The following is a 144179-nucleotide window of genomic DNA, read 5'->3' as shown; positions in this document are numbered from 1 at the left end:
CCTGATCCATCCCACCCTCTCTCCTCCTCCTCTTCTCCAACCCACCTTCCTCCTTTCCAGATGAGGTAGATGTAGAGGAGCAGCTTGTAATGGTCAGGCCAATTAGTGAAATCATTATCATCTCCTACTAAACCACATGATATCCTATACCTGACCATGGCCAATTACAACCAGGCTCGTTATGCAGATTATGCAAATTAAGTCAGAAGCGGAAAGAGGTGGTGAAAGATCACACGAGTGTGCGCACACATACACATGCTGCAAAACTGCACACTGACACACGCTGTGTAAGTCTATACTCCTGAGTGTGTTTGTGAGAGTATGTGTGTATATATATATGTGTGTGTTTGTGTGTGTGTTCAGTGATAACAGTAGCCTCCTGCATGCTGTGGCCAGGTGGCAGGCACTCAACAGGCTGAATATTGAAGCAACACGGTGTATCATTTTTATGTGTATCATTGTGTTTTGTATAATTTTTCTGTGTATAATTTTGTTTTGTACCATTTTTCTGTGTATCATTTTGTTTTGTATCATTTTTATGTGTATCATTTTGTTTTATATCATTTTTATGTGTATCATTTTGTTTTATATCATTTTTATGTGTATCATTGTGTTTTGTATAATTTTTCTGTGTATAATTTTGTTTTGTACCATTTTTATGTGTATCATTTTGTTTTATATCATTTTTATGTGTATCATTTTGTTTTGTATTATTTTACGCACCTCAGTTGGATTGCACTCCCCCATGAAGAACACACACACAGACACACGCACAACATTAACACTGTTCGTAACTGAAAGGGAGGTAGACCCCTGCACGCACGCACGCGCGCGCACACACACACACACACACACACAGTCAATTCCACCTTGAAATGCTTCATGAACATGCAGATGGTGCAAATAGGACCTGAGGGATCACTGTGTCTGTGTGTGTGTGTGTGTGTGTGTGTGTGTGTGTGTGCATGGGGTCTATCTCCCTGTCAGATATTAACAGTGTTAATGTTAGCCAGTGTATTTTCATTTGGCTAATCCTGCTCCCATCTGCTCCCCGTCACACAATGAGCTGCTGAATTAAAAAGTTACTGCCCCTGTGTGTGTGGTGTGTGTGTGTGGTGTGTGAGCACACCAACGAGGAGCTGCCATTATCATCTCAGGCCAAAGATCACACACTCTGTGCCACATGCCCTCCCCATTTCACTGAGTCAGTGCGTGTGTGCGTGCGTGCATGTATGTATGTGTGCGTGTGTGCGTGCGTGCGAATGTGTGGGTGTGTTTGTGTGCGTGCGCGAGCGTGTTCGCGCTCATTTTTGTGTGTGTGTGTGTGTGTGTGTGTGTGTGTGTGTGTGTGTGTGTGTGTGTGTGTGTGTGTGTGTGTGTGTGTGTGTGTAAAACTCTCTGAGCCTGTGTTATACCATGGTTATATAAATGCAACATACAGTATACAATACAATGTCCTATTCTCTATATGACAGAGGTTCTTGTCATTTCTAGACAATGCATCGCTGTTGACTAACTCCACCTATCAAAACTCCTGTTATCAGTGTGTGTGTGTGTGTGTGTGTGTGTGTGTTTGTGTGTAGATCCTCTTTAATTAATTGGTAACAGTGGATCCTCTTTAATTAATTGCTTCAAAGCATTTTGTTTGTTACAACTTCAAGTAAACACAGAGTAGTGGACAGAATAGAGAGTGAGCGTGTGTGCTTGCATTTGTGTGTGCACATGCGTTTGTGTGTGTGTGTGCGAGTGAGTTTGTGCGTCTGTGCATTTGTGTGTGTGTGTTTCAAAATGTATTTGTCACATGCTTCGTAAACAACAGGTGTAGACTAACAGTGAAATCCTTACTTACGGACCTGTCCCAACAATGCAGAGAGAGAAATGAAAAAACAATAGAAAAGCCCCCCCCCCCCCCCCACAAGGAATAAATACCCAATGAGTAACCATAACTTGGCTATATACACGGGGTAACAGTACCAAGTCGATCTGGAGGGGTACGAGGTAAATGAGGTAGGGGTAAAGTGACTAGGCAGCAGGATAGATAAACAGCAGCAGTGTATGTGATGAGTCAAGAGGTAGGGCAAAGGAGGATCAAATGCAGATAGTCTGGTAGCTGTTTGGTTAAGCTTTTACTGCAGTGGGCTAAATCATGGTCACAAAGATAGATCGTGAGTAGTCTTGAACAAGTCTACTTTGAAGCAAAAGTACACATATCACACACATGGCTATGGGCTTAAAAGAAGAAGACGCCTGTACCATGTCAGATAAAGAGTTGAAAAATATTACAATTTGAGTTTGCATCCCAATTATGCACTTTATATACATCACAGAAGACTGAAATATAACAAAACTGTTTGACATAGAAACATCATTTTTGTAGTTAAAAATATAAAAATAATTTATGATATTATGAAAAATATTAATAGCGTTCCACCATTGAGACCAAAGAGGGTGCTTTTGGTCATTGACTGCAGGAAAGGGATAACTATTTAGCAGTCGTATGGCTTGGGGGTAAAAGCTGTTCAGGGTCCAGACTTCGTGCACTGGTACAACTTTCCGTGCAGTAGCAGAGAGAACCGTCTATGGCTTAGGTGGCTGGAGTCTGTCAATTTGTAGGACCGTCCTCTGACACCACCTGGTATAGAGGTCCTGGGTGGCAGGGATCTTTGCCCCAGTGTTGTGCATGACCGTACGCACTACCCTCTGTAGCGCCTTGCGGTCGGATGCCAAGTAGTTTACATACCAAGTGGTGATGCAGCCAGTAAAGATGCTCCTAATGGTGCAGCTGTAGAACTGTGTGTGTTTTTGCATGTGTGTGTGCTAAGTGAAATGACAGTTAATTAACAGCTCGTTAGAGACAGCAGCTCCTTTGATCAATTAGAGCTGTTTGGATGCTTGTTTTTCGGCCCCAAGACGTTACCCAAACACACTTGTTTAGTCATCCCTCTTCTGTGCATCCTTTCCATCTTTGAAGGATAGACAGTGTGAGAATTCTTTACGTTATGTTCATCTTGGTGAGAGGTGTCTTGTTCACACATGATTGGGGCGCTGTGTGTGTGTGTGTTTTCTGTACCCTGTGTAATAAAGCTGTTGTCATGGTCTCCTATATATATATATAGGAGTGTGGACTCCCGGGCGCAAACCTAAACCTATATGGGAGGGTCTGGGTGGGCATCTAACCTCGGTGGCGGCTCTGGTTCTGGACCCCGCCCTCCTTCTTTACCCTGAGTCCGCTCTTGTAGCACTGACCGGTGAATCATCGTCTGAGGTTCTGGACTGCGGATCCTCGCCGTAGGCCCCGGGCTGGGGACACTCGCTGCGTGGACCATCGCCGGATGTTCTGGACTGGGGACCGTCGCTGGAGACCCCGGGCCTTGGCCCGTCGCTGGAGACCCCGGGCCGTGGCCCGTCGCTGGAGACCCCGGGCCGTGGCCCGTCGCTGGAGACCCCGGGCCCTGGCCCGTCGCTGGAGACCCCGGGCTGTGGACTGTCGCTGGAGACCCCGGGCTGTGGACTGTCGCTGGAGACCCCGGGCTGTGGACTGTCGTTGGAGACGCCGGGCTGTGGCCTGTCGCCGGACGCTCTGGACTGCCGAGGCGCACTATAGGCCTGGTGCGTGGTGCCGGCATTGGTGGTACCGGGCTGGGGACACGCACCTCAGGGCGAGTGCGGAGAGAAGGAACAGGGCGTACTGGACACTGGAGGCGCACAGGAAGAAGAGTGCAAGGAGTAGGAACAGAACACACCGGGTTGTGAAGGTACACTGGAGTACACTGGAGACCTGGTGTGTATAGCCGGCATCAATTGTTCTAGAACTTTAACACGTTTCAGGATGAGTACGAGGAACTGACACAGGTGGCATCGGTCAGCTAACACACTCCTCAGGGCGAATGCTGTGCATACTACGCCAAACCAACAGCTCTCTCTTCACTCTCCTCCAATTTCATCAACAACTCCTCAAATGTCTCATAATCTCCCCTTCGTTCACTCTCCTCCAATCTGTCTAATAACTCCGACAATCTCAGACTCACCCCTAAACTTCGCCGACTGCTCCATGTCCACCCCCAAAAAAAATTATTGGGGTTTCTGTGGCCTACCTCCCCGACATCGTTGATGTCCTCTCTTACTTCGCCGTTTCTCCTGCGCAGTTTCCACCTGCCTCCATGGTAGGCAATCCTCTCCTGCCAAAATCTCCTCCCACGTCCAGGATCCTTTACCGTCCAGTATTTCGTCTGAGGCCCATTTTTCCACAAAGCGCCGTTCCTCCCTTTCACGCTGCTTGGTCCTGGTTTGGTGGGTTATTCTGTCACGTTCGTCGTAACGAGGAGACCAAGGCGCAGCGTGATTGGAATACATTCTCCTTTTATTAAAACGAAGAACACTTAAACAAACTAACAAAACAACACCACGACCGCAACGCTATAAACAACTAGTGCTGACATGCAACTACACATAGACAATAACCCACAAAACCAAAATGGAAAATGGCAACCTAAATAGGATCCCCAATCCCCGATAAACAGATGTCTCTGGTTGGGAACCAATTCAGGCCACCATAGACCTACATATTCCTAGACTTACCAAAACCCCATAGATATACAAAAAACCCGAGACAACTAGGGTGAGCAGTCAGTGACTGTCACTGTCACTGTCAGTGAGCAGCAATTGCTTTGTGACATATTGTGTCACTGGCGACATTAACAGCATGATAACCCATTGTGTGTGTGTGTGTATGTGTGTGTGTGTGTGTGTGTGTGTGTGTGTGTGTGTGTGTGTGTGTGTGTGTGTATGTGTGTGTGTGTGTGTGTGTGTGTGTGTGTGTGTGTGTGTGTGAAAAAGGTTTATGGGGGGGGGGGGGGGGGGGGGGGGGGTTATGGGTGTAGTAGGCTTGGTGTCCTTGTAGCTCTCACACATCATGGGAATCCATGCAGGGGTCAAGTCATACACAGCCACCCAGCTCCTAGAAATGCCACAACAGCTAATAAATATGGCTGACTAACATACACGTCAACCATTCTGCTTTTTGACCTTATTGACTCATGATAAATTATCTGGTGTGTGTGTGTGTGTGAGAGAGAGAGTCTGCACAGTCAAACCACCACTGGGGTACAGTCTGTAAAGGTCACATAGAGCTCTATCCTATCGGGGCCACTTCTCTCTTCTCCCTCTCTCTCTCTCCTCCTTTTTACCTCTCCCTATCTCCCCGTCCATCACTCCCCCTCTCTGCTGTTGCCAAATAATCATTGTAGAGCCTTAGTAGATGTGGCTGACGCACTGTCTCCACAGCAACCACACTTAGACCAGGAGGGGGGCTGGGAGCCCATTCACTCTGTAGACAAGGAGAGAAACACACACACACACGCACGCACGCACGCACAGAGACACACTTACACGATGACAAAGCATCACATAATCACTTTGGTTCAATCATTTATGAAAGCAGATGTATAATTCAATAACCAAATCAAATCAAATCAAATCAAATTTTATTTGTCACATACACATGGTTAGCAGATGTTAATGCGAGTGTAGCGAAATGCTTGTGCTTCTAGTTCCGACAATGCAGTAATAACAAGTAATCTAACTAACAATTCCAAAACTACTGTCTTGTACACAGTGTAAGGGGATAAAGAATATGTACATAAGGATATATGAATGAGTGATGGTACAGAGCAGCATAGGCAAGATACAGTAGATGGTATCGAGTACAGTATGTACAAATGAGATGAGTATGTAAACAAAGTGGCATAGTTTAAAGTGGCTAGTGATACATGTATTACATAAGGATACAGTCGATGATATAGAGTACAGTATATACGTATGCATATGAGATGAATAATGTAGGGTAAGTAACATTATATAAGGTAGCATTGTTTAAAGTGGCTAGTGATATATTTACATCATTTCCCATCAATTCCCATTATTAAAGTGGCTGGAGTTGAGTCAGTGTCAGTGTGTTGGCAGCAGCCACTCAGTGTTAGTGGTGGCTGTTTAACAGTCTGATGGCCTTGAGATAGAAGCTGTTTTTCAGTCTCTCGGTCCCAGCTTTGATGCACCTGTACTGACCTCGCCTTCTGGATGATAGCGGGGTGAACAGGCAGTGGCCCGGGTGGTTGATGTCCTTGATGATCTTTATGGCCTTCCTGTGACATCGGGTGGTGTAGGTGTCCTGGAGGGCAGGTAGTTTGCCCCCGGTGATGCGTTGTGCAGACCTCACTACCCTCTGGAGAGCCTTACGGTTGAGGGCGGTGCAGTTGCCATACCAGGCGGTGATACAGCCCGCCAGGATGCTCTCGATTGTGCATCTGTAGAAGTTAGTGAGTGCTTTTGCATGAAATATTCAGGAAGTAAAGAGCATTGTTTAATCAAACTCTGCCCTTCCTCCCTCCCTCTCTCTCTGTCACTCTTTCTTTCTTTCTCCCCCCTAACTCTCTCTTTCACTCACCCCCCTTCCTCCCTAGGCTCTAATACCATATTGGTAGTGTACACCAGTCTCCCTGTGTGTGTGTACAATTGCACCTCTACTCCCCATAACCTCCCCATCAGACCATGCAATTAATTGGCTGGAGAATAAAATAGGCTTCACCTGCTGAGCCAATGACAGACAGCACAACCTGCAGGAAGCACAGGTATCACCTTACTGTATCTCCACACAGCACTCCAGTTACACAGTTAAACACAGCTCAACACAGTCAAACAGTTAAATTACAGCTGAACTCAGCAAACCACACAGCACTCTGGTTTGTTGCTACACACCTATAGTTAGCACAGTCCACCCCCCTACCCCTCACTCGTGTGTGTGTGTGTGTGTGTGTGTGTGTGTGTGTGTGTGTGTGTGTGTGTGTGTGTGTGTGTGTGTGTGTGTGAGTAGAGATCCTCCAGGAAAGGTGGGGAGGAGGCGCAGGACATACTGCTCACCCCAGACCAGGCCCTAATCCCAGAGACTCGAGAGGAGAAAGAGACAGCGCAAGAGAGGCCGACGTGTGGACACCCTGGCTAAACTATGTTGGCTAGTAGATAAACCTACATTCTATTGGCAAACATACAATCACTGGAGAAGAACTGGATGAGCTCCATTTGAGACTATCCTATCAACGGGACCTGAAGAACAGTAATATCCTATGTTTATCAGTCGGGGCTGAACGAGGACAGGGATAATTTACATCTAGATGGTTTGTCTCTGTATCAGCAGGACACAACGGCAGCTTCGGGTAAGCTTAAGGGTGTTAACAGCTGATGCATGATCTTTAATATTAAGGAAGTCTTGAGGTTCTGCTCACCTCAGCTTGCCAATTATCATGAATTGCAAAGGGAAACCCAGCCACGAGCTGCCCACTGACGCGAACCTACAAGATGAGCTAAATGCCTTATATGCTCTCTTTAAGGCAAGCAACACTTGAACCATGCATGAGAGCGCAGCTGTTCTGGATGACTGTGTGGTCATGCTCACGGTAGCTGATGTGAGTAAGACCTTTAAACAGGTTAACATTCACAAGGCTGCAGGGGGAGATGGATTACCAGGATGCATACACAGAGCATGTGCTGACCAGCTGGCAAGTGTCTTCACTGACATTTTCAACCTCTCCATGACCCAGTCTGTAAAACCTACATGTTTCAAGCAGACCACCATAGTCCCTGTGCCCAAGAACACCAAGGTAACCTGTCTAAATTACTATCGCCCCAAAGCCCTCACATCTGTAGCTGTGGAATGATCATGACTCACAACACCATCATCCATCATCCTAGAAAAAGCCTAAGGCTCATTGCTTAAAACAGATTTTTTGATGCTGGTTGTATTAATTTGGGATCTATCGCATCCCGCAACTGTCCCAGACTATGTTTGGAATATTTATTTCTCGCACAGAATAGGTAAAATGTTGTACTATGGGGGATAGTTAGGTTAGTGCTTTTGCTGTTCATTAGGCCTACTCATCTTGTTGGCTGACAAAAAGTAAATGTGAACATTTCTTCCAATATCTTCCTCGGAATTAAATAAGGATGCATGCAGTTGTGGCCTGTGAGAAAGACCCGATCATGTGACGGTGAGCCATGTGAGTGAGAGGTGCTTCGGTACACAGCCGGGTGAAGGGAATACTCATTTTCAGCCCAAGGGCACAATGGCCACTGGCCACAAAAGACATGGATTTTTTGGGGGGGCCTTACGGTCACACAAAGGGGATGCAGCTGGGATATTCAAGGAATTATCGAGTGCTTGTCAAATTTGGTGAATGAGAGACTGATGAAGTGTGTACAGCCTGCGCAAAAAAACAAAGCAGAGCTCATGCCCTTAATGCAACTTTTTTTCAAATCATCATTAGAGTCACGTCATGTAGCCTTAGAATGAATAAAAAAAACGAAATTTATAGCCCAACATTTGTATCACAACTAAAGTAACATAAATAACTCTAAATTAAGCACATAGTATAAGGACACAAGGCGAGATGCAAATGCAGACACAGGAAGAAGATGGTTGAGCTCCGATATTTATTAATCCAAGGGGTAGGCAAAAGGTAGGTCATAAATCGAGTCAGAGTCCAAAACAGTGCCAGATGAAGGGCAGTCTCGAGGTCAGGCCAGGTAGGGGTTCAATAACCAGATCCGAGTCCAAACAGCACAAGGGGATAGACAGAACAAGCAGAGTGGTCAGGCAGGTGGGTTCGGAGTCAGGACAGGCAAGGGTTGAAACCAGGAGGACTAGAACCAAAAGAGGAGCAAGGAAAACCGCTGGTTGACTTGGCAAACAAGACGAACTGGCTCAGAGAGACAGGAAACAGGGATATATACACCGGGGATAATAAGCGACACCTGGAGGGGGTGGAGACAATCACAAGGACAGGTGAAACAGATCAGGGTGTGACACCTAGGTCAGCTATCATAAGGTACTCTACCTCAGGCGAGCAATACCTCGAGACTTCTTTAACATTAGAAAACAACAGTTTTCAGCTGTGCTAACAATATTGCAAAAGGGTTTTCTAATGATCAATTAGACTTTTAAAATGATAAACTTGAATTAGCTGGGGCGGCAGGGTAGCCTAGTGGTTAGAGCGTTAGACTATGTAACTGGAAGGTTGCAAGTTCAAACCCCCAGGCTGTCAAAGTACAAATCTGTCACTCTGCCCCTGAACAGGCAGTTACCCCACTGTTCCTAGGCCATCTTTGAAAATAAGAATTTGTTCTTAACTGACTTGCCTAGTTAAATAAAGGTAAAAACAACATGCCATTGAAACAAAGGAGTGCTTAGAATTACAGGGGTTTGAACTTGCAACCTTCTGGTTACTAGTCCAACACTCTAACCACTAGGCTACCCTGCACACCATAAGCAAAGAAGAAAATGCTCACCCAGAAGCAGTGGTTCCTAGTGGCTTGGGACTTTAATGCAGGCAAACTAAAATCAGTTTACCAAAATTATTACCAGCATGTCACATGTGCACCCAGAGAAAAACAAATCCTTTACTCCACACACAGCACACACACAGCTCTCCCCCGCCCTCCATTTGGCAAACATGATCATAATTCTATCCTCCTGAATCCTGCTTACAAGCAAAAACTAAAGCAGGAAATATCAGTAACTTGCTCAATACAGAAGTGGTCAGATGACGCAGATGCTACACTACAGATGCTACACTACAGATGCTACACTGTTCCGGGATTCATCCAAAGGCATTGAGGAGTACACCACCTCAGTTATTGACTTCATCAATAAGTGCAATGACGACGTCATCCCCACAGTGACCGTACGTACCTATCTCAACCAGAAGCCGTGGATTACAGGCAACATCCGCATCGAGCTAAAGGTTAGAGCTGCCACTTTCAAGGAGCGGGAGACTAATCCAGATGCTTATAAGAATTCCCGCTATGCCCTCAGACGTACCATTGCCCAGTGACGCGAGCCTGCCAGACGAGCAAAATGCCTTTTATGCTCGCTTTGAGGCAAGCAATACTGAAGCATGCACGAGAGCACCAGCTGTTCTGGATGACTGTGTGATAACGCTCTTGGTATCTGATGTGATCAAAACCTTTAAACCGGTCAACATTCACAAAGTCGCCAGGCAAAACGTATTACCAGGACATGTACCCAAAGCATGCGCGGACAAACTGTAAAGTGTCCTCACTGACATTTTCAACCTCTCCCTGACTGAGTCTGTAATACCTACATGTTTCAAGCAGACCACCATAGTCCCTGTGCCCAAGGAAGCGAAGGTAACCCGCCTAAATGATTACCGCCCCTTGGCACTCAAGTCGGTAGCCATGAAGTGCTTTGAAAGGCTGGTCAAGGCTCACATCAACTGCATCCTCCCGGAGACCCACTCCAATTCGCATACCTCCCCAACAGGTCCACAGATGACGCAATCTCAATCGCACTCCACACTGCCCTTTCTCAACTGGACAAAAGGAACACCTATGTGAGAATTCTGTTCATTGACTACAGCTCAGCGTTCAATACCATAGTGCCCACGAAGCTCATCACTAAGCTAAGAACTCTGGGACTAAACACCTCCCTCTGCAACTGGATCCTGGACTTCCTGAAGGGCCGCCCCCATGTTGTAAGAGTAGGCAACAACACGTCTGCCATGCTGATCCTTAACACTGGGGCCCCTCAGGGGTGTGTACTCCTGTATTCCCTGTTCACCCATAACTGCGTGGCCAAACACGACTCCAACACCATCATTAAGTTTGCTGACGACACAACAGTGGTAGGCCTGATCACCGACAACGATGAGACGGCCTATAGGGAGGAGGTCAGAGAACTGGCAGTGTGGTTCCAGGACAACAACCTCTCCCTCAATGTGAGCAAGACAAAGGAGCTGATTGTGGATTACAGGAAAACGCGGGACAAACAGGCCCCCATTAACATCGACGTGTCTGTAGTGGAGCGGGTCGAGAGTTTCAAGTTTCTTGGTGTCCACATCACCACCGAACTATCATGGTCCAAACATACCAAGACAGTCATGAAGAGGGCACGACAAAACCTTTTCCCCCTCAGGAGACCTCAAAAGGTTCTACAGCTGCACCATTGAGAGCATCCTACCGGTTGCATCACCACCTGGTATGGCTCCTCAACAGCTTCTACCCCGAAGTCATAAGACTTCTGAAAAATTAATAAAATCGCCACCGGACAATTTACATTGACCCCCCCCCTCCCTTTTGTATATTGCTGCTATGCATAGTCACTTCACCCCCACCTACATGTACAAATTACCTCAACTAACCTGTACCCCCGCACACTGACTCGGTACTGGTGCCCCCTGTATATAGCCTCGTTATAGTTATTCTTATTGTCTTACTTTTTATTATTACTTTTTATATTAGTCTACTTGGTAAATATTTTCTTAAGTAAGCATTTCACTGTGAAATCTACACCTGTATTCGGCGCATGTGTCAAATAAAGTTTGATTTGATTTGATTTGTCCTGATTAAAGAAACAATTTGAACAGGCCTTCTTTAGACTAGTTGAGTATCTTGAGCATCAGCATTTGTGGGTTCGATTACAGGCTCAAAATGTCCAGAAACAAAGAACTTTCTTCGGAAACTCATTAGTCTATTCTTGTTCTGAGAAATGAAGGCTATTCCATGCGAGAAATTGCCAAGAAACTGAAGATCTCATACAACGCTGTGTACTACTCCCTTCACAGAACAGCGCAAACGGGCTCTAACCAAAATAGAAAGATGAGTGGGAGGCCCCGGTGCACAACTTAGCAAGAGGACAAGTACATAAGAGTGTCTAGTTTGAGAAACAGACGCCTCACAAGTCCTCAACTGGCAGCTTCATTAAATAGCACCCGCAAAACACCAGTCTCAACGTCAACAGTGAATATGCTACTCCGGGATGCTGGCCTTCTTGGCAGAGTTGCAAAGAAAAAGCCACATCTCAGACTGGCCAATAAAAAGAAAAGATTAAGATGGGAAAAAGAACACAGACACTGAACAGAGGAACTCGGCCTAGAAGTACAGCATCCCGGAGTCAACTCTTCACTGTTGACGCATGAAGCCCACCTTCGGCCTGCATACCTCTAAGTACCATGAATCACAAAGTAGACCGTTTGTAAGAATTCCTTGCGGGCAGCTTCTCATCTAAACCATTACACACTTCAATAATACCACATGATACCTGGGGTGATATGAATTGTGTACTATCGTCCAATCTGGATCTTAGCTCTCCTACAGTATCATCTCCATCAAAGACAGTACTAATATTTTTGGAAAAAAGGAACATTGGCTATCTAGGTGGGTAACAATTCAATTGATCATTTAGAGCTCAATTCATGGTTTTATAACAATTCATGGTTTCACAATTATACACTTCGTAATCAACTTAATGCTACCTTATTCAACACCTTCTTTGAGAACTTAGATATTCCCATATTTGAACCTGAGATAGCTGCTGAACTAGAAGAACAGTCCTCTGTAGAATAGATTGTGTTGGCAATTAAATCTATGCCGTGTGGTAAATTCCTTGAGCCCAAAGGATTTCCGAGCGAATTCTTTAAAGAATTCTCAGATCAACCTTCTCCTCTTGAGTGTGGTTCATATATGCCAATTTCTTTATTCAATTGTGATGTAAAGATATTTCTAAGATGCTTGCCTGTCGTTTTGAGTCAGTCCTTCCCTCCATTATCTCTACAGATCAAGCTGGTTTCAAAGACCTCTGTAAAGCCAATTTCCCTCCCTTGATACTCCGCCTGAAACACTATCTTGAACACTGGGATTAACTTTCTCTTTCTTTTGGCGGAATAAATAACACTGTTAAAATGTATGTATTACCTACGTTTTTATACTTATTTCAATGTATTCCTATCTTTCTGACAATTTTTTTTTTATCTCCATAGATAAACTGATATCTGCTTTTATCTGGAACAACAAAAACCCTTGGATACGTTAAAACGTATTGCAGAGATCTCGCCCCCTGTGTGGTCTAGCACTCAATATTATTACTGGGCAGCTAATATAGGAATCATTCTATATTGGATGACAGAATTCCTTGATGTTACAGGACCGAAATGGTTGACCTTAGAGAGTTCATCCCGTGGCCCCACCTCCTTAGCTGCCATACTCTGCTCAAAACTCATCTTAGCTGAGCCTGTTTCCAAATACACTAAAACCCCTATTGTGAAACATTCTCAAAAATATCTAGAAACAGTTCCGGTGATCGTTTGCACTCAGTGAATTTTCAATTTCTGCCTCGTTATTATTATTATTACCGAACCATACCTTGTCTCCATCATTATTAGACAGGGCGTTTCATATCTGGTCTGGAAAAGGGATCTCCTCACTGAACGACTTGCACATGTATATGGATTTTTCATCTTTTGAGCAGTTCAATATCCCTAGATCCCATGTCTTTAGGTACCTGCAACTGCATGGTTTTGTATCTTCATGCTCTAGTCACTTCCCATCATGCCCACCTTCCAGACTATGTTTTAAAGTGAATCCTTATATCAAAGGGGGCATAGGCTTGGTCTATACGTTATTAAACTTGCACAATTTGGAATCCCTGGACTCTCTTAAGAACCGATGGGAAGATGATTTAGGTGAACAACTTTCAGATGAAATTTGAGTATGCTTCAGAGAATACATTCTTCATCCATATGTCTAAGACATGCTGTAATTCAATTTAAAATAGTTCATCGACTGAATTAGTCAAAGGCAAAATTATCCAAGATTAGACCAGAAATACGTAGATCTCACTTGTGACCTATGGAAGCAGGCTCCTGCTACTTTACTGTACATGTTTTGGACATTCCTGAAATTGACAGATTTCTGGATGTCCATTTTTCAGACATTATCTAAGATACTGGAGAGACCTGTAAAAGCTTCTGCCTTTATTGCATTATTGGGAGTGGCACCACAGGAGGCCCCTCTAAACAGTTATATGGGCAACATGCTGGCATATACTACTCTTCTAGCTAGACTTCTCATACTATTTAAATGGAAAAATCGGTTTCCTCCTACTTTTAGCAATTGGATAAAGGAAGTTATGCAACATCTAATATTAGAGAAAATGCGCTACTCCGTTAGGGCATCTGCAATTACATTTTATAATATCTGGCAACCTTCCCTATCCTTTGTAGAAGACGTAGACCCAGCTAATTTCATTTATTGATCGTATCCCAATGTAATCAAGGTTTGAAATGATAATTTTTTGAGCAAATACTATATCTGTTTGTGGTCAATATGCAGTGTACAAATTATGTTCCTGCCCCCTGACCTTCTGCTCAAGGAAAAATCGGCCCACGGCTGAGTGTAATTGGAGACCCTTGAGGTAAGGGTTATGGTTTGGGATAGGGTTAAAACAAAACATGTATAAACGAGTGCCTATCACTGGGATTGAACACGCGATTCTCGGAGCCGCAGCTCACAGCTTATGCCCATCCACCATCCCTGTCCACAACGCCCTAGCAAACCGCCTGATAATAGGGCTCCCCGTTGCCCCTAGTGGACAGTTTTTAAATAATCTCCAGACGTCCTGGGTACCTGCACATACGTCGAATCTCGCCTTGGATCCTGAGAGACCTGGCTGCTAGCAGAGGGTATTTTCTCAAAACATCTAGAGAATCTCTTGTAGTGAGAATTTTCTTAGACTTTCTATCCATCTCTCCCTCTCTATCTGTCTATCCCACTCTCTCCTCCTCTTCTCGCTCTCTTTCTCTCCTTCTCTCTTTCCCCCCTTCTCTACCATCTGTACATCTGTCTGTCCAAACGTGTGAGCAGAGCCACAGTCAAACTGAACATGAAATTAGCCTACTGTGTGTGTGAGTGTGTGTGTGTGTGTGTGCGTATGTGTGTCTTTGGCCCTGCTCTGTTTGTCCAGATGGTGTATCACTGCGGAGCCAATGGCCATATCACTCTCTGTCTTTTTATAATTATCTCTCTTTATTTCTCTGCCTCTCCCTGTCTCACCTTGTCAGGCATTTTGTCTCACCCTGTCCTGACCACCATTCACTGTGCAGACTGGAAACACAAGAGTCACTGCTATATAATGTGTCACATCAACAACGCTCCCCAAGTGGCTTTTGAACTTAACTCCGCACCCTGACCACTGACCCCTAACCTTTGACCTGAGCCTGTGACCTCTGAACTGGGCTCTATTACTGCTCTCCCTCTGTCCCTGGAGAGACATTAATCACTTCACTTTCGGAGAGTGAGAGGAAGAAAGAGAGAAAGGGAGGAGAGAAATTGATGACAATGTCAGACCTCCTCTCCTAAACAGGGTAAAATAACACTGCAGAAACAAAGTGATATAGAAACTCCTACACCACCAAATACTAGTTTGCTCATGGCCACATTTATCCACAGTTTTGCTTTTCTAGCTCTATTTCCTAGAACTCAATCAACGTCTATTTGTGTACAGCCAAGCATATTCAGACAGACAGTTTGACAGACAGTCAGTCTAACCTGGGTTGGCCCTGATCTATTATTGACAGTGAACATAATGTGCCAGTCAGTCATTCTTCTAAGTTCATTCTCTGACTTCAGTTATTACCTAAGGGGGGTCTCATCCAACACGCTACTCTCAATTAATCAGCCTGCAAAACAGATGTCAGGGACAATGAAAGATATAGAAAGATCTGGAAGCCTTGGGGAGGGGTGGCTAGGGGAGAAGGGATGAGGAGGAGGAAGGAAATATGGGGGAGGGTGGTTGGTGGGAGAAGGCTTGTGGGATGGAGTGATGGGGGAAGGAAGGAAAGAGAGGGGGAGGGGGAGTGAAAAAGAGACAGTTGGTTTGATGTAACTGTCAGGGTCTGTTGTGTGTACTGTATACTGTATAGGTGTAGAGTGCCTGATGAGGGTGGGGCCTGTATATGGAGGGAGTCTTGTACACCAACCTGGTCTCAGAGCATTTTATATTATTCTGTACGTAAACCAAGACTCTACATTTAGTATGATATGTTACATTTCGTATGGTGTGTATTATGTTGTGGATGTCCACCACCCATGTGATATGTTATGAATTACAATTAGTATGATATATTACGAATTTGCTAAATGTTTGATATGTTACGAATTTGCTAATGTTAGCTAGGCTTAGGGTTAAGGGGTTAGGGTTAAGTTTAGGGGTTAGGTTAAAGGGTTAAGATTAGGGTTAGGGGAAGGGTTAGATAAAAGGGTTAAGGTTAAGAGAAGGGTTAGCTAACATGCTAAGTAGTTGCAAAGTAGCTCAAAAGAAGTAAGTAGATGAAAAGTTGCTAATTAGCTAAAATGCTAAAGTTGTTCATAATGAGATTCCAACTCACAACCTAACATATCACACTAAATGGAGTGTCTCAGATTTATGTACAGAATAATACAAAAAGCTCTGAGATCAGATTGTGTACACATGCACGCATAGACATACACACACAGATGCAAATACACACCCCCCGGCCCATTTCCGCTGGGGGTGCTAGCCTGACTTAGGAGCTAGCAGCTAATCATTAATGAAGAAGGGAAGAATGGAGGAGAGAAATAAACCACCCAGTTATTATAGTTTTTATTAATCGCGTACAGATATTTTTTGGAACAATGCTGTCGATTTTCAAAACAGAGTCCACAAGACACAGAACTCAGTGGCCTTTTGCAAAACATAAATACATTCATTGATACTATATTATACCGTCAAAATTGCAAATAATGGGCCTCCCGGGTGACAATTCGCTGATGACATTTGTATTTTAAGTTTTGCAAAAGGTGGTTTAAGATATATGCAAGTCATGTACAAAGGCAAAGAAATGATCAGAAGTTCTGTGAATGTATTTGAGCATTTGATCATTACTGTTCTGCTATAGATACGTTTCAACACGGATCAAAACATGGCTTGTATGAGAAAAATCCACTACACCATGCTCCATAAACATGGTCTGAGCCCTACAGCATACCATAATGAAATGGCTTATCTCTTCAGCTGCTCCACACCTGCTACAGCTGTGTGTTAGTGTGTGTGTGTGTGTGTGTGTGTGTGTGTGTGTGTGTGTGTGTGTGTGTGTGTGTGTGTGTGTGTGTGTCAGGAAAACAAACACTGAACATTTTTCCTTTGCTACACCGAAGAGAGAGGATTGAAAACCTGCCAAGACGAACTGTGATAGTGTCAAACAGATAAATACCATTTTTGACAGCTTTCTGCTGAGAGAATCATGTCTTATTCAGTACAGCAGACGTACACATTTCATAGGTTAAGAATAAGCAGCGGTGGAAAAAGTTCCCAATTGTCATACTTGAGTAAAAGTATAGATACCTTAATAATAGAAAGTTACTCAAGTAAAAGTGAGTCAGCCAGTAAAATACTACTTGAGTAAAAGTCTAAAAGTACTAAATATACTTAAGTATCAAAAATAAATGCAATTGCTCAAATATACTTAAGTATCAAAAGTAAAATAATAAATAATTTAAAATTCCTTAAATGAAGCAAAGCAGACATAACCATTTTCTTGTTTAAAAATTGTATGGATAGCCAGGGGCACAATCCAACACTCAGACATTATTTTTATTTATTTTTTTATTTTACCTTTATTTAACCAGGCAAGTCAGTTAAGAACAAATTCTTATTTTCAATGACGGCCTGGGAACAGTGGGTTAACTGCCTGTATAAATGTGTGCTGAGTAAGTCTGCCAGGCCAGCGGCAGTAGAGATGACCACTTGTTCTCTTACTAAGTTATTGAATTTGAATTTAATTTTTGGAACATTTTAGTCATTTAGCAGACACTCTTATCCAGAGCGACTACAGGAGCAATTAAGTGTTTTGCTCAAGGGCACATTAGCAGATTTTTCACGTAGTCAGCTTGGGGATTCTAACCAGCAACCTTTCAGTTACTGGCCCAAAGCTCTTAACCGCTAGGTTACCTGCCGCCCTAATGAAGTCTAACAACAAACTAAGTCTTGCTACGGTTCCAATGTGTAGTCTCAGTGCAGATTGTGGGCTGCTTTCTAAAGTACATAACATGCTGTCCATATTCAGTGAGGGTACAAAACATTAGGAACATAAGAACACCTTGCCAATATTGAGTTGATTGTTGACTTCAGGAAGCAGAGGTGGGAACATGCCCCAATCCACATCAACAGGACTGCAGTAGAGAGAGTCAGCGGTTTTAAGTTCCTCGGTGGACACAGAGGACTTGACATGGACCAATAACACCACCACTCTTGTCAAGAGGATGCAATAGCGTCTCTACATCCTATGGCGGATGAAGAAATTCAGCATGTCCCCCCCGGGTCCCCCGGGTCCGTCCAAATACTGCCGCTACGCCATCGAAGCGTCCTGGTTGCATTACGGCCTGGTTGTGGAATTGCTCTGAAGACACACCCCAGCCCCGAGCCGTTCACTCTCTCACCATCAGGTAGACAGTATCTGAGTATGAAGTCTGATACCAACAGGCTCAGAGATAATTTCTATCTACAAGCCATCAAACTGCTGAACACTTGAACTGGACTGACCACCTTCTCTGATTCTCCGCTACACATTCACTCACTCACACAAATATTGTAAATATTGTAAATTGTGTATCTATAAATTGTGCCTTCCTTAAAATGTTTATTCTCTTCTACCGAGCCATTTACTTTGTTCGTATTCTTAGCCTTTTTTATTTCTAATTGTTGTTGCATTGTTGAGAAGGAACCTGCAAGTAAGCATTTCATGTGTGTCCCGTACATACGACTCATAAAACTTGAAATGTTTCAGTATCAATAAACCGTTTTTCTCTGGTTGTGATGGACCACATGTGCTTTCTGCTAGCCAGACACGGTCTTATATCTCAGTTCACACAGAACCAGGCAGAAAGCCAAGTTTCAAGTTCAGTGGAAGCCACTCCTACTGCTCAGAACAAACAGGGAAACTAAACGTATTTCTGAGACTCTGCTGCTTAGTCTGTTAGTCTGCGTATCACCATGGCAGAAGCAATTTTAGAAGATAAGGATTTGATTACCTGTTCAATCTGTCTGGACGTACTGAAGGATCCAGTTACTGTATGGGCTGTATTAAGGACTGCTGGGATCAGGATGATCTGAAAGGTGTCTACAGCTGTCCCCTGTGCAGACAGACCTTCACCCCAAGACTTGTTCTGAGGAAAAATCCTCTACTGAATTAGTGGAGAAACTGAAGACAGGACTCCAACCTGCTCCTCCTAATCTCTGATAAGATGGACCTTTAGGTCGAGACCAGTGACTGAGAATAGTGTAATACGAAGAGTAGAGAGACTCACACGTAAATGTTTTGTTTACGCAACCTGTTGCTAACTTTTTGCTACCTCATGTTCCATCTGGTTAATATTACATTTACATTATTATTGTTAGGTTTACATATAAAACAGAGAATGATAGGTTCAATTTGAAAAGAGGTCATCCAATCAGTGTAAAGCCCAACCCATTTGAGCTGAGAATGGAGTGTTTTCTGTCTGTTCAGTAATATCACCAATTGTACAAAAAAAGCCAGATTTCTCACATAAAGAAGAAACTCCAATGGCAAGGTAATGGGAGGAGATGGAGCAAGATGAAACAGTGACAACATTCAGATACTACCTTGTCAGATGCACAGCAGCCTGTCTGATAGCAATTGAATCATCCTATGGGTATGATACATTTCTTTGCAGAAGCAGTTGGAGGAGAATCAGCAGAAATCTGAGCTGAAAACCCAGGATAGAGAGAAGGAAATGCAGAAGCTGAGACAGGCTGTGGTCTCTCTGAAGGTGAATGTTAGGTCCATATATAGTGAAATTACAGTCAGGCTGTCTGGGGTCCTGGCGAGAGCTGAGTGAATAGGGTGGTTGAAATCGACCCCATCCTCTCTGGGTCGTAAAAATGCTCTGCACAGGCGTAATTGGAAGACAGTGAGAGGACCTTTACTGAGCTGATTCGCTCCATTGATGGAAGGCGCTCCGAGGTGAAGAAGCTGATCAGAACCCAGAAGAAGGCTGATGTGAGACAGGCTAAAATGTGACTGAAGCAACTGGAGCCGGAGGTGGCTGAGCTAAGGAAGAGAGATGCTGAGCTGGAGCAGCTTTCACACACAGATCATATCCATTTCCTTCAGGTGACTTCTCTATCCTAGATGTCCCTCACAAATTACTTTCCAGTGACTATCTCTAGACTTCTTTCTCAGTGAAATGTACTTCAAAAAACAACCTTTGTCTTTGTCAATATTGTAGAGTTTCCAGTCCCTCTGTGTCCCTCCTATATCTGAGGCTATACCCACTATCATTAAGTTCCCGAGTGGTTCAGCGGTCTAAGGCACTGCATCCCAGTGCAAAAGGCATCACTACAGTCCCTGGTTCAAATCCAGGCTGCATCACGACTGGCTGTGATTGCGAGTCCCATAGGGCTGTGCACATTTGGCCCAGTGTCGTCCAGGTTGACCTGGGTAGGCCGTCATTGTAAATAAAAATGTGTTCTTCACTGACTTGCCTAGTTAAATAAAGGTTCAGTTAAAAAAATGTATTGTCTCATTTTAGCATGCAAGGAAATTGGACTCTGAACTGAAAGAGTGACTGCAAGCCATCTGCAAGGAAGAAATGGACAGGATATCTGGGAAAGCGCTAAAGTCTTATTTTTGTAAATTCGTTTTTGCTAGATATTAAATAATTTGTGCTATTTGATGGCTAAATTACCATCACCCAGTGATGTTGCCCTCCTAAAAGTTGTTGTAGCCAACTGATGATGGCTAAAGTTCCAACTGTTCGCCCTTCTGAGCAAAAGACCAGAGAGAATGTGAGTAAAGTGCAAACACGCATGCACACACATACTTCATGTTCACTGACTGTAAAAAAATTAAAAATAAAAGCTAGCTGGAACCGTTCTGAGTGGTCAGCTTCTGAACCACCCGCTAAATGCTGAATGCTAAGGATCCACAGAGGGTTCAATAGGAACCAGGCAGTTGTATGAATTTTTTGTCACGACCAACCAACGCATTCCATACGATCAGTGACAAATCTGTATTATAAACATGCATATGAAAAAGTAAATAATAGCAGAGAAATATAAACCCAGATAAATCCAGGCTACACATGCTAATGGCAAAATGTATAACGTTACAACTGTGGATATATAAAGGCTATAGGCCTATAGAGGCCAGTAAAGGCAAATGTGTAGGTCTGCCTGCTGATAATATCTGGAAGAAAACATAATGGATGGACCACATTCAGAAGCTAACCCAATGCAGAAACCCATTAAATAATAGAGCTGCGAGCAGCAATGAACAGGTTTCACACAAAGACAAAAAGGACTCAAGATCAGTTGGTTAACAAAGAAAGCACTCTATTGTCTTTGACAATTTAGGGCCTTCCTCTGACACCGCCTGGTATAGAGGTCCTGGATGGCAGGGAGCTTGGCCCCAGTGATGTACTGGGCAGTACACACTACCCTCTGTAGTGCCTTGCGGTCGGAGCCCAACCAGTTGTCATACCAGGCAGTGATGCAACCAGTCAGGATGCTCTTGATGGTGCAGCTGTAAAAGGCTTCTTAACAGCTTATACTCCCAAGCCATTAGACTCCTGAACAGCTAATCAAATGGCCACCCAGACTATTTGCATTGCACCACCTATTTTACGCTGCTGCTATCCTCTGTTTATTATCTATGCGTAGTCACTTTAACTCTACCTACATGTAGATATTACCTATATTACCTCGATTTACCGGTGCTCATGCATATTGACTCTGGACAGGTTATTTGTTGTTATTTTACTGCTGCTCTTTTATCTATTCTTTACTTAACACTTATTTTTTCTTAAAACTGCATAGTTGAGGGCCTCCGGGACCGGGAGGTCCTAGCTTCGTCCGGGTTAGGGAGGGTTTGGCCGGTAGGGATATCCTTGTCTCATCTCGCACTAGCGACTCCTGTGGCGGGCCGGGCACAGTGCGCGCTAACCAGGTCGCCAGGTGCACAGTGTTTCCTCCGACACATTGGTGCGGCTCGCTTGTAAGGTTAAAAAAAAATCCATGATGGTGGAAAATCTAGCCTGACAGACCTTATGGATGGATCCTTGATGCACATTTGTTCAGCATTAGGAAAGACACCTACAGTACATACATAGTTTCAAGTCTCTATGTCAAATTAGGCAGCAGATATGAGTGTTTATGTGGGACTGCTTATAAAAAGAATACAGAATGCAAACCATGGCTGTGAACCCCTAATTATACTAAGTCAAACAAAACATCTTAGATAAAAAAATTGCGCAAAAATTGGTTGAATCAATGTTGTTTACATGTCCTTTCAACAAAATAAACCAATGTGGAAAATGTATTAGATCTGCAAAAAGTCATCAACATAAGGGAGTTTAGTATTTTTTTCACCTAACTTTTAACCTAAATCCAATGACATGGTGAAATGTTTTGTTGAGTTTATATTTGGTCAACTATTATCTCTACTTGCACATCATCATCTGCACATCTATCATTAATTTGCTAAATTATAATTACTTGCTACTATGGCCTATTTATTGCCTTACCTCCTCACGCCATTTGCACACACTGTATATAGACTTTCTTTTTTTCTATTGTGTTATTGACTGTGCGCTTGTTTATTCCATGTGTAGTTTTGTAGTTTTGATTTACATTTGGTTGAGTTGTCAACTAATGCGAATTCAAGAGATTAGTGATGCTAGTCGGGCAGGCGGGTTAGTTTTACTACCGTTTAAGAGCAGTTGGAGGCCACGGAAGGAGTGTTGTATGGCATTGAAGCTCGTTTGGAGGTTTGTTAACACCGTGTCCAAAGAAGGGCCAGATGTATACAGAATGGTGTCGTCTGCATAGAGGTGGATCAGGGAATCACCCGCAGCAAGAGCGACATTGTTGATATATACAGAGGAAAGAGTCGGCCCGAGAATTGAACCCTGTGGCACCCCCATAGAGACTGCCAGAGGTCCGGACAACTGGCCCTCCGATTTGACACATTGAACTCTGTCTGATTAGTAGTTGGTGAACCAGGCGAGGCAGTCATTTGAGAAACCAAGGCTGTTGAGTCTGCCGATAAGAATATGGTGATTGACAGAGTCGAAAGCCTTGGCCAGGTGAAGACGGCTGCACAGTACTGTCTTTTATCGATGGCGGTTATGATATCGTTTAGGACCTTGAGCGTGGCTGAGGTGCACCCGTGACCAGCCGTAAAACCGGATTGCACAGCGGAGAAGGTATGGTGGGATTCGAAATGGTCAGTGACAGTTTGGGTCTAGAGTGTCACTCCCTTTGAAGAGGGGGTGAGGGGGCTTTCCAATCTTTGGGGATCTCGGACGATACGAAAGAGGGGTTGAGCAGACTGGTAATATGGGTTGCAACAATGGTGGCGGATAATTTTAGAAAGAAAGGGTCCAGATTGTCTAGCCCAGCTGATTTGTACGGGTCCAGGTTTTGCAGCTCTTTCAGAACCTCCGCTATCTGGATTTGGGTGAATGAGAAGCTGGGGAGGCTTGGGCAAGTAGCTGCGGGGGGTGCGGAGCTGTTGGCCGGGGATGGGGTAGCCAGGAAGAAAGCATGGCCAGCCATAGAAAAATGCTTATTGAAATTCTCGATTATCATAGATTTATCACTGGTGACAGTGTTACCTAGCCTCAGTGCAGTGGGCAGCTGGGAGAAGGTGCTCTTGTTCTCCATGAACTTTACAGTGTCCCAGAACTCTTTTGAGTTAGAGCTACAGGATGCAGCTTTTTTTTCTTTCTTGACTGACTGCGTGTATTGGTTCCTGACTTCCCTGAACAGTTGCATATCGTGGGGATAATTCTATTGTATTGCAGTCCGCCACAGGATGTTTTTGTGCTGGTCGAGGGCAGTCAGGTCTGGAGTGAAGCAAGGGCTACATCTGTTCTTAGTTTTACATTTTTTTGTAGGATATTTAGTAGGATATTATGTATGAAGTATCCTACTACGAGTCTAACAAAAATGAGACAGTGATTTGTTGTTAGATTTCGGCATCTCTATTCTCAGTCCAGTGACAGACCACTTGCACCCTCTTCTGGGCAGACCTGGTACCTATCATCACGGACAGAACCAGGAAGCCACAGGAAAAGAAGGAAACGTATATGATGGTCTTTGTTACTTCTACTACACACACTGTCGGTTAGTGTAGTGATTTTTTAAAAATTCCTTATTAAAACTGGAAACTTGTTAGAAACAGGTTTTAATCGGTGGTGCACTAAATAACTATACGTTTTAGGTAGGTCTTTTTAAAATATCGGGTTCAGTTCAGCTGTTGGGTGGGTATAATTTGTTGAACGTTTCAACAGGAATCTGTTCCAAAAACTTCGTAAATAGCAAGGTTGCCTACAAATAACGCATACAAAGTTGCGGCAGTATTGCGGCAGAATATGATACCTATTAGGTAGTATACTAATTCATTACGTTTTTCACTCGCCATGTTTATTCCGAAAAAATGTCTGTCCTCACTCTGGTAGCCTATTGACAAACATTAAGAATACGTTACGTGATGAGTTTATGCCTGCCTAAATGGCAGCTATTTCGCTAACGTTAGGTTAATTGATAATGTTACTTTGTAGGCATTTGTTGGCAACCGTGTACTTTACGAAGTTTTTGGAACAGATTCCTGTTTTAACGTTCCACAAATGATACCCACCCGTATTCAGGGCTGATGGGATCAGGATGACCCGATGGCTGTCTACAGCTATCCCATGTGTAAGGAAAGCTTAATTCCCAGGCCTGTTCTGAAGAAAAACACTCTTCTGGCTGAATTGGTGGAAAACTAAAGAAAACAGGACCCTGAGCTGCTCCTCCAGCTCGCTGTTAAACTGGACCTGGAAATGTAGAGTGTGATGTCTGCACTTGGAGAACTCAAAGCAGTCAAGTCCTGTCTGGTGTGTCTGGCCTCTTACTGTGAGACTCATCTCAAACTCACAATAAATCCCCTGCCTTTAAGAAGCACAAACTGGTCAAAGCATTGACACAACTACAGGAGAAAATATAATCTCATCATGACAAACTGCTAGAGATTTACTGCTGTATTTGTGTACGATGGATGAACATTAAGGCCATGATGCTGGTTCAGCTGCACCAGAAAGGATAGAGAAACTGGATAGGAACCCCACTGTAAGAGGCTATTTACAAAAATGTGTCTATCTTCTAGCTGTATACATAATCTAAACAGATAGCATGCCACCCCACACTATTTAATTTCAGCCTAAACTATATTTATACATGGTCTCTCATTAAGTTCACATAGGGCTGTTTGATGTATTAGACACTACATTTGTTTCAATGTGGTATGATGTATTTCTCTGCACAAACACATTGGGAAGAATCATCAGAAATTCAACCAGATAATCCAGGAAAGAGAGGAGGAGATACAGGAGCTGAGACAGGCTGTGGAATATCTAAAGGTGAGTGTTATACCATAAGTACAGTACCAGTCAAAAGGTTGGACACACCTACTGTCATCAAGGCAATGGGTGGCTACTTTGAATAATTTAAATATAAAATATATTTTGATTTGTTTAACACTTTTTTTGGTTACTACATGATTCCATATGTGTTATTTCATAGTTTTGATGTCTTCACTATTATTCTACAATGTAGAAAAAAGTACAAATAAGGAAAAACCCTTGAATGAGTAGGTGTTTCCAAACTTTTGACTGGTACTGTATATATTACAGGCTGTCTAGGATCCTGGTGAGAGCTGAGTGAATGGGCTGTTCAAATGGACCCCCCTGCTCTCTGTGTGTCCTAACAGGACTCTGCACAGGCAGCAGTGGAGGATCTTTACTGAGCTGATCCACTCTATTAAAACAAGGCACTCTGAGGTGAAGGAGCTGAACAGAGCCCAGGAGAAGGCTGAAGTGAGTTGGGCTGAAGGACTCCTGGAGCAACTGGAGCAGGAGGTGGCTGAGCTGAGGAGGAAAGATGCTGATATAAAGCAGCTCTCTCACACAGAGGTACACATCCATTTCCTCCAGGTGACAACCTAGGTTACATCACTGGTTCTTTACAGGCCTGAGCAGTCTCACATGATCCCTGAATACCAAATCATCCCATACATAGGCACGTGTGTAGATCAGAGAGGATTGGATAGGTAAGGCAATATGGTGTTTGCTCCATCTTGTCCTCTGAAAGACCATGTGGAATTGTTGTCATTTTATGGGACACCTGTCTAATTTACCCTGATCTCAAAAAGTTTTAGATTGTAAATGCCTTTGCTTCTCAGTCTTTTTCTTTCATTTATTTATCTCTCAGTAGTTTCCAGTCTCTCTGTGTCCTTCCTGGATCTGAAGCCTTACCCAGCATCTCTATCAACTCACACAAATCGTATGATTGTGTGAAGAAATGTGTCTCTGACCTGAAAAAGCCACTATAAAACTTGATGAAAAAGAACATGGTGAAGATATCTGGAGCAGGTAATGATGAACACATATTGACAGAAATATATCTGGGAAATTGAATATTTTGACAAGAATATACACCATGTTACCAAGTGATAATTGTGGACAATGACCATTAATATGACTATTTTTCTTCATTAGTGAAAACGGTTTACATTGTTCCACTTACTGATCCCAATACCAGAGAGTTCTTGAAATGTAAGCAATTTTTTTCTAATTCTACTACGAAATATACATACAGTACAGTGTATATACCCCATAAGTATGCATACTCATGACCATTTACTAGCAGTCACAGAAACACAAACCCACACACCTAACGGCATTTCATAAAACATTTTTATATGTTTTTCTCAGACTCCTGCTAGCTCACTTTGGATCCAGACCCAGCCAATGAGTACCTCTGGCTGTCTGAGGGGAACAGAAAGGGGATATGTAGAAGAGTCTCAGTCCTATCCTTACCATCCAGACAGATTTATCGACATTGACTGGTGTTGTGTAGAAAGGGTCTGTCTGGAGCCTGCTACTGGGAAGTAGAGTGGAGCAGGGAGAGAGTTGAAGTAGCTGTCTCATACAAAAGCCTCAGCAGGGATGGAGAGGAATATGAGAGTTATTTTCGATGGAATTATCAGTTCTGGGGTTTGAACTGCAACCCACCCATTCACACTTTCTGGCACAATCAAAACAAGACGGATATCCCTGTTCCCTGCACCTCCAGTGTAGGAGTGTACATGGACCACAGGGCAGGAACTCTGTCCTTTTAGTGTCTCTGACACAATGACCCTCTTCCACAGAGTTCTGACCACACTCACACAGCGTTTGGGTTTTATTATGATGACTCATCTGTGAGGATACTGACACCTATTCAATGATAAGCATATACAGTTTAGTTATTCACACACAAAACAACTAGTGAAAGACATACAGTGCAGGTGACGTTGGAAACCAGAGGATTTATATGAAAACCACAAAATGATATGTAACAAAACAGATTGTTCAATCAACAAATATGTATAAGCAAATTAAGTATAAACAAAGTGTAAACAAATGAGTCATATGTGCACTTCAATGGTGGAGGGAATGATGGTGAAGTCTGAGAGGGTAGTAGTCAATTATACATACTTGATTATTAAGTTGCTTGGCTGTTTCACTATAACTGAAATCTGTGTTTTCGGGACTTTAGAAAATATTTGTAATGAAACTAATACTGTATATTGATTATGTGCCTTCGTGAAGATAACTGCTTGATTGTATTGTATCATGTTTGTGTTAAATGATGTAGAATAAACTTGAAATGGAGGTACTTTGGTTCATATTCAGTGTCATATTTTTAATTTCTATGTAGAATTGTTGTTAGTTTATCAATATCACAATACAAGATCCTCAATAATCCAAAGACAAAGTCTGCACATTAACACTGTGCTTGTTTAACTGATGACCAACATATCCATATTTAATGACCTACCATGCAAATAAATAGCTAAGTATTAGAGAAACATTGTAAAATGTGAAGAAAAAAATTAAGTCCAATTAAAGTGAGCCAATGATTTGTGAGCTTGTATTGTAGTTCCATTCAAAAACCTGTAACCTGAGGAGAGGCACATGTAGACCACATGCCTCACCTCCAGCAGTAGTGGCTGTGGTGGATATGCACTTGTTTTGGTCACTAGTAACATTTCCATCATTGGGCAAGTGTGTTTTGCATAACCCGGTGCCCCCAGGTGGGTGGAGATTTCGGTTAAGGACCAATGGATTGGTCTAAAATGTACAAACGCCGCCTACCCGGGGCACCGTGCAATGCAAAACGAATTCGCCCAATGTTCTATACATGATAACACCCACATACAGGAAAAATTCTGAACATTTGTTTTCAAGATGTGAATATCACAGCACTGAGAATGCACAGTGACAGCCCATGTATGCCCTCTACTGGGCCGTCCTGGTATTTGATTTGAGTTCACGCCATAGAATAATAAACTCAGCAAAAAAAAAACGTCCTCTCACTGTCAACTGTGTTAATTTTCAGCAAACTTAACTTGTAAATATTTGTATGAACATAAGATTCAACAACTGAGACATAAACTGAACAAGTTCCACAGACATGTGACTAACAGAAATGGAATAATGTGTCCCTGAACAAAGGGGGGGTCAAAATCAGAAGTAACAGTCAGTATCTGGTGCCACCAGCTGCAGTAAGTACTGCAGTGCATCTCCTCCTCATGGACTGCACCAGATTTGCCCGTTCCTTGCTGCGAGATGTTACCCCACTCTTCCACCAAGGCACCTGCAAATTCCGGGACATTTCAGGGGGGAATGGCCCTAGCCCTCACCCTCCAACCCAAGCTCTTCGCTGGCCAAATCACGCACAGAACGAGCAGTATAGCTGGTGGGATTGTCATGCTGGAGGGTCATGTCAGGATGAGCCTACAGGAAGGGTACCACATGAGGGAGGAGGATGCCTTCCCTGTAAAGCACAACATTGAGATTGCCTGCAATGACAACAAGCTCAGTCCAATGATTCGGTGACAAACCGCCACAAATCATGACAGAACCTCAACCTCCAAATCGATCCCGCTCAAGAGTACAGGCCTCGGTGTAACGCTCATTACTTCGACGATAAATGCGAATCCGACCATCACCCCTAGTGAGACAAAACCGTGACTCGTCACTGAAGGGCACTTTTTGCCAGTCCTGTCTGGTCCAGCGACGGTGGGTTTGTGCCCATAGGCTGCGTTGTTGCTGGTTATGTCTGGTGAGAACAGGCCTACAAGCCCTCAGTCCAGCCTCTCTCAGCCTATTGCGGACAGTCTGAGCACTGATGGAGGGATTGTGCATTCCTGGTGAAACTCGGGCAGTTGTTGTTGCCATCCTGTACCTGTCCCGCAGGTGTGATGTTCGGATGTACTGATTCTGTGCAGGTGTTGTTACACGTGGTCTGCCACTGTGAGGACGATCAGCTGTCCGTCCTGTCTCCCTGTAGCGCTATCTTAGGCGTCTCACAGTACGGACATTGCAATTTATTGCCCTGGCCACATCTGCAGTCGTCATGCCTCCTTGCAGCATGCCTAAGGCACGTTCACGCAGATGAGTAGGGACCCTGGGCAACTTTCTTTTGGTTTCTTTCTTTCTTTTGTTTTTCAGAGTCAGTAGAAAGGCCGTAACTGTGACCTTATATGCCTACCGTCTGTAAGCTGTTAGTGTCTTAATTACTGTTCCACAGGTGCATGTTCATTAATTGTTTATGGTTCATTGAACAAGCATGGGAAACAGTGTTTAAAGCCTTTACAATGAAGATCTGTGAAGTTATTTTGATTTTTACAAATTATCTTTGAAAGACAGGGTCCTGAAAAAGTGATGTTTTTTTTGTTGTTGCTGAGGTAGGTATACTAGTGGGGTATTCCAGGAAGCAGGATTATTAAATTACCCAGCTAACATTGATAAAACAACACATATGACTTGAGTTTCTGGTTGATTAAAAAAGCTACATTTGTATATGGGTTGTTGAGTCAATTACAAGTCTATATTTCTCAAAAAGAGGAACTTATTTCAAGCAATTTTGTTAGCTGGCTAACTCATTTATCCAGCATTCTAGAACAGCTGTCACTCGGATTGCAGCTAGCTAGTTGCGATGATCCGGTGTAAAGGTTCAGAGCTTGCGATAAACAAAACATATCCGATACGGCTGCACAGTGATAGAGCTGTAAAGTTTGGTCAGAGTTGTCTCCAACACACCAACCTTCCTCCAAATTAACACTGATTAAAGGAAATCAGATTCAGACAATAATCTCTACCCTCCTAATATAGACTGTATATTCTTCAGTATCCAAGATGGCGTAGCAGTCGGACGTGTGTTTTGTCTTGTCCCGTCCTGTCTGGTGTAAATATAGTTTTCCTCTTTTTTTTCTGTATATATTCCGTACATATTTTAATCTCACTTTCCAACTACGGGCTGAATATACTCTCCTGCAACCCGCATCACCCAATGTGGTACGGATCTGCTATTTCTATACTTTAGAACCGGAACCCCCATCAGAAGGTAGCCAGCTAACTAGCTAGTACTCAGTTAGCCACTGCTAGGGGTCTTCAAAGTTAACTAGGACACCAGCGCGACATTAACCCAGAGCATATCGGACTGCTTTTTCTCTACATTCTCTATCTCTACATCTCCGGATTCCTATCGCAAGCTCTGAACCTTTACACCGGATCATCGCAACTAGCTAGCTGCAATCCGAGTGGCTACTCCTGGCTAACGTCTCTGTTCCAAAGCAAGCACCAGTTAACCTTGAGCTAGCCTCAAGCTAGGCCCATCTCCCGACTAGCCGAAGAGGTCCAACAGCTAATTGTTGGGCTACAATACCTCTTTTGCCAATTGGCCTGGACCCTTTACTGCCGACACGGAGCCCCGCCGATCCATCACGACTGGTCTGCCGACATAATCGTCCGAGGTGGTTTCAACAGGCTTTTCCGTTGCGACATCGCCAAAGATCCATCTGCTGGCCAAGGCCCGCTAGCTTTCTGAATCGCTGTGTCTCCAGCTCACCTAGCGTACTAGCAACTACAGAAATGCCCCGAATCACTTATTGCTGGTCATTGGACCCTATGATTATTCGGCTACTCATGCCTCTCCTAACGTCAATATGCCTTGTCTACTGCTGTTTAGGTTAGTTATTATTGTTTTATTTCACTATGGAGCCCCCAGCCCTGCCCTAAATGCCTTAGATAACTATTTTGTCGCACCCTCCACACATGCGGAGACCTCACCTGGTTTTACTGTTGCCTCCAGAGACGCAACCACTCTCATTGTCATTCAATGCCTAGGTTTACCTCCACTATACTCACATCATACCATACCCTTGTCTGTACATTATGCCCTGAATTGATTCTACCACGCCCAGAAATCTGCTCCTTTCTTTCTTTGTCCCCAACACACTAGACGACCAGTTCTTATAGCCTTTAGCTGTACCCTTATCCTACTCCTCCTCTGCTCCTCTGGTGATGTAGAGGTTAACCCAGGCCCTGTTGCCCCCAGCACCACACCTATTCCTAAGGTGCTCTCATTTGTTGACTTCTGTAACCGTAAAAGCCTTGGTTTCATGCATGTTAACACCAGAAGCCTCCTCCCTAAGTTTGTTTTATTCACTGCTTTAGCACACTCCGCCAACCCTGATGTCCTAGCCGTGTCTGAATCCTGGCTTAGGAATGCCACCATCAATTCTGAAATGTCCATCCCCAACATTTTCAGACAAGATAGAAATGGCAAAGGGGGCGGAGTTGCAATCTACTGCAGAGATAGCCTGCAGAGTTCTGTCATACTATCCAGGTCTGTGCCCAAACAATTCGAGCTTATACTTTTAAAAATCCACCTTTCCAGAAATAAGTATCTCACTGTGGTTGCTTGTTAAAGACCCCCCTCATCCCCCAGCTGTGCCCTGGACACCATATGTGAATTGATTGCCCCACATCTATCTTCAGAGTTCGTACTGTTAGGTGACCTAAACTGGGATATGCTTAGCACCCCGGCCGTCCTACAATCTAAGCTAGATGCCTTCAATCTCACACAAATTATCAAGGAACCTACCAGGTACAAACATAAATCCGTAACCATGGGCACCCTCATAGATATCATCCTGACCAACTTGCCCTCTAAATACACCTCTGTTGTCTTCAACCAGGATCTCAGCAATCACTGCCTCATTGCCTGCGTCCGTAATGGGTCCGCGGTCAAATGACCACCCCTCATCACTGTCAAACGCTCCCTAAAACACTTCAGTGAACAGGCCTTTCTAATCGACCTGGCCCGGGTATCCTAGAAGGATATTGACCTCATCCCGTCAGTCGAGGATGCCTGGTTGCTCTTTAAAAGTGCTTTCCTCACCATCTTAAATAAGCATGCCCCATTCAAAAAATGTAGAAATAAGAACAGATATGGTTTGGTTCACCCAAGACTTGACTACCCTTGACCAGCACAAAAACATCCTGTGGAGTACTGCATTAGCATCAAATAGCCCCCGCGATATGCAACTTTTCAGGGAAGTCAGGAACCAATATACACAGTCAGTTAGGAAAGCTAAGGCTAGCTTTTTCAAACAGAAATTTGCATCCTGTAGCACTAATTCCTCCAAAATTTGGGACACTGTAAAGTCCATGGAGAATAAGAGCACCTCCTCCCAGCTGCCCACTGTACTGAGGCTAGGAGACACTGTCACCACCGATAAATCTACGATAATCGATCATGTCAATAAGCATTTTTCAACGGCTGGCCATGCTTTCCACCTGGCTACCCTTACCCCACTCAAGAGCCCTGCACCCCCCACAGAAACTTGCCCAAGCCCCCCCTCCTGCTTCTCCTTCACCCAAATCCTGACAGCGGAGGTTCTGAAAGGGCTGCAGAATCTGGATCCCTACAAATCAGCAGGGCTAGACAATCTGGAACCTCTCTTTCTAAAATGATCTGCCGAAAATGTTGCAACCCCTATTACGAGCCTGTTCAACCTCTCTTTTGTATCGTCTAAGATCCCCAAAAATTGGAAAGCTACCGCGGGCATCCCCCTCAACAGAGGGGAAGACACTCTAGACCCAAACCGTTATAGACCTATATCCATCCTGCCCTGCCTTTCTAAATCTTTGAAAGCCAAGTTAACAAACAGATCACTGACCATTTCGAATCCCACCGTACCTTCTCCACTACAGTGCTCCTTGGGATGTTTAAAGCTTGGGAAATCTTTTTGTATCCAAATCCGGCTTTAAACTTCTTCACAACAGTATCTCGGACCTGCCTGGTGTGTTCCTTGTTCTTCATGATGCTCTCTGCGCTTTTAACGGACCTCTGAGACTATCACAGTGCAGGTGCATTTATACGGAGACTTGATTACACACAGGTGGATTGTATTTATCATCATTAGTCATTTAGATCAACATTGGATCATTCAGAGATCCTCACTGAACTTCTGGAGAGAGTTTGCTGCACTGAAAGTAAAGGGGCTGAATAATTTTGCACGCCCAATTTTTCAGTTTTTGATTTGTTAAAAAAGTTTGAAATATCCAATAAATGTCGTTCCACTTCATGATTGTGTCCCACTTGTTGTTGATTCTTCACCAAAAAATACAGTTTTTTATCTTTATGTTTGAAGCCTGAAATGTGGCAAAAGGTCGCAAAGTTCAAGGGGGCCGAATACTTTCGCAAGGCACTGTATATATATATATTTTTTTTAATCATATCATACAGATGTGGACATCGGAAACAGGAAAAAAAGGACATCTAGACATACAATTGTTATGACATCCTTGTTTATTGTTTTGAATTGACGACAATGGCTAAGAAAGATAATTAGTATATAGAGTAAGGCATCATATTGCAGAGTTTCAAAAGTAAACAAAAAAGAAAATACAAAGAAAGCAAAAAGTGTGGTTCAGCTAAACAAAACATATATTCTTGAGAAAGATCAGTGTGTGAGGAGCTACAGCCTGACTCTCACAGGAACATCCTGGGGCTATTCACTGGGGTTCTGGATGACTATCAATAGATACTCCTTGTCTGGAAGAGAGGAGAAAACAAACTGTAAAACCACTGAATGTGTCTCATTACATTTCACTGAATGTCTTTTATTAAATGTAATTGTTTCATTAACTTTACCTTAAACAATTAATGAAATAGTTCATAAATTAACCGCACAATATCGATGTGTCAGATATATTGATGTTCACATGTGGTTCAGGTTCTCGAGGGAGGCCCAGACACCTCTGCTTCACTCACCAGGTGCCACCATGATCTCATGCTTCTTGGAGCGGATGCGGAGGAAGGTCAAGTCGTTCTGAGGGTCGAGGTCTCGGACTGTGCTCCTGGCTTTCATAGTGAGCTGGTGCAGCAGACCAGCATACTGCACCGTAGTGGAGTTGTCTAAGGTAGTTCTGATTGGGATACCTGAGAATGACCAACACATAGCATCAACTTTAGTAGAGGTGATGAGAGTAGTACTGATTAGTTAGCCTGCTAGATATATTCAAATTGTATGTCTAAAGTGTAAAATTGTCTCCACATATTTGTGGCTATAGGTACAGCTCCTATAAGAGAATGTAGGCATGGGATTTTATTGCTTACCCTCGGCATTAACAACTATTGTTCCAATTACACCTTTGTGAGTTTGAATTCTCTTTAGTGTCTCCTCAACTTCTGCCTGTTTAGGGGAGAAAATAAAACAGCACAAAATCTTTATGCTTTAGCAAGCAGCTTTAGCACGCTCATCTGACCAAGACCCTCAAGACAGTCAACAGTTAGCATAAATGTTACCGCATTCATAGTAGCTAACCACTTTAGCGACTATTGATGATAGTATCTTCTGACTGGGGGAGTTTTGTTAAGAGGCTTGAAGCTTGCTCTAAACATTAACATGCCTCGCTTTTTGGAAATATAAGCAATATATCTTCAGAAATAAATACATTTACAAAAAACAAAAGCTTAAATTACTACACACCTTTATAGGGTTAGTGTTCCCACATGGCCATATCCACATGTAACATCGCTGGTTTATGGAAGACAGACGGAAGACATAGTCGGCCAACTGTGATAATTGGCTACTGTATCTAGCGTGCTCCGAACACCTGTGTGTAAGTGTAGTTCGTCAACTGGAGCCACACAAATTGTGGATCTGTGCAAAACTGCTACAAAACTGCCCAAGAACACTAAGGTAACCTTCCTAAATGACTACCACTCACATCTGTAGCCATGAAGTGCTTTGAAAGGCTGGTCATGGCTCACATCAACACCATTATCCCAGAAACCCTAGACCCACTCCAATGTGTATACCGCCCCAACAGATCCACAGATGATGCCATATCTATTGCACTCAACACTGCCCTTTCCCACCTGGACTAAAGGAACACCTATGTGAGAATACTATTCATTGACTACAGCTCATTGTTCCAACACCATAGTGCCCTCAAAGCTCACCACTAAGCTAAGGACCCTGGCACTAAACACCTCCCTCTGCAACTGGATCCTGGACTTCCTGACAGGCCGCCCCCAGGTGGTAAGGGTAGGTAACACATCTGCCACACTGATCATCAACACAGGGACCCTCAGGGGTGTGTGCTCAGTCCCCTCCTGTACTTCCTGACTGCATGGCCAGGCACGATGCCAACACCATTATCAAGTTTGCCGATGACACAAGTGGTAGGTCTGATCACCAACAACGATGAGACAGCCTATAAGGAGGAGGTCAGATACCTGGTCGTGTGGTGCCAGGACAACAACCTCTCCCTCAATGTGATCAAGACAAAGGAGATGATTGTGGACTACTGGAAAAGGAGGAGAGGGCCTCCCGGGCGCAAACCCAGAGTCTCTGGTGGCACAGCTAGCACTGTGATGCAGTGTCCTAGACCACTGCGCCACCAGAGACTCTGGGTTTGCGCCCAGGCTCTGTCACAGCCGGCCGCGACCGGGGAGCCCGTGGGGCGACGCACAATTGGCCTAGCGTCGTCCGGGTTAGGGAGGGTTTGGCCGGTAGGGATATCCTTGTCTCATCGCGCACCAGCAACTCCTGTGGCGGGCCTGGCGCAGTACATGCTAACCAAGGTAGCCAGGTGCATGGTGTTTCCTCCGACACATTGGTGCGGCTGGCTTCCGGGTTGGAGGCGCGCTGTGTTAAGAAGCAGTGGTTGGGTTGTGTTTCGGAGGACGCATAGCTTTCGACCTTCGTCTCTCCCGAGCCCGTATGGGAGTTGTAGCGATGAGACAAGATAGTAATTACTAACAATTGGATACCACGAAATTGGGAAGAAAAGGGGGGTAAAAATGTAATTTTAAAACATTTGAAAAGGAGGACAGAGCACGCCCCCATTCTCGTCGACAGGGCTGCAGTGGAGCAGGTTGAGAACTTCAAGTTCCTTGATGTCCACAACAACAAACTATCATGGTCCAAACACTACGACAAAGGCACGCAAAGCCTATTCCCCCTCAGGAGACTGAAAAGATTTGGCATCGGTCCTCAGATCCTCAAAAGCTACAGAGGGTAGTGCGTACGGCCCAGTACATCACTGGGGCCAAGCCTCCCGCCATCCAGGACCTCTATACCAGGCGGTGTCAGAGGAAGGCCCTAAAAATTGTCAAAGACTCCAGCCACCCTAGTCATAGACTGTTCTCTCTGTTACCGCACGGCAAGCAGTACCGGAGCGCCAAGTCTAGGTCCAAAAGGCTTCTACCCCCAAGCCATAAGACTTCTGAACAGCTCATCAAAGGGCTACCCAGACCCCTCTTTTACACTGCTGCTACTCTCTGATTATTATCTATGCATAGTCACTTTAACTCTACATATTACCTCAATTACCTCGACTAACCGGTGCCCCGCACATTGTACTGGTAACCCCCTATATAGCCTCGCTATTCTTATTCTTACTGCTGCTGTTGAATTATTTGTTACTTTTATTTATTTATTTTACTTATCTACGTTTTACTTAACTTCTTAAAGCATTGTTAAGGGGCTTGTAAGTAAGCATTTCACTGTAAGGCATCCTCTTATATTCGGCGCATGTGATAAATAAAATTAGATTTTAACTATAGCTATGATTTTTATTTGAAAGACTCTTCCTGATATAAAAGATAAGGGGAATATCATAATATGTTTCGAAAACAGGTTTGAAATCGATGATTGCCTTTCCTAAACATTTAAACACAGCGTCGGAATTGTGGTTCACATGGAGCTAAATGCGGGCGAACGTAACCCCTGAAACCCCGTTAGGAAGGGTTTTTGAGAGCTAGCATAACGTTAGCTAGCAAGCTTAAGTAAAGTGGGATGGGTTGATAATGGATATTTGCTTTTGTTGCCGTCACGTATCTACCCTTTACATAACTATTATTAAACACTTTACATGAGGCAAAACATGTCATGTTAAAATTATTAATTATATTTTTTGTACCATATTTGAAGGTGCTGTCAATGTTGTTGTTGTCCAGCAGGCAGTTTCCTTTCTTCACTCCTGTCGCCTTCTGTTCTTTCTTCCTCAGTGATACCGCTGTAAAGCAGGCAAGAATAACTAAGTACTTCTGGGTCACGGATTTTTGGAATCCTTCAGAATAAGAGTCCCGTCCTGTAAACTTTGTAAGTGAATCATTTGGGCGAATATTAAGGAAAATGTTCACAATTATCGATATATTTTTCATAGAAAAACAAATTAAACGTATTTCTATGAAATATTCTTTGATTTATTTGCTGATTTTTTAAAAAACATTTCAAACCTACATGGTTAACAATGTTTTTGTGTGTGTACGCCACAGGAGGTTGGTGGCACCTTAATTGGGGAGGACGGGCACGTGGTAATGGCTCGAGCGGAATAGGTGGAAAGGTATCAACAACATCAAACACATGGTTTCCATTCCATTCGCGTCGTTCCAGGCATTATTATGAGCAGTCCTCCCCTCAGCAGCCTCCTCTAGTGTACGCCTATCATTTATTGCACCATACATGTGTCTCAGTGTTCTACTCAGAAGCACTTCTAGATTCCACATCCACAGATTTTACATCCCAATGAGTGTCGCTGCTCATTCTGCGGCCCTTAAAGAGTGGCATATCAGCTTAAATCCAATCTGTTTTCATATTGGACATATTACATATTGCACTGTACACAATTTTCTGTATGTTGTGTCGCAGTTAATGGGGGGTGCTTCTAGTTTCCAAATCCACAGACTATACATTACGAAGAGCATTGCTGCTCATTCTACAAACAAACAATCGGTTTATTCAAAAAGTCAAGAGAGACGCAATTTGGTAAAAAGCATGATTTATTCATAACAAATATCATGATGAAGTAAATTAATTAAATACTTTTCGTGAAATTGATCATCAACAGTAACACAGAAGTTTCAAATTATATGTCATCTAACAATTCCACAACAACTACCTAATACACACGAATCTAAAGGGCTGGAATAAGAATGTGTACATATATGGATGAGCGATGACCGAGCGGCATAGGCAAGATGCAATAGATGGTATAAAACACAATATATACATATGAGATGAGTAATGTAAGATACGTAAACATTATTTTTAAAGTGGCATTATTAAAGTGACTAGTGATCAATGAATTAAAGTGGCCAATGATTTTGAGTATGTATGTAGGAAGCAGTTTCTCTGTGTTAGTGATGGCTGTTTAACAGTCTGATGGCCTTGTGATAGAAGCTGTTTTTCATTATTGGGCAAACCAAGAGTGCAAGTCTGGTATGGAATGGCGCTTTATTTCACACTGGAAGCAAGAAAATAGTAAACTAAAATAGTAAATTTATTGTTTTGTAATTAACATATAGTCCTGAATTATTCAGTCCGCAGAGAGTTAAGGCGACAGTACAAAAGGGCAGACTGGATCTTGATTTTATGAACACAAACAATGGATAGTTTTTCCTGTACAGGGCTATATTTATGTATGGAAAGGAAAGGGGGATACCTCGTCAGTTGTACAACTGAATGCCTTCATCTGAAATGTGTCTTCCGCATTCAGCCCAACCGCTCTGAATCAGAGAGGTGCAGGGGCTGTCATAATCAACATCCAAGTCTTCGGCGCCCGGGGAACAGTGGGTTAACTGCCTTACTCAGGGGCAGAATGACAGATCTTTACTGGCCCAACGCTCTAACCACTAGGCTACCTGCCGCGTGTAATTTGTATGGTCTATATTAGACCTGTCTGTCCAATATGAAAAACGGATTGGATTTAAGCCAGTCACGGCACAGTTTTGTGGGAACCCCCAGCAAGGTCCAAGCAAGGCCAGAGAGATAAAATGCAGTTTTATAGCTAATCTCATGCTATTTTACACATTTCGCGATGAGGTTGAGAAAAAGAGATGCTCATGGATTCTTCAAAGATTGGACAATGTAAACTTTTTCTCCACAATATTTGCCTTAATATGAACAAAATGTGAAATATATATTTTGATAGACCAAAGTATCAGCTATCACACCATGTAACCAAACAACCAATTTTTAATGTGTATTTTTTTAAATAAAATGCAACTAACTGGATTTATGTCAACTCTGTCAGACACCAGAAAAGGCATTTCATTTTTACTATCAAATCAAATCCAATTTTATTTGCCATATACACATGGTTAGCATATGTTAATGCGAGTGTAGTGAAATGCTTGTGCTTCTACTTCCGACAATGCAGTAATAACCAACGAGTAATCTAACCTAACAATTTCACAACAACTACACTATACACACAAGTGTAAAGGGATGAAGAATATGTACATAAAGATATATGAATGAGTGATGGTACAGAAAGGCAAGATGCAGTAGATGGTATCGAGTACAGTATATACATATGAGATGAGTAATGTAGGGTATGTAAACATATAAAAATGACATTGTTTAAAGTGGCTAGTGATACATCTATTACATAAAGATAGTAAGATGCAGTAGATGATATAGAGTACAGTATATACATATGAGATGAGTACTGTAGGGTATGTAAACACTATATTAAGTGGCATTGTTAAAAGTGGCTAGTGATACATTTTTTTACATAAATTTTTCCATTATGAAAGTGGCTGGAGATTTGAGTCAGTAAGTGTTTAAAGGCCTTGATTGTTCAATTCTAACATTAGATTATTCAAATATCTAATACAAATCTTGAAACTTCCTTTTGTTTTGTTTTATAGCACTATTAAATGTTCCAGGGCTAATTTCGTTAGCATTTTGATATGCTTTTTCTAGATTTAGAACATAAAATTATTAAGCAAACATTATGCCTTAGGCCTAGCACAGAAAATACTTCAATTGTTTAAGCACATGTTGCGGAAAAGTGATGACAATATATTTTTTTGAATAATGGGGTTAGACATCAGTGGCAGAGTTGACAAGCCACTGACAGAGTTGACAACAGATACTCAAAACAGATATATTTTTGCCTCTAAAAAATAAAAGTTCAATACAAATATGGGAAATTACTCCCTGATGAAGGTCATGCAGCCGAAACGCGTCGGTTTTTAAAAACGTTGTTTCTATTGAACATGCAATACTAATAAAGGCATTTTAATCAATTATATGAAGAGTGCCTTGGTCCTCCTTTCTATTTGATGACCAATTTACCCCTTTTACCAAAGAGCACCTTCTAGCTACCAAAATGTACTATTGTGTACCTTAGTAGCGCTTACCTTCCTCCTCTTTCTACTTTGGGAAATTATTCATTTGAAAATCCCCAATAAAGTTGACGTTAGACAACAATATGCCAGAGTTTATGTTTTACAGCGTTTAGAATTTTTTTTTTCTTATTCATTCAGGTGATGTTTTATTTTATTTATTTTTTTCACCTTTATTTAACCAGGTAGGCAAGTTGAGAACAAGTTCTCATTTACAATTGCGACCTGGCCAAGATAAAGCAAAGCAGTTCGACACATACAACAACACAGAGTTACACATGGAGTAAAACAAACATACAGTCAATAATACAGTAGAAACAAGTATATATACGATGTGAGCAAATGAGGTGAGATAATGGAGGTAAAGGCAAAAAAAAGGCCATGGTGGCAAAGTAGATACAATATAGCAAGTAAAACACTGGAATGGTAGATTTGCAGTGGAAAAATGTGCAATGTAGAAATAAAAATAATGGGGTGCAAAGGAGCTAATTAAATAAATAAATAATGTACAGTACACAGTAGCAATCTAGCTTTCCCCTATTGCTTTATGACTCTAAAACCTAATTAAATGTAATATATTTTAACCAAAATTCATATTTTATTTTAATCTATCAGGCAGATGGAGTTTAGAGTCCATGGTTGTGACTTGTGACCATGATTATTCCAACATTGTTTGTTAAAATCTATCAAAGTAGAGAACTTTACAGACAATGGGTGGTCTTGTTGCACTATATGAAATAAGGGATCCTTATTATATATAGTGTAATAAGAGGACATGAATAAGGGATCCTTATGGCAGTGGCAATTTTAGCATGGAAATCTTGGTGGGGCAACCCCCCCCCCCCAAAAAAAAAATGTTTTATGCATGCCAGCAAAGCCACTACACAACACAACACTAAACAATACATGAATTGCACTATAACGGTGACAAACGGTGCCCTTCAAACTGTTAGGGCCTACATAAAGCTGTCCCAACAGCAGAGTCCCAACAGCAATCCCAACACCTTTCTGCTACTCCTTGCTATCAGCAGAGCCTTGTCTGGCAGCGAAACAGTTCATTCAGCCTCATTTATTGCCTTTTTAAAAAAACATAGCTGATGTGGCTGACTTACTTGTTGTTTCTACTGACAATTGAGATGTACAAACTATGGCATAACCGGACGACGAGCGGATAAGAGGCAATCCGTCATTTCGATTAAGACATTAATGAGCGAGCTGGGACGGACGTAGTCAGTATAACTATTTGTTCAGCACTTTTGAAGTGTACAGCGACAGAATTCAGAACATGGGCCATTCTTACAGAATTCTCTACACCAAGTCAGAAACGTACGTATTTTACATCATTTCCCATCAATTCCCATTATTAAAGTGGCTGGAGTTGAGTCAGTGTGTTGGCAGCAGCCACTCAATGTTAGTGGTGGCTGTTTAACAGTCTGATGGCCTTGAGATAGAAGCTGTTTTTCAGTCTCTCGGTCCCAGCTTTGATGCACCTGTACTGACCTCGCCTTCTGGATGATAGCGGGGTGAACAGGCAGTGGCTCGGGTGGTTGTTGTCCTTGATGATCTTTATGGCCTTCCTGTCACATCGGGTGGTGTAGGTGTCCTGGAGGGCAGGTAGTTTGCCCCCGGTGATGCGTTGTGCAGACCTCACTATCCTCTGGAGAGCCTTACGGTTGTGGGCGGAGCAGTTGCCGTACCAGGCGGTGATACAGCCCGCCAGGATGCTCTCGATTGTGCATCTGTAGAAGTTTGTGAGTGCTTTTGGTGACAGACAATGAAAGCTTTACAATATTCGATGATGACATTTCTCTAAAACAGGCTATAGGCTACATGTGCACCACCAAGTCAGAACAGTAGGCTAAGTTATGAGGGTAAAAGGGACCAAATTATTAGGGGGAGGGACATGAGCTACTAACAGCTTACTACACAACATACGGTTCCGGTTTTGAGATGAGGTGGTTTAATAGGGCTCCAGATTAGAGCATACAGTGCCTTGCGAAAGTATTCGGCCCCCTTGAACTTTGTGACCTTTTGCCACATTTCAGGCTTCAAACATAAAGATATAAAACTGTATTTTTTTGTGAAGAATCAACAACAAGTGGGACACAATCATGAAGTGGAACGACATTTATTGGATATTTCAAACTTTTTTAACAAATCAAAAACTGAAAAATTGGGCGTGCAAAATTATTCAGCCCCCTTAAGTTAATACTTTGTAGCGCCATCTTTTGCTGCGATTACAGCTGTAAGTCGCTTGGGGTATGTCTCTATCAGTTTTGCACATCGAGAGACTGACATTTTTTCCCATTCCTCCTTGCAAAACAGCTCGAGCTCAGTGAGGTTGGATGGAGAGCATTTGTGAACAGCAGTTTTCAGTTCTTTCCACAGATTCTCGATTGGATTCAGGTCTGGACTTTGACTTGGCCATTCTAACACCTGGATATGTTTATTTTTGAACCATTCCATTGTAGATTTTGCTTTATGTTTTGGATCATTGTCTTGTTGGAAGACAAATCTCCGTCCCAGTCTCAGGTCTTTTGTTCCAGAATGGTCCTGTATTTGGCTCCATCCATCTTCCCATCAATTTTAACCATCTTCCCTGTCCCTGCTGAAGAAAAGCAGGCCCAAACCATGATGCTGCCACCACCATGTTTGACAGTGGGGATGGTGTGTTCAGGGTGATGAGCTGTGTTGCTTTTACGCCAAACATAACGTTTTGCATTGTTGCCAAAAAGTTCAATTTTGGTTTCGTCTGACCAGAGCACCTTCTTCCACATGTTTGGTGTGTCTCCCAGGTGGCTTGTGGCAAACTTTAAACAACACTTTTTATGGATATCTTTAAGAAATGGCTTTCTTCTTGCCACTCTTCCATAAAGGCCAGATTTGTGCAATATACGACTGATTGTTGTCCTATGGACAGAGTCTCCCACCTCAGCTGTAGATCTCTGCAGTTCATCCAGAGTGATCATGGGCCTCTTGGCTGCATCTCTGATCAGTCTTCTCCTTGTATGAGCTGAAAGTTTAGAGGGACGGCCAGGTCTTGGTAGATTTGCAGTGGTCTGATACTCCTTCCATTTCAATATTATCGCTTGCACAGTGCTCCTTGGGATGTTTAAAGCTTGGGAAATCTTTTTGTATCCAAATCCGGCTTTAAACTTCTTCACAACAGTATCTCGGACCTGCCTGGTGTGTTCCTTGTTCTTCATGATGCTCTCTGCGCTTTTAACGGACCTCTGAGACTATCACAGTGCAGGTGCATTTATACGGAGACTTGATTACACACAGGTGGATTGTATTTATCATCATTAGTCATTTAGGTCAACATTGGATCATTCAGAGATCCTCACTGAACTTCTGGAGAGAGTTTGCTGCACTGAAAGTAAAGGGGCTGAATAATTTTGCACGCCCAATTTTTCAGTTTTTGATTTGTTAAAAAAGTTTGAAATATCCAATAAATGTCGTTCCACTTCATGATTGTGTCCCACTTGTTGTTGATTCTTCACAAAAAAATACAGTTTTATATCTTTATGTTTGAAGCCTGGAATGTGGCAAAAGGTCGCAAAGTTCAAGGTGGCCGAATACTTTCGCAAGGCACTGTATGCTCTAATCTAGAGCCCTATTAAACCACCTCATCTCAAAACCGGAATATGAATATCTTTGTTGCAAATGTGCCATACGTCCATGCTTGTACATTTGACCGAAATTACACAAACTTAAAACACAACAAGGCAACTAATTCAGGCAGACCAGTGGTTGCAGGAATAGGCTCAATGCTAGAGCCATTGTCGAACTTTGTAGACTCTTTTATTAAATCGCATGTGCAAGCACTGCCATCATATGTCATAACGTCATTTCCGGTCACGACTTGCAGACTTGTTTTCGATTTGCTGTGCTGTTGCCAACCTGTTTTGCTACCTGACAAATTTACGGTTTTTACTTTTTAATTACCGTTTATATTTTTTCCTCCTCAACTTTTTCACTCCGGACGCTTTATCTGGACACGGTTCGTCAGGACCTTCAACAGCCGAAGCTAAGTAGTAACATTAACATGATGCCTTCTAATTGCAGTCGCTGTACTCGCCTTACGGCGAGGATAGCTGTGCTACAAGCCCAGCTTCAGACGCAATCGCTAGGCAAGAGTAATTTCAGTGTAGGAAAGGATGAAACAGCGTCTGTGCCACCAGTAAGTACAGATAGTAGTATAAATCCCCTGGCACAGTCCCCGCAGCCGGACAACTTTCTCACGGTTTCTGGAAGGAAATGCTGTAGGAACGCTCAACCGGTGTCGCTCATTCAGCCGACAGAAACTTTCAACCGGTTTTCCCCATTAAGCAGCGGGTCGGAGTCAGAGGCCGAGTCTTCTCTGGTCTCTACTCCTCCCGTTACGGGGTCTGAGACGCCGAAGCTTCCCACCATTAGCTCTGACAAATTTTAAACTCTAGTCATTGGCGACTCCATTACCCGCAGTATTAGACTTAAAACGAATCATCCAGCGATCATACACTGTTTACCGGGGGGCAGGGCTACCGACGTTAAGGCTAATCTGAAGATGGTGCTGGCTAAAGCTAAAACTGGCGAGTGTAGAGAGTATAGAGATATTGTTATCCACGTCGGCACCAACGATGTTAGGATGAAACAGTCAGAGATCACCAAGCGCAACATAGTTTCTGCGTGTAAATCAGCTAGAAAGATGTGTCGGCATCGAGTAATTGTCTCTGGCCCCCTCCCAGTTAGGGGGAGTGATGAGCTCTACAGCAGAGTCTCACAACTCAATCGCTGGTTGAAAACTGTTTTCTGCCCCTCCCAAAAGATAGAATTTGTAGATAATTGGCCCTCTTTCTGGGACTCACCCACAAACAGGACCAAGCCTGACCTGCTGAGGAGTGACGGACTCCATCCTAGCTGGAGGGGTGCTCTCATTTTATCTACCAACATAGACAGGGCTCTAACTCCTCTAGCTCCACAATGAAATAGGGTGCAGGCCAGGCAGCAGGCTGTTAGCCAGCCTGCCAGCATAGTGGAGTCTGCCACTAGCACAGTCAGTGTAGTCAGCTCAGCTATCACCATTGAGACCGTGTCTGTGCCTCGACCTAGGTTGGGCAAAACTAAACATGGCGGTGTTCGCCTTAGCAATCTCACTAGAATAAAGACCACCTCCATTCCTGTCATTATTGAAAGAGATACCTCACATCTCAAAATAGGGCTACTTAATGTTAGATCCCTTACTTCAAAGGCAATTATAGTCAATGAACTAATCACTGATCATAATCTTGATGTGATTGGCCTGACTGAAACATGGCTTAAGCCTGATGAATTTACTGTGTTAAATGAGGCCTCACCTCCTGGCTACACTAGTGACCATATCCCCCGTGCATCCCGCAAAGGCGGAGGTGTTGCTAACATTTACGATAGCAAATTTCAATTTACAAAAAAAAAATGACGTTTTCGTCTTTTGAGCTTCTAGTCATGAAATCTATGCAGCCTACTCAATCACTTTTTATAGCTACTGTTTACAGGCCTCCTGGGCCATATACAGCGTTCCTCACTGAGTTCCCTGAATTCCTATCGGACCTTGTAGTCATAGCGGATAATATTCTAATCTTTGGTGACTTTAATATTCACATGGAAAAGTCCACAGACCCACTCCAAAAGGCTTTCGGCGCCATCATCGACTCAGTGGGTTTTGTCCAACATGTCTCTGGACCCACTCACTGTCACAGTCATACGCTGGACCTAGTTTTGTCCCATGGAATAAATGTTGTGGATCTTAATGTTTTTCCTCATAATCCTGGACTATCGGACCACCATTTTATTACGTTTGCAATTGCAACAAATAATCTGCTCAGACCCCAACCAAGGATCATCAAAAGTCGTACTATAAATTCACAGACAGCACAAAGATTCCTTGATGTCCTTCCAGATTCCCTCTGTCTACCCAAGGACGCCAGAGGACAAAAATCAGTTAACCACCTAACTGAGGAACTCAATTTAACCTTGCGCAATACCCTAGATGCAGTTGCACCCCTAAAAACAAAAAACATTTCTCATAAGAAACTAGCTCCCTGGTACACAGAAAATACCAGAGCTCTGAAGCAAGCTTCCAGAAAATTGGAACGGAAATGGCGCCACACCAAACTGGAAGTCTTCCGACTAGCTTGGAAAGACAGTACCGTGCAGTACCAAAGAGCCCTTACTGCTGCTCGATCATCCTATTTTTCTAACTTAATTGAGGAAAATAAGAACAATCCGAAATTCCTTTTTGATACTGTCGCAAAGCTAACTAAAAAGCAGCATTCCCCAAGAGAGGATGACTTTCACTTTAGCAGTGATAAATTCATGAACTTCTTTGAGGAAAAGATTATGATTATTAGAAAGCAAATTTCGGACTCCTCCTTAAATCTGCGTATTCCTTCAAAGCTCAGTTGTCCTGAGTCTGCACAACTCTGCCAGGACCTAGGATCAAGAGAGACGCTCAAGTGTTTTAGTACTATATCTCTTGACACAATGATGAAAATAATCATGGCCTCTAAACCTTCAAGCTGCATACTGGACCCTATTCCAACTAAACTACTGAAAGAGCTGCTTCCTGTGCTTGGCCCTCCTATGTTGAACATAATAAACGGCTCTCTATCCACCGGATGTGTACCAAACTCACTAAAAGTGGCAGTAATAAAGCCTCTCTTGAAAAAGCCAAACCTTGACCCAGAAAATATTTTAACTATCGGCCTATATCGAATCTTCCATTCCTCTCAAAAATTTTAGAAAAGGCTGTTGCGCAACAACTCACTGCCTTCCTGAAGACAAACAATGTATACGAAATGCTTCCGTCTGGTTTTAGACCCCATCATAGCACTGAGACGGCACTTGTGAAGGTGGTAAATTACATTTTAATGGCATCGGACCGAGGCTCTGCATCTGTCCTCGTGCTCCTAGACCTTAGTGCTGCTTTTGATACCATCGATCACCACATTCTTTTGGAGAGATTGGAAACCCAAATTGGTCTACATGGACAAGTTCTGGCCTGGTTTAGATCTTATCTGTCGGAAAGATATCAGTTTGTCTCTGTGAATGGTTTGTCCTCTGACAAATCAACTGTAAATTTCGGTGTTCCTCAAGGTTCCGTTTTAGGACCACTATTGTTTTCACTATATATTTTACCTCTTGGGGATGTTATTCGAAAACATAATGTTAACTTTCACTGCTATGCGGATGACACACAGCTGTACATTTCAATGAAACATGGTGAAGCCCCAAAATTGCCCTTGCTAGAAGAATGTGTTTCAGACATAAGGAAGTGGATGGCTGCAAACTTTCTACTTTTAAACTCGGACAAAACAGAGATGCTTGTTCTAGGTCCCAAGAAACAAAGAGATCTTCTGTTGAATCTGACAATTAATCTTAATGGTTGTACAGTCGTCTCAAATAAAACTGAAGGACCTCGGCGTTACTCTGGACCCTGATCTCTCTTTTGAAGAACATATCAAGACCATTTCAAGGACAGCTTTTTTCCATCTACGTAACATTGCAAAAATCAGAAACTTTCTGTCCAAAAATGATGCAGAAAAATTAATCCATGCTTTTGTCACTTCAAGGTTAGACTACTGCAATGTTCTACTTTCCGGCTACCCGGATAAAGCACTAAATAAACTTCAGTTAGTGCTAAATACGGCTGCTAGAATCCTGACTAGAACCCAAAAATTTGATCATATTACTCCAGTGCTAGCCTCTCTACACTGGCTTCCTGTCAAAGCAAGGGCTGATTTCAAGGTTTTACTGCTAACCTACAAAGCATTACATGGGCTTGCTCCTACCTATCTCTCTGATTTGGTCCTGCCGTACATACCTACACGTACGATACGGTCACAAGACGCAGGCCTCCTAATTGTCCCTAGAATTTCTAAGCAAACAGCTGGAGGCAGGGCTTTCTCCTATAGAGCTCCATTTTTATGGAACTGTCTGCCTACCCATGTCAGAGACGCAAACTCGGTCTCAACCTTTAAGTCTCTACTGAAGACTCATCTCTTCAGTGGGTCATATGATTGAGTGTAGTCTGGCCCAGGAGTGGGAGGGTGAACGGAAAGGCTCTGGAGCAACGAACCGCCCTTGCTGTCTCTGCCTGGCCGGTTCCCCTCTTTCCACTGGGATTCTCTGCCTCTAACCCTATTACAGGGGCTGAGTCACTGGCTTACTGGGGCTCTCTCATGCTGTCCCTGGAGGGGGTGCGTCACCTGAGTGGGTTGATTCACTGATGTGGTCATCCTGTCTGGGTTGCCCCCCCCCCCCCCCGTGGCGGAGGTCTTTGTGGGCTATACTCAGCCTTGTCTCAGGATGGTAAGTTGGTGGTTGAAGATATCCCTCTAGTGGTGTGGGGGCTGTGCTTTGGCAAAGTGGGTGGGGTTATATCCTTCCTGTTTGGCCCTGTCCGGGGGTGTCCTCGGATGGGGCCACAGTGTCTCCTGACCCCTCCTGTCTCAGCCTCCAGTATTTATGCTGCAGTAGTTTATGTGTCGGGGGGCTAGGGTCAGTTTGTTATATCTGGAGTACTTCTCCTGTCCTATTCGGTGTCCTGTGTGAATTTAAGTGTGCGTTCTCTAATTCTCTCTTTCTCTCTCTCGGAGGACCTGAGCCCTAGGACCATGCCCCAGGACTACCTGACATGATGACTCCTTGCTGTCACCAGTCCACCTGGCCGTGCTGCTGCTCCAGTTTCTTTCAACTGTTCTGCCTTATTATTATTCGACCATGCTAGTCATTTATGAACATTTGAACATCTTGGCCATGTTCTGTTATAATCTCCACCCGGCACAGCCAGAAGAGGACTGGCCATCCCACATATGCTCTCTCTAATTCTCTCTTTCTTTCTCTCGGAGGACCTGAGCCCTAGGACCATGCCCCAGGAATACCTGACATGATGACTCCTTGCTGTCCCCAGTCCACCTGACTGTGCTGCTGCTCCAGTTTCAACTGTTCTGCCTTATTATTATTCGACCATGCTGGTCATTTATGAACATTTGAACATCTTGACCATGTTCTGTTATAATCTCCACCCGGCACAGCCAGAAGAGGCTCCACCCCACATAGCCTGGTTCCTCTCTAGGTTTCTTCCTAGGTTTTGGCCTTTCTAGGGAGTTTTTCCTAGCCACCGTGCTTCTACACCTGCATTGCTTGCTGTTTGGAGTTTTAGGCTGGGTTTCTGTACAGCACTTTGAGATATCAGCTGATGTACGAAGGGCTATATAAATAAATTTGATTTGATATGTAAAAGACTATAGACTTCATAAACAAGATCTCACCAATAACGGGTTTAAAAGAAGACTGTATTTTGGTCACATTAGATGTCGAGAGTCTGTATACCAGCATTCCCCATGTGGGGGGGCTGGCAGCACTAGCACACTATTTGAGAGACAGAGATACTAATGAATATCCACCAACAAACTTAATTTTAGAGCTGGCGGAATATGTTTTGACATATAACTATTTTAGGTTTGATGATGAATATGATGAATCCAAACGAATGGAACATCGATGGGCTCCACATTCGCTCCGAGCTACGCTAACCTTTATGTGGGTCTTTTTGAAGAACGTTTTGTTAACAATCCATTTTTGAATAAAGTCCTGAAGTGGTATCGATATATTGACGACATTTTTTGCATATGGGAAGGAACTGATAAAGAGCTGTCAGATTTTATGGCATTACTCAATGACATTGACCCAAATCTTAAATTCACTATTGAACGTGACACTCAACGTGTTCATTACCTTGATATGTGGATTGAGAAATCAAATGGAACCCTGTTTACAACTCTGTATAGAAAAGAAACGGACAGAAATACTATATTGCAGGGAGTCAGCTTCCATCCTGAGCCATTAAAAAGAGGACTTCCAATAAGCCAATTTTTCACACTAGAAAAAGCAGCGGAGATGCGCATTAGGTTTCCAAGAAGAGGCTATTCGCCACAATGTGTGGATGAAGCTCTTAATTTGGCATTGGAAAAAACACGAGATGAACTGTTACAACAAAGACCCGCTAAAGCTAAAGAACACTCCGTAATGTTCACAACTACATATACTTTGAACTCGCGTAAAGTGGGAGGTGTGGTCAAGAAACACTGGCATATTTTATCATCGGACCCAGTTTTGCCGGCTGAATTAAAAAATCCACCACTTATTGTGTATAGGAGAAGACAATCAGCCAGGCCCTTTTACGCCCTCTACCAAATGGTAGCTATAAATGCAGAGGATGCGCACAGTGCAACAATAAGATAAAGTGTGAATATTTCTGCCACCCACACACAGGAAAACGGTTCCACATAAATGACATCATTACGTGTTCTACCACCCATGCTATTTACATTATTAAATGTCCATGTGGGCTATGCTACCTCGGTAAAACCTCTCGTTCTCTCAAACAAAGAATTAGTGAACACAAAAGTTCAATCAGGAGAAACGACAGGGATTATCCAGTCGCAATACATTTCAATGACCTGAATGAAGCATGATATTTCTACCTTTAGATTTTGTGGCATAGAGAAAGCTAAGATATCAGACAGAGGATGTGATATTAATAATACTCTGAGTAGAAGGGAATGTTTTGGGATTTTCACCCTCCATACATTATTTCCTAAAGGACTTAATGATGAAATGCCTATGTATGTTATGTTGTGAATTTGAACATGAATTATGTGCCTATTTAAGATTTCTCTGTTTTTCGTATGATGTACCCAATGACTAATGTAAACTTGCTATGTTCTCATTGTGATTTTACAGACGTGTTCACAAAAGCTCTGACGAAGGCCGTGAGGCCGATACGTTAGCTTATTAAATATCAGTGATACTATCAAGAGCAGTGTGCGGTTTCCTTTTTCCTTCATCTTGTTCAATTGTTGCCATGCACCTGCAAATTAGATTGCTCAGATGTGCAAGTGCCTTTTAAATGTTTAAACATTTATTAATACCAAAATAACATGCAAAACAGGCAAAAAATCGAATTCAAATAATAATCATAATAATATATATTTTTTATTTTTGTTAAACAGGTGGGGCTCAAAACAGGTGGGGCTCTGCCCCACATGCCCTAAATGACAGGTCGCCACTGCCTTATGGTATAGCTCAGGGTTCCCAAACAATTTCTATTGGCACAAGCACTGTTCACACCCCTCTTGTTTTTTAGCCAATCAATTTTGTTGTAATGTTTGATCTACACAAATCACGGCCTGACCACTCATTAGGCAGAATTAGGCAGCCACCTTCGGCGGGAGAATGACGACATGAAACCTCACATAACACTGCACAAAAACAGTAACAATTTCAACCAGTGGCATATGGGCTTTTTAGGTGATCGCTGATGCAACCCTGTGATAAGCAGTGCCCACTTTGTCAAAGGCAGGGGTGCAAAATATTTTGCTTGTCCATTTCCAGCCCACCTCTCCAGGGTGCTGTTGGAGAGAGTTATTGCTGTGGTGCTCTAACATAAATCATGTAGCAGATATAGGATATGGTCGAAAGAGTATGTGGCATTTTATGTAGCCTACAGGCTGGAGATAAAATGTATGACAATGTAATGAGATGGACACTGTTTATACCATGCAGGTTTCTCCGATCAAATAGCTTAACCTAAATGGAACCCAATCAAATAAAACATTTGCTGTCATGTTGACAAACATATCCTAAAAACAGGACAGGTCAAAGTAAAATGAACAAGAAGGAATGGACCATCACAACTGTCCAGGAGTTTCACCCGGGTGTCATGATCAGTGGTTTTAAGTTTGTATCTGTCCATTTTTGACAAGCTGATCATAGCGAAAAAGAAAATACACTATATATATACAAAAGTATATGGACACCCCTTCAAATTAATGTATTCTGCTATCTCAGCCACACCCCTTGCTGACAGGTGTATAAAATCGTGCACACAGCAATGTAATCATAGACAAACATTGGAAGTAGAATGGCCTTACTGAAGATCTCAGTGACTTTCAATGTGGCACCGTCATATGATGCCACCTTTCCAACAAGTCAGTTTGTCAAATTTCTGACCAGCTGCAAAGTGTTAGGCCACACAAGCTCATAGAACAGGACCACCGAGTGCTGAATTGCGTAGCGCGTAACAAATAGTCTGTCCTCCGTTGCAACACTCACTACCAAGTTCCAAACTGCCTCTGGAAGCAACTTCAGCACAAGAACTGTTCGTCGGGAGCATCATGAAATGGGTTTCCATGGCCGAGCAGCCGCACAAAAGCCTAAGATCACCATGCGCAAGTGTCGGCTGGAGTGGTGTAAAGCTCACCGCCATTGGACTCTGAAGCAGTGTAAACGCCTTCTCTGGAGTGATGGATCACGCTTCACCATCTAGCAGTCCAATGGAAAAATCTGAGCTTGACGGATGCCAGGAGAATGCTACCTGCCCGAATGCATAGTGGGTAGCTACTTTTGGGTAGTTGATATTCAGAGCTTAAATAGCCAAGTTGATTAGTCACAGGAATCAGGACTAATAAAGCCAATGCAATGGTCTGTTTTACAAATGGTGGACCTACAACACGGATGAGCATTCATAAAATTCCATTGCAGGCAGACATGGTAGGCTACATATCAGTAAGCACAAGCCAATGTCGTTTGGAAAGCTTTTTTTGGTCCTGTCTGGACCGGACACCTTTTTTGTTGTTGGTGTTTTACAAACGGTAGGCTTACCACATAAATAGGCATCTGTACAATTTAAGGGGCGGCATGTAGCCTAGTGGTTAGAGCGTTGGACTAGTAACCGGAAGGTTGCAAGTTCAAACCCCCGAGCTGACAAGGTACAAATCTGTCGTTCTGCCCCTGAACAGGCAGTTAACCCACTGTTCCTAGGCCGTCATTGAAAATAAGAATTTGTTCTTAACTAGTTAAATAAAGGTTAAAAAAAAAAAAAAAATTCCAGACAACACTGTAGGCTGCTCAGTAACCACGGACTGACTCCGAAGCCTTTTTGGATTTCTATTTTGGTGCAGTCTGAATTCCACAGCCTTGAATTCCACATTCACCGACATTGGTGTTTGATCCGGTCTCGACCAAATCTGAACCAATCATTGGCATTTTCTGGTCTCACCTAGGGCAACAGAGTGGCAATAACCGGCCCTGACCCAAATATCACATGAATACACATTAGACATGGCAAAATGTATAGAATTGCCAGAAAATTAGCTTTATAACTGCAAAATGTTCTCTACACCCCATGACAAAATGTGTAGACTTGTGGGAAATAAGCTTTAGCCTTCTCCCCTAAACCTCTTACAACAAAAAACCTAGCTAAAAACCGTTAGCTGACATTGGCTAGTTGATCTGGACGTTTCTGACAAGTTATAAATAGCTCTCTAAGGTATGCAATGACTTACATGACAAGAGGAAAACTGATGATGCACTATCCAATTTCGAAATTGCACCTTGTGCATTCCACTATTACAACTTCAAGAGTAAGTTCAAAGCCAGACTGCGTTCCTTTGAAATTGTGATAATTTGCTTCAGATAAGCGCATTTCCAGGCATAGAGCTGACATGGAAGTAAATAATATTGAAAGTATTTTGAAAATTCCCAAAACAAACCTTTTTCCTTATAAAATTCCCCTATATGTACATTTTAAACTCAAAATAACTTTCCCTGCCGGACAAGGATTGTCTTGACTTTGGAGAATCCCATATGAACACGTCATAATGCTTGTGGGCTGTGGGGGTGTTCCACACCAGTGAATTAAGCTGATAAGCCACTCTTTAATGGCCGCAGAATGAGCAGCCAGGCTCCTTGGGTTGTAAACTCTCTGGATTTGGAAACTAGAGGTGCTCCTGAGTAGAATGGACCCCCTTTTACTGCGACACAATGTACTGTACAGGAAATTGTGCACGGTGCAAAGAAATGTATACAAATAATAATACTTTGATGTTTTATTGCCACATACACAGGATAGGGTCAGACATATACTGTATATGTCCAATATGAAAAACCTACTGAACATTGTGCAATATGAATGGGCTAATTAAAAATTGGATTTAAAAGTGTTTTAATTATAATTATAATAAAAATGGTATGATTCATATTGTTATTACTATTATTATTAATAGTAGCATTATAAATAATGTTTTGTTATTTGTATTACTGTTGTTGCCATAATAACTATCTAGTAATCATTACTTTTAATGCTGTTAACAATAATGTCAATGCTATAATATTATTTGTGCTATAAAGGAGATTAAATGTTTTCCTTTTTTCCTGATGTTAAACAAAATGTCCGTATAGCTTATGGTTCGGCAGCCCGGACCCCCATTGGAAAGGCTAGATGTCAAACAGGGGCAAGGACTCAGAATATGTAGTGGGGCACTTCGGACCTGCCCAGTGGCTGCACTACAGGTGTAGATGGGGGATATGCAGATTATGAGACAGCAGCTGGCAAATAATTATTGGTTCAACCTACAGGGACATGGGGTGTCTCATCCTGCGAAAGGGATTTGACAGGCATGCTGGGAACATGAGCAAAGACAAAACACAAGCTTTGGTTGGGTAATACCCAAGCGAATGAGATGGGACTGTATGGCAGGGAGTTTAGTCCAAAGGTAACTATTCCCGCCTCCAGTAGTTGATCTAGAAGTGTTGGAGAGACTACAGAAAGATAGGGAGAGTGTTGATCCATCTGATTTGTTTAAGAGACGTCTGGATACTGTGTATCAGGAATTTGTGGCCATTTACACAGATGATTCAAAAGATCCAAGGACAGGATGTACTGGGTCAGCATTTGTAGTGCAGGAATGTGGGGTGGCAGTCAGGAAACGTATTATAGATCATATGGCTGTATATACAGGGGAGTTGATGGCCATACTGTTGGCCTTGCAGTGGGTGGAGGAAGTCTAGCCAGACAGATTAGTTATTTGCTCTGATTCATGTGCAGTGTTGATGAGTCTCCAGTCCTTCAGGTCACGTAGCAGACAAAACCTGCTTTATGAGGTGCTACAAACCCATATCAGGATTAGACAGATGGTATACAGATAAGATTTACTTGGGGTCCCAGCCCATGTGGAGGTGGAAGGGAACGATGCAGTTGATGTACTGGCTAAACAAGAACTTAGTAGTGGGGATGTTAATGTTGTAGTTTCAATGAGCAAGGCAGAGGCAAAAGGCCTGATATGGACAGTGATGGTGCAGAGATGGCAGGAGCAATGGAATAGAGATACTAAGGGCAGGCATTTATTTCAATTACAGAGGGAAGTCGGGGAGGGGAGGACAAGAGGAAGGGACAGAAAAGAGGAGGCTATTTTTACAAGATTAAGGGTGGGACACAGACGGTTGAATAAGACTTTAAATGTGATAGGAAAGCATCCAACAGGAAAGTGTGATTATTTGCAAGGAAACAGAGACCGTGGAGCATGTATTGCTACAGTGTGGGCAGTATGAGAGGGAAAGTGAGAGGCTGAGATCAAGTATGAGGGAGAAGGGGATACAGGAAATTAGTTTAAATAGTATATTGAGTAGAACGTCATTAGTTATAGTCTCAAATATGTTGTTATATTTTTTAAGAGCAACGAGGCTGGCAGGTATGATTTAGTTTCTACCCGTCTCTGGCCCACACTCCAGTTCCGTAGGTGGTGGTAATGCACCATGACGTTGGATGCCAACTGCCGATAATCCCCACCGAAGAAGAAGAAGAAACACTTCGACAGGAAGTAGCTAGCTAAGCAGCTAGCATCCTCAAACACTTTGCTTCAAAAATGCCGGAGTTAGCGGTAGAAAATGTTGTTGTCCATCCACTTGTGTTGCTCAGCGTGGTGGATCATTTTAATAGGTATGTAATTAATAATATATATGTTTGAAAATCACATCCATTCGCTACTTCTGCTAGCTTGCCACTTTTGTACGAGATGATGATGTTGCAGCCAGGCATAGCTAACGTTAGCTGGCCAGCTAACCTGCTGAGTCAGAAACCCATTTTAAGCTGTGCATTTGTTAGCAATGACAGTAGTATATCTAGTTAGTTTATTTTGGCTGATAAATTGCAATAACAGGCAAATAGCTAGCAACATTCACTAATTATGGAAGAATTTAGCCACCGCATCATTATGGATCAGAGTAGTTAGCTAGGGATAAAGTATTGTAGTTGGCTTATTCAGGGGGGTGGGGGGGACATTTAGCAGATTTAAAGTTTATTTCCTGAAATTCTACACATTTTGTCATGGGATGCAGAGAACCTTTTGCGGTTTCATAACACATTTTCTTGCAATTCTATATATTTTGCCATGTCTAATGTGTATTCATGTGATAGTTGAGTGACTCAATCAATGCAACAACATCTATGGGCTAAAAAGAAAACTTGCTAAAGAACGTTTGCTGACATGAGCTAGTTGATCTGGACATTTCTGACAAGTTATAAATACCTCTGAGGTATGCAATGACTTACATGACAAGAGGAGAAACTGATGATGCACTACCCAATTTCGAAATTGTACCTTGGTCATTCTACTATTACAATTTTTATGACTAAGTTGGGAACCGTTTGGGAACCACTGAGCTAATTAACTAGTTATGCACTCTTAAACTTTTGTATAATTTCAGCCAGTAGTTTTTAAAGTGGTACTCATGAGCAAAAAGTGGTCCCCATTTTTTGTGTACTACGTCATCATATTGTGTACTATGTCATCCATTTCTTATGTTACGTCCTGCTATATATATATTTTTAAAAAATGTGCAATTCATATATGTTACGAATCCAATTCGTACTATATGTTACAATTTGTTTGTGATTAAGCTCATGGAGCGTGTCTTAAGTTTTTGTTTGATTTCCACTAAGACATCCTATGATATTGATTGTGTAAATGTTCTCTTTTGACAGAATAGGGAAAGTAGGCAACCAAAAGCGAGTAGTGGGTGTCCTCCTCGGCTCTTGGCATAAGAAAGTCCTTGATGTGTCCAACAGCTTTGCAGGTGAGTTATTCTCCTTCCATGTACTAAAATAACGTGTTTGTGACTAGTTTATAACATCTTTATCATATTTGTGAGAGAACTCAAATAATAATTATGATCACTAAACGTTTAGCTATATAGCTAAGCCTGTTGTTGGATCCAATATTGATTGTGTGTTTTTCACCAGTGCCTTTTGATGAGGATGACAAGGATGATTCAGTGTGGTTCCTGGATCATGACTACTTGGAGAATATGTACAACATGTTCAAGAAAGTCAATGGTGAGACCACACACACACACACTATAGAGTATTACATTTGAACTATATACATTCAGTCTCATCGACTTCTACATAGTGTGGCTATGAGATTTTTAAACCTTTTCCTTCTCTTCTCTCCAGCCAGAGAGAGGATAGTGGGCTGGTATCACACAGGTCCTAAACTACATAAGAATGATATTGCCATCAATGAACTCATCAAGCAATACTGCACCAATTCAGTAAGTGCTTTCCACCCAGTAAATATTCCACATTAATACCTAAATATCTTGAAGAAATATGTCTCCTCTCCTGTTGAAAGGATTAAATTGTATTGATAATGCAGCAGATAATTAAGTGAACATTGACTATGTTTGTATGGCACTTTCCCCCTCAGGTATTAGTGATCATTGATGTAAAGCCTAAGGACCTGGGCCTGCCTACAGAAGCCTACTTCTCGGTGGAGGAAATACATGACGTAAGTGGAGCATAGACTTGTTTGAGACTAAATGACAAAATAATTCAAACCCTGGACCAGCCAACCATAGGAGCTGTGGGCAGATTTTGGACTGGGCATACAATTGATCATTGTGAAAGGAAGGAAGACTTTTACTCTAAAAGGGTTCTTGTTTTTTCACTCTTCCAGGACGGCACCCCGACCTCCAAAACATTTGAACATGTGACCAGTGAGATTGGAGCCGAGGAGGCAGAAGAGGTGGGCGTGGAGCACCTTCTCAGGTACACATCATTTTTTAACTGGACTACGCAGACACCAAACATTTCATGGATTTTCAATTATTTCTACAGTTTCATGCTTAACACCACACCGAACAGACTTGCACTAATGTCGACTAAACTTGATATATTCTACCCTATTTTCTTCCGTCTACAGAGACATCAAGGACACAACAGTTGGTACTCTGTCACAGCGTATCACTAACCAGGTACATGGCCTAAAGGGGCTCAACTCCAAGCTGCTGGACATCAGGTCTTACCTGGAGAGAGTGGCTGCAGGCAAGTTGCCCATCAACCACCAAATCATCTACCACCTACAGGACATCTTCAACCTGCTTCCTGATGTCAACCTTCTGGTAAGCTGGGGTGTAGGTTTAGGATGGGGATGGTGTGGGGATGGGGTAATGTGTGTGAGTAGGCTGGGTTCTGTGGGAGAAAGGGGGCAGGGAGTGGCTGGCATGGTAATCAATATTAGCTTTTTTATTTTGAAGGACTACACAGATTCATTTTCCTTCTCAAATCAAATAAATTCACCTGGTATGATCTACCACTTCATTACAATGAACAGATAGTCTGGCTTTTTCCACCAGATTTTCACTGTTTAGTTAATCATTATACACAATGCCCTAATCCTGCCACTTCTCCCTGCAGGAGTTCACAAAGGCCTTCTACCTGAAGACCAATGACCAGATGCTAGTGGTCTACCTGGCATCCCTCATCCGCTCAGTGGTGGCTCTCCACAACCTCATCAACAACAAGATCTCCAACCGTGACGCTGAGAGGAAGGAGGGACAGGAGAAGGAAGAGGGCAAGAAGGAGAAGAAGGAAGACAAGGAGAAGAAGGAAGAGAAGGAGAAAGGCGACACCTCGTCTAGGAAAGATGAGAAAAAGAAGAAATGAGTGTGCATTATTGGTGTTCGTCTTTGTCATACCCTATTCCCCTGGATAGTGCACTACTTTTGGCCTGAGCCACAGTCGTCTGAATATGGGTCTAGCTAAAAGTAGTGCTCTATATGGGGGTGTGGTGTCATTTGAGACTTGCCCTTTGTCATAACTGGCACTGAATAACTATAGTGCTGAGGGTGACAGGATGGTTATGTGTGTTGGATGTTCTCTACAATGAGAACATGTTGGTTCTGCACCATCTGGGCTGCGTTTAGTAGGGCACAACGTTACAGAACCTCAGATAGAAATCCATATTGTAGAACAGACATGCCTTTTTGACATGTGAAGAGTCAGGTCAGCTCTATTCTGGTATTTCTATCTACAACTTTCAGTAAATTGCCCCCTCCCGAATGTGACCCTGGTGTTGTGTGTGTGTGTGTGTGTGTTGTGTGTGTGTGTGTAGTGAAAGAAACCTTCAGTTTCTGTATCACTTCATTAAAGTAGGGTCATATTAAATCATTTTCGTTAAGTTTCTAAGTTGCAAATCTTTTCTTTTGTCCCTTGCCTTTGTTTGGGTGTATTTTGTTGTACTGTATGATATTTCATGTCATAGAAACACAAGGAGGAGAATTGTGAGGTTATGAAGCCTCGCCTGACATTTGTCGGGAAGATGCATTCAAGTCTGGTAATGGACTGCATATTATGAATCTCTCTCACAACACAGGCGATACCAAGTGAAGAGTGGTTTGAAGTTTATTTTTCCATTTGGATTAACTGTAGACAAAGATAATTGATAAAGGATCTATACTGGGTTACTTGATGACACAACCTTTACAGCCAAGGAACTAATAGTTCCTGAAGTGCCTTCAGAAAGTATTCATACCCCTTGACTTATTCCACATTTTGTGTTACAGCCTGAGTTCAAAATATATATATTTTCCCCCTCACCCATCTACACACAATACCCAATTTTTTAAATGTATATTTTACCCTTGTTTTACCAAGTAAGTTGACTGAGAACACATTCTCATTTACAGCAATGGCCTAGGGAATAGTTACAGGGGAGAGGTGGGGGGATGAATGAGCCAATTGTAAACTGGGGATGATTAGGTGACCATGATGGTATGAGGGCCAGATTGGGAATTTTGCCCGTAATGACATAAAAAAAAAAAAATAATAATATAATACAGAAGTATCACACCTGAGTCAATACATGTTAGAATCACCTTTGGCAGCGATTACAGCTGTGAGTATTTCTGGGTAAGTCTTAAGAACTTTTCACACCTGGATTGTACAATATTTGCACATTATTCTTTTAAATATTCTTCGCTCTGTCAAGTTGATTGTTGATCTTTGCTAGACAACAATTTTCAAGTCTTGCCATAGTTTTTCAAGTCGATTTATGTCACTGTAACTAGGTCACTCAGGAACATTCAATGTCGTCTTGGTAAGCAACTCCAATGTAGATTTGGCCTTGTGTTTATGTTATTGTCCTGCTGAAATGTGAATTTGTCTCCCAGTGTCTGTTGGAAAGCAGGTTTTCCTCTATGATTTTTCCTGTGCTTAGCTCTATTCTGTTTATTTTCATCCTAAAAAACTCCTTGCCGATGACAAGCATACCCATATCGTGATGCAGTCACCACCATGCTTGAAAAAATGAAGTGGTACTCAGTGATTTGTTTGATTTGCCCCAAATATAACGCTTTGTATTCAGGACAAAAAAAAGTTAATTTCTTTTTTTTTTGTAGTTTTACTTTAGTTCCTTATTGCAAACAGGATGCATATTTCTGTACAAGCTTCATTTTTCACTGTTATTTAGGTCAGTATTGTGGAGTAACTACAATGTGGTTGATGCCTCTGCGTTTATTACTATCATCCTTGTCATGACGCAGCACTAGGTTAGTATGGCGAAGATGCGTTTCTGGTAGATTTGGATGTGTAGATTTATATTCTAACATACAGTAAAATAACGGTAGGTATGGTTTTTTGTACGACAAACTGCTAATAGGCTTAAATTATTTTCACACTAACGTCAGTAGCTAATTCGAAAATTGTACCATACAATCTATGGTATGCAACAAGGAATACAGCCGTAGGATTTTATCAAATGTTCACGTCAGATAAATCAGATTTTGGTCGGTAAAATGGATTGTGACGTCAGGGTTTAAAACCCCCAGGGGAGGGAGAGCAAGGTTGGAGTACCGTATGTAAGCTATTCGCCCACGGTAAAGTAGGCAGTAGGCGACGAAGAGCGAGCACGAGAGACGCACCACCCACCAAGCTAAATAACATTCTTATTCTCTATTGATCGGGGCATGACTCCTCAAATATCACTCTAGTGAGGCGTGAACAGCAAGAGCGGTGATATGGCCTATATCCAGGTAAGGTGTACGCTGTCCCTATGTTATATTTGTAATGTCAGTCAGACCACTCGTCTTGCTCTGGGGTGAATGGTAATCTGCAGAATGGACGTTTCTGAGTTGTGTCGGAGTGTGGTTTCATAATGACATCAGGGTTGCGGGACGTGATTAATCACTGGGTTTTTACTCCGTTGTCAGATTACATAATTTCAGAATTCACGCAGCTAGTCAGACCAAGTAGGCTATGGAGTCTTAAAAGCGGGTCTGCACCCTATCTCTGTCTCACCCACAAACAGGTGGTTTAAAGCAATCTTAAACGTTGCCAGGGCTCCTGGCTCGTGTGTGGAGCTTCAGTTTGCTAAGACTTTTGGTCACCTCAATTGCACATTTATGTGCCATTTCCTAAATGTGTTATCTCTTTGCTCCTTCAGATACCCGATGATGAGAAGGGGTATAAGTTGGACCTCTTCTGTGTCCCCAAACACTATGAGGAGGATTTAGACCAGGTTATCATCCCCCATGGACTGATCATGGACCGGTAAGTCAAACATCACCACTGGACTGGCACTCTTGGGGATTGGGTAGGCTACTGTACTATAACATAATTGCACATTTTACTATTCCCTTGTGGAATAAATCAGAACTCTAATTTTGTACAAATTCCTCTATGCCTCCATTGTTTCCTTAATTTACACCGTGGTTGCTAAGGTATTTTGTCGGATAGAGCTCACTGACATATTTGTTAGACAAATCATTGTTAGGCATCTAAACCAGCAGTGATTTTTTTTTTGGTTTTGTTGTAATGGTGTATAGCCATCATCAATTTGCATTGCAGATAGGGAGAGGGCAAGCAGCAGCCTTATGAATGAAACACACTGTTAGTCGGATACCCTGTTGTAGAATGCCATGTTAAACCCTGTTATGAATAGTAGGACTCCAGACAGATCATTTGATTTGACCCAGTCAGCAACTTTTCAGCCAGTTTTCCACACATTGCCAATACTAGCCTTAAACTATGATGTTCTGACTGACCAGATCACAGACCATCTGAAGATTGATTGATGGGCCTGCCCAGAAATTTCAGGTCCCATGCCATTGTATCGCCCTCTCTCCCTCTCTTTTTTTTTTATCCTTCTCTCCTTTTATCCTTCTATCCTTCTGTCTCTCTCTAGGACTGAGCGCCTGGCTCGTGATATAGTCCGGGACATGGGGGGACACCATATAGTAGCACTGTGTGTTCTCAAAGGAGGTTATACATTCTTTGCCGACCTGCTGGACTACATCAAGGCCCTAAATCAGAACAGCGATAAGTCTGTCCCGTTGACTGTGGATTTCATTAGGCTAAAGAGCTATTGCGTGAGTGAACCACTCCACGTTTCTCTCACTCTCCTTCAATAGCCTCCAATTGTGTAAGAAAGATGGCAATCTTTATATGTAAGCAATGCAGCTGTTGCTTATTCTGTCTCTCGCTGTGTGTGTTTAGCCTGGTCTCAGATCAGTTTGTTTAGCCAACCCCTCTTATCTGTTGTCTGTCATGACAACAAACATGACACAAGGGTTGGCTAAATCACAATGTGATCTGCTACTAGACTCTCAGCTGATGCATGAGCAGATAACACTTCCATTGGCCAACACGGTTATGTCTTTTAATGTATTACTAGATGACCTTATGATTATTTAGAGTAGACCATCACCCTCTTCCTGGGTGAGATGTGTAGTTTTACTGATATGTGTGTATTGTCCCCAGAATGACCAGTCTACAAACATTGTCAAAGTTATCGGAGGGGACGAGCTCTCAACTCTAACCGGGAAGGTGAGATTTGATTGCTTGACATAACCACAGATAAAATACAAATATTAATCCTTTAACCAATGAGGTGCTGTATTTTTGTTTAATATACACACACACACACACACACACACACACACACACACACACACACACACACACACACACACACACACACACACACACACACACACACACACACACAGTGGGGCAAAAAAGTATTTAGTCAGCCACCAATTGTGCAAGTTCTCCCACTTAAAAAGACGAGGCCTGTAATTTTCATCATAGGTACGCTTCAACTATGACAGACAAAATGAGAAAAAAAATCCAGAAAATCACATTGTAGGATTTTTTATGAATTTATTTGCAAATTATGGTGGAAAATAAGTATTTGGTCAATAACAAAAGTTTATCTCAATACTTTGTTATATACCCTTTGTTGGCAATGAAAGGGGTCAAATGTTTTCTGTAAGTCTTCACCAGGTTTTCACACAGTGTTGCTGGTATTTTGGCCCATTCCTCCATGCAGATCTCCTCTAGAGCAGTGATGTTTTGGGGCTGTTGCTGGGCAACACGGACTTTCAACTCCCTCCAAAGATTTTCTAAGGGGTTGAGATCTGGAGACTGGCTAGGCCACTCCAGGACCAAATACTTAGTTTCCACCATAATTTTCAAATAAATTCATTAAAAATCCTACAATGTGATTTTCTGGATTTTTTTTTCTCATTTTGTCTGTCATAGTTGAAGTGTACCTATGATAAAGTACAGGCCTCTCCCATCTTTTTAAGTGGGAGAACTTGCACAATTGGTGGCTGACTAAATACTTTTTTGCCCCACTGTATATGTGATCAATTGTCTTCTAATTTCCTTTGCAGAATGTTTTGATAGTTGAGGTAAGACCAATTTCCCTGTCTTTTTAGCACATAATCTGAAAATTCAGTCTCTGTAAATGTTAAAACTGCTGTACATAAATGTGTGGCGCACACTAGCTCTCTCATGGACTATAGCTGTATGACCAGGGTGCAAATCACATTCACTAATGGGTGTACCCTAAAAGAAGTGGGCTGTACCATCGCTATAGTTGTCCACATTAATATTGAATTGCTTCCCTTGAATTGTTGTTGGACTTCCTTGCACTCCTTAAATTGAAGCCTCTTATGCAATGGTATCTGTCCTGCTGACGTGTTTAGGACATTGTGGAGACTGGGAGGACTATGGAGACACTGCTATCACTGCTGAGTGAATGCAATCCAAAGATGGTCAAAGTCGTCAGGTGAGAACCAATGTATTAAGCACACAGTACTTTTTTTTTTCTCCCATATTGTGCTTACTGAACAGTCCCTATAAGTGCTGTGTAGCCCTGATTTAGACAGAGAAGTGGTTCAGCTCAGAATGTCACTCTTTGACTGCAGTTACACAGGGGTCCAAATTCGGATATATTTTTTTCACTAATTGGTCTTTTGACCAATTGGATCAGCTCTAAAAAAAGATCTAATGTGACAATATCTGATGTGATTGGTCAGTAGACCAATTAGTGGAAAAAGATTGATCTAGACAGCAATATTAATGTCTCTATCTATTGTAATGCGCACTCTCCCCTTAAGCACTGATTTAGAGATGTTATGTGACTGGATCAGATTAAGAGTTAATCTATGTACCATACTGTTAATTGAACTGTGGAGGGATGGGATATCCCTCTGCTATGGAAGGGACTATTTGACGCTAGTTATGGTTGTAGACGGCTGTGTTGAGCGCATTATAGCTATGCTATGTTATTGAACAATGCAAGGCCATTGAGTGGATTATATTGTTTGCTGTGTCATTGAGATTGTTGAAGACCATGTCATTGAGAGCAATGCATGCCATTAAGAGCATGGTTTGCATAGAGATCCTATTCAGTTTTGTGCTTGTATGCATTGTCATTTCAGCCTTCTGGTCAAGAGAACACCAAGGAGCTCAGGATACAGACCAGACTGTGAGTTCTGCCGTGTTTTGTGTGTGTCGTGCATGCCTTCCCACCGTTGATACACTGCTGTACTAGAAAGAGTCTTTGGCAGGATGACCACGTATAATAGTTATATTTTTCGCATGGAATTAATATGCATATCTAACGATCGACTTTGAATGTGTAGGTCAACATGGTACTCTGGTACTAGTATTCTACACACACATGGTTAGTGATGTATGTCATTCCTTTAAGTCAGAGTTGGATAAGCTTTCTAAGATGGTTTTGCAAGGACAGCTGTTTACCTTTGACCTGCTCTGTGACCCTTGAAGCTAAAGGGTCAACCCCAGTCACAGACAACAGGAGTCAACTAGCTAACCTCCAGAGATGGAAAAGAGAAACATTCTTTATATCTGTGTTAATGTTATGAAATGCTAATGCAAAACTCATCCCATAAGATCTTTTGATACTGCTAACTTAATACTACACAGCAAGATGTCTAACTTACATGTAGCTTAGTATTGTATTGTGCAGTAAATGATGTCCGTCTCTGTATTTGGTCAGACATCGGGTTTGAGGTGCCAGATTTGTTTCTGGTGGGATATGCCCTGGACTACAATGAGTACTTCAGAGATCTCAGTGTAAGTTTGCTGCATTGGAGATGATCCTGATATTCAGTTATATTTTCTATCTGAGATTCAGCATGTCAAAACCTAGTGAAAGATGTACACTGAGTGTACAAAACATAAGGAACACTTTCCTAATATTGAGTTGGACTCCCTTTTTCCATCAGAACAGCCTCAATTCGTCGGGGCATCGACTCTACAAGGTGTCGAAAGCGTTCCACAGGGATGCTGACTCGTGTTGACTCCAATGCTTCCCACAGTTGTCAAGTTGGCTGGATGTCCTTTGGGTGGTGGACCATTCTTGATACACACAGGAAACTGTTGAGTGTGAAAAAAACATCAGCATTGCAGTTCTTGACAAACTCAAACTGGTGCACCTGACACCTACTTTTGTCTTGCCCATTCACCCTCTGAATGGAACATACACAATCCATGTCTCAAGGCTTGAAAATCCTTCTTTACCCTGCCTTGTCCCCTTCACCTACACTGATTTGAAGGAGAACAAGTGACATCAATAAGGGATGGTTGCTTTCACCTGGTCAATCTGACATGGAAAGAACACTTGTTCCTAATGTTTTGTACACTCAATGTATGTATGGGGGGTCAGTTTAATCAAGTCTGCTGTTGGTGTATTCTTTTTACACTTTACCATGTGTTTTTGCTCCGTGCAGCACATCTGTATACTGAACGAGAACGCAAAGGAGAAGTACAAAGTGTGAGCTGAGGCGATAGACAGATGAATGACTAGAGACTAGGACCACTGTGATGATCCTGAGCTTTTTAGGGTTCTGAACCTTATTTATCTGTGTATACTATTTGAGAAAACAAAAATGTATTGAATCCATATTTTTGTTCCCCTAGAAGCAATGGGATGAGTTATGTTTTTAAGTAGAGGATTCGTGTAAAGATAGTTATGGGAGTACACTTTTTTTATTTAGATTTGTTATTCTATATTATATTGGGTCCTTGGATGCCTCTCATCTGATTTATGTTAGTAAGGATGGATTTTGTTATGTTGCTTAATACAATCCACAGGATCTCAGGCGACTGTACATATCCACAGTAAAATCTATGTGAGTCAAGTCATGTACTGCATTGTACAAACCAATGATGCTGTTTAACTCATATGCCAAGCCCATGCAAAGACAAGCCTGGAATGTAATGTAACAATTTTGTTTAATAATGGCAATGTTTTCATTCACCAAGGACATTAACAATCCTATTTTAATATTCCTGTCAATCTTAAATGTGTGTGTTAGAGAGATGCCTTCCATAGATTGACTTTAAAGAAAAGAGAAATCCGTACACTACTCTTGTTTTTTTTTTTTCATTTTTATTGAAGCATTTAAGGCCAAGAGGCTAACATACAGTTGAAGTTGGAAGTTTACATACACTTATGTTGGAGTCATGAAAACATGTTTTTCAAGATCATGAGGAAGGAAAATGATGTGGATATATTGAATCAACATCTCAAGACATCAGTCAGGAAGTTAAAGCTTGGTCGCAAATGGGTCGTTCAAATGGACTATGACCCCAAGCATACTTCCAAAATTGTAGCAAAATGGCTTAAGGACAACAAAGTCAAGGTATTGGAGTGGCCATCACAAAGCTCTGACCTCAATCCCATAGAGCATTTGTTGGCAGAACTGAAAAAGCTTGTGCGAGCAAGGAGGCCTACAAACCTGACTCAGTTACATCAGCTCTGTCAGGAGGAATGGGACAAAATTCACCCAACTTATTGTGGGAAGCTTGTGGAAGGCTACCCAAAACATTTGACCCAAGTTAAACCATTTAAAGGCAATGCTACCAAATACTAATTGAGTGTATGTAAACTTCTGACCCACTGGGAATGTGATGAAAGAAATAAAAGCTGAAATAAATAATTATCTCTACTATTATTCTGGCATTTCACATCCTTAAAATAAAGTGGTGATCCTAACTGAACTAAGACCGGGAAGTTTTACTAGAATTAAATGTCAGTAATTGTGATACACTTTAGCCAAATACATTTAAACTCAGTTTATGTAAACTTCTGACTTCAACTGTACATAGTTGTGGGAAGTAGGGGTGCTGAGTGTTTAATAAATTTTAAGATAAGCATTTTTTTCACAAAAGTTGTGGGGTTTTACTAGTATTAATGGACCGATATAGATTTCTGTAACATGGGCAAAAAACATTGAGACAAAGTGGTTTGTGATGATATGGCTCAGTTGGTAGAGTGTGATTCCCACCGGGGACCAGCATGAAAATGTATGCACTCACTACTGTAAACTGCTCTACTAAAATGTAAAAGGAATTAAGACCATTTCAGTTCACATTTAGAAATAAGTTGAATTTGCAAAGTATTTCAAGAAACTGGAAAACATATCAAGCAAGTATTTTTATATTCAGTCCCAAGTATTATCAGAATAACGTTTGTAACGTAATGTTTTGTACAGAACTACATTGGCTTGCGAAAGTATTCACCCCCCTGGCATTTTACTTATTTTGTTGCCTTACAATGGGATGTTTGTATCATGAGATTTACACAACATGCCTACCACTTTGGCTATGCAAAATATTTGTGAAACAAGACAAAAAACAGAACTTGAGCATGCATAACTATTCACCCCCCCCAAAGTCAATACTTTGTAGAACCACCTTTTGCAGCAATTACAGCTGCAAATCTCTTGGTGTGTCTATAAGCTTGGCACATCTAGCCACTGGGATTTTTGCCCATTCTTCAAGGCAAAATTGCTCTAGCTCCTTCAAGTGGAATGGGTTCCGCTGGTGTACAACAGCCTTTAAGTCATACCACAGATTCTCAATTGTATTGTCTGGGCTTTGACTGGGCCATTCCAAGACATCTAATGTTTTCCCTTAAACCACTCAAGTGTTACTTTAGCAGTATGCTTAGGGTCATTGTCCTGCTGGAAGGTGAACCTCCATCCCAGTCTCAAGTCTCTGGCAGACAAACAGGTTTCCCTTAAGAATTTCCCTGTATTTAGCACCATCCATCGTTACTCCAATTCTGACCAGTTTCCCAGTCCCTGCCGATGGAAAAACATCCCCACAGCACGATGCTTCCACCAACATACTTCACTGTGGGGATGATATTATCGGGGTGATGAGAGGTGTTGGGTTTGCGCCAGACAGAGTTTTCCTTGATGGCCAAAAAGCAAAATGTTAGTCTCATCTGACCAGAGTACCTTCTTCCATATGTTTGGGGGGTCTCCCACATGCATTTTGGCGAACACCAAATGGGTTTGAATATTTTTCCTTTAAGCAATGGCTTTTTTCCGGCCATTACCATGAAGTGGGAAGTGGTTAGGTCGTTGGACTAGTAACAAAAAGGTTGCAAGATCGAATCCCTGAGCTAACAAGGTAAACATTTTGTTCTGTTCCTAGGCTGTCATTGAAAATAAGAATTTGTTCTTAACTGACTTGCCTTGTTAAATAAAGGTAAAATAAATAATTTTAAAAGCCCAGCTCTGTGGAGTGTACAGCTTAAAGTGGTCCTATGGGCAGATATTCCAACCTCCGCTGTGGAGTTTTGCAGCTCCTTCAGGGTTATCTTCGGTCTCTTTGTTGCCTCTCTGATTAATGCCCTCCTTGCCTGGTCTGTGAGTTTTGGTGGGCCGCCTTCTCTTGGCAAGTTAGTTGTGGTGTCATATTCTTTCAATTTTTTAATAATGGATTTAAAGGTGCTCTGTGGGATATTCAAAGTTTCTGATATTTTTTTATAACCCAACCCTGATCTGTACTTGTCCACAACTTTGTCGCTGACCTGTTTGGCGAGCTCCTTACTTAGTGGTGTTGCAGACTCTGGGGCCTTTCAGAACAGGTGTATATATACTGAGATTATGTGACTTCTGAAGGTAATTGGTTGCACCAGATCTTATTTAGGGGCTTCATATCAAAGGGGGTGAATAAATATGCACACACGCTTTTCTGTTTTTAATGTCTTTGAAACAAGTTATTTTTTTCATTTCACTTCACCAATTTGGACTATTTTGTTAATGTCCATTACATGAAATCCAAATAAAAATACATTTAAATTACAGGTTGTAATGCAACAAAATAGGACAAATTCCAAGGGGGTGAATACTTTTGCAAGGCACTGTATCAGACTCAAGTTACAAATGCTAGTGAACACGCAAATACATTTAGTAAAACCATTTTTTTTTTAAATAACAAATGTAGTGCACTGGGTCTTTACTCGTCCTGTATTAGAGGATCAAGAAAGACATCTTCTTTTTTCTTATGTTATCTCTTTGTTACCCTTCACCTGCAACACGATAGCTCAGCTGTGCGAGTTCCTTTTTTAATTATGGATTGACTTGAAAATGGGTTGGTAGATTATTAATTTCATGGCAGTTATTTTAGATGTTAATTTGAGGCATAACTGTTCAACATGTCCGTGCAAAACATAGAGCGTTATCATTTTCCAAGTTGTTGGTCTCTGGTTCCCCACTAGATGGAGTGCCCTACATTTTCTTTATCCTGAAGGGACTCGCTTCCGCAATCCGCATGCAAACATTGTAGCCTAATGTCAAGTGGAAGCATTGTAGCAACAACGATCGTTTTGCACAGCAGGTGCCTGTCCGAAGAAAATATTTAATATTGGGATAGTAGTGACAGGTCGGCAGCAGGATTATAGCATTCTGAAGCTTTTCTCCTGTACAGCAATAACAAACTCAAGCTATATTTTATAACAAAAACAAGGTAGGTTACTGGTATGTTTCACTGTGAGGTCTTTGCCTCTGGCTACATTGTTGACCTTCAGGATGGACCTAAAAGAAAAGACAGCTGCCATATTGAAACAATATGAAGTCGGAAGCAGATTCTCGTACTTGCCGGTCTTGCCCAAAGCCTCGGTGTTGATACCGCTGTTTGTGAGGGACGGAGAAGTCCACATGCTGATGACTCTACGCTCCCAAGAGGTTAGTAATATGGCTCTCCTTACTCCTTAGTTTAACTAGTTTACCTTAACTATTATGTAATCGATTCTTAGGCCTACAGTTTTGCCATTGAACATACAAAATTGTGTTATGAACATTGAAAACAATTAATTCAAAAGTAAAGCATGACAGTGTTACATCCAAATGTGTGAAATTGTCCTCTGAATTTATATACATAGCCTTTGATATTTGTGCGTTAGCATGCGTGAGTGTGCTTGTGCACTGCACGGTGTGCAAATATAGCACATTGCGATGTGTGAAATATACTACTCAGTTGTGGTGAGTCGCTCTTTATGAACGGATCTGGTAAACGAATCGCATCGATGAGAGCCGTTCATTTTGCTCCCTGATTCCCATACTGCTGGTACTGCTTTTTGGGATCAAAACAACGTTTTTCTGCTGCTAAATTACAGAAGTATTCTCCAAAGAATGTGAATCCTTACAGCAGAAACAATAAATAGTGGGGAGAGAGGGTCAATCTAGTTCACGATTATTTTTTAAAATTCATTGCAGGCCATCCAAATAATTTGGCCAGGTAAAAAAAAAATGTATTTGAACGTGCATTTCAAGATCTGACACAATGGTAGCCAACCTTTTGGGCTTTACATTAGAGATTAGCAACATTTTCATGGGTCTCGGTTTATTTTTAAGCATTTTGAATGAAGATTTGTTTTTCGAGACAAATTAGCCGGTTCAACGAAATTACTCGAAATGCCCATCACAACTCAGCTTGAAGTGTCCCCATTCGCCCTAGCGAATAGCTAGCTTTTCATGTGGTGCGGACTGGTAAGAATCACATCAAATGTTCTTGACACGCTTCGTAAACAGGTGTAGACTGGCAGTGAAATGCTTACTTACGGCCTTTCCCAGCCTTGCAGAGAAATGAAAATAGAAAAGTAAAACGGCTAATAAATACACAATGAGTAACGATAACTTGGCAATATACAGGGTACCAGTACCGAGTCGATGTGCAGGGGGACAAGGTAATTGAGGTAGATATGTCCATATAACTAGGGATAAAGTGTCAGATAATAAACAGTAGCAGCAGCAAGTGATGAGTCAAAAAAAAGTTAGTTAACCGAATAGCTACCTGGACAAACTATTTAGCAGTCTTATGGCTTGGGGGTAGAAGCTGTTCAGGGTAGCAAAGAGAACTGTCTATGACTGGGGTGGCTGAAGTTAGATTTTTTTTAGGGCCTTCCTCTGACACTGCCTGATATAGAGGTCCTGGATGGCAGGGAGCTCAGCCCCAGTGATGTACTGGGCCGTACACACTACCCTCTGTAGCACCTTGCGGTCAGATGCCAAGCAGTTGCCATACCAAGTGGTGATGCAGCCAGTCAAGATGCTCTCAATGGTGCAGCTGTAGAACTTTTTTAGGAAATATTTTCCGCCCCCTGAGGTGGTAGAGGCATTGTCGTGCCCTCTTCACAACTTTGTTGGCGTGTGTCGACCATGATAGTTCCTTAGTGATGTGGACACCGAGGAGATTGAAGCTTTCGACCCACTCCACTACAGCCCCCTCGACGTGAATGGAGGCGTGCTCGCCTCTCCGTTTCCTGTAGTCCACAATCACCTCCTCTCTATAGGTTGTCTCATCGTCGTCAGTGATCAGTCCTACTACCGTGTTGTCTGCAAACTTAATGATGGTGTTGGAGTCGTGCGTGAACAAGAAGTACAGAAGGTGACTAAGCACGCACCCCTGAAGTGCCCCTGTGTTGAGGGTCAGCATGGCGGATGCGTTGTCTACTCTCACCACTTGGGGGCAGCCCATCAGGGAGTCCAGGATCCAGTTGCAGAGGGAGGTGTTCAGTCCCAGGATCCTTAGCTTAGTGATGAGCTTTGAGGGTACTATGGTGTTGAATGCTGAGCTGTAGTCAATGAACAGCATTCTCATATAGGTGTTCCTCTTGTCCAGGTGGGAACGGGCCGTGTTGAGTGCAATAGAGATTGCGTCATCTGTGGATCTGAGTGGTCTATCTCATCCAAATTAGGGTCTGCCGCATCAGGAGGACACTCATGTGCTAGCAAGGCAGAAGTCCTGGGTTTGCACCAGGTGTGGGCCGAATCGGGAGGAAGTGGTACTCGCTAAGCAAGCAGCGTGATGTCCTTTACACAAGAAAACAAAATGGAATGCTGTAGAACTCACTCTGTCTCTCTCGCTCTGTGCTGCAGCTGAGGACCAACGCAGGCGAGGTGTGTTTCCCAGGTGGGAAGAGGGACCCGAGGGACAGGGATGACGTGGACACGGCTCTGAGAGAGGCAGAGGAGGAGATAGGCCTTCCTCCTGACCAGGTGGATGTGGTCTGCACACTCTTCCCCATTATGAACAAGGTACACATGGGGAGAGGTTGCTTTTACATTAACAAAGATAAAACGTTTCAAAGCAGATGCTGATGATTTCTCAACACCCCCACTATCATGGTGTAGCAGGATTCTGGTCCTGGAGGACTATTAAAAATAAACTGCTGATGGCATAATTAGCTGAATCAGGTGTTTTATTGAATCGGGTTGGATAAAAATCCTGCACTCCAAGTAACTCCATGACCGAAGTTGGAGAACCCTGCCCGGTATAGTACAGTATATTTTGGAATTAGATATTGCCAATAGATTACAGGTCATACTTCTAGTCAGAGATATTCATACTTTCTCCTCTCCCCTCTCTTCCACATCTTTTCTCTTCTCCCCTTCATTCCCCTCGCCCCTCTTCTCTCTCCCTCCTCTCACTCTGTAGAGTGGTCTGTTGGTGACTCCAGTGGTGGGGTTCATTGAGGCCTCATTCTCTCCTCGCCCAAACCCAGCCGAGGTCAGCGCTGTGTTCACTGTCCCTCTGGAGTTCTTCACTAGAGAGATAGACCACTCATCCTACAGCGCGACTGGAATTGCTGGCTTGCTCCACAGTTTCCAGTTTCCGGACCCTGAATCAGGCAGCCACTATCAGATATGGGGCCTGACTGCCATTTTGGCTATACTGGTCTCTGTCCTAGCCCTCAGAAAAAAGCCTGAGTTTGAGACTGGTTTTGATTCTGATGACCCGGTATCTTTCTTCCAACACAATCTTAACAAGAGGATCAGTAAACTATGACATATATCAATGTTTAATTTTTTTTATTTTAACCAGATAATTATATAATGCAATGTAATGATGGAGAGAACATATTTTTCCCTAAAATGTTGTAAATGTAATTGTTCTGCCAACTGTAAATGTGGAATCATGTGCAATACCTACGTTCTTTACAAAAATGTATTTTCATTTTTACTTTGAATGTAATTTGTGAATATTGTATATTGATGACAATAAAAAAAGTAAGCTATTACAGTTTGAATCGGTAAATGCATCCAGTTGAGTTCATAAATGTAACATGTGTGAGAGGATAGTGGGCAGTGGCCTGTTTAGAGCTATGTGGAAGGACAAGACTGAGTTGATACCTGGACCAGGGCCTGTATTCACAAAGAATCTGAGTAGGAGGGCTGATATATAATCAGGTTAGCCTCTCAGATCATAATGAATAATATTGGACTAGATGACTGATGGGGGGCGCTGTGTTGAAGCCACCATGCCTCCATCTTGGCACACATTTCTGAAGCTATAGAAATGCTTTTGTCTATCAGTCTATAATAGTTTTTGCCACATTTATTCTATTAGACACCTTAATGAATACCTTTAAATTTGATTTGTAGGCCAAAAATGAAAAATATTGAAACATTTTTTTAGGTTACTAATGTTACTGTCCCTACTTCAACATAACAATACTTAATTTTGTCCTCAACATTTTTTATTGAAATATTGTAGAACTCTCGATGGCCAATACATAGCATCAGCAATCCAGGGTTTATTTTCATCATTGGTTCTAACCTAAAGCAGAGGACTGGCAGGACAGGAGCTTCAACTGAAGCAGACCAATGTAGAAATAATCCACTGCTGTATATGCAATATGAGTTCAGTGAATATAGTTTTAAATGCCCTGAAATTATATCTACAATAATTCATCTAACATTGCACATGACCTACACGATCACACCATAGCTAGATATCCAATCCTAAACTCTTGACTTCAGCTCCACCTCCTCCAGAGTCAGGATCTTATTTAACTATGCTAGGATCCATTTTGAGGAAATGAACATGATCAAAACATTTGAGTGGACTGATTAAAGTAAGTGGATTGTGATTGTTTATTATAACACAGACAGAAGGGCTATTGTCAATGTAATTCGTGGTGTTAGATAGCAGCTAATAAAACTCACCAGCTGTAATGATAACGAAACCGAATGTTACTGAAATTGTGACTAAAAAGTGCCTCTATAGCTAGGTTTCCATCCAATTGGCTACAGATGTAATATATATTCTAAAATCCTACCAAACTGACTTGTTGCAGGTGTTTCCACCATAATGACTTGTCGTGGATAAAAATCAGGGCTTGATTGTGTTGTGTTAATAACATTTAGACTACGTTACCCAGCAGACTATGCGGATGGTTAAAGAACGCCTTGCATGGCTTAACGTTGAGTTTTCTAGCTGAAGTATATGTTCATTAAAAGTAGTTAAACCTATGCCCCGGTTTGTCATTATATAAGGATCAAACATAACAGTGATGACAGTGCACACAATGTAATTTTTCGCTTAAGTTTTCATGTACCGAATAAAAATCTAAAGTTGAATGTGTAAAGAGCGTCAATTCACTAAACTGCGGTAGTGTATGGCAATTTATTTGTCATGAAAATCCATAAAACAATTTTATTTATGTTCGCTATGTAGCCCTTCTAAATTATTTAAATAATTTTCAATGTATTTGTCATATGGGAGCCACCATCCCTGCCTGCGCTAAACAGTTAACGTTATGTTCTAGCTCATGAACTGAGGATAGTTGTAGCTAGCACATCTGAGAAGTTTATAAAGAATTTTGCTAGTCTTGTTCGTCTACATAACAGTATTCTCTCTTGAAATCGGAGTTCTTCGAGTTTCCCAGCCGTAGCCTGTCTGCCTGCGATCGACATGAACACAGGTAGGCTACAATGGTTTTAAAATGTAGCCTATTTAACTGATAAACCTTAGTTTACAGCCCAATACATTTTAATCGCGTCCGAATACTCAAACTAACGTACTAATTGTGACTTGAATTGAGTATATAGTATGCTTATTGGTCATATTATGGATATTGTTAGTATGCCAAAAGTTACCGGATGTCGTACTAAATAGGCCAAAACACAAAATATACATGCAGTGGACACTATTTTCGTGATTTTTAGGGCCCATAATGCAATTCTACAGAAAATTCGGAAAATATGCAGGCGAGGTCCGAGGCATGTTGAGGTTTCCAGGGTTAGAGTAGTGCAGAAGTTGTTATATGTTGAGGCAGTGAAGAAAGTAGAGGAAATTGGTCAAGGGGGAGGGATCCTGAGAGGAGTGGTGTGCGTAGGAGATCTGTACCAGTACAGAGGGATAGGCCAACAAGTGATGTTTCAGTGAGATTCAATTTTTAGGAATGGTTATCAACTGTACTGCAGGGATGGAACGTAAATCACAGAAAATTGAGGCTGTGGTAGCTAGCAGCTGCAGAGTGTTTTTGGTGTGAGACTTGACATCAGAATAGTTACTGGGTGTGTTAAGTGATGGTGTCCCATCCTTTCAGGTTGTTGACCTGAGGTAGGACTAAATAGATTTAAATAGTGGAGTAGTGTGGTGTTATTTTTTTATTTTATAAATGTATTTTTTGTGAGTTGTGTGAGATGGTATTTTTTATTTTTTTTCAGGCAAAGTGTTAGGGAGTTGTACTCCAGTCTAGAAGGTGGCGGTCGGTAATGCAACATTTATTGGATGCCAACCGCTATTAGACCTAATGATTGTTTCTAAATTATGGTGTACCCCTGGCTATCCAGACATTTGTGCCATCTGGTTTGTTTTTAATATAAGGAATTTTAAATGATTTATACTTGTACTTTTGATACTTAAGTATATTTCAGCAATTACATTTACTTTTGATACTTAAGTATATTTAAAATATAAAATATACAAATACTTTTACTCAAGTAGTATTTTACTGGTTAACTTTTTTACTTTTACTTGAGTCATTTTCTATTAAGGAATCATTACTTTTACTTAAGTATGACAATTGAGTACTTTTTCCATCCCTGGTTGTTTTTTTCACCAAAGTATCAGGGTGTGTCAGCATCAGTACAGTATATGGTGATTGTGTGTTCTCAGCTCTGCTTCACTGGGTCAAGTTCTAATCCTGGATTCCCCTGGTCTGCCCCTGAGGAGGGGGCCACTGACTCTAAAATGAGTCTCCCTGAACCCAGCATTCAAACAGATGCTAGGAGGTAAGAGGAGAGATATTGTGTTCTCACCCCTCTCTTTCCCTCTGTATGTGTTTTTGTGTGAAGGAGGAATACCCATGAATAATGTTAACTTAATTACCAATATTACAAAAACACATTACACTATTCATTGTAAGAAGAAATGGATAGGGATTCAATGTCAGTCCACATTGTGTTCAGCAGCCCACTACGTCAGGAGAGACCAGGGTCTCCTGTACCTGGCTGTGTGTCTATGAAGAGTGATGGGTCCATGGGACACCCAATCAACGTGAAAGAGGCTGCCCTCTCAACTGCTCAAAGGTGCCAACTAGTAGTCACTTTTTCTTTGTATTTCCTGTTTCACTCACAGGGATTTGGTTGATGTGGCTTAAACAACATTTTACCCTTGTCTTCCCTCTTTATTTATGATCTAGATAAAATATTTCTATGATATTGTATAACGGTATCCTGAAATCCAAAACCTGTTTTGCTAACATTCCATTTCATGCCAAACATTTGGCGTCGCAAGGAGTGTAATGATAACTCAAACAGACTGGTACAATAGGCTGTTATATTCCAAATAATTTTAAAATGGCAATGTGCATTTTTACAGGGTCTGTCAGGAGAGATCAGACTCACCTGTGCCCAGTTGTGTGTCCATGAAGAGTGATGGGTCCATGGGACAGCCAATCAACTTCAGAGAGGATACCGTCTCTACAGAACAAAGGTAAAGCAACCAGTGGTGTCTATTTATTACTTTTTGGGGGCTGGGGGTGGAGTGCGATTCGACTACATTGATCATTTTCTCTCGCTACTTTCAATGATTTACTCAGTGTTGGGGTCGTTACTGTTAGGGTTTGTTCCTTACGTCCTTCTTTGTCAATCATTGGTTCATTGGTGAAATTAGCATTATGACAGTATCTTTAATTAAATCATTCAAAAATCTTTATTGACCCCACGGGGTGAGATCTTGCGCAGTGGTTAAGGGCGCTGTACTGCAGCGCCAGCTGTGCCATCAGAGTCCCTGGGTTCGCGCCCAGGCTCTGTCGTAACCGGCCGCGACCGGGAGGTCTGTGGGGCGATGCACAATTGGCCTAGCGTCGTCCGGGTTAGGGAGGGATTGGTCGGTAGGGATCTCCTTATCTCATCGCGCACCAGCGACTCCTGTGACGGGCCGGGCGCAGTGCGCGCTAGCCAAGGTTGCCAGGTGCACGATGTTTCCTCCGACACATTGGTGCGGTTGGCTTCCGGGTTGGATGCGCGCTGTGTTAAGAAGCAGTACGGCTGGTTGGGTTGTGTATCGGAGGACGCATGACATTCAACCTTCGTCTCTCCCGAGCCCGTAAGGGAGTTGTAGCAATGAGACAAGATAGTAGCTACTACAACAATTGGATACCACGAAATTGGGGAGAAAAAAGGGGTAACATTTTTTTTTTTTAAATTCTTTATTAATGCAATTGCAGACAGAAGTTGACAAACAGGAACATAGCACGCATGTTTATGTGTAAGTTCTGCATCAATCAAAAGGTCTCAAGTTGTTTTATTAAACCTTAGTGATGTCACTATCATTACATTTTTACTCCTGAGACCATCCACACACAACTATACAAACATAGAGTTTCAGTGTTTATCTAAAAGCTAGGCAATAAATGTCTGAGTAGTCTCTTATCTTCCACACTCCCCTGCAGAGTTCTGTCCTACTACCCACACATTATAAGAGCGAGAAAGAGCAAACAACTGTGGAACAATTCTAAAACTATATAATGTGTGTGTGTGTATATATATATATATATATATATATATACACACACACACACACACACACACCACTTAAAAAGATGATAGGTACATAGGTACACTTCAACTATGACAGACAAAATGAAAAAAGAAAAATCCAGAAAATCACATTGTAGGATTTTTAATGAATTTATTTGCAAATTATGGGGGAAAATAAGTATTTTGTCACCTACAAACAAGCAAGATCTCTGGCTCTCACAGACCTGTAACTTCTTCTTTAAGAGGCTCCTCTGTCCTCCACTTGTTACCTGTATTAATGGCACCTGTTTGAACTTGTTATCAGTATAAAAGACACCTCTCCACAACCTCAAACAGTCACACTCCAAACTCCACTATGGCCAAGACCAAAGAGCTGTCAAAGGACACCAGAAACAAAATTGTAGACCTGCACCAGGCTGGGAAGACTGAATCTGCAATAGGTAAGCAGCTTGGTTTGAAGAAATCAACTGTGGGAGCAATTATTGGGAAATGGAAGACATACAAGACCACTGATAATCTCCCTTGATCTGGGGCTCCACGCAGAACTCAACCTGTGGGGTCAAAATGATCACAAGAACGGTGAGCAAAAATCCCAGAACCACACGGGGGGACCTAATGAATGACCTGCAGAGAACTGGGACCAAAGTAACAAAGCCTACCATCAGTAACACACTACGCCGCCAGGGACGCAAATCCTGCAGTGCCAGACGTGTCCCCCTGCTTAAGCCAGTACATGTCCAGGCCCATCTGAAGTTCGCTAGAGAGCATTTGGATGATCCAGAAGAAGATTGGGAGAATCTCATATGGTCATATGGTCATATGGTCAGATGAAACCAAAATAGAACTTTTGGTAAAAACTAAACTCGTCGTGTTTGGAGGACAAAGAATGCTGAGTTGCATCCAAAGAACACAATACCTACTGTGAAGCATGGGGATGGAAACATCATGCTTTGGGGCTGTTTTTCTGCAAAAGGACCAGGACGACTGATCCGTGTAAAGGAAAGAATGAATGGGGCCATGTATCGTGAGATTTTGAGTGAAAACCTCCTTCCATCAGCAATGGCATTGAAGATGAAACGTGGCTGGGTCTTTCAGCATGACAATGATCCCAAACACACCGCCCGGGCAACGAAGGAGTGGCTTCGTAAGAAGCATTTCAAGGTCCTGGAGTGGCCTAGCCAGTCTCCAGATCTCAACCCCATAGAAAATCTTTGGAGGGAGTTGAAAGTCCGTGTTGCCCAGCAACAGCCCCAAAACATCACTGCTCTAGAGGAGATCTGCATGGAGGAATGGGCCAAAATACCAGCAACAGTGTGTGAAAACCTTGTGAAGACTTACAGAAAACGTTTGACCTCTGTCATTGCCAACAAAGGGTATATAACAAAGTATTGAGATAAACTTTTGTTATTGACCAAATACTTATTTTCCACCATAATTTGCAAATAAATTCATAAAAAATCCTACAATGTGATTTTCTGGATTTTTTTCTCATTTTGTCTGTCAAGTTGAAGTGTACCTATGATGAAAATTACAGGCCTCTCCCATCTTTTTAAGTGGGAGAACTTGCACAATTGGTGGCTGACTAAATACTTTTTTGCCCCACTGTATATATCATCTGTAGTCTAGGACCCTATAAATGTAAGGAGGGAGGGGTCTTATAACCCCTCCCTTTCTATTAATATAACATACGCATAATCAATTATTCTAATACATCAAACATTTGTACATCCCCAAATCATGACCCAAAGGTGAATCCTGACATGTCCCCATTTTGAGACTAATTAGTGTCACAGCTTCAATCATAATATACTCCTCTTAAATAAAATAGATTAGGCAAATCCCCCAGATCCATTTGATCCCAGGGATGGCTTTCTAAAGGGTGAAACAACTCCTGAGGTTCCTGGAATGCTGGTGGGGGTGGGTGAATCTGGCTATACTCCCATTCCTCTTGTGTCCTGGGAAGAACCACAGAGTTAAATAAACAATCGGATTAAGAGAAATTAGAAATGCACCAGTATCACCTTCTGTACTATTTGTATCAGATTCCACCAACACCATCATTCCAGCATGTTAAGGAGCAGTTAGTCATTTTCTTACAAATATAAACAGTACCAAAATCACCAAACCTCCCACCAGTATAGGAATAAACAATGAAAACAGAGTCAACCTATCACATTTCCAAATTTAGCATTAAACCAGTCACCAATTTTGTCAAAAATAGATTTTTCAGATTTTGAGAGTTTTACTAAGATCAGCAATCTTATCACTAATTTCAGTCATATTCTCAGAGGTGTCAGGGAGGAGCATAACACAATTTTCAGGATCAATAATACCTAGTACGTTACACTGTCCTCCTTCCTTTGCCAAAAATATCATCTAAAGCCAACTCATGGCGGCTGACTGCTTTCAGATTTCAGACATCTAATGAGAGTTGGCTAAATCCTTGGCTTGTTAAATTCATATGGGCCTGTAAAGAATAGGTTAAATTGTTTACCCACTTTCTTAGGACAGCCACATCTCAGGAGTGTGATTGACATACCATAAATCTCACCCGGGTGTAGGACATGATCATAGGCTTCCTGATAGTCTGGGATGAGTCGTTTGGCACGCTTCAGTACCCCAGAGTTGATTTTACCTGTTTCATTGAAAAGATTGGTGACCGGCATTCTTTAACATGAACATTTCTGTTCTCCTCAAATAACAACACCCCCCCCCCCCCCCCCCCCCATCCAGGAGGTAAAGTGAGATACTCCTTATCACTGCATACTCACATTCCTTAAAAAAGTGCTCCCATGCCTTCCTCTATCCTGGAAAGGTTTACACCTGTCACCTGTTGCTAACACAAGTCTAACACACTAAAATCCCCTTTATCATAGGAGAAACTATCACTATACTCTTCTCTCAGTTGACCCATATATTCATGACAAGCTCTAGTATCTCTCATATCTTCCCTCTACCACATTAGGTAAGTTTGCTCCCTTCTTGTGACCACCCCAACATACATGTGTCCCATAATCCCCAAATGTTCAACAGTCTTTCTAGCCAAGCACTTTATTATACATAAGTCAAACGAAAAAGTAGTCCTACCAGGAGTGGAACAATCATGGCAGACCTGGACATCATTACCTTACCCATTACGTTTCCAAATACACCATTAAACCAGTGTCCAATTTGGTTAAAGATGGTGTTGTCAGCTTTTCCCAGAGTACCTCCTAATCTAGCCAGGTCATCAATAATAGCTGTCATGTTGTCAGAGGAGTCAGGAAGCAACATCCTCATCGTTTATTCCAAGGGACTTGTAGGCCCCTCTGTCTTTAGCCAATATGTGCCATTTCATCTCTGGTCACTACTGCCTTCAAATTCTGCACATTTAGTGACAGCTGAGTAAAACCCTGTTTTATCAAATTAGTAAGGACCTGCACGAAGTTTGTCAAATTGTTAATCCATTTACTCATTACTACAACTTCCCATGCTGCGTCCTTCCTCTACATCCAAAATCATTCTTTCCAATTGGTACCGCCTGGGTTTCCCACAGAAATGCTGTGGAGGTGTGTTTCTGGAAAATCATTACCCATGTGCCAGATGTGTTCCCCATCTTCTGTAATCCTATGTACAGTGGGGAGAACAAGTACAGTGGGGCAAAAAAGTATTTAGTCAGCCACCAATTGTGCAAGTTTACAGGCCTCATCTTTTTAAGTGGGAGAACTTGCACAATTGGTGGCTGACTAAATACTTTTTTGCCCCACTGTATTTGATACACTGCCGATTTGACAGGTTTTCCTACTGTGATTTTTATCATGGATACACTTCAACTGTGAGAGACAGAATCTAAAACAAAAATCCAGAACATCACATTGTATGATTTTTAGTAATTAATTTGCATTTTATTGCATAATATTTGGTACAGAAACCTTTGTTTGCAATTACAGAGATCATACTTTTCCTGTAGTTCTTGACCAGGTTTGCACACACTGCAGCAGGGATTTTGGCCCACTCCTCCAGGTTTCAGTCGCTGGGCAACACGGACTTTGAGCTCCCTCCAAAGATTTTCTATTGGGTTCAGGTCTGGAGACCAGGCCATTCCAGGACCTTGACATAATTATTTTTAATTTTTAATTCTTTTAATATATTTTTTATTTTATTTTAGCCCCTTTTTTCTCCCCAATTTCGTGGTATCCAATTGTTAGTGGTTACTATCTTGTCTCATCGCTACAACTCCCGTACGGAGTACCTGGCGACCTTGGTTAGCGTGCACTGCGCTGGTGCCAATTGTGCTTCTCCTCACGGACCTCCCGGTCGCGGCCGGCTACGACAGAGCCTGGGAGCGAACCCGGGGTCTCTGGTGGCACAGCTAGTGCTGCAGTGCAGTGCTCTAGACCACTGCGCCACCCGGCAGGCCCTTGAGATGCTTCTCACGGAGCTACTCCTTAGTTGCTCTAGCTGTATGTTTCGGGTCGTTGTCATGCTGGAAGACCCAGCCACGACCCATCTTCAATGCTGTTACTGAGGGAAGGAAGTTGTTGGCCAAGATCTTGCGATACATGGCCCCATCCATCCTCCCCTCAATACGGTGCAGTCGTACTGTCCCCTTTGCAGAAAAGTATCCCCAAAGAATGATGTTTCCACCTCCATTCCACCTCCATGCTTCATGGTTGGGATGGTGTTTTTGGGGTTGTACTCATCCTTCTTCTTCCTCCAAACACGGCGAGTGGAGTTTAGACCAAAAAGCTGTATTTTTGTCTCATCAGACCACATGACCTTCTCCCATTCCTCCTCTGGATCATCCAGATGGTCAATGGCAAACTTCAGACGGGCCCGGACAAGCGCTGGCTTGAGCAGGGGGACCTTGCGTGCGCTGCAGGATTTTAATCCATGACGGCGTAGTGTGTTACTAATGGTTTTCTTTGAGACTGTGGTCCCTGCTCTCTTCAGGTCATTGACCGTGTAGTTCTGGGCTGATCCCTCACCTTCTTCGTGATCATTGATGCCCCACGAGGTGAGATCTTGCATGGAGCCCCAGACCGAGGGTGATTGACCGTCATCTTGAACTTCTTCCATTTTCTAATAATTGCGCCAACAGTTGTTGCCTTCTCACCAAGCTGCTTGCCTATTGTCCTGTAGCCCATCCCAGCCTTGTGCAGGTCTACAATGTTTGCCTTGATGTCCTTACACAGCTCTCTGGTCTTGGCCATTGTGGAGAGGTTGGAGTCTGTTTGATTGAGCGTGTGGCCAGGTGTCTTTTATACAGGTAACGAGTTCAAACAGGTGCAGTTAATACAGGTAATGAGTGGAGAACATGAGGGCTTCTTAAAGAAAAACTAACAGGTCTGTGAGAGCCGGAATTCTTACTGGTTGGTAGGTGATCAAATACTTTTGTCATGCAATAAAATGCAAATTAATTACTTAAAAATCATACAATGTGATTTTCTGGATTTTTGTTTTAGATTCTGTCTCTCACAGTTGAAGTGTACCTATGATAAAAATGACAGACCTCTACATGCTTTGTAAGTAGGAAAACCTGCAAAATCAGCAGTGTATCAAATACTTGTTCTCCCCACTGAATGTCACTGTTTTCACCATTTCTTATTCTCCACATCCCCGTCCACAAACGGAACAACGGGTAGATTTGGAGAGCAACCAATACCCTGCATGTGTTTTTCCATGGTTGCGATTTTCTTGTTTCACAACCATAGTGTGTGTATGAGGGTTTCCTCGACATTTGATGACTCTTCAGGTTCTGTAGCTGAACCCTCTGTTGGTTCTTCTGGCCTTTGGTCTGGGCCCTCTGCCCCTGTCCTTTGGCTCAAACCTTTTTCATCCTTCAGATGTTCACGGGGCCCTCTTCTCCCTCCAGTTGCTCATCCATGGCTCCCACTCTGGGAGATATGATGCCAGCCGGACCTCTCCTCTACCCGCAGGGCTGTTGGTGTTATCATGGTTACCTGGAACAGACCCATCTATCATGGTTGGTTCCATTTTCGCTTTTGGACCCTGAGTTTCACCCATTCTCCAGCGTTTATGGGTAGCTCGTCATGGTCTTCACCTGGGATTGGTTCTGCTGCTTTCCTAGTGTGAGAGTGAAGAAGACTTACAACAGAAGTTAGTTTATTCATGTACTCAAGATGGTCACACATTATCTATCGGTCAGTCATATGTCTCACCCCTGGGGTGTTCATTGGTTGTCTTGTTAACATTTCATTTCCAATACCTTTGTTAAGCTGCTGCACATTTTCATGAGACGAGGTAATCACTCTACCCATGTCATTCCTGTGGAATTGCATAGTTTGACAAGGGAGCATTTCATGTTCTTCTTAGCCCTCAGTAACTCTCGTTACTCCGCGGTTGATAGATGGACACAAACGTCTGGTCAGTCAACACCCATCATTTTGGCCATTTGGTTAACCACATCTCCTATGAGATGGGTCCCATTGTCTGCAGACAAACCTCAGGTATTCCAAACCTGAGTATAATTTTGCTACTGTTCGCGCAATGCAGTTGGATGGTTCCACCCACCTGGTAAACCTGTCAATTATCACCAGGCAGTATCTCTTTTCTTTTCGCTCTATCATGTCTAAAATCCATAGCTATGTCGACAAAATATCCTTTTGGAGTGGGGAACTTCTCTGGTTGCAGTGGAGTTCCCTTGTCTATATTATATTGCAAACGTGTCGCACAACGATAAATGAACTGCTTTACGTGCTGATTCAAATTCAAATTTCAAACTTTCTCCAGCTGTGTGTCTATGAAGAGTGATGGGTCCATGGGACAGCCAATCAACTTCAGAGAGGATGTCCTCTCTACAGAACAAAGGTAAAGCAACTAGTGGTGTCTGTTTTTTCCCTGTAGTTCTTAACATGATTAGAAAATAGCAACGTGCATTTTGACAGGGTCCAGCAGGAGAAACCATACTCGCCTATGCCCAGCTGTGTGTCTATGAAGGGTGATGGGTCCATGGGACAGCCAATCAACTTCAGAGAAGGAGACAGGTTAGAGCGTTCTAGCTATACTAAAATATTAACTTATTTCTCTCTCTCTTTTTCTCATTAACATGCACTTTTTTGGTTTTTAAGCTCATTACACTCTTCAATATATTAGTATTTTTGCATTGTAATGTAAACATTTTAGACCAGGGATCCTGAACTATCAGCCACAAGGCCTTTTTTTCTTGAGCGAATGGTCAGGAGGCCAAAAGATGATTACAAATCATTTGTACACTGCAAATTGACAGCAAGAAGACCAAACCGATATAAAATGTGTATACCTTGCTAACATTTGTATACGATCACATACAGTGCCTTGCGAAAGTATTCGGCCCCCTTGAACTTTGCGACCTTTTGCCACATTTCAGGCTTCAAACATAAAGATATAAAGCTGTATTTTTTTGTGAAGAATCAACAACAAATGGGACACAATCATGAAGTGGAACGACATTTATTGGATATTTCAAACTTTTTTAACAAATCAAAAACTGAAAAATTGGGCGTGCAAAATTATTCAGCCCCCTTAAGTTAATACTTTGTAGCGCCACCTTTTGCTGCGATTACAGCTGTAAGTCGCTTGGGGTATGTCTCTATCAGTTTTGCACATCGAGAGACTGACATTTTTTCCCATTCCTCCTTGCAAAACAGCTCGAGCTCAGTGAGGTTGGATGGAGAGCATTTGTGAACAGCAGTTTTCAGTTCTTTCCACAGATTCTCGATTGGATTCAGGTCTGGACTTTGACTTGGCCATTCTAACACCTGGATATGTTTATTTTTGAACCATTCCATTGTAGATTTTGCTTTATGTTTTGGATCATTGTCTTGTTGGAAGACAAATCTCTGTCCCAGTCTCAGGTCTTTTGCAGACTCCATCAGGTTTTCTTCCAGAATGGTCCTGTATTTGGCTCCATCCATCTTCCCATCAATTTTAACCATCTTCCCTGTCCCTGCTGAAGAAAATCAGGCCCAAACCATGATGCTGCCACCACCATGTTTGACAGTGGGGATGGTGTGTTCAGCTGTGTTGTTTTTACGCCAAACATAACGTTTTGCATTGTTGCCAAAAAGTTCAATTTTGGTTTCATCTGACCAGAGCACCTTCTTCCACATGTTTGGTGTGTCTCCCAGGTGGCTTGTGGCAAACTTTAAATTACACTTTTTATGGATATCTTTAAGAAATGGCTTTCTTCTTGCCACTCTTCCATAAAGGCCAGATTTGTGCAATATACGACTGATTGTTGTCCTATGGACAGAGTCTCCCACCTCAGCTGTAGATCTCTGCAGTTCATCCAGAGTGATCACGGGCCTCTTGGCTGCATCTCTGATCAGTCTTCTCCTTGTATGAGCTGAAAGTTTAGAGGGACGGCCAGGTCTTGGTAGATTTGCAGTGGTTTGATACTCCCATTTCAATATTATCACTTGCACAGTGCTCCTTGGGATGTTTAAAGCTTGGGAAATCTTTTTGTATCCAAATCCGTCTTTAAACTTCTTCACAACAGTATCTCGGACCTGCCTGGTGTGTTCCTTGTTCTTCATGATGCTCTCTGCGCTTTTAACGGACCTCTGAGACTATCACAGTGCAGGTGCATTTATACAGAGACTTGATTACACACAGGTGGATTGTATTTATCATCATTAGTCATTTAGGTCAACATTGGATCATTCAGAGATCCTCACTGAACTTCTGGAGAGAGTTGGCTGCACTGAAAGTAAAGGGGCTGAATAATTTTGCACACCCAATTTTTCAGTTTTTGATTTGTTAAAAAAGTTTGAAATATCCAATAAATGTCGTTCCACTTCATGATTGTGTCCCACTTGTTGTTGATTCTTCACAAAAAAATACAGTTTTATATTTTTATGTTTGAAGCCTGAAATGTGGCAAAAGGTTGCAAAGTTCAAGGGGGCCGAATACTTCCGCAAGGCACTGTATATCCTTATTATGCATGGGAATTAAAATCACTTGGAGCTGATTTGCTGGTGTTTTTACAATCTTCTATGTCCAACAATAAAAATCCTATAAATTAAAAAAAAAAAAAATCAATTGGGGAACCCCACCTATTAATCTATTCACCGCCTATCTCACATTATGTCCACAGAGACCAACAGGAAATATCAAAGTCAGAGACCCTGAATGAACAGTCTACCCAGAGTCAGCTAACAGACCTCTCCTCCATATTCAAGGTATACTGAAATTGATATTACCATTGAACATCTAGACATATTGCAGATTGCACCTTATTCAAGGTTTTAACTTTATTCCTTTAATGCCAGTTGCTTGAGGAACATATCATCAGTTTTGTGAAAAGTGAGCTGAAGAGGTGGAAGAGGCTTCTGACTCCAGATTACCCAGAAAGCTTTGACAGTCAGGAGGAAGATCAGGAAGTGGTGGATGCTGAACATCAGGAGAGCAGTGCCAGATCGGAGACTCTTAATATCACACTGCACATCCTGAGGAACATGAACCAGAAGGAACTTGCTGATACACTTGAGAAATGTAAGAGCTCTGCCAAACACTCAATTGTTGATCACAGTCCTATATGTTTTTCATATCAATCATTATTTACAAATAGTATGTGATTTAATGATATCTTAAATATCCTTGCATTTCCATTCAGACGAGCGTCATGACAGGTGCCAACATAAGCTCAAATCCAACCTGAGAAAAAAGTGTGAGCGTGTCTTTGAAGGAATTGCTAAGCAGGGGAAACCTACAATCTTAAATAAGATCTACACAGAGCTCTACATCACAGAGGGCGGAAGTGGAGAAGTCAACAAAGAACATGAGGTGAGACGGATTGAGACAGCATCCAGGAGACCAGTAGAGCAAGAGATGCCAATCAAATGCAACGACATCTTCAAACCCTTACCTGGACAAGACAAACCTATCAGAACTGTGCTGACAAAGGGAGTCGCTGGCATTGGAAAAACGATCTCTGTGCAAAAGTTCATTCTGGACTGGGCTGAAGGAAAAGCAAATCAGGACACCCACTTCATATTTCCTCTTACTTTCCGGGAGCTGAATTTGATGAAGGTAGAAAAACACAGTTTGATGGACCTCCTCAATATTTTTTTCATGGAGACAAAAGAATCAGGAATGTCTATCTCTGACAAGTACAATGCTTTGTTTGTCTTGGATGGTTTGGATGAGTGTCGACTCCCTCTAGACTTCCAGAACAATGAGAGCTGTTTTGATGTCACAGAGTCAACCTCAGTGGACGTGCTTCTAACAAACCTCATCAAGGGGAATCTGCTTCCATCTGCTCTCCTCTGGATAACCTCCCGACCAGCGGCTGCCAATCAGATCCCTCCTGAGTATGTGGACCAGGTGACAGAGGTACGAGGGTTCAATGACCCACAGAAGGAGGAGTACTTCAGGAAAAGAATCAGCGATGTGACCCTGGCCAACAAAATCATCACACACTTGAAGTCATCAAGGAGCCTCCACATCATGTGCCACATACCAGTGTTCTGTTGGATTTCAGCCACTGTTCTACAAAGATTGTTGGCTGGAGCAGAGAGTGGAGAGATCCCCAAAACTCTGTCAAAAATGTACATGCACTTCATAATGTTCCAGATAAAACAGAAGAATCTGAAATATCATGGCGACAATGTCATTGATCCCCACTGGGATAAAGAGATAATTCTGTCACTGGGAAAACTGGCATATGAGCAGCTGGAAACAGGCAACCTGATCTTCTATGAAGAGGACCTGACAGAGTGTGGCATTGATGTCAGAGAGGCATCTGTGTACTCTGGAGTGTGCACTGAGGTCTTCAGGGAGGAGTTTGGGCTGCATCAAGGGAAGGTTTATTGCTTTGTGCATCTGAGCATCCAGGAATGTCTTGCTGCTTTTTATAGGTTTCTTACTTTCAACGATGACTTCAACACAACAAAAAACAATCAGCAGTCCATCCCCAAGAATCTGAAGAGGCGAGTCAAAATAATGCCTGCAATTCACTTCTATCAGAATGCAGTGGATAAGGCACTACAGAGTGAGAATGGCCACCTGGATCTTTTCCTCCGCTTCCTTCTTGGCCTCTCGCTGCCATCAAATCAGACTATCTTTCGAGGCCTACTGAAATGGACAGGAGGTCGCTCAAAGATTGACACGGAAACAGTTGAGGTCAACAAGAAAACAATTGATTACATCAAGGAGAAGATCCAAGAGAATGCCTCTTCAGAGAAGTGCATCAATCTGTTTCACTGTCTAAATGAGATGAATGACCCAACCCTAGTGCAGGAGATTCAGAGCTACCTGAGCTCAGGAAATGTCTCAGGAGCCAAACTCTCACCTGCACATTGGTCAGCTCTGGCCTTTGTGTTGCTGACTTCAGCAGAGGAGCTGGGTGTATTTGACTTGAAGCAATATAGTGGATCAGATGAGGCTCTTATGAGGCTGCTGCCAGTGGTTAAGGCATCCAAAACAGCTCTGTAAGTACTGTCCCTGTGTAATGCAAGCAGACATAAGCCAATCATGCTCCTTCATTCAAATGAATCCTCTCTACCAACATTTCCCAGTTTCATGAGATAGCAAAGCTAGTGGGGATGAATGACTTTTATACTTTTTTACTCCAATTTTCTTCCAGGTTAAATAAGTGTAGCATCTCAGTTATGTCCTGTGGAGCCCTTGCCTCAGCACTCTGCTCAAGCTCCTCTAGTCTGATAAAGCTGGACCTGAGTGAGAATGACCTCCAGGATTCCGGAGTGGAGCTGCTCTCTACAGGCCTGGATAATCCGCTATGTAAACTGGAGACATTGAGGTAGGCTACTTTCCCTGAGAGATGTCTGGGCCTGTATTCACAAAACCTTTTATCATTAAGAACGATTGTTTTGTTTTTTGTGTGTGAAATCTAATTTGTTATTCAAAAGGAATCTAAACAAGTTAAGAGTTTTTTCTTCACTGGCCACTGTTGCCATGGAGGAATCAAACTAGTGTGGCATTGTATTGAGTGTAAAGAGTGAAGAGATGTTCTCTCTGCAGCCTGTCAGCCTGTGGAGTCACAGAGGAAGGCTGTGCTTCTCTGGCCTCAGCTCTGAGATCAAACCCCTCTCAGCTGAGAGAGCTGGATCTGAGCTACAATAACCCAGGAGACTCAGGAGTGAAGCTGCTCTGTACTGTCCTAGAGAATCCATGTTGTAAACTGGAGACATTAAGGTGGGGTCATTTCTCTGTTACATATATATGTGTGTGTGTGTGTGTGTGTGTGTGTGTGTGTGTGTGTGTGTGTGTGTGTGTGTGTGTGTGTGTGTGTGTGTGTGTGTGTGTGTGTGTGTGTGTGTGTGTGTGTGTGTGTGTGTGTGTGTGTGTGTGTGTGTGTGTGTGTGTGTGTGTGTGTTATGTGTATATATATGACTTGGCCATAGGACTCTATAGTCTTCATGTTTCTAAATGACTCTGGGCCTGCATTCACAAAATCTCTTATCACTAAGAATTATTCTCTAAAGTTTTTTTTGTATGTGTGAAAATCTTACAATTATCATTATTTTGTCCTAAGTGTAATAATTCACCTGATAGTAAGTTCTGAAAACCATGAGACTTAATAAACCTGCAATAAGAGTATACAAAAGTAATCTATTCAAATTAGGAGTCATCTTTACTGCCCTCAGTTGCCATGGAAGAATAAAACAAAGAACGTCATGTGTGTAGCATTGTATTGAGTGTTAAGGATTTAAAATATATTATTTCTCTGCAGCCTGTCAGCCTGTGGAGTCACAGAGGAAGGCTGTGCTTCTCTGGCCTCAGCTCTGAGATCAAACCCCTCTCAGCTGAGAGAGCTGGATCTGAGCTACAATAACCCAGGAGACTCAGGAGTGAAGCTCCTATATGCTGTACTGGAGGATCCACACTGTAAACTGGAGATACTGAGGTCAGTGTAAATTAAAAAAACATTGTTTTAATGCTGATCATATAGTCATTGATACTTTCAATAGATTACACGACACACTCTATGATACATTGGGTTACTGTCATGGTCTAACATATTAAAATAATTTAGAATATTGAATAATTTGCTGTGGTAATTTCACAGATTTATACATCTCGGTTTACAGTGAGAGAGTGATTGATCTGTTGTCTCTGTGTAGGCTGTCAAACTGTGATTTCACAAACAAAGATTGTGCTTCTCCGACTTTAACTCTGAAGTCAAACCCTTCTCACCTGAGAGAGCTGGACCTGAGCTACAATAACCCAGGAGACTCAGGAATTAAGCTACTTTCTACTGTACTGGAGGATTCTCACTGTAAACTGAAGACACTGAGGTGAATACGGTCATAACAAACTAAACTAATGTTAATTGATATACAACATTTTAACATTTTCATTTATATTTTTATCTTATTTGAATGAATATTATCTAAACCTGTTGTACTAGATACAGTATCATACTAAACAGATGTCATATAGAAATGTACCTAGTGCATAGATCATGTTCAATAAGCTGGTGTTTAGACCAGTACATGCCCCCCGCCAAGTACATGTCTGCCTCTTAATTTGTTCTGCGATGTGTTGAAATGGTCTAATAGACAAGCGGCTGTTTCTCTTACCGCAGGTTGTCAAACTGTAGAATCACAGAGAAAAGCTGTACTTTTCTGGCATCAGCTCTGAGATCTAACCCCTCACATTTGAGAGAGCTGGATTTGAGTGGGAATAACCCAGGAGACTCAGGAGTGAAGCTGCTCTCTACTGTACTGGAGAATCCACACTGTAAACTGCAGACATTAAGGTGAGTGTGGAATTTAGAGGACATTTTCCACTAACATTTCTTTCAAATTTTTTTATATCCACTGTTTATTTGGTCTGAAAAAGTTACATTTGCATTTTTGTAGTTGTTAATTGAATAGCTTTGAATATTAAATTAGAAACGTATTTTATGTTGAAAAGTTTCGGACTGAAATATTATTTTCTCTCAAGGCTATCGTGCTGTAGAATCTCAGAGGATAGCTGTGCTTCTCTAGCTTCAGCTCTAAGGTCAAATCCTTCTCATCTGAGAGAGCTGGACCTGACTGACAATGAACCAGGAGATTCAGGAGTGATGCTGCTCTCGGCTGTACTGGAGGATCCACGCTGTAAACTGGAGACACTAAGGTGAGAATGGAGGTTTGGGGTCTGTACTTCCAAATACTTTACTCCAAGCTAAACCAAGTTCACTTTAAACAATAATTTGACAGATTTCACCTGGGGATAACTGAATATGCTTAACTGAATATTTTCTTAACCAATATTTTATAATAATCATGACATTGGTCACACCTTTCACCATTTGAATATAAGTTCATATGTACTGTATGTATTGACGTAAACACAATGTTATGTTTTATAATGATAATGTTTGAACAGTCTCCCTTTGTAATGAAGCACATGTCAATGACACTGAAACAAATGACTGGTTGGAGAAAGACTCTTTTATTGTATCTCTTCAAGGTATAGCCAAGAATCCCGAAACAAAAGAGAATATGTTGGATTGAGTAGCGCGTTCCGTTTGCCAACAATACTTTGACGTAAGGCGCAAAAGTCAAGTGTTAGTTGTGCAAGCCAGTTCCTAAAAAAAATTGAACTTGTTAACCATGTTTTTACCATGTATAAAGCTGCCCATTTTAAACGTACATGCTCTAGCAATGTGAAATATATTATCAGAATAATGATTGAAGTGTTGGTAGAGTATAATCATAAAATTTAACCTACCTTGTGTGTTTGTCTGAAGTGAATATGTATTGTGTGACTTAAAGTAGAAGTTATGGCACAAGTTGTTGAAGTGTGTGTTTATGATGTTATATGTCCATGGGAAATTATGCATTTATGGTAGGAATGTGTTTTGGGGCTATCATGATGGAACATTCCTAGTTGAAGGGAGTTCCTGGAAAGAGTACTTAGGTGCTCAGTTGTCTTTTGCCTGGGGGAGAGCAGGCTGGACAGGTAACAGGTTGGCTAGAGTTAGACCTTGGGGAGAGCAGGCTGGGCAGGTAACAGGTTGGCTAGAGTAGAGTTATACCTGGGAGAGAGCAGGCTGGACAGGTAACAGGTTGGCTAGAGTAGAGTTATACCTGGGAGAGAGCAGGCTGGACAGGTAACAGGTTGGCTAGAGTAGAGTTATACCTGGGGGAGAGCAGGATGGACAGGTAACAGGTTGGCTAGAGTAGAGTTATACCTGGGAGAGAGCAGGCTGGACAGGTAACAGGTTGGCTAGAGTAGAGTTATACCTGGGAGAGAGCAGGCTGCACAGGTAACAGGTTGGCTAGAGTAGAGTTATACCTGGGGGAGAGCAGGCTGGACAGGTAACAGGTTGGCTAGAGTAGAGTTATACCTGGGGGAGAGCAGGCTGGACAGGTAACAGGTTGGCTAGAGTTAGACCTGGGGGAGAGCAGGCTGGGCCGGTAACAGGTTGGCGAGAGTTACACCTTGGGGAGAGCAGGCTGGACAGGTAACAGGTTGGCTAGAGTAGAGTTAGACCTGGGGGAGAGCAGGCTGGGCAGGTAACAGGTTGGCTAGAGTAGAGTTACACCTGGGGGAGATCAGGCTGGACAGGTAACAGGTTGGCTAGAGTTACACCTGGGGGAGAGCAGGCTGGACAGGTAACAGGTTGGCTAGAGTAGAGTTAGACCTGGGGGAGAGCAGGCTGGACAGGTAACAGGTTGGCTAGAGTAGAGTTAGACCTGGGGGAGAGCAGGCTGGACAGGTAACAGGTTGGCTAGAGTTACACCTGGGGGAGATCAGGCTGGACAGGTAACAGGTTGGCTAGAGTAGAGTTATACCTGGGAGAGAGCAGGCTGGACAGGTAACAGGTTGGCTAGAGTTACACCAGGGGAGAGCAGGCTGGACAGGTAACAGGTTGGCTAGAGTAGAGTTATACCTGGGAGAGAGCAGGCTGGACAGGTAACAGGTTGGCTAGAGTAGAGTTAGACCTGGGGGAGAGCAGGCTGGACAGGTAACAGGTTGGCTAGAGTAGAGTTATACCTGGGAGAGAGCAGGCTGGACAGGTAACAGGTTGGCTAGAGTTACACCTGGGGGAGAGCAGGCTGGACAGGTAACAGGTTGGCTAGAGTTACACCTGGGGGAGAGCAGGCTGGACAGGTAACAGGTTGGCTAGAGTTAGACCTGGGGGAGAGCAGGCTGGGCAGGTAACAGGTTGGCTAGAGTAGAGGTATACCTGGGAGAGAGCAGGCTGGACAGGTAACAGGTTGGCTAGAGTTACACCTGGGGGAGAGCAGGCTGGACAGGTAACAGGTTGGCTAGAGTAGAGTTATACCTGGGAGAGAGCAGGCTGGGCAGGTAACAGGTTGGCTAGAGTAGAGTTATACCTGGGAGAGAGCAGGCTGGACAGGTAACAGGTTGGCTAGAGTAGAGTTATACCTGTGAGAAAGCAGGCTGGACAGGTAACAGGTTGGCTAGAGTAGAGTTTGACCTGGGGGAGAGCAGGCTGGACAGGTAACAGGTTGGCTAGAGTTACACCTGGGGAGAGCAGCCTGGACAAGTAACAGTTTGGCTAGAGTAGAGTTATACCTGGGAGAGAGCAGCCTGGACAGGTAACAGGTTGGCTAGAGTAGAGTTACACCGGGGAGAGCAGCCGGGGCAGGTAACAGGTTGGCTAGAGTAGAGTTATACCTGGGAGAGAGCAGGCTGGACAGGTAACAGGTTGGCTAGAGTAGAGTTACACCTGGGGGAGATCAGGCTGGGAAGGTAACAGGTTGGCTAGAGTAGAGTTACACCTGGGGGAGAGCAGGCTGGACAGGTAACAGGTTGGCTAGAGTAGAGTTACACCTGGGGGAGATCAGGCTGGGAAGGAAACAGGTTGGCTAGAGTAGAGTTACACCTGGGGGAGATCAGGCTGGACAGGTAACAGGTTGGCTAGAGTAGAGTTATACCTGGGGGAGATCAGGCTGGGAAGGTAACAGGTTGGCTAGAGTAGAGTTATACCTGGGGGAGAGCAGGCTGGACAGGTAACAGGTTGGCTAGAGTAGAGTTAGACCTGGGGGAGAGCAGGCTGGACAGGTAACAGGTTATCTAGAGTAGAGTTAGACCTGGGGGAGAGCAGGCTGGACAAGTAACAGGTTGGCTAGAGTAGAGTTAGACCTGGGGGAGAGCAGGCTGGACATGTAACAGGTTGGCTAGAGTAGAGTTAGACCTGGGGGAGAGCAGGCTGGACATGTAACAGGTTGGCTAGAGTAGTTACAGTTTTGTTGTAAGTATTAGAGTTCAAATAAAATAAAATAAAATTGTATTTGTCACATACACATGGTTAGCAGATGTTAATGCGAGTGTAGCGAAATGCTTGTGCTTCTAGTTCCGACAATGCAGTAATAACCAACGAGTAATCTAGCTAACAATTCCAAAACTACTACCTTATACACACAAGTGTAAAGGGATAAAGAATATGCACATAAAGATATATGAATGAGTGATGGTACAGAGCGGCATAGGCAAGATGCAGTAGATGGTATCGAGTACAGTATATACATATGAGATGAGTATGTAAACAAAGTGGCATAGTTTAAAGTGGCTAGTGATACATGTATTACATAAAGATGCAGTAGATGATATAGAGTACAGTATATACGTATACATATGAGATAAATAATGTAGGGTATGTAAACATTATATTAAGTAGCATTGTTTAAAGTGGCTAGGGATATATTTTACATCAATTCCCATTATTAAAGTGGCTGGAGTTGAGTCAGTGTGTTGGCAGCAGCCACTCAATGTTAGTGGTGGCTGTTTAACAGTCTGATGGCCTTGAGATATAAGCTGTTTTTCAGTCTCTCGGTCCCAGCTTTGATGCACCTGTACTGACCTCGCCTTCTGGATGATAGCGGGGTGAACAGGCAGTGGCTCGGGTGGTTGTTGTCCTTGATTATCTTTATGGCCTTCCTGTGACATCGGGTGGTGTAGGTGTCCTGGAGGGCAGGTAGTTTGCCCCCGGTGATGCGTTGTGCAGACCTCACTACCGTCTGGAGAGCCTTACGGTTGTGGGCGGAGCAGTTGCCGTACCAGGCGGTGATACAGCCCGACAGGATGCTCTCGATTGTGCATCTGTAGAAGTTTGTGAGTGCTTTTGGTGACAAGCCAAATTTCTTCAGCCTCCTGAGGTTGAAGAGGCACTGCTGCGCCTTCTTCACGATGCTGTCTGTGTGGGTGGACCAATTCAGTTTGTCTGTGATGTGTACACCGAGGAACTTAAAACTTACTACCCTCTCCACAACGTTTCCATCGATGTGGATAGGGGGGTGTTTCCTAAAGTCCACAATCATCTTCTTAGTTTTGTTGACGTTGAGTGTGAGGTTATTGTCCTGACACCACACTCTGAGGGCCCTCACCTCCTCCCTGTAGGCCGTCTCGTCGTTGTTGGTAATCAAGCCTACCACTGTTGTGTCGTCCGCAAACTTGATGATTGAGTTGGAGGCGTGCGTGGCCACGCAGTCGTGGGTGAACAGGGAGTACAGGAGAGGGCTCAGAACGCACCCTTGTGGGGCCCCAGTGTTGAGGATCAGCGGGGTGGAGATGTTATTACCTACCCTCACCACCTGGGGGCGGCCCGTCAGGAAGTCCAGTACCCAGTTGCACAGGGTGGGGTCGAGACCCAGGGTCTCGAGCTTGATGACGAGTTTGGAGGGTACTATGGTGTTAAATGCTGAGCTGTAGTCGATGAACAGCATTCTCACATAGGTTGCCAGAATAGTTTCTACTGAGAATACAGTAGTCTACTGTTTTCATATTATTATTTTTTTTTACTTTTCTCTTATACTGCAGTCTATCATGGTGTGTTGTCAAAGAAGGCGGCTTTGGTTTTCTGGCTTTAGCTCTGATGTCAAACCCCTCACATCTGAGAGAGCTGGACTTGAGCAAAAACACCTTAGGAGACTCTGCAGTGATGAGGCTCTCTGCTGTACTGAAGGATCCACATTGTAAATTGGAGAGACTTAGGTAAATACTGTCACAACTCATGAAGTAAAACAATAATAATTGTTCCGGTGTCATGTTATATTAGGCTTTAGATGTTTTCAGTTGAGATATTTGGACATTTATTCCTACGTTATTTTTATGTGTAGTGAAGAAATCCCTCTTCCTTTGCAGGCTGTCACACTGTAGTGTCACACAGGAAGGCTGTACTTTTCTGGCTTCAGCTCTGAGGTCAAACCCCTCACACCTGAGAGAGCTGGATCTAGACTGGAATTCCGAAGTAAAATTAGGAGTGAAGGAGCTCTCTGTGGTGCTGGATGATCCACTCTGTCGGTTGGAAACACTGAGGTGTGGATATGATAAACAATATTTCCAGAACCACCTTGTTTTAGTTGCAGTTGTAGTGTTAATGATGAATAATATACACCATTTTAGCAGGTGCTTTATCCAAAGGGACTTACTGTACAGTGAGTGCATCAGGCTTGGGGTCAATTCCAGTATGTCAGTTTTACAGTGAGGTAAAGAAAAGCTTCTCTGTCTGCAGGCTGGTAGGTTGTAGTGTCACAGAGGAAGGCTTCTGTTCTCTGGCTTCAGCTCTAAAGTCAAACCCCTCACACCTGAGAGAGCTGGACCTGCGCCACAATTATGAAATGGCTTCATCAGGAGTGAGGCAGCTCTCTGCTGTACTGGAAGATCCACTCTGTAAATTGGAGATACTGAGGTAAAATGTGACATATTGACCATATTGTTCCTTAGATGGTACTGTAAACATCTGTTACTAGTACTATCATATTAGATCATTTATTTGAGAAACACATGCAGCTATGTAGGACATACTGTACAACACCACAACTATTACACTTGTTCTCTGCTTTTACTGGTACATGTTATCATTTTTTTACATTATCATTCTGCTGAAGGACCAACATGTAAAAGTATACAGTGGGGAGAACAAGTATTTGATACACTGCCGATTCTGCAGGTTTTCCTACTTACAAAGCATGTAGAGGTCTGTAATTTTTATCATGGTTAGACTTCAACTGTGAGAGACGGAATCTAAAACAAAAATTCAGAAAATCACATTGTATGATTTTTAAGTAATTAATTTGCATTTTATTGCATGACATAAGTATTTGATACATCAGAAAAGCAGAACTTAATATTTGGTACAGAAACCTTTGTTTGTAATTACAGAGATCATACGTTTCCTGTAGTTCTTGGAGCCACTACTTAGTTGCCTTGGCTGTGTGCTTCGGGTCGTTGTCATGCTGGAAGACCCAGCCACGACCCATCTTCAATGCTCTTACTGAGGGAAGGTTGTTGGCCAAGATCTTGCGATACATGGCCCCATCCATCCTCCCCTCAATACGGTGCAGTTGTCCTGTCCCCTTTGATCATTGATGCCCCACGAGGTGAGATCTTGCATGGAGCCCCAGACCGAGGGTGATTGACCGTCATCTTGAACTTCTTCCATTTTCTAATAATTGCGCCAACAGTTGTTGCCTTCTCACCAAGCTGCTTGCCTATTGTCCTGTGGACAGGTGTCTTTTATACAAGTAATGAGTTCAAACAGGTGCAGTTAATACAGGTAATGAGTGGAGAACAGGAGGGCTTCTTAAAGAAAACTAACAGGTCTGTGAGAGCCGGAATTCTTACTGGTTGGTAGGTGATCAAATACTTATGTCATGCAATAAAATGCAAATTAATTACTTAAAAATCATACAATGTGATTTTCTGGATTTTTGCTTTAAATTCCGTCTCTCACAGTTGAAGTGTACCTATGATAAAAAATTACAGACCTCTACATGCTTTGTAAGTAGGAAAACCTGTAAAATCAGCAGTGTATCAAATACTTGTTCTCCCCACTGTATGTAGCAGTAAGAGTGGAGTGAGTACAAGCGTAATAGTTGTGGCATTGTATGTATTATGTTACTGTATATTACTGTAGTAGTGAATGAAGAGCTTCTCTCTTTGTCTGCAGACTCTGTCTCCATCACTCTGATTATCAAGGGGAAGGCTTTTCTAATCTGGCCTCAGCGCTGAGGTCAAACCCCTCACACCTGAGGGAGCTGAATGTGGCTGGTTACTCACAAGACTCTAGACTGAAGCTGTTCTCTGCTGCACTGAAGGATCCACGCTGTAAACTGGAGAAACTGATGTGAGGTGATAAGTTATCTTAATGATTGGTAGTAGCACACTATTTTGACAATTTGAAACACAACCAAGGCCCGTCTCACATCTTAAAAATTAAAGTCAACACAATGTTCTATTTTCCAGATATTGTCAGAATAACTGCACTCTTAGAAAAAAGGGTTCTTTGGCTGTCCCCATCGGAGAACCCTATTTTGTTCTAGGAAGAAACGGGGTTCTACACGGAACCCCAAACATTTCTACTTTGAACCAAAAGGGTTCTACCTGGAACCAAGGGTTATTTAAAAAGTTCTCCTATGGGGACAGCTGAAGAACCCTTTTATGATAGCACCTTTTCTTCTAAGAGTGTAGTATTCTATCCCATAAATGAATAATGCAGATCAATGTAAACAGAATGAATTAAGATATAATCTTTCTCTATCTGCAGCTGTAGTGTCCCAGAGCAAGACTTCGCTTCTCTGGGTTCAGCTCTTAGATCAAACCCTTCACACCTGAGAGAACTGGGCCTGCAATTCTCAGAAGACTCAAATTTGAAGCCTCTCTTCTCTGTACTAAATAATCCACTCTTTAAACTGGAGAAACTAAGGTGAGTGCATGGCAATAACTCGAGATACAAAATTGAAATTATAGATAATGTGACTCACTGAATTAAACATACTAATTACTCTCATCATCCTAAATGGACTCAACAAGAAACCTATATGGTTTAGTTAATTCAAGTTTGTATTGTTATGTTGTACAGCTACTGAGGAATAATCTACAGAGTGAACAATACACATAACTGAACCATATGGGTTTTATGTTGAGTCCCTGGTCGTGTTACCAAATAACCATTAGTTGATAACTATTAAGATATTAGCATCTGAAGAGTATATTTCCAAAATGTTATATCCACCAATTTTTTTAAAGAATTCTGTGTTTTTTCTCCAGCAATATGGGTGCGAAGGGATCACTAAGAGGTTAAAGTGTGTAAAATATTACTGTTCTCAGATTTATTTTTATTATAAATTTGAGGTGTATATTCAAATATTTTTTGGGGAGGGTAAACCCTATATATGTGGTTGTCTCTCAAACACTATATATTGTTTAGCTGGAATGGAATCTTCATACCCTGTATATGTGACTGTGATATGTGGTTGTCTCACCTAGCTACCGTATCTTAAGATGAATACACTAATTGTAAGTCGCTCTGGATAAGAGCATTTGCTAAATGTCCAATGTAAATATTTTACATACAGAACTCATGTTACTGTATTAATTCATGTTTTAAAATGTTGATGTCACAAATGTGTACAGTTCTTTCTAAAAAAATCTAGTTATGTTAAATTTGACTGTAAAACCTAGCAGTGCTACTTATTTCTCTGAGAGTGAGGCGCATATATTGTGTTTTGCAAATAAACATGGTTTTGTCTCTCTGAAATGTAACCAAGTGATTTTAAACAAATAATTGTAATTGAACAAGCCCATGCCGTGATTAGATATGAAAAGAGATGTGTGTTATTTCACTAAGTTCTTTAAACAATAAAAGCTATTTACCATTTCTGAAAATGGATATACATTCAGTAGGTAGACCACCCCATTCACGAAAATGGTTCACTCCTACAGACAGTGAGTCAGGTGGCCATGGTTTGTTATATAAAACAGGTATCGAGGCATTCAGTTAGTGTTCAGTTGAACGTTTGAATAGGCAAAATGATTAACCTAAGCAACTTTGAGCATGGTATGATCGTCAGTGCCAGGAACGTCCGTTCCAGTATCTCAGAAACGGCCGGCCTACTCGGTTTTTCACGCACTGCAACAAACAAAAATCATCCAGTCAGCGGCAGTCCTGTGAGCGAAAGCAACTCGTTGATGAGAGGTCAAAGGAGAATGGCAAGAATTGTGCAAGCTAACAGGCAAGCCACAAACTGGCAAATAACGGAGCAGTACAACAGTGGTGTGCAGAACGGCATCTCAGAACGCACAACTCATTGGTCTTTGTCACGGATGGGCTATTACAGCAGACGACCACACCGGGTTCCACTCCTATCAGCTAAAACGTGGGAAAACATTGCCTTGTCTGACGAATCACGGTTCCTGTTGCATCATGCTGATGGCAGAGTTAGGATTTGGCATAAGCAGCATGAATCAATGGCCCCATCCTGTCTGATGTCAATGGTTCAGGCTGGTGGCAGGGGTGTAATGGTGTGGGGAATGTTTGCCTGGCACACATTAGGTCCCCTGATACCAATTGAGCAACTTTTCCATGCCCAGAAGAATGTAGGCTGTTCTCTAGACGTAGGGGGGTCTGACCCGGTACTAGATGGACCTAATAAACTGGCCACTAAGTATATAGCATTTTGGAAAGAAACTCATCTGTATTTAAAACAAATATTACCTGATTAGTAATATGTGATCGGTGTCAGTTAACAGGTTTTCTCCTGTATCTACAGGCTATCAGGATGTGACGTTGAAGAGAAAGGCTGTGCTTTGTTCTCAGCTCTGAGGTCAATCCCCGTTTCCCACCTGAGAGAGCTGGACCTCAGCAACAATAAACCAGGAGACTCAGGAGTGATGCAGCTCTCTGCTCTACTGGATGATCCACGCTGTAAACTGGCAAAGCTGAAGTGAGCAGGGAAACTAATTGTAAACATTTCCGTTTTGAATATTGTCTAAAATATATTTTTTCCAATAGATAACATACTTTACATAAAGATATTTTGCACAAAAAAAGCCTCTTTTGATATTTTACTATCAGTGTAAAATACGTTGTTGATCACTGCCTGCTCATGCCACACCCACCTTAATCAATGACTCAGGCTGATGGATATCATACCATCTCTTTATATCTGCAGACTGTCAGACTGTGGTCTTACAGAGGAAGGATCTACATCTTTGGCTTCAGCTCTGAGGTCAAACCCCTCCTACCTGAGAGAGCTGGACCTCAGCCAGAATACACCAATAGACTCAGGAGTGAAGCTGCTCTCTGCTGTACTAGAGGATCCACGCTGCAAACTGGAGAAATTAAGGTGACTGTTAAGATGACTAGATATAAACCTTTGATCCAGTTTCTCTACAGCAAACATTATTGTTGGTGATTTTTATAGACTGACTTGTGCACTGAATTAAGCATTACAACTGAATACTGTTCTTCACAGTGCATTACATGTGAATAGAATAATTACAAAGTTGATAGTCATTATTAATGTATGTAACCAAGATCATATGAATTGAAATAACCTTAAAGTTCTGATATACTACATCATTGTAATCATACCGTGTTGATATATAATTAATTCTCTCCACACAGCTTGTATAACTGTCGAATTAAGGAGGAAGGTTGTGTTGCTTTGGCTTCAGCTCTGAGGTCAAACCCCTCACACCTGAGAGAGCTGAACCTCAGCTGCAATAACCCAGGAGTCTCAGGAGTGAAGCTGCTCTCTGCTGTACTGAAGCATCCACTCTGTCAGCTGGAGATACTGAAGTGAATATTTTCAACTAAACATCAATAATGTGCATCTGTTTAATGAAGTGCTATTGCCACCTGTTGAACTTTCACACAAATACAACTGTATAACTATATCAAGCTTTTCTGTATACATCAGCTTGTTATCAATATGAACATAGTCTGAGCATGTTGTGAGTCATGCAGTATATTTTGTACAGCAGATGAATCACTAATCTACATTCATTACCTCACTAAAGATAATACATACATTATCTGAGTCACTGAATATCATGCCTTGTGTGTTTTAAATGATACTTGCAGTTGTATCTCTAGAAATGTACTGTCGCAACTAAACATGAATCTACTTAATGAAGTGAATCACACACAGCCCCCCCTTACGAAAAGAGATTGCAGTATAACCGCAGTATGCTACATCCAAAATAAGTTATTTTTTTACTGCAGTAATTGTGCAGTGTAACTGCACTGTTACTGCAGTTTCAAAACTACAATATTTTCTGTAAGGGCCATATCAGGCTTATGTATGCATCAGCCTGTTATCAACAGTATGGCTATGAACATTAGTCACAGTCATGCTTTGTGTTCTAAATGAATGGTTCTGCACATCTCTTGGAATGTAAAACAACCTGGTGTTTTGACATAAGCAATGCTTAACAACATGCATCATATTTTCTGCATACTCTGACTATTCTCCACCCATGCTAAACAAATCTCAAACTGCATAGAGTTGTGATAGTGAGGTGCTTCTCTCTTCTCCTCTGCAGGCTTTGGCACTGTGCAATCACAGAGGAAGGCTTTGCTTCTCTGGCTTCAGCTGTGAAGTCAACCCCCTCACGCATGTGGCAGCTGGATCTGAATGGGAACGATCCAGGAGACTCAGGAGTGAAATTGTTCTCAGCTGTACTGAAGGATCCACAATGTAGACTGCCCAAACTGATGTAATGAATTAATCAACCACAACAAAAAATCCATTCATTTTTGGGGTTTAAATAAAACATGCTGGAGCCCATCTCCCGTTGTTGTAGTGTGAGGCAGTTTGATGTACAAGTACACCCCCCAGACAGGGCGTTAGGCTATTGCAGGGCCTTACCCCCAATTTATCTCCTTAATGCTGAGTGCCAAGCCTCCGATCTCACGGTGGACACGAACCAGCTGTTTACAACTACATAAAATCCTTAATGTATAAAACATAGCATTTTAAGATAAAAGGATTCAAGAACCCTCAACATGACATTTTCCTCCTACAAAATTATGAAATACGATATTTAAGTGTCAATTGGCTCAGTATGTTGGAAAAGGGTTGACTTTTTTGCAGTTAAGTTATTTTCAAATCACTCAACCCCCAAAAATATATTAACTAGCCTAGTAAAAAAGGTATGTCAAAGACCATTTCTTTTTCTCTCTGCAGAGTGACTGGCTTGGAAGTACGACCCAGGAGTGATCAAATGAACCTTCTGGAATCGACGTGACTGAAATCCCCTTGAGTTCAAATATACATTTCTGATGTATTGTGAAATGTTTAGTATACTTGTGCAGATACTTTGTTCAAATGTAGAACTATTAGGCCTACTTATGTCCCTACATCTTGTGTTTGAGTTCACTAAATTGAGTCCATTTTAATATCCAGCCACCATTGACCCAGAAGAAAACAGTTGAAGCAAAGACCTTCATCTTTATTTACTCATCATGTAGCAGCAGAATGAGAAATATACATCACAAAAATACATTTATGTATGACAAAACAGAGGGTAACTTCTGACGCATTGCCTGAATAGATACTGAAACTGATAAATGCTTATCACTTCTCCTTTTGATCTCATGTCAAGCTCTTCACAGCAACAGTAATACTGACAAGCACACACCAACAAGAGCTTTCTGCAACATCTAATCAGAACAATCACCTTTTTCCATCTCACAACTATGAATCTCAACAGTCCTGAAATTAGGATAGAAACAAACATGTATAGTTTGTGTTAAGCTGCACAGCAGTTCAAGAGTGAAGGTGATCACATTTGTAGTATTGCAACCAGGGATGGATGACATTAAATCACACTGCATTGGTTAAGGTGGTCATGGAACTAAAAGCAGATCACTGACACTAGACTGAAGAATGACAAGTCAGAGTTCATCTAGACATAGAACATTAGACAAGGGAGATGTGCAGTCTTGACTCACGACACAAAGGGAATCTGGTAAACATACTACACTGATGGTTTTTCAAGGCACACAGAACTTCACAACTGATCCCCCCTATCTCACATTTCAACATGGATATTCATATTCACATGAGATGACAACTGATTTGTGGATGGAGACCATGTGTGTGCTATTTTTCAGCTAGTATTTTCAGATGAATGTGATGAATTCAAACAGTTAAGCAATAGATACATCGAAGTGAGTGTGACAGTAGGTCTTGGAACATGAAACCAGACATTAGAACCACAAAATAATGTATTTCCACACGTCCAACATACCAAAGGGTCAATATTAGGATACCTCAAATATTTTCTCTAAAAACAGAATTGGTCCGGTACTAACAGATTTCTGAGGTAAAGCTACATTCATCACAGAGCGGAGATACTCAAGAGGTTGGCTTCATCTAGTTGTATGGCATTACTATGCCACATTATGTGCTCTTGAAAATCCCCCATTGAAATAGAATGGAGGCTTGAACATCAGTATTTAGAGATGTGATCATCTGTTGTGTTTAGGACAAACTGACATTTTGGATAGGTGAAACCAAAATAGTATACATTATCTGTGAGAATAAATAACTTCTATGCTGGAACGGTGTCCATTTCAAAATGTATGATTAGCTTAGAATGAGTTTACTACTGTTGGCCCGTGTTCTACATGAAGACATCTGGTAGTATACACACCTAACTGTACACTGGAGTTTGTCCAACAGTTTAACAATGATATACTGTACATCAGAACATCATGTAATCTGACTCATGGGTGAAAACATCTGTATATGGAGTAGATACTTTCTCAGGACAGAATGAGAAAATATGAAATGTCAAATGCCTACATGAGCATATAGGGATCTGAGCAACAACTGAAAAGTTGTCATTCCATCTGTTTATGTCAATATGTCAAACAGACTACTGCTTATTGGATATGGAATAGCAGTATCACCTTTAATCTAAAGCAGGGTAGAGCAACATGGGTTCAAATGCATATTCATTTGCATGGAAATGACAGAAGAGGCAAAACTGTTGGGAGAGTACCTTACAAATGTAATTTTAAAATATTTGTACAAAAACACTTAATATCCATGAAAGCTGCATTATTTAAAATGAGTTTTAAAAAAAGAGTAAACAGAGTAAATGAGTTAACAAACATTAGGATGTTTTGAAAAGAACATTTGTTTTCAGTAAGTCCAGATACACACGCCTCACGCTGCCTGCTCACAGCCATCGCTATAGAAACACAAGACTGAACCACAAGATTAATATCAGTTCTGTTGATATGAGTAGAAAATATTAGTATAAACATCGCATTAGAAGTGTCCATCGCATCTGCACATAGCACCATAGATAACATAGATAACATGAGAATGGCTCTCTCCATGGCTGTGTTTAGATAGGCAGACCAATTGACATTTTTTTCACTAATTGGTCTTTTGACCAATCAGATCAGCACTGAAAAAGATCTGATGTCAAAAGACCAATTAGTGGAAAAAGATCAGAATTGAGTGGCCCGTCTAAACAGCCAAAGTAAGAGATTTTAAGCGCATGTTCCAATGCCCATTCAGGCATAGCATACCAATAGACTACTTTGGCTGTGGAAGTCCATAGGAAATGGTATGCTAGTGTGGATATTGGAACAGCCTTTGTGTTGCTGTGAGTCCCTAGTGACGTTGCATGGGAGAGGTACTGCATGTCTATTTCGCACAGCTCTGCCCTGAACACTGGCAGTACTAGTTCAACATCTGTCAGTACATGAACCAGAAACCAACTAAAAACTACAACCACACACAAGACAAGGTAAAACACAGTCTGTTAAATTACGCAGATTGTTACAGTACACAGTAAACTGTAGGCTACAGATAGCAATATGCTGTAAATCTTTTAGAAAAATGACACACCCACTCATGTATGTGTACACACAATGTATTGACTTAAATTATAAATGTTTTGTGGGGGTGTAGGCAGAGATATGCAAGCCTACGAACAGGAGCTAGTTACACAGACATCAAAACGAAGACTGTATACTCACTATGGGAAATCCGACTGAATTGACAGACAGACACTGGCTGGATCACTTGATATAAATAGGCTTCAGATGAATTCAACACTAAGACAAAAACATATTTAGAAAAATCTCAAAAAATATGGTGAAAATGTATAAATGCATGGACAATGTGTTAAAATGTATAAATGCATGGACAATGTGTTAAAATGTATAAATGCATGGACAATGTGTTAAAATGTATACTGTGACAAAAAGCATTACAAATGGTTATTTAAATGGAGGTCAACAAGTACATGTGCTCTAACCCCAGAGCCTCTGGATGGATATAAGGATTGGCTGGTCACACAAGACAGTTTATAAAGTGCTTAATGTTTATAACACCACACAACGCTTCACTTTCCCCAGTAGAAAGCATCCTTCCATTCACAATATACTGGAAATGCTTCCAAATCAAATTCTAAAATTCCCCCACAAACACAAGTTGCAGAACATACGCAAACTAAGCATTTACAATGGAGAAAGCCTGTGTGTACTAATACACAACTAAACGCAGACTATGGGAATTGCCAAAAGAAGAGATATGAGATATGTTGGACAGATACACTGACTGCTGTATGATCTGACTGAAGCTGTGCTGTACACAAGAACACAGCCTTCATCTGGCTGCCCTTCTCTTTCACTCTCTCGCTTTTAAATCTCACAATCTATCCACCATCTGTCTTTCTCTTTTGCTCCAGCTTTCTGTATCCCCCCCCATGTTAGGCCATCAATAACACAGTATGAAATAGAAGAACCACTGCATGTGAGACTGATGGATACAGAAGTTAATGTCCTCTGATCCAGCAAGAGGAGTAGTCACTCAACCAATCCATCATAACGCCGTCTGCCCGGCCGTCTGTCTATCAATGCATGTACAGACAATCATCAAAATATGAGCTAGGGGTACACAAGCACGTCTGATAAAATCTTTAAAATGTCTTAATTACTTCATGTTCTTAGGGGGTTCCTAGCATGGCCAGACATCTCTACCCCCATTCTCCATATCTGTGTTGCTTGGAGGGGTTGTATTGTAAGCAGCAGACACAACCTGGCCCAGTCTGCGGTTCAAAGAGTGGGCAGAAGTCACTAGAACCCCCATCAGTGTATCGGTGGTCCCAGTAAAGATCACTGCTCCTGTAGGCTCCCCAGCAGGTCCTCTATCTTCTCCATGTTCTGGGAGGCGTTCATGGGGGTCTGGAGGTTGGTCTGCATGGGGGTCTGGAGGTTGGTCTGCATGGGGGTCTGGAGGTTGGTCTGCATGGGGGTTGTTTCTATGGTAGTCTGTATGTTGGTCTGCATTGGGGTCTGTAGGTTGGCCTGCAAGGCATTTTCTAAGCTACTCATGGCGTTTTGTAGACCAGTCTGCATAGGTGTCTGAAGATTAGTCTGCATGGGTGTGGCAGTCTGGGCCATGTTTGGGTCCATGAGAGGCTGGATGTGGCTGGCCTGCAAAGGGTTGTGGTTCTGGGGCTGGCTCTGGGCAGACATTGTAGAACCAGAGGACGTCATCAGCTGGGAGGAATCTGAGGAGAAAGAAGGATGTCACACAAAGACTTAAAATGTATCAATTGGGGTATTATATATCAAGTAAGTAAATATTCCTCTACTATTGTCCATGCGGAGTACTGATCCTGTCAGGTAAAGCAGTCTCACCGTTCTGGAGGCCAAACACAAACAGGTTGGGTTGTACTCCTGGCTGGCCAACGTTCCCGCTCACTCCCGTCTGGAACAGCTGCTCTGGGGGTCTCTTACCAGGGGAGGATGTGGTACTTTGCAGTCCCACAACCCCCAGCCCACTCTGCATTACAAAGATAGTTTCCCCTGCTGCAGCCTGGTTTCCTAGTTCCTGTGTAGCCATGCTGCCCTGCAGACCAGAAAGAGAACCCTGTGGCAGGAACAGCTCCACCTGCTGGCTGGGAGGGCCATTAACTGAGCTGGAGCCCACCTGCATAGGTTGCTGCCCCTGGAACAGACCCTGCGGAGGGGTATTTCTGGAGGCAGGGGTCCCCCCTACAGAGGAGCTCTGGTCCTGGAATAACATGGGCTCCACTGGGTCCGTCTGGGCTACCTCAACCCTGACCCCCACCATGGTGGGCTGGGAGAACAAGAGGGAAGCAGGGGTGTCCTGGGGGCAAGGGGTGCTGTTGTTGCCCATGGAGGGGCCCTGGGACTGGGTACTAAAGAGGAGGGCTGGGGGCAGAGCCTGGGGTTTGAGGGAGGCGGTGCAGAGGAGGAGGCCGGTGGGCTGGGGCTGAGGGTGCTGGCTGGGGGGCAGAGTGCTAGTCTGGAACAAGGAGCTCTGCTGAGCCATGGGAATCTGCTGGGTTTGCTGTAGTTGTGTCTGCTGAAGGGACTGTTGATGGTCCATGGGGGTGCTCTGCTGCTGCTGGGCCTGGAACATTGACATTGTCTGGGGCTCACAGGCTGATGTCTCCATGGAGGACAGGAACGCTAGCTGCTGTTGACTACCCTGGTTAGAGAGGGTGTTGGGAGAAAGGAACAGTGTGGACCCTGTGGCCTGCTGCTCCTGACTGAGGCTACCACTGGTCAGCACAGTCAGAGTGTTCTGCAGCAGGGCTGCCTGGTGCTGGGGGCTGGAGGTCTCTGACAGAGGCCTGGGGGACTGGAAGAGCTGCTGGGGAGGAGAGGAGTGGGATGGGGGCTCCTGGGGGAAGCTGGAGGTCTGGATGGTGAGCAGCTCCCCAGCCTGCTGGAGGAGAGACACAGGCTGCTGCTGGGGCTGAGATGAGGAGTGGATCTGGGGCTGGAGGAACTCAGTCTGGAGCTGCTGTTGTAACTGTTGCTGATGTAGCTGGTGCTGTTGCAGGTTGCCTAGTGCTTGGTTTTGATGTTGTAGGTTGTCCAGTACTTGTTGCTGCTGCTGAAGTTGTTGATGATCATGTAGCTGTATGTTGCCAAGTACCTGCTGCTGCTGTTGAAACTGTTGATGTTGTTGTAGGTTACCCAGTATCTGTTGCTGCAGTTGTTGATCCTGTGGCTGTAATAATAATTGCTGTTGTAGCTGTATGTTGCCAAGGACTTGCTGTTGATGTAACTGCTGCTGCTGTTGATGCATGTTGCCAAGGATCTGCTGTTGTTGCTGTTGTATCTGTAGGTGTTGTGTGGCCAGAGAGCCCTCAGCTCCCCCCAGTCTCAGGCTGTTCATGGTGTCCTGTACGTGTTGCTGCAGTGAGTCAGTGGAGGGTGTGGGGCTGTACAACACTGAGTTGAGCTGCTGTTGAGCCACTGCTGCCTCCATAACCTGTTGTACCAGGTCGCTTCCCCCTGCCTGGAGCTCCCTTACTGCCCTCTCCAGCTGTGCCACCCCGTCCTGGGGGAACAGGGGGAGCTGGGACTGGGGTGCCATCTGGGACATGCCCACTACCACCACCTCACTGCTGGGGTTGGAGGAATCTTGAGGCAGGCTCTCCTGGGGGTCCCGGAGAAACTGCTGGGGTACCTCTGGGGGGACAGGGGGGAGGGTGGTGTTGTCGCTGGAGACAGGGAAGGAGGTGGTGGGGGCGATGTCCTGCTTCTGGATGGTGCAGAGGGGCTCCAGGGAGGGGAAGACTTGGGACTGGGGGAAGTCAACCTCCCCAGGCTGGAGAGGCATGGGGCTGGGGAAGGACTCAGTGCTAGGCGGGGTGCTGGAGCTCAGCTCCAGGGTTTGCTGGACCGAGACGAGGGTGTCAGATGACGGCTAAAGGAAGGAGACAAAAAGAGAGGAATTAAATATTTCCTAGAATCTACACACTTCCCTACAATTTGCCCAAAGACTCTGGATCCCGATGTCTTCTTTTATTGATACAACTGAAGAGTGACGTCCCAGCCAAACCACCTGATCTAAATGTACAATCAAGGATCCTGGGATAAACATAACTGGTATATTTCTCCTACCTTGAAGAGTGCTGTGGATGGAGTATTGCTGGAGACCTCCATAGGGGTGACCTCCTGTCGTTTGACCAGTTCACCAGCAGACTGGGCAGGGTCAGAGGCCAGAGACTTGATCTGGTCCTGGAAGGTGCAGGCCTTAGCCAGAGAAGACCCCTCTGTCTTCACAGACATGTCCAGGGAGTGCTCTGGTGTGGGACAGAACAAAAAAGCAGGTTGACCAAGAGAGAGAAACACACGCCTTGTATACCATAGAGGGAGCCTTAGTGAACCCTTCATCACTCCTTTCTTAGCAGGGCACACCTGAGTCTGGGGTATATGTGAAGGGCTGTACGTCATGTGACCTCCCGGCATTGGTCATGATGTAGACGCCCACAGAGACAGGAGAGGAGACAGACAGGTTGTGGTAGGGAGGAACCTTCACTATCACATGATTCTAGAGGAAACAACATCATCATTAGGACAAAGTCAGCTCATGATCCATATGCATCTCTCATGCAATGATATCAATGGGCTACCTGATGGAACAGCTCCATGTCAATCTCTGCCTCGGCCTGCCACAAGTTATCATCTGGAAACGAATCAATGTTTTATCAATATATAGAGAGATTTTTAAAGCCACTCAATGAGGAGACATCACAGAAAGGGATATGAGGAAAGGGAAAAGAGGACAGGAAAGAAAGGAAGAAGACAGGCAGGTTAGTGCTGGCACCTGCTGGGTTCTCCTGGAATATGACCTTGGTTCCTTTGAGGAAGTTCTTCCCTATGATGAAGAGCTCCTCTCCTCCTCTCACTGAACAGCTGTGGAGACTCTTCTTCAGGATCTCTGGCACCCCCGCTGGCTGGGCTGGGGAAGGACACAGCAGAGTATGAATAATTGCGGTCCACAAAATCCTACTATTGGAGCTACGTGTTGTTCCAGCTTTTGTTCCAGCCCGACATGAACGCACTGCATTGAATGAACATCAAACAAGCACATATACATCTAAATTTACTTTAAAGTCTGGATACCCAGTAGTTATTTGTGTTTGTATGAATACGGTGGTAGTTGACTCACTGCAGAGGATGGGTGAGGAGGTGGTCTGCAGGGTAAGGACAGACCCATCAGCATGCGGGATGTTGACTCTAAAGGCCAGCCTGGCCCGGGTGCTCTTCTTCTTGGACCCGGCAACCCCAATACGAGCCTCCACGTCCGCGTTACGCAGCTTCAGGATCCCCACACAGTCAACCCTGTCAAGATTCAATGTTACAAAATGTTCAGATGGTGAAACAAACACACAGTAACACGCTGATATTTCAACAACGCATCAATTTTCATTAACTCAATTAATGAGTCCCTTACGCCAGTGACATGGCGTTGCTGGGCTCCAGGGGGACCTCTATGACAGTGGTTCCCTCGATGTCCACTTCTTTGCAGGCTTTGGTATTTCGGCCTGTCACCCTGCAGGCCTGGTAGAACCCATGAGGCTTCACTCTGCCTGTGTCACTGGCCACAAACACCTGCAGCACCACCGGCTCACTGACACCCTCCAACTGGAGAGAGAAGTTGGTGAGTAGAGTTGAGAGTGCAACACAGCTTAACAGACAAATCAACCTAATGACTAATATGGTTTATTTAAAATGGTTGGAAAAAGAAAGCGTCTCACCTTGACTGTGGGGAAGCCCTGTTGGGTGCGGTCTTTGACAGAGCCGCGGCTGCCCTCGGTCAGGTAGCGTGCCCGGTGCTGGGTCTCTGGCTGCAACAGGATCTTCAGCTCCTTACCCTCACTCTTCTGGGGGTACTGACCTGACAGAAGACATCCCTTCAGCAGGCACCCAGCCTCCAGAGAACTGGAGAACACGCAACACAAATAAATTAATTAAGCCCTAATCTATGGATTTCACATGACTGGGAACATAGATATATCTGTTGGTCACAGATAAGTAGGGGCGTGGATCCAAAAACACGTCTGTATCTGGTGTGACCACCATTTGTCTCATGCAGCGCGACATCTCCTTCGGAATAGAGTTGATCAGGCTGTTGATTGTAGCCTTTGGAATGTTATCCCACTCTTCTAATGGAGCCGTGCATTATCATGCTGAAACATGGTGATGGAGGTATCTCTGTGCATTCAAATTGCCATCAATAAAATGCAATTATTTTGGTTGTCCGTAACTTATGCCTGCCCAAACCATAACCCCACCACGGGGCTCACCCACACGACACAATACACTGTCTGCCATCTGCCCGGTACAGTTGAAACCGTGATTTATCTGTGAAGAGCAAACTTCTCCAGCGTGCCAGTAGCCACCGAAGGTGAGCACTTGCCCACTGAAGTCGGTTACGATACCGAACTGCAGTCAGGTCAAGACCCTGGTGAGGACGACGAGCACTCAAATGAGCTTCCCTGAGATGGTTTGACAGTTTGTGCAAACCCACAGTTACATCAGCTCTACGGGTGGCTGGTCTCAGACGATCCCGCAGGTGAAGATGCCGGATGTGGAGGTCCTGGGCTGGTGTGGTTACATATGGTCTGCGATTGTGAAGCTGGATAGACATACTGTCAAATTCTCTAAAATGATGTTGGAGGCCACTTATGGTAGAGTAATTAACATAAAATGATCTGGCAACAGCTCTGGTGGACATTCCTGCAGTCAGCATACCAATTTTTGAGACAACTGTGTCAAGACAAAACATAACATTTTAGAGTGGCCTTTTATTCTCCCCAGCACAAGGTGCACCTGTGTAATGATCATGCTGTTTAATCAGCTTATTGACACTGTCAGGTGGATGGATTATCTTGGCAAAGGAGAAATGCTCACGAACAGGGGTGTAAACAAAACATTTTTTGAGAAACACGCTTTTTGTGCATATGGAACATTTCTGGGATCAGCTTTTTTATTTTTTCATGGGACCAACACGTTACATGTTGCATTTATATTTTTGTTCAGTCCAAAATAAAAAAAGATGTGCCCCTTTTTTCTCCCCAATTGGTAGTTACAGTCTTGTCCCATTGCTGAAACTACCGTACGGACTCGGGAGAGGCGAAGGTCGAGAGCCGTCTGTCCTCCCAAACACAACCCAGGAGTCGCTAGAGCGCGATGGGACAAGGACATCCCTGACGGGATTCTGGGGATGAGCATGTGCATCTTCAATATGTACCCATTGTCCCTCTTTAGTGCATTTAACAATATGTCACAAGTAAAGCGAGTTGGGTAGCGAGTTGACACAATTCCAAGACTGGTACACACCTCCAGGCTGGGTAAGGGCTATTTGACCAAGAAGGAGAGTGATGGAGTGCTGCATCAGATGACCTGGCCTCCACAATCACCCGACCTCAACCCAATTGAGATGAGTTAGACCGCAGAGTGAAGGACAAGCAGCCAACAAGTGCTCAGCACGTGGGACCTCCTTCAAGATCATGGGAAAAGCATTCCAGGTGAAGCTGGTTGAAAGAATGCCAAGACTGTGCAAAGCTGTCATCAAGGCAAAAGGTGGCTTCTTTGCCTTGATGACAGCTTTGTTTTACACTTTTTTTGGTTACTACATGATTCCAAATGTGTTTTCATAGTTGATGTCTATTATTCTCCAATGTACAAAATAGTACAATTAAAGAAAAACCATGGAATGAGTAGGTGTATTCAAACTTGACTGATACTATACATCTATATAAACTCAGCAAAAAAATAAAACATCCTCTCACTGTCAACTGTGTTCATTTTCAGCAAACTTAACGTGTACATATTTGTATGGAAATAACATATAACAGACATAAACTGAACAAGTTCCATCAAATTTTATTCGTCACATCCCCCGAATGAATACAACAGGTGTAGACTTACAGTGAAATGCTTACAAGCCCCTAACCGACAATGCAGTAGCAAAAACTGCACTGTCCATTAGTTGAGGTAGTATGTACATGTAGGTAGAGTTAATTGAAGTGACTTTGCATAGATGACAACAGAGTGGCAGTGGTGTGGAGAGGGGAAGGGGGCAATGTGAACAGTCTGGGTAGCCATTTGATTAGATGTTCAGGAGTCTTATGGCTTGGACGCCGTTTAGAAGCCTCTTGGACCAAGACCTTGCGCTCCGGTACCACTTGCCGTGTGGAAGCAGAGAGAACAGTCTATGACTAGGGTGGCTGGAGTCTTTGACAATTTTCAGGGCCTTCCTCTGACACCACCTGGTATAGAGGTCCTGGATGGCAGGAAGCTTGGCCCCAGTGATGTACTGGGCCATTCGCACTACCCTCTGTAGTGCCTTACGGTCGGAGGCTAAGCAGTTGCCATACCAGGCAGTGATGCAACCAGTCAGAATACTCTCGATGGAGCAGCTGTAAAAACCTTTTGGGGGTCTGAGGACCCATGCCAAATCTTTTCAGTCTCCTGAGGGGGAATAGGTTTTGTCGTGCCCGCTTCATGTCTGTCATGGTGTGCTTGGACCATGTTAGTTTGTTGGTGATGTGGACACCAAGGAACTTGAAGCTCTCAACCTGCAACACTGCAGCCCTGTCGATGAGAATGGGGGCATGCTCGGTCCTCTTTTCCCTGTCGTCCACAATCATCTCCTTTGTCTTGACCTCCTCCCTGTAGGCTGTCTCGTTGTTGTTGGTGATCAGGCCAACTACCACTGTTGTCTCATCGGCAAATGTAATGATGGTGTTCGAGTCGTGCCTGGCCGTGCTGGAGGGGCATGTCAGGATGAGCCTGCAGGAAGGGTACCACATGAGGGAGGAAGATGTCTTCCCTGTAACGCACAGCGTTGAGATTGCCTGCAATGACAACAAGCTCAGTCCAATGATGCTGTGACACACCGCCCCAGACCATGACGGACCCTCCACCTCCAAATCGATCCCGCTCAAGAGTACAGGCCTCTGTGTAACGCTCATTCCTTCGACGATAAACGCAAATCCGACCATCACCCCTGGTGAGACAAAACCGCGACTCGTCAGTGAAGAGCACTTTTTTGCCAGTCCTGTCTGGTCCAGCGACGGTGGGTTTGTGCTCATTGGTCGAAATTGTTGCCAGTGATGTCTGCTGAGGACCTGCCTTACAACAGGCCTACAAGGCCTCAGTCCAGCCTCTCTCAGCCTATTGCGGACAGTCTGAGCACTGGATGGAGGGATTGTGCATTCCTGGTGAAACTCGGGCAGTTGTCGTTGCCATCCTGTACCTGTCCCGCAGGTGTGATGTTCGGCTGTACCAATCCTGTGCAGGTGTTGTTACACGTGGTCTGCGACTGCGAGGACGATCAGCTGTTTGTCCCGTCTCCCTGTCTTAGGCGTCTCACAGTACGAACATTGCAATTTATTGCCCTGGACACATCTGCAGTCCTCACGCCTCCTTGCAGCATGCCCAAGGCACGTTCACACAGATCAGCAGGGACCCTGTTTTTCAGTCAGTAGAAAGGCCTCTTTAGTGTCCTAAGTTTTCATAACTGTGACCATAATTGCCTACCGTCTGTAAGCTGTTAGTATCTTAATGACCGTTTCACAGGTGCATGTTCATTAATTGTTTATGGTTCATTGAACAAGCATGGGAAACAGTGTTTAAACCCTTTACAATGAAGATCTGTGAAGTTATTTGGATTTTAATTAATTACCTTGAGACAGGGTACTGAAAAGGGGACGTTTCTTTTTTTGCTGAGAGATAGGTGCGCACACACACACACACACTGCACATGTACTGTACAGTACAGTTTGGGTTCACTGTGATACACACACCTTGTTTTCTTGTGTATTGTATTAAACTGAAACATGTTCTTATATTTGTTTGTAAGTATCTATTTTTAATAAACTATGCTTGATTGATATGTATCAAGTCTGGTAAGACTTCTGCCGTTGTATTGGGACTAGCATTCTATTCAACCTACCTGGGCTTGGGACTGGCCTTGTCTGGTCCCAGCTGAGACAGAACAAAGTGTGGGGCCTTGGCACTGTCTGCATCAAACACGTCCATGCTGTCCTCTGGGGGTGCAGGCTTGGGCCCGGGCCGCTGGCGGGGGGTGCGTTTACGGGATTTGCGGGGGACCTCTGTGTTGTCGTTGTAGGAGCTGGAGCTGATCAGGCTGAAGTTGGAGGCTGAGTCGTCGGCCCAGATGCTGCTGCTGTGTTCCGAGTCTGGCCCTGCTGGCCCAGATGGGGATGGATCCTCCTGGCAGGACATATTGCTGTCATCAAATAGGTCCTCTGGAGGGGGAGAGATGCTCAGCACTGGCCTCCGCTTAGAGGGGGTGTTCTGGGGCTGCTGCTGGGCTCCCACCCCCCCTGCTCCTGGGTCTCCTCCTCCTGTTCCAGAGCTGGTCCCACTGCAGCATCCACCTCCAAGGGTAGACAGAGCTCCCTCTACCCCCTGCATCTCTGAAACCACTGGGTCTCCGGAACCCTCTCTAGGGGCACTGCTGGGATGGTGGAGGAGGGGGGGCTGGGGCTGTTCCATGGCTGAGGTAGAGGGGGCTGTGCTGGGTCTGGGGCCAGTGGTGCAGGGGTCTCCCATGTCTTGAGAGGAGGATGAAGAAGGGCTGGAAGTGGAGGAGGTGGCATCTGGAGTGTGGAAGATGGCATTGTTAATACAGATGTCAATATAAGGCAGGCTAGCAGTCCCATTCAAACAGCTTAATTTGGCCATGATTTATCTAGAAATGTCCTTCTTCCCAACTCTAAATTCATTTGAGGATGTTTTGTGTGTGGCTACATTCCCTCACTGTGCATGCCAGAGCTCTCTGGTGTTGATCAAATTTTCTGAAGTTAAAGTTGAGAATGGTACAAATAGGCCCCATGTTTCCCCCATTGGAATGTTTAATTCCTACTACAACCTGCTCTTTAAAAATCAACATGACAAAACTGACATGCTTTGTTTACAAAAAACTAAAGCAAGCTTCTAAAATTGTTACATACACATTGCCAGAAACAAAAAACAGCTAAATCTGGTCAGTAAGACTTTCCTCTTAACAGACAAATTTGCAAACTAAAGATGCGGTGCCAAATTAAATGTAGAGTGAGGCTAGAGCAGTTTGTGCATACAGTCTTAGGCCTATACAATGGTCTGAACATGCCAATTGGAGGATTGGGCTTGGACTGAGCGTAACCATGGCAACAGAATAAACAAGGCTCTGACCTATGGAGCAGTGACCTGCAGGCCATTTTATATGCAGCCACCCCCTGCCTCAGAGGGAGGAAACTTCCTGCAATACAAATGAGACAGCCAATGAGCAACAAGAGCTGATCAGTCATGACTGAAATTCCTGGCAATCCGCAAATGAAATCAATGAAATACTGTTGTGAGGATATAACTTTTTAAGTTGTCTCTTCATAGATTTGTCGTGCTTCAGTACAGCTGTGGCAGATATGTTTGGTGTGAAAAGCTAGTGCGATGACTGGTCCCAAGCTAGACTTGGAAAACTGAGCTTGAGGTAGAAGATGCCTGTAACCACATATCTAGGATCAGATTACCCTAGCCTGGCACATGTATGGCATGACAAGGAGAGTCAGAGGAGTTGGCTAAAACACATATAGATCTGGGACAGGCTACCCTACACCCCAATCCTAACAGTAACCAATAAGGGGGTTAAGAATATATCGGAGCCTGTATCAGTGGTTAGGGTCAACTTATACCTACTTCTGGTTTACTGTGCACAATGACAGCAGCCACAAGACTACCAAGTTCAGTCAGCTTCCTGTGATAAAAGGAAGTGGTCTACTAGTCTTGGGTATGAGTACTCTGCCATTTTCACGTTCTGTTTTAATACCCCATTCACTGAGGTGACACTACCACATATCATTTTGTTCTAATCTAGGCCTAATACAAGATCTCTTGAGATATTTCTTTATGCTCGTCATCTTATCTTCTTCACAGAAAGGCTATACCAGACAGGCATGCTAATTCAGAAGTGCTAAAAGGACAAGATTGCTAATTAGTCAGCCTTGCTAATTATAACCAGCTGTTTTCACCTCTTCCCACCATCTGAGAATAAAAAGTAACAATAGAAACTGGCAGTAAATACAGTCTCGAGTGATGGGTTTGATTCATTTACATCTCCCTATGTAAGAGAGATGAAAACATAGAACAATCAAATGAATGAAAACAAAACAGAATTATATTTTGATTATAGACACTAGAGCGACAGATTACAGGCAACAGTAGTCTAAAGCCTAACATGACTTTAGGAATATATAGACCAAGGTCATGCTCATTCAATTTTTATTTAAACTATATTTATTCCCACTCTCTCACACCTGTCCTGTCTACAGGAACCACGGCCTGCATTTGCCCTACAGAGGTGAAGACTCAATTTCCCACAACAGAGCACCACTAGCACCCACCACTAGGCACTCAGCAGGAAGGGTGGAGAGTTGTTCCCTAGACACTGATCTAAGGTCAGCCTAATGTTCTGCCTACTAATGATCTAGGTGAGGTTATGAGGAGAGTAATCTGATCCTAGGTGAGGCTGGTGGGTTGAGAGTGAGGGGCTTACCTGAGGCCAGGGATGCAGAAGGGGGCGGACCGGCCTCTCCCCCACTCTTCTGGCTCATGGTGGGTGTGTCTGTCTTGGAGGAGGACGGCTGCAGCTGGAGCTCCTTAGGGAGGAGGTCATACACAGACTCTGGTGAGGAAGAGGAGGATGAGGAGAGAAATCAGGGGGTTTAAAAGTGCACCAAACACCACCACTAAGAGTGAGAGGTCGCCTGGTTGCTAAGAAACATAGCTCATCGACATCCTGACACAGATATATCTACTGTGGATATGCAGCGTATCCATCCAGCATATGTAGCCTAGCAAGCAGTCATCTGATCTGCCTGTAATAAGTCAACCCCAGCAGCATAGTGACCAAACCAAAAGGCTTAGGCTAGTCCTACCTTAACCAAGAATTCTCAACTCCACCTTTCTCGATGGAGATGAGTCCCGAGGCGATGAGTTTCGGCAGAGTGTAGCCTACCCCCGACTACATTGAATCGGTATCAGTCGATACTGTCGATATCCATAGGTACAAGTTACGCATGAAAGAATGGACATTTTTACAAGTACCGACGATACCTACTTGATGTGGTTGGAGGTAGACTACACTCCACCAAAACCCATTGCCCAGGCACTAAACTCATTGCCCAGGCACTAAACCCATTGCCTCGGCACTAAACCCATTCGCTCCCCCATACCACAGTATTTCTCTCCTTCTAGTTCTCCATACTAGGTGGGATCTGCTAATTTGCTATGGAAATTAGACATTTGCAAAAACCCCATAATGTTTGCATGAAACGAAAGAAATCAACAGAAAGATTGTGATTTGTACAGATTTTGATGTGGGGGGAAAAGCACAGCAATAGGCCTAGATTATAACAATTCTCTTTTATTAGCCTAGGCCTACAAGTCAGCCAAGTCTTGCATACTTCCCCTACTACAATCCGATTACCTCACCACATACTTATGCTGTCGGCTGGCTACACACTGCTCACATTACACTAGCTTTGAAGCTGTGCCAAGCCAACGGTCAGACTATTTTTTTCTCTCGCAGCTGGCCCTTTGCTTTGATGACACAGAAATGTGTTTATGTTACAACTGCCAGCCCACAAGCTGGGTGCCAAAAATCCACCAGTCTCTAGCAATGCCCAGTCTTCTAACATGCATATTTAACTCATAGGTAATCATGCATGCCAGACGTCACAGCTACAGCTTGGATGCAATATTTAGACACACGTCTGGTTCTATGAGATTAAAAGACAAAGATCCTACCCACTCTGCAGTCTGCACTCACTGCAAATATAAAGCCAGACATTGAAATACAATAGGCTGACTAGGTCATGGATAGCACAGCCTAGGTCTATTCACGGGCTGATTGTTTTTTGGGCGGATGGTCGGAAGATAATTACAAATAATTTGTAAACTGCAAATTGACCGCAAGAAGCCCAAACAGATATAATACGACAAAAACAATCATTTCAAACCTTGCTAACATTTGTATCCCATCACGTCTATTATGCGTGAGAATACTTGGGAACAGATTGCTAAATGAAAATCACTTTGAGCTGATTTCCTAGTGTTTTTACAGTCTCATGTCCAACAATGACAATAAATAATCATTTTTATATTATGTGCTCATTAAACTTGGGTGGTCAAATAAAACCAGCCTGGGCCAAAGTCGGCCCGTGGGCCGCCAGTTAGCCAATTACTGTCATATAAATAAGGTACACACTCCTCATCACATTCGACCGCAGCACCATATGGCTAGCTCATGTTAGCATGCCAGGGCCTTTAATATACTGCCGTATTAGTGTACAACACACAGGGTCTGGACAGATGTGTCTGAACCATTGTATCAGCAGGTAGGCTAGTCCATATACAGGGCATCTGTAGATTGTGGGGAAAGAGAGAGTTCAGAATTCAGAAGAAAGAAAAAAACATTGCGTTAGGCCTACATCAGAAAACAGAACTCAAAACACACAGTAGCATTCCTTCGCTGCAAGCCCCTAACTAGTCCTAGATGACTAGCCAATAAGGAATAAGACGAGAGGTTCAAAACCACTAGCAGACCTCATGCACCAAGACAGCAGTGTGTCTATAATTCTGTTTTTTATAAAGTTATGCCAAGGAGTTGACACCACTATCAACATATGCCAGTCTTATCTTCCACCTGTAGAAGGTATTTTGACTGGAACCCCCCAGGTTTTGATCACTTCCGGACACAGCTGGACTGGAGGAGGAGTGGGCTGAGCAGTGACAGAGGAAAAGGAAGCCTGTTCATAGCTGTTATCACAGGAGCAGCTTTGCATCAGTCATAACTCAGTCAGCACCCACCGCATCAACTGGCCAAGTAGCCTAATCAGAGATACAGCTAGACTTGGACATTAGATGTTTCTAAGAAACTGGTTTGTAGGTCAAGCTACACATTTATCTTACTACCTTACTATTATACCAATAATAAAATGCACTTCACTTTTGTTATTCAGACCGAAAGGGGTTACATTGTTTCAATACGGGGACTAGATGTTATTCAAACCAATAAGATTAGGTAAGTAGATAATATTGATAATATAGCTATCATGTTAAATATAATTCTGAATAGGGTGATTTCTGAACCTACCTTAAAACTCGTACTTAACTTTTGACAAGGCCTGCCAATTCGCTATTTACTGTAACATGTGACCAAACAATTGATTCCCATTCAAAATACTATTTCTCCTAACCTAAAGTCGCATTTTTCCTTTTGGGGACCTGCGACATTTCCCCTCTTGTCCGAATGTTCTTTGTTTAACTATCCTTGTGAGGACTTCTGGTACCCACATGGATAGTAAAACCAGAAACACACACACAGTTGTAAGCACACAACGAAAAGGGGGGCACTTTCACGCATTCCACACCAGGCAGATGACCTGGTTTTAACCTGTTACGCGCCTAAATGCTTGCCAACTGGTCTAGTCTGATTCTCGGTATTTGGTTTACCGGGCCATGGCAATGGAGCCTGGTGGCTAATGTAGCCAACTAGCTAAACCATCGTGACACATTAAACAATACATCGAGGAGACGTTTGTTACTATACAACGTGAACCTAACCTTAGAAAACGTTTAGATATCACGCCGCCCATAGTCATGGGACCGAACCACAACGAGTGCCCCGAGGGAAAACAATAACACAACACGCCTCCTGCTGCTAGCTAACGTTAGATGCTAGTTGGTCCCTATAGTTTGTCCATCTTGCACACATTAGCTAACTAGCTATCGCGCATCAGTTCTCTGGATACTTTAGCCAACGAACGGTACTAACGTTAGCTAGCTAACGTTATCTAGCTAGCCAACTAGCTAACGTTATCTAGCTAGCTATCTACCCGTTAATCACTCATAGTCCAAAAACAATTGGAAAACTGTTCAAATGCATTTATGCCACAAGGGATAACATTTATATAATTCTTACCTTTAGAGTAAAGGGATTTGGGGGAATTAAGGTCGAGATCGGAGCTGAGGGATATAAAATCAGAGGGCATCGCAGCGCTTCATCTTCACTTGGATCAGGACGAAGCCAGTCAGCCAACGAACATTAGCGGGCAATAAACCAACAAAATATGACTACAGTACAAACAATAAATATTGCATCTGGGTGAAATATACTGATAAGAAACAAAAGTTAAATGGACCCAGACAACCGTTAATTAGCGCGAACTATTCTGCTAGCAGCAGCACTGGCAATGACGTCACGTTTTTTTTATATCGTAATGAGGAAACCTTCAAAATAAAAGTCGGCACTTCAAAATCAAATCAAATTTTATTTGTCACGTACACATGGTTAGCAGATGTTAATGCGAGTGTAACGAAATGCTTGTAATAACCAACGAGTAATCTAACCTAAGAATTTCACAACAACTACCTTCTACACACAAGTGTAAAGGAATGAAGAATATGTACATAAAAATATATGAATGAGTGATGTTACAGAACGGCATAGGCAAGATGCAGTAGATGGTATCGGGTACAGTATATACATATGAGATGAGTAATGTATGGTATGTAAACATATAAAAATGGCATTGTTTAAAGTGGCTAGTGATACATGTATTACATCAAGATGGCAAGATGCAGTAGATAGTATATAGTATAGTATAGACATATGAGATGAGTAATGTAGGGTGTGTAAACATTATATGAAGTGGCATTGTTTAAAGTGGCCAGTGATACAATTTTCATAAATTTTTACATTATTAAAGTGGCTGGAGTTGTGTCAGTGTGTTGGCAGCAGCCACTCAATGTTAGTTGTGGCTGTTTAACAGTCTGATGGCCTTGAGATAGAAGCTGTTTTTCAGTCTCTCAGTCCCAGCTTTGATGCACCTGTACTGATCTCGCCTTCTGGATGATAGCGGGGTGAACAGGCAGTGGCTCTGGTGGTTGTTGTCCTTGATGATCTTTATGGCCTTCCTGTGACATCGGGTGGTGTAGGTGTCCTGGAGGGCGGGTAGTTTGCTCCCTGTGATGCGTTGTGCAGACCTCACTACCCTCTGGAGAGCCTTACGGTTGTGGGCGGAGCAGTTGCCGCAGTCGTGGGTGAACAGGGAGTACAGGAGAGGGCTCAGAACGCACTCTTGTGGGGCCCCAGTGTTGAGGATCAGTAGTCATTTAGCTCAGTTACCTTAGCTTTCTTGGGAACAGGAACAATGGTGGCCCTCTTGAAGCATGTGGGAACAGCAGACTGGGATAAGGATTGATTGAATATGTCTGTAAACACACCAACCAGCTGGTCTGTGCATGCTCTGAGGACGCGGCTGGGGATGCCGTCTGGGCCTGCAGCCTTGCGAGGGTTAATACGTTTAAATGTTTTACTCACGTCGGCTGCAGTGAAGGAGAGTGCAGGTTTTGGTAGCGGGCCGTGTCAGTGGCACTCTATTGTCCTCAAAGCGAGCAAAGAAGTTGTTTAACCTGTCTGGGAGCAGGACATCCTGGTCTGCGACGGGGCTGGTTTTCTTTTTGTAATCCGTGATTGACTGTAGACCCTGCCACATACCTCTTGTGTTTGAGCCGTTGAATTGCGACTCTACTTTGTCTCTATACTGACGCTTAGCTTGTTTGATTGCTTTGCGGAGGGAATAGCTCCACTGTTTGTATTGGTCATGTTTCCGTTCACCTTGCCCCGATTAAAAGCAGTGGTTCGCGCTTTCAGTTTCGCTCGAATGCTGCCATCAATCCACGGTTTCTGGTTTGGGAATCTTTTAATAGTTGCTGTGGGTACGACATCGCCGATGCACTTACTAATAAACTCGCTCACCGAATCAGCATATTTGTCAATGATGTTGTTTGACGCAATGTGGAACATATCCCAGTCCATGTGATCAAAGCAATCTTGAAGTGTGGAATCAGATTGGTCGGACAAGCGTTGGACAGACCTGAGCACAGGAGCTTCCTGTTTTAGTTTCCGTCTATAGGCTGGAAGCAACTAAATGTAGTCGTGGTCAGCTTTTCCGAAAGGAGGGCAGGGGAGGGCCTTATATGCGTCGCGAAAGTTAGAATAACAATGATCCAGGGTTTTACCAGCCCTGGTTGCACAATCGATAGCCTGATAGAATTTAGGGAGTCTTGTTTTCAGACTAGCCTTGTTAAAATCCCCAGCTACAATGAATGCAGCCTTAGGATATGTGGTTTCCAGTTTACATAGTCAAATTAAATTTGTTCAGGGCCATCGATGTGTCTGCTTGGGGGGGAATATATGCGGATGGATTATAATCGAAGAGAATTCCCTTGGTAGATAATTCCTCACATTTGATTGTGAGGAATTCTTAGTCAGGTGAACAGAAGGACTTGAGTTCCTGTATGTTGTTATGATCACACCACATCTCGTTAATCATAAGGCGTATCCCCCCGCCCCTCAAGATGCTTGTTTCTGTCAGCGTGATGCGTGAAGAAACCAGCTGGCTGTACCGATTCCGATAGCGTGTCTTGAGTGAGCCATGTTTCCATGAAGCAAAGAACGTTACAGTCTCTTATGTCTCTCTGGAATGCTACCCTTGCTCGGATTTCGTCTACCTTGTTGTCAAGAGACTGGACATTGGCGAGTAGTATGCTCGGGAGCGGTGCGCGATGTGCCCGTCTCCGGAGCCTGACCAGAAGACGGCTTCGTCTGCCCCTTTTACGGCGTCTTTGTTTTGGTTCGCCGGCTGAGATCCAATCCATTGTCCTGGGTGTTGGGCAAAACAGAGGATCCGCTTCGGGAAAGTCGTATTCCTGGTCGTAATGTTGGTGAGTTGACATTGCTCTTATATTCAGTAGTTCCTCTCGACTGTATGTAATAAAACCTAAGATTACCTGGGGTACCAATGAAAGAAATAACACGTAAAAAAACAAAAAACTGCCAAGTTCCCTAGGAACGCGAAGCGAGGCGGCCATCTCTGTCGGCGCCGGAAATTATAAGTGCAAGGTAAATAATCAAAGGATACAACATTTTAATAAATGTTGATTTTAATTGTGTTTATAAGGAATTTATCGAAAAGCATTATTTTAAGACCACTATTGAAAAATACAATGTTCAGACTGGAATGTTGACAATATTGGGCTTATAGTGAAACAACAATTGTTGTAAATGTAAAAGTGGGATTGGGAGTAGGGGTTTGTAGAATCTATAATATATATGGAGTCATTTCATGGGTAACCAAAAGTAGCAGGCATAAACGAAACGCCTGAAACTAGATCTCCTAGCCTACAACATACTGGTCTTGACGAGAAGACAAAAACTGTTGGGGGAGGTTCTCCGCTGCACTGTTCAACCAATCCAGTAAATGTGGAGGGGGAGTTAAGATGGAGTGTTGGTCCAAAAGCGAAAATAATGTCACAGACACTCTTTCCACTGTTTTGGGGACTGACCAAGGGTGAACATCTGCCCCCTCACATTGGCGATTTCAAGTTGAAGGCCGACCGCAGAACTGCAGGCATTGTTTCCAGAAAACAGGATCTCCCATTAACAGGATTTCCCATTATATTGAATGGGGAAATGGTGATCTTCTAGGTCAATATTTGTGGATAGTTATTGTTACGGATACAGGTATCCTGTGTGCATTTGTTTTCTCTCCTACTGCAGGTGGCAGTCATCAGTCGCCAATCATTCGTCAATCTGAAGACACACCTGCTCCTTTTCCCTTACCCAATCACATCCCCTTTCCCCTGGTTTAAAATAAACTCAATCAGTTGTCTCTGAAGCTATCTCTCTTTTGTTTTTGTGCCTACATGTCACATTTGTCCGTTATTATGTGAGTATGTATTGTTGTGGTGTATGACTGTTTGTTTGTTGTTGTGAAAAGGGGATACCTAGCCAAGTCGCTCATGGGCATACATTACCCGTAGGAAAACTTTGTCTAAATACCCTAGTTAGAACTGGGCGGACCACCCACTGTATTTTATTGGTTAGTTAGCTAGCTGTTCATGAAGCAGGCTAGACTAGCTTCTTTTTTATATTTCTTTCCTTGGGTCCAGCTCAGCCCCCAAAAGTGTTTGACAGTAGTTTTAGGTTGTCTGTTGTTATTAGTTCTCACTGTTCCTTTTCACTGTCATGATTTGCATGACATATGTTACGTGTCTCGTTTCCATCCCCCCTAGACTGCAGGGCCCAAGGGGTTGGTAACAGTTATATAAAAAAAACTGAATACAATCATGGTACCAATCATTTATTATATTTTACAAGATGTATGTCCTTTAAAGTGGAAATATGTCACTTTTTGGGTGATCCTACCAAATTCACATATAAATGTGACTTATAGATCTATCATTCTACTTGAAGCAAGTCTGATAAGCGGTAGATCTGTTCTATGTGTGTTATTTCTATGCTTTCCTTCTTGAGTTTTGTTTTTGCATCTTTTATTTTTGGTTTTGTACACTAGCTTCAAATTAGCTGAAACAACTATTTCTGGTAATGGAAAATATATTTCACATCGGTTTAGATGGTACAATGATTCTCTGCACTACACTAGCTTATTTTGTCACATAAATTGAAAATAGGCGAACTATTGGAGTTTTAGCAACCAGGAAATGGTGGAGCAATTTCTGCATAGTGCAACTTTAAAATCCCACACAGAAGTTAAAAGGATAATTTAGTTGCTAATGGCAGCCTGCAGTACATCGGTCAGCCTTCAACTTCAGATACTGAATAAGAGGGGGAGCACTGAGCTAGCCTGCAACATCACTTCCTAGAGTAGTAGCTCAAACTGGGCATGCAATGTTCCAAAAACCATGTAGCAAGCTGAATTTACTTTCCTATGAAACAATGGGGTGACGTAATAAATGGCTTTGTCTATATTTTTTTGTCTATGGACTCAGCAAAGGCTATTTTATAGGGCACTGAATTTTTATTTTTTTTATTTTTCCTTTATTTAATTGGGCAAGTCAGTTAAGAACAAATTCTTATTTTCAATGACGACCTAGGAACAGTGGGTTAACTGCCTGTTCTGCCTTAACTGCCTGTTCAGGCAAATAATCAGCTCAGGGGTTTGAACTTGTAACCTTCCGGTTACTAGTCTACCGCTCTAACCACTAGGCTACCCTGCCGCCCCCAGCTGGCCCTTTACCTAAACCCATTTCATAAGCCACAACGCAAATCACTGTATATGAAATACATATTGACTTATAGTAAAGAAAACAACGAATGGGTTGTACTACAACACTGGTTTTACGAATGAAGAACGAGAGTTCTTACTATTCTATAAATTGTCTCCAGACAACAACATAAGGGTATACTACACACTGGCCTGCCGGAGAGTGTCACTCTAATGACCCATTCAGCCCTGTAATGGGCACCAGCAAGGCTGCGTGAGTAAGAACTGTTGTTCTTTATTAGTAAAACCAGGGTTGTAGTACAACTCATGTGTTTTTACTTCATTCAAACTCAAGTTTTTACGATGCTATATCGTATATTACCAACCTTGTTGGTCACCAGGACGGGCACCACTGCACAGCCTGCCTGACACAGTCAAGTGGCCAAAAGAGAATAACCCTGATATAACATACTCAAGACTGGGAGAAGACAGGCAAAGCCTGCAGGCTATGTGATACAATTAATAAGAAATAGGTAACACATTGTAAAGAATAACCTACTCCTACGGCTATGCTCTTGTAGAAGGGGTTATAGTTTGGACATGTACAACCTAAAGGGATGTGTACCGTATATGTTTTGTGGGAACGAACATCTGGCTGCAGTCAGTACTGTGTGACAACGAAGACCCAGTCATGTCAAGACTATACAACCTGACAAATGTGAGGTGTAGCCCAAGAAGTTGCCGCACATACATCATCCAATGTAACGCCCCCGAAATAGCGCCCAAGATGTTGCCACACCTCTAGTAGAATGTGCTTTAAGTCCCTCTGGGGGACTCTTCCCTGCAGAGGAGTATGCTAAAGAGATCATTTCAACTATCCAGCAATAAAGTTGTTCTCTGGACAAAGCCTTGGCCTGTGCTTGTGTACCAAAGCACACATACAACTGGTCAGAGTGGTGTAGGCTGCTCATCGGATCAACTTTAGCCAAAGCACACTGACAGGGCAGAGTCGTTCCTCTTCCTCTGAATGGAAAGGAGGGGGGAGAACGTAGCCAGATAAATAACCCTAGATTTGAAACATGATGTAATGATCTTAGCGGGGTTAAGTGTCAATGTAACAATCCGCTTGTCCTCTGAGAACACCATGCATGACTGGTGCACATAGAGGGCTGCCAGGTCACTGACCCGCTTCGCAGAATGTTTGGGCTAATAGTAGAACTATGTTAAAATGAGAGGAATAGTAATTATATTGTGACATATACTTGAATGGAGGGTTAGTTAACGCATCGAGAACTGTGATCAAATTCCGTCTAAGGAATAGACTATGTGTAGGCAGGCTCAGGCAACAGGAGACGTTCATAAACTGAAAGGCCAACATTTCCCACAAGCTTACCATATATATCAGCGTGGCACGCTGTGTTTTTGTTGAAGGAGCCCTAGCACTCTGTATAGTCTCTATAACTGCCAGAGGTAACCCCATACCAGCTTCCATTTGTGCCTGAGACAGAAGGTCCGAGCATAACGGGAGTGTCCACAGGTGCTCCGGACACCATTGAACTCAGGTCTGTAAACCAGACATCCTTTAATTAAACCATGTCTGTGGGCCAAAACAGGATACCAGTATCAGCTCCAGCCTATGCTCTCTCACTCTGTCCAAGACCTGTTGTAGCAGGGGAACTGGAGGAAATCCATTGGTGGGCCTGGGCATCGTGACCCAACGTTGGGTTGTCGTTCTGAATGTAATACCAAACAGGGCAGTGTGTTGTGCTTCGAGATGCAAACAGATCTACATGGGCTCGTCCGAACTGGCGCCAAATTGCCTCTATCACATGTCGGTGGTAACCCTCGACAATAGGTCTGCACCTACAGTATATTCAACCGGCCTGGAATGTGCGCTGCTGACAGTGAGCGCAGGTGTGTGTGTGCCCACAGATGTATCTGTGATGCCACTTGGTGCATGGACAGTGAGCGGACTCCGCCCTGGTGATTGATGTACGCGATCGAGGCTGAGTTGTCGGGAGGAATCAGAACGTTATGCCCCTTTATCCTGGGGGGAAAATGTAATAAATACAGGCAAATCGCTTTCAGCTCCAAAGCATTTAAATGACCGTTTGTTATGCATCCGTCTTAAACTGCGCCCCCATCCCCTCAGGGAGGCATCAGTCTTTATGACAACTCGCAAAGCTGCTGGATCCCCACTGAGAGCATGCTTGGGTTTAGCCAGAAGGATAGGGTGTGGCGACATGGTTATCAGCCGATAACGCTCTCTTTTTGGATGAACGCGTTGGCTAATAAACCATTGTTGGACAGGTCTCATGCGTATTAGGCCAAGTGGTGAGACTGCTGATGCTGCAGCCATTAGCAACCATAACCTGGCAAGCCCTGACAGTCCAGGTCTGGTGGAATGTGCGGGCTGTAGTCCGAATGCACCTCTGTCTGGTGACTGTTAGACACGCACACATAGACAAAGAGTTCAGTTCCAAGCCTAAGAAGCTCGTCTGTTGGCGAGGAGTGTGACTCTTTTTCTAGTTTATCAGGAAACTTAGATTGAGGATATGATTTATCACTATCCTGGTGTGTGTCTTGAGCCAAGTGAGGACTAAATGGCCACCCGGACTATTTACGTTGACCCCCCTTTGTTTTTACACTCCCTGTTTATTACCTATGCATAGTCACTTTACCCCTACCTACATGTACAAATTACCTCGACTAACCTGTACCCTCGCACATTGACTCTGTACCGGTACCCCCTGTATATAACCTCGTTATTGTTATTTTATTGTGTTACTTTTTATAATTTTTTTTACTTTAGTTTATTTTTTAGTTTTTTTTGTACATATTTTCTTAACTCTATTTCTTGAACTGCATTGTTGGTTAAGGGCTTGTAAGTAAGCATTTCACGGTAAGGTCTAAACCTGTTGTATTCGGTGCATGTGACAAATAACATTTGATTTGATCAGCTACTCTTCCTGGCGCCCACATGAAACATGACAAAATACATAGTGCAGAACATTATTAGTCAAGGACTGAAATACATACACCTACAACGTCACACATAGCCTACGTGTTAGTACATACACACAATATCTAGGTCTAATGCATAGTATAATGCAAATTACAATACAATATATATAAAATGGCTGTGTCTCTTCACAATCCCCTTTGTGCAGTAAGGTGTTCTTTTGTCTGTTTTTGTAAACTGGTTTGATTGCTAGCTTGTGTTACCTGGGGTGGCAGAGAGTGTCATTTAGTCATGGCTCTATTTAATACTTTGCGTTTCCCAGCCTCTGTTCTGAACCTGGGGACTGTGAAGAGACCTCGGGTTGCATGTCTTGTACGATAATTGATTGAACTGTGTGTCAAGTCAACGTCTTGAACAGACAGTTCAGTACCTTCAACACATCAATACCTCACACAAAAACCAATAGTGATGCAGTGTCGTGTCTTTGGCTCTGCTGGATTAAGTGATATGACATGCTATTGTATAAAATAACTTCTCTGTAATTAATATTACCTGATTAAGCTAATCAGGTAGATAATTAACTAGAAAGTCGGGGCACCACGAAATAACGTTTATAGAGCTGTTATCTTCCGAATAAGCTCTTAAAGACCTGGTAATTGTCACGTTCTGACCTTTATTTCCTTTGTTTTGTCTTTATTTAGTATGGTCAGGGCGTGAGTTGGGGTGGGCAGTCTGTTTGTTTTTCTATGTTTGGTTTCTGTTTCGGCCTAGTATGGTTCTCAATCAGAGGCAAGTGTCGTTAGTTGTCTCTGATTGAGAATCATACTTAGGTAGCCTGGGTTTCACTGTTGGTTTGTGGGTGTTTGTTTCCGTGTGAGTGTTTGTCGCCACACGATACTGTTTCGGTTTTTGTAGATTTCACGTTATCGTTTATTGTTTTTGTTCAAGTGTTCATTTGTCTTTATCAAAAACATTATGGACACTTACCACGCTGCATCTTGGTCCGATCCTTACTCCTCTTCAGACAAAGAGGAGATCTGCCGTTACAGAAACACCCACCAACCGAGGACCAAGCAGCGTGGTAACAGGCAGCAGCAGCAGCAGGGGAGGCAGCGATATTTGGAGAAATGGACTTGGGAGGAGATTTTGGACGGTTCCCAGGGGAATATCCCCGCCCCAAAGCAGAGCTGGAGGCAGCGAAAGCAGAGAGGCGGCATTATGAGGAGCTAGCACGACAGCGCGGCTGGAAGCCCTACAAATTTATTGGGGGACACACACGGGGAGTGTGGCGAAGCCAGGTAGGAGACCTGCGCCAACTTCCCGTGCTTACCGGAGAGAGAGAGGGACCGGGCAGGCACCGTGTTATGCAGTGGAGCATAGCCCGGTGCGGTACATTCCAGCTCCTCGTATCGGCCGGGCTAGAGTGGGCATCGAGCCAGGTGCCATGAAGCCGGCTTTACGCATCTGGTCTCCAGTGTGTCTCCTCGAGGCCGGCGTACATGGCACCAGCCTTACGCATGGTGTCCCCGGTTCGCCAGCACAGCCCAGTGCGAGCTATTCCACCTCGCCGCACTGGCCTGGCTACCGGGAGCATTCAACCAGGTAAGGTTGGGCAGGCTCGGTGCTCAAGAGCGCCAGTGTGCCTGCACGGTCCGGTCTATCCAGTGCCACCTCCACACACCAGCCCTCCGGTGACAGCCCCCCGCACGAGGCTGTCTCTCCGTCTTCTGCCTACAGGTGTTCCCGCCTGTCCAGCGCTGCTAGAGCCTTCCTCCTCTCCAGCGCTGCCAGAGTCTCCCGTCTGTCCTGAGCCGCCAGAGTCTCCCGTCTGCCCTGATGCGCCAGAGTCTCCCGTCTGTCCTGAGCCGCCAGAGTCTCCCGTCTGTCCTGAGCTGCCAGAGTCTCTCGTCTGTCCTGAGCCGCCAGAGCATCCAGTCTGTCCTGAGCCGCCAGAGCCGCCAGTCTGTACTGTGCCGCCAGAGCCGCCAGTCTGTCCTGAGCCGCCAGTCTGTCCTGAGCCGCCAAAGCCGCCAGTCTGTCCTGAGCCTCCAGAGCCGTCAGCCAGCCAGGAGCCGCCAGAGCCGTCAGCCAGCCAGGAGCTGCCAGAGCCGTCAGCCAGCCAGGAGCTGCCAGAGCCGCCAGCCAGCCAGGAGCTGCCAGAGCCGCCAGTCAGCCAGGAGCTGCCAGAGCCGCCAGCCAGCCAGGAGCTGCCAGAGCCGCCAGCCAGCCAGGAGCTGCCAGAGCCGCCAGCCAGCCAGGAGCTGCCAGAGCCGCCAGCCAGCCAGGAGCTGCCAGAGCCGCCAGCCAGCCAGGAGCTACCAGAGCCGTCAGTCAGCCAGGCGATGCCAGAGCCGTCAGTCAGCCAGGCGATGCCAGAATCGCCCTTCACTCCGGAGCTGCCGGAGTATCCCGTCCGTCCGGCGCTGCCGGAATCTCCCGTCCATTTGGGACCCATGGCTAGGGTTCCCAGTTGGGGTCGGCGAGGGTCGCCACTCATAAGAGGCCACAGGGACAGTTGACGAGGCGGACAAAAATTGTGGTGAAGTGGGGTCCACGTCCCGCGCCAGAGCCGCCACCGCGGACAGACGTCCACCCAGACCCTCCCCTATAGGTTCAGGTTTTGCAGCCGGAGTCCGCACCTTTGGGGGGGGGGGGGGGGGGGGGGGGGGGTTACTGTCACGTTCGGACCTTTATTTCCTTTGTTTTGTCTATATTTAGTATGGTCAGGGCGTGAGTGGTCCAATCTTGGTCCGATCCTTACTCCTCTTCAGACGAAGAGGAGATCTGCCATTACAGTAATCTTTTACATCAATAGCAGTCAATATTTAATTGTCACCCTGTTTAGTCTCATCTGAAAGTTGTAAATTCTTGTATATCTTTACGAACCCTGGCTAACAAGTTGAATCAGCAAAACAAAATTTGGTTGAAATATTTATTTACTAAATAATCACACAGAATACATTGATTACAAATGATGTCATAAAGAAAACGTCCCTGGTGGACGGAACAGATACGATGGCTGGTTACACAAAGAGAAGGGGGGGTTTGAGTGAAAGAGCGGGAAGACGGAATAACAAAGGGAGAAGCTATGCTATCGTAAATACAGAATCTTATGCATTCTAAATAACCGCCCATTTGAAAAAGGAGAATGCAATAAATATTTACTCTGAGCTGCGCTTCAGCTGATGAGAGGCCGGGTTGTCCAGCATGGATCTCTGGTCCTCTGAAGACTGTCTAGTAGTGAACTGGAGCGTGGTAGAATGGATACTCTGTCAGTCCTCTCCTAGCCCACGTTTAGTGACGACTGCTAACTCAACGGCTAGGAGGTATCGCTTCTGGAGAATAAGAGTTCAAAGTTCATACCAAGTTGCCATACTTTTAAGCTCATGCTATATTCTGGCTGGTATAGTCGAAATTCATCCTTCCGGTCTTCACCTTCACATTGAAATTCAATGCTAATTTCATTAGGTTCTCTAAGGTTGGCTTAGTTCTGTAGGTGGTCTTTGTCCTTTCAACGTGGGGACCTCAAGTCCACACATCCTTGGAACAGCTTATTATCTGAGCCCTTTTATACGTAGAACTGTCGCCCTAACGTCCTCGGAACAGAAAGTTACATTTTCATCAAGGGCTTTATATAGGAGGGGAGAGAAGGGCGTGTTTCATAGTTTATAACCAATGTCTGTTCACATGGTCAGGGCCACTAAGTTGAGCATAGTTTACTCTATGATAAACCTTTCTCTCCTTAAGAAGCAAAATTACATTTAATCTTTTCACAAATAGTTTCATATTTAAACATTTAAATTGCACAACAATTCCATGTGAACCTGAAAACTATAATGTGTAGATTTTCCAAGATACAGTTTATGTCGTCCTAACATCAGTAAGAATGTCTCAGACGCCAACTGATCTTGCATCATATTCATTTAGTACCAGCACATATTTTCAGCTGGTTGGATTACCGAAATATGGTTCCTTTCCCAACATCTTTTGATGTTCCCAGACTCTCTATGTTTAGCAAAGGCTTTTCAAGTCCTTCTGTAGAGTCAAGAGAGAGGAACGGGAGAAAGGTATTTATGGGGGGGGGGGGGGGTCATAAACCCCACCCACAGGACAAAGTCATGACAGCAGTCAATCTCTCCTCAACTTTCACCCAGGAAAGACTGACATGCATGTTACTGACTCTTTCCCTCTGTGTACATCTAAGTGCGATACGTCCTGCTTTGTTCTGGACCAATTGCAATTTACCTATGTACTTCTTTGCGGCACATGACCACAGCTGGACAGTAGTCCAGGTGCGACACAACTGGGGCCTGTAGGCCGACTGAGATGTCAAGAAGGCAGAGCAACGCCCTATCATGGACAGACCTCTTCCAATTTTAGCAACCATTGAGTCTATATGTTTTGACCATAACAGCTTGCCATCTAGGGCATATTCAGCACCAGCCTTTTGCTAGTTAACCATTCATAAACTGACTAGAGTTTTATGTTAAATATCTCAGTTATTTATTTTACTGTTGCAGCTGATGTGTATACTGTTAAGTCGTCAGCTTAAATAGACAGACGGGCTTTATTCAAGGTCAGTGGAAGGTCATTTCTAAAAACTGAAAACAATAATGGCCCTAGCCGGCTGCCCTGCAGTACACCACAATCAACTGAATTTGCATGAGAGAGGCATTGGTTAATGAAAACCCTCTGTGTTCTATTAGATAGGTAACTCTCAATCCATAATAAAGCAGAGGATGCAAATCCATCACACCTAAGTTTTTTCAAAAAAGGTTATGATCAATGACATCAAAAGCAACACTGAAGTATAACAAAATAGCTCCCACAATCTTCTTACTATCAATTTCTTTCAACCAATCATCAGTCATTTGTGTCAGCATGTTGAGTGCCCTTCCCTATAATCATGCTGAAAATGTGTTAATTTGTTTTCTGTAAAATAACTTTGTATTTGAACAAACAACATTTTTTCCAAAAGTTTGCTAAGCACTTGTAACAGGCTGATTGGTTGGCTGTTTGAACCATTAAAGGGTGCTCTGCTATTTTTGGGTAGTGGAATGACCTTTGCCTCCCTCCATGTCTGACGACACACAGCGTCTTTCTAGGCTTAAATTGAAGATGTGGCAAACAGGAGTCACAATGTATTCCGATACCAAACTCAGAAATTGACCACCCATGTTGTCGGTACCAGGTGGTTTGTCCTTATTAGATACATTTAAGTTTTGTAGACTCTATTCAGTAATTCCAATGTTATATATTTGCATTTTATTAAAAGTGTATTTCTTTACATTTTTTTTTATTTAACTAGGCAAGTCAGAACAAATTCTTATTTCCAATGACGGCCTACACCGGCCAAACCCGGACGACGCTGGGCCAATTGTGCGCTGCCCTATGGGACTCCCAATCACGGCCGGATGTGATGTAGCCTGGATTCGAACCAGGCACTGCAGTGACGTCTCAGTCGGGAGCCCTACATATAGCCTTCAATATACTAGTAGCTTTCAAAATACCAGTATTTGTTTAAACTTTCTAAAGAAATGCTGGTATAAATAATACAAAATAAAAAATAAAAGTACTTCAAATGATCTATCTATTGTGTTTAAAGGTGGTTGCAATGCTGTGAAAAACTGTTGCATTGTACTAAAGTGTAAAATCGAAACTCCCCAAATATATAATGTCTTGTAGGGGGACTCTTATTTTGAAGGGTAAAAATCCGTAATCGTGCTACCAGTATAATATCATGCTGCCATGAGAACGATAATCTGTTTCTGATGCCCACTCGCAATTGCTCATATGTCGGTGGTATCTGGATCATTGCAACGTCCCTACCGCATTGACATTGAGGTTTAAAATAGCTAAGGGGTTAGGGACGTCCCAAGGAACCCGAATAGCACCCTGACCCTCGCTAATATGCTAACGCGGTTCAGCCTCTCGAAACCCCTCCCATTCTCGTGCGCAGACGCAGTTTTGGATGAGTACATTTTGTCACTTTGTTACCCCTAAAATGTATGGTACACATGGTCATTTACGGTATGCATACATTATTAATTGTACAAATTATATTAGTGTTGCCATCTTTGTAACTGTCATGTTTCAGTATCTTATTTGAACTGAGGAACGGAATGACTTTACTCCTGCATGACTTCATTACCCAAACAACACTTCGCAGACATAAAACTCATCACCGTATTATTGCGGAAGTGCTGAGGCAGGATTATAACTATAGCTCAGTGGATTATAATCACAGAGTTTCTGATTTCGTTTTTCACAGCTCCGTCGCTTCTGCAAAATATAGATTGTCATTTTGCTATATCTCTGAATTCGAAAGAAACACGGGATATGGCAGCTTTAAAGTATGCTGGTATGGACGATACAGACAGCGAGGATGAGCTGCCCCCAGGATGGGAAGAGAGATCTACGAAGGATGGATGGGTTTACTATGCGAAGTAAGCGAAAATGAACTATTGCGCATTGCTCATAGTCAACCAGTGCCGCTTGATTTTATGGCAGTGTTATGCTTCCCATAAACCAGTCCTTGAACATACAAGCATTTGGCTGTAACATCGATGCAATATTGCGCACAGAATAGAGCAGTGCTATCAGTAATTGCTAGCTAGTTTGATGGATTCTCTGTGTCTCTCTCTCCACAGTCATGAGGAAATGAAGACTCAGTGGGATCATCCCAAAACAGGGAAGAAGAGACGCTGTGCTGGAGGTTAGAGTTATTCTCCGGGCAGACCCCATTCTCTACTTTGTTCTTTCTCCCAACAACCCCTTACATCCCACCCCATTCAATTTGCCTGGCTTCCCAAGCTCCTTGCTCCGCCAAACGCTACGCCCACGGACGTTAGTTTCTTCCCCGCAATGAGTCTGAGTACCTTCCTGACGATTTCTAGAATGGAAATTAATTCTTGACCCGATGGGTTGGGCTAGATCCAGAACACACGTGCATAAAGTGGCGTTTAGAAAATCCGTTTTTGGCTTTGATACTCTGATTGGTTAGTGATGATCCAATCGCTGATTACTTTTTGTACAACACCCCTCATTTTGACATCTTCACAAATTACTTCAATGATGGCAGTCTCAGACCTAAGTATGTAGTGAACAGTAGAGCAGCGGAGGAATTCAGTTGGAGTCGTCAGGCAACCATTCAATATGCCTTTTTGCAAGTGTGTAATTGTCATTACTTATCCACATTGGACCCAATCTTGTGTGTATCATGACTCAGCAGATTTTTTCTTATGCCTCTGGGTGCACCTGAATGTTCATAGTGAGAGGTCAAAACACGGATACACATACAATTCTGCTATTGTATATGTCTCCTTCAGTTAGGATGGCATTCAGTAACAGACCACTCAGAGATAATGAGTTAATGGTATGAATCATGTTTCTGAATGACTTGAGGAGTCTTAACTGGAGGATTTTCTTCCCCACAGATCTACCGTATGGATGGGAGCAGGAGATGGATGACAAAGGACAAGTCTTCTATGTGGAGTAAGTCTTCATTTCCTGATGTACTGAACCAGCAAGTTAAGGGGTGACAGTAAAGAAATCAAAACTGGAAGCACTTTATTTTACCGTACATCAATTTACCAGGCATTTAAAAAAGAATGACAAGGTATGGTAAATACACAGTAATAACCTACTAATTACTCGTTTGTTTCTTAGGGCTTCAGTTAAATAAGCACCATATTCATATCAGTTACATGTTTTATTCAATACCAGGCAAATAGCAGTGGAAACTGTTCCGTAACATAAAGTGCTACCAAGAATGTATGGCGCCGGACTGCCATTTTACTGGCTCCTAACCAATTGTGCTATTCTGTGTGTTTTTTCGCTTAGTTTGTAACTTTTTTTTGTACATAATACATCCACACTGAGCTAAAGGCTAGAGCTGCCACTTTCAAGGAGCTGGACACTAATCCGGATGCTTATAAGAAATACGCTTTGCCCTCCGACAAACCTTCAAACAGGCAAAGTGTCAATACAGGACTAAGATTGAATCATACTACATCGGTTCTGACGCTCTTCGGATGTGGCAGAGCTTGCAAACGATTACCGATTACAAAGGGAAACCCAGCCACTAGCTGCCCAGGGAAGCGAGACTACAATATGAGCGAAATGCCTTTTATGCTTGCTTCAAGGCAAGCAACACTCAACCATGCATGACAGCAACAGCTGTTCCGGACAACTGTGTGATCACGCTCTCCGTAGCCGATGTGAGTAAGACCTTTTAAACAGGTCAACATTCACAAAGCCGCAGGGCCAGATGGATTACCAGGACGTGTACTCGGAGCATGCGCTGACCAACTGGCAAGTGTCTTCACAGACATGTTCAACCTCTCCCTGTCTGAGTCTGTAATAACTACATGTTTCAAGCAGACCACCATAGTCACTGTGCCCAAGAACGCCAAGGTAACCTGCCTAAATGATTACCGCCCCGTAGCACTCACGTCTGTAGCCATGGAAGCTTTAAAAGGCTAGTCGTTGGTCACATCAACAGCATCATCCCAGAAACCCTGGACCCACTACAATTTGCATACCGCCCCAACAGATTCACAGATGACACAATCTCTATTGCACTACATACTGCCCTTTCTCACCTGGACAAAGGAACACCTACGTGAAAATGCTGTTTGTTGACTACAGCTCGGCGTTCAACACCATAGTGCCCTCAAAGCTCATCACTAAGCTAAGGATCCTGGGACTAAACACCTCTCTCTGCAACTGGATCCTGGACTTCCTGAAGGGCCGCCCCCAGGGTCCAGGGTCCGCCACGCTGATCCTCAACACGGGGGCACCACAGGGGTGCGTGCTTAGTCTCTCCCATACTCCCTTTTCACCCACGACTGCTTGGCTACGCACGACTCCAACACCTTCATTAAGTTAAGGACACAACAGTGGTATGCCTGATCACTGACAACGATCTGACAGCCTACAGGGAGGAGGTCAGAGAGGTGCCAGGACAACAACCTCTCCCTCAATGTGAGCAAGACAAAAGAGCTTATCGTGGACTACAGGAAAAGGGAGGCTGAGCACGCCCCCATTCACATCGACAGGGCTGTAGTGGAGTGGGTCGAGAGCTTCAAGTTCCTTGGTGTCCACATCGTTAACAAACTATCATGGTCCGAACACACCAAGACAAGACAGTCGGGAAGAGAACATGACAATGCCTATTCCCCCTCAGGAGGCTGAAAATATTTGGCATGTGTTCTCAGATCCTCAAAAGGTTATACAGCTACACCATTGCTGGTTGCATCACTGCTTGGTATGGCAACGGCTTGGCATCTGACCGCAAGGCGCTACAGAGGGTAGTGCGTACGGCCCAGTACATCACTAGTGCCGAGCTTCCTGCCATTCAGGACTTCTATACCAGGCGTTATCAGATTGTCAAATTGTCAAAAACTCCTGCCACCCTAGTCATTGACTGTTCTCTCTGTTACTGCACGGCAAGCGGTACCAGAGCACCAAGTATGGGACCAAAAGGCTCCTGAACAGCTTCTACCCTCCAAGCCATAAGACTGCTGAACAGCTTCTACCCTCCAAGCCATAAGACTGCTGAACAGCTTCTACCCTCCAAACCATAAGACTGCTGAACAGCTTCTACCCTCCAAGCCATAAGACTGCTGAACAGCTTCTACCCTCCAAGCCATAAGACTGCTGAACAGCTTCTACCCTCCAAGCCATAAGACTGCTGAACAGCTTCTACCCACAAGCCATACGACTGCTGAACAGCTTCTACCCACAAGCCACAAGACTGCTGAACAGCTTCTACCCACAAGCCCCAAGACTGCTGAACATCTTCTACCCTCCAAGCCATAAGACTGCTGAACAGCTTCTACCCTCCAAGCCATAAGACTGCTGAACAGCTTCTACCCTACAAGCCATAAGACTGCTGAACAGCTTCTACCCTCCAAGCCATAAGACTGCTGAACAGCTTCTACCCTCCAAGCCATAAGACTGCTGAACAGCTTCTATCCTCCAAGCCATAAGACTGCTGAACAGCTTCTATCCTCCAAGCCCCAAGACTGCTGAACAGCTTCTATCCTCCAAGCCCCAAGACTGCTGAACAGCTTCTATCCTCCAAGCCATAAGACTGCTGAACAGCTTCTACCCTCCAAGCCATAAGACTGCTGAACAGTTCATCAAATTGCGACCTGGACTATTTGCATTGACCCCATTTTTTACTCTGCTGCTTCTTGCTGTTTATTATCTATGCATAGTTACATTCCCCTACCTACATGGACATATTACATCAATTTCCTTGACTATCCTGTACCCCTGCACATTGACTCGGCACCGGTACCCCCTCTACATAGCCTCGTTATTGTTATTTTTATTCTTTACTTTAGTTTATTTATTTTTTGCAAATATTTTCTTACTTACTTAAAAAAAAATCATGCATTGTTGGTTAAGGACTTGTAAGTAAGGTCTGCTGTATTCAGCGCATTTGACAAATACAATTTGATTTGATATCTCCCCACTGGTGTAAAGTAGACCCATGGCTGTGAGCAGCCTAACTATTCCCCATTGTCTGCCTGAGACTGTTCATGAGGCCTTGTTTTGGTAGAGAGGGACCTGTTGGAGCATCCGCACAACCACTTAGCTTAGTGTCGTCTTGTCTCATCTGAACTTGGGTATTTCATTTGGTAAAAAATACAACATACAATCTACTCCTTCACCCTTCTCTCTTTCTCTCCCTCTATCCCTGCCCCTTCACTAACAGTCACATTAACAAGAGGAAGACCTACTTTGACCCGCGGCAGGCGTTCACGGTGGAGGACGTGCTGGTGAAGCCGAAGCGTTACGACGGGAACACTGCAGCTCTGGAGATCCTGCAGGGTCGTGACCTCTCAGACAGGGTGGTCCTCATCACCGGGGGAAACTCTGGCATCGGTGAGTTTTGGACTGTGTGTGTGTATGCACATGTGCCTGTGTAATTAACTTATTTATGCCTCAATATAGTTAAATGCACCTTCATTATTTCACCAGTAGGTGGGGGTGTTGTACCACATTTTTTTGTCCGGTCCTGACAGTGCTTCTCTGTCGTCCCCCTCATTGTATGCCTTTAAAACCAGACATTCATAAACACTATGAAATGTTACACTTAGACTGAACAAGTCATTCACTAATACCCAACATGATTGTATTGAAGGTCAGTAGCACTTTTCACTCATACCTGTATACAGGTTGAAAATGGCAGATAGTAATTGTAATTGTGTGATGGTGAGAATGCAGGGTTGTGTTCCAAACAAAACAACAACAAGTGTTCTTGCTCTAGTTCCTCAACAGCACAGCTAGGAGAGATAAAAAAATACCTTATAGTTGAAGACTCTTCTTTGAGTCATGAAGGAGCATTGAAATGACGTAGGAGCTGTACACACTTTAGAGAGGTGTGTGACCACTTGGAGACACCAGTTAGTCCTCTCACTCAAATCCTTGTCATGTTTGTATCTTATGTTGCACCTACCCCACATTTTCCAGGAATAATCTTATGTCACACCTACCCTACATTTTCCAGTAATAATCTTATGTTACTGAAGGTATCCAGAGTATTTTTATATTTTGTTATCAACAAATACAGTGAAATGTACAGTAAACGTAATATACACATAAAAATCAACAGTGTAATGTTTGGATTCAGTCTTGTGTCAGGTGAACTGTTGTGTCCTCAACTTTGACCTAATAATTTCCCCATCATCTCCAAACCGTTTAATTGCTACCATGCTTTTGCATAAGCTTTTCTTCTGTAAGAAACATGTCAATGTAGGCCTAGCCGTACAGGCCAATTCCCACAGTGTAAAGGGTTAACCCAGCTGAATTGGATGTCATTGTTAACTGTAATGAATGATGGCCATTTGTGGGGAGAAAATGCATGGCTCACTGTATAATGGCCCTGGAAACAAATGTGTTTCTCTGTGTAAATTAGCACAAGTAGCAGCCATTTATCCACAGTCACCGCTTCAGTTGCAGGGAGATAACAACAGCGCGAGGAAAATTAAACAAACATAAAATCGTTAATTGTCTTTGTATTCAAATCATTCCTCTCTCCTAAAGTTCTAGCTTTGTAAATGGAGTGAGTATATCACTAAAGATGGTTGTAAAACAGTGTTGTTGTTTTCAGATTTATAATGACTTCAGACCGCGACTGAACTCATGTGGTTGTAGACTATCTCAGCTTCCCACACTTAATTACTTGTTAGTATTTATTACTTTGGGCCAGAGGTTCTGCAACACAGTCAGGTTTGTACCTGGCAAAACAACAAGGATAGCATACAGGGTAGAATAAAGAGCTAAACTCTGGCTATCATGTTGAAGTCATTCGAGAGAAACAACTTTTGCCAGGTAAAAATTAACTAGTCAAATGCAAAAACATATAGGCCTTCTGTCACAAAACATATAGGCCTTCTGTCACAAAACATATAGGCCTTCTGTCACAAAACATATAGGCCTTCTGTCACAAAACATATAGGCCTTCTGTCACAAAACATATAGGCCTTCTGTCACAAAACATATTTTGTCAACTGGATAAAGCTGATGTAGCTTATTACCTGTAACATAGTCCTCTTACTGAGACACTTTCCAGTGAGTGAGATGGTGTTTTTTATTCCTCCAAAAGAGGGCACAGAAGCTCTTTCAGGTGCAATGTGGCGATCTGAATAATGCACCGATCTTTACACTCATCAGTCCCTTTGTTTCTCTTAAAATACACAATATCTAACGTATCAA

The 144179-nt window shown here is 43.2% G+C and overlaps 7 protein-coding genes across 14 annotated transcripts in view; 5 read left to right on the top strand and 2 right to left on the bottom strand.

The window, feature by feature from the left end:
• Positions 1–33547: 33547 nt before the first annotated feature.
• Positions 33548–37293, bottom strand: LOC139382325 (dynein light chain roadblock-type 2-like). Its single transcript, XM_071126258.1, has 4 exons — positions 37189–37293; positions 34376–34451; positions 34031–34198; positions 33548–33811 (listed from the first exon to the last, which is right to left on the bottom strand). Exons 1-4 carry the CDS (start codon positions 37189–37191, stop codon positions 33768–33770), a joined length of 291 nt encoding a protein of 96 aa, XP_070982359.1. The 5' UTR covers positions 37192–37293; the 3' UTR covers positions 33548–33767.
• Positions 37294–56051: 18758 nt separating this feature from the next.
• LOC139373118 (26S proteasome non-ATPase regulatory subunit 7-like) lies at positions 56052–59732 on the top strand. The gene is made up of 8 exons (XM_071113242.1): positions 56052–56204; positions 57249–57340; positions 57507–57599; positions 57720–57817; positions 57973–58053; positions 58222–58313; positions 58468–58666; positions 58962–59732. The coding sequence occupies exons 1-8, from the start codon at positions 56131–56133 to the stop codon at positions 59208–59210; spliced, it is 978 nt and encodes a 325-aa protein (XP_070969343.1). The 5' UTR covers positions 56052–56130; the 3' UTR covers positions 59211–59732.
• A 1648-nt stretch (positions 59733–61380) lies between these two features.
• LOC139373106 (hypoxanthine-guanine phosphoribosyltransferase-like) lies at positions 61381–68029 on the top strand. Of its 2 annotated transcripts, XM_071113221.1 has the most exons (9): positions 61381–61576; positions 61987–62093; positions 62728–62911; positions 63303–63368; positions 64220–64237; positions 64535–64617; positions 65273–65319; positions 65854–65930; positions 66587–66844. In XM_071113221.1, the coding sequence occupies exons 1-9, from the start codon at positions 61562–61564 to the stop codon at positions 66632–66634; spliced, it is 645 nt and encodes a 214-aa protein (XP_070969322.1). In that variant the 5' UTR covers positions 61381–61561; the 3' UTR covers positions 66635–66844. The 2 variants fall into 2 exon arrangements, with proteins under 2 accessions (XP_070969322.1, XP_070969329.1); XM_071113228.1 differs by lacking the exon at positions 64220–64237 and having other exon boundaries at positions 66587–68029.
• Positions 68030–70400: 2371 nt separating this feature from the next.
• Positions 70401–74172, top strand: LOC139373097 (nudix (nucleoside diphosphate linked moiety X)-type motif 7). 2 transcript variants are annotated; one of them, XM_071113197.1, is made up of 5 exons: positions 70401–70490; positions 70547–70837; positions 72774–72911; positions 73031–73189; positions 73590–74172. In XM_071113197.1, exons 2-5 carry the CDS (start codon positions 70682–70684, stop codon positions 73938–73940), a joined length of 804 nt encoding a protein of 267 aa, XP_070969298.1. In that variant the 5' UTR covers positions 70401–70490; positions 70547–70681; the 3' UTR covers positions 73941–74172. The 2 variants fall into 2 exon arrangements, with proteins under 2 accessions (XP_070969298.1, XP_070969308.1); XM_071113207.1 differs by lacking the exon at positions 72774–72911.
• A 735-nt stretch (positions 74173–74907) lies between these two features.
• LOC139373070 (NLR family CARD domain-containing protein 3-like) lies at positions 74908–105198 on the top strand. Of its 6 annotated transcripts, none has more exons than XM_071113139.1 (25): positions 74908–75009; positions 77058–77173; positions 77351–77470; positions 77763–77876; positions 85658–85735; positions 85813–85911; positions 88002–88086; positions 88177–88399; positions 88521–90336; positions 90492–90665; positions 90887–91060; positions 91599–91772; positions 91990–92163; positions 92454–92627; positions 92816–92989; positions 97646–97819; positions 97970–98143; positions 98340–98516; positions 99777–99953; positions 100374–100532; positions 102379–102552; positions 102781–102954; positions 103236–103409; positions 104156–104329; positions 104800–105198. In XM_071113139.1, the coding sequence occupies exons 2-25, from the start codon at positions 77133–77135 to the stop codon at positions 104858–104860; spliced, it is 5238 nt and encodes a 1745-aa protein (XP_070969240.1). In that variant the 5' UTR covers positions 74908–75009; positions 77058–77132; the 3' UTR covers positions 104861–105198. The 6 variants fall into 6 exon arrangements, 4 of the variants coding, with proteins under 4 accessions (XP_070969240.1, XP_070969260.1, XP_070969274.1 ...); XR_011627533.1 differs by having other exon boundaries at positions 74918–75009; positions 102379–102571; XM_071113159.1 differs by having other exon boundaries at positions 74918–75009; positions 77354–77470.
• On the bottom strand, positions 105044–123689 carry LOC139373089 (nuclear factor of activated T cells 5a). Its single transcript, XM_071113186.1, has 12 exons — positions 123400–123689; positions 119971–120099; positions 117370–118039; positions 113165–113348; positions 112861–113051; positions 112576–112748; positions 112231–112365; positions 112037–112089; positions 111822–111954; positions 111525–111706; positions 109281–111327; positions 105044–109150 (listed from the first exon to the last, which is right to left on the bottom strand). Exons 1-12 carry the CDS (start codon positions 123467–123469, stop codon positions 108753–108755), a joined length of 4365 nt encoding a protein of 1454 aa, XP_070969287.1. The 5' UTR covers positions 123470–123689; the 3' UTR covers positions 105044–108752.
• A 13930-nt stretch (positions 123690–137619) lies between these two features.
• Positions 137620–144179, top strand: part of LOC139373062 (WW domain-containing oxidoreductase) — a 269747-nt gene continuing 263187 nt past the window's right edge. The window contains exons 1-4 of the mRNA XM_071113109.1: positions 137620–137896; positions 138101–138165; positions 138887–138944; positions 142177–142346. Coding sequence (XP_070969210.1) covers positions 137790–137896; positions 138101–138165; positions 138887–138944; positions 142177–142346 — 400 coding nt within the window. The 5' untranslated portion in view covers positions 137620–137789. The remainder of the gene's footprint in view (positions 137897–138100; positions 138166–138886; positions 138945–142176; positions 142347–144179) is intronic.

This window comes from Oncorhynchus clarkii, chromosome 2, assembly GCF_045791955.1.
Source record: "Oncorhynchus clarkii lewisi isolate Uvic-CL-2024 chromosome 2, UVic_Ocla_1.0, whole genome shotgun sequence".
Taxonomy (NCBI): Eukaryota; Metazoa; Chordata; class Actinopteri; order Salmoniformes; family Salmonidae; genus Oncorhynchus; species Oncorhynchus clarkii.
This window is presented reverse-complemented; position numbering and strand designations above follow the sequence as displayed.

Coding starts and splice junctions, on each gene's coding strand:
- LOC139373070 (XM_071113139.1), top strand. CDS start 77,133: ATGAGTCTCCCTGAACCCAGCATTCAAACAGATGCTAGGAG. Junction 77,877..85,657: donor ACCGTCTCTACAGAACAAAG/GTAAAGCAACCA, acceptor AACTTTCTCCAG/CTGTGTGTCTATGAAGAGTG. Junction 99,954..100,373: donor TGTAAACTGGAGAAACTGAT/GTGAGGTGATAA, acceptor CTCTATCTGCAG/CTGTAGTGTCCCAGAGCAAG.
- LOC139373089 (XM_071113186.1), bottom strand. CDS start 123,469: ATGCCCTCTGATTTTATATCCCTCAGCTCCGATCTCGACCTTAATTCC. Junction 113,052..113,164: donor AGGGCTTCCCCACAGTCAAG/GTGAGACGCTTT, acceptor TTCTCTCTCCAG/TTGGAGGGTGTCAGTGAGCC. Junction 112,749..112,860: donor AGCAACGCCATGTCACTGGC/GTAAGGGACTCA, acceptor GAATCTTGACAG/GGTTGACTGTGTGGGGATCC.
- LOC139373106 (XM_071113221.1), top strand. Junction 62,094..62,727: donor CATGGACTGATCATGGACCG/GTAAGTCAAACA, acceptor GTCTCTCTCTAG/GACTGAGCGCCTGGCTCGTG. Junction 64,618..65,272: donor AAGATGGTCAAAGTCGTCAG/GTGAGAACCAAT, acceptor TTGTCATTTCAG/CCTTCTGGTCAAGAGAACAC.
- LOC139373118 (XM_071113242.1), top strand. CDS start 56,131: ATGCCGGAGTTAGCGGTAGAAAATGTTGTTGTCCATCCACTTGTGTTG. Junction 57,341..57,506: donor TGTGTCCAACAGCTTTGCAG/GTGAGTTATTCT, acceptor GTTTTTCACCAG/TGCCTTTTGATGAGGATGAC. Junction 58,667..58,961: donor TTCCTGATGTCAACCTTCTG/GTAAGCTGGGGT, acceptor TTCTCCCTGCAG/GAGTTCACAAAGGCCTTCTA.
- LOC139382325 (XM_071126258.1), bottom strand. Junction 34,199..34,375: donor AATAGTTGTTAATGCCGAGG/GTAAGCAATAAA, acceptor GGTCATTCTCAG/GTATCCCAATCAGAACTACC. Junction 33,812..34,030: donor TGAGATCATGGTGGCACCTG/GTGAGTGAAGCA, acceptor CCTCTCTTCCAG/ACAAGGAGTATCTATTGATA.
- LOC139373097 (XM_071113197.1), top strand. CDS start 70,682: ATGGACCTAAAAGAAAAGACAGCTGCCATATTGAAACAATATGAAGTC. Junction 72,912..73,030: donor AAGTCCTGGGTTTGCACCAG/GTGTGGGCCGAA, acceptor TCTGTGCTGCAG/CTGAGGACCAACGCAGGCGA. Junction 73,190..73,589: donor TCTTCCCCATTATGAACAAG/GTACACATGGGG, acceptor CTCACTCTGTAG/AGTGGTCTGTTGGTGACTCC.